At 35.3% G+C, this 144,179-nt stretch overlaps 1 non-coding gene across 1 annotated transcript; it reads right to left on the reverse strand.

Annotated features, from left to right (window-relative positions):
- Window positions 1-31,554: 31,554 nt before the first annotated feature.
- LOC124891346 lies at window positions 31,555-31,661 on the reverse strand. Its single transcript, XR_007049658.1, has one exon. It is a non-coding gene; the product is annotated as a small nucleolar RNA R71 (small nucleolar RNA).
- Between the last annotated feature and the right edge of the window lie 112,518 nt (window positions 31,662-144,179).

Consider the following 144,179-nt stretch of genomic DNA (forward strand, 5'->3'; position numbering starts at 1 on the left):
GCAGTAAATATGAGGTTGTATCTTTTGTGGATTGTTATGCGTTGTACCACCAAATCATTGTGGATGATGATGATGCAGAAAATATATCTTTTATCACAATATGGGGAAATTATTGTTATCAAATAATGATGTTCGGTTTGAAGAATTCTGGAATGACATACATGAGGGCAATGACCACTATATTTCATGCTATAATGTATAAAGAAATTAAAGTCTTTGTAGATGATGTAATTATTAAGTCAAAGAATAAGCTTGACCATGTTAAAGGCCTAATAAAGTTCTTTAAAAGGCTTTGTAGGTATATCTAAAACTCAATCTGGCCAAATATGTATTTGCAGTATTCAATTGGATCTTTCAAAGATCAAAACTATTCAGGATTTGCCAGCGCCTAAGATAGAATAGAGATGATAAGTTTTCTTGGTAGATTGAATACATTATTAGGTTCATTGGTCAACTCACAACCACTTGTGAGCCCATTTTCAAGTTTGCTGAAAAAGAGTGTTGCGGTTGAGTGGATTGAGAAATATCAATAAGCTTTTGATAAAATCCACCTATATTGGCATTGCCTGAGCCTGGTAGGAATTTGATTCTGTACTTATGGTTATGGATAATTTCTTTAGTTGTGTATTGCATCAACATAATATCACAGGCTAAAAGGAGAAAGCTATCAATTATCTTAGCAAGAAGTTCACAATATATGATGCCAAGTACACTCTTTTATTGGACGTGTTGTGCCCTAACTTGGGTAGCACAAAAGTTGAAGCATTATATTTTATCCTACACTACTTATCTCATCTCCCATATGGATCCTTTGAAGTATATCTTTGAAAAGACTATGTAAATAGGTCGACTGGAAAAGTGACAAATATTGATTACTAAATTTGACATTGTATATATGACTTGAATTACCATAAAAACCCAAAGCTTTGGTAGACCATCTTGCTGAGAACCCCATTGATGAAGAGTATGAACCTTTGAAGACATATTTTCTTGATGAAAAAGTGTTGTGTATTGATAAAGTAACTATAAATGTTGATCCTGGTTAGAATTTCTTCTTTGATAGAGTTGTGGACATGAAAGGAGTCGAAATAAGTAAAATTCTTGTCTCAGAATTGGGGAAACATTTCCCGATAAAAGTACAACATTTATTTTACTGTTCCAACAACATAACAGAATATAAAACTTGCATTCTAATAAGAGTTTAGGAATTATTAGTGATGGGTAACTCAAACTTTTTTATCTATTAGATTAAAGGTGATTGAGAGACACGAGATTTAAAGCTCATACTGTATCGAAAATGCTTGCAATATCTATGTCAATGGTTTGTGTCAGTAAAGTTTAGACATTTTCCAAGAATTCATAGTTAGATTATTGATGCTTCATTAGCCACTTTGTCTTCAATGCTCAAACATCCAGGTAAGGCTTACATCAATCCAATTCATATATAGAGTCAGGATCAATATACTTATTGTAATACATTTCAAGAAGGACTCGATGGTGAGCCTTGGTTCTTTGATATCAAGCGATACATTTAGTTGGGAGGATATCCAACACATGCCACCAGTGATCAAAAGAGGACTATTAGGAATTCGGCAAGTGAATTTTTCATAAGTGGGGGAATCTTGTACAATAAAATCCCTGATCTGGGACTCTTGAGGTTTCAAGAGGCTAAAGATTCTTTGACAATCATAGTTGAAATACATTTTAGAGTATATGGGCTACATATGAATGGTTATGTCTTGTAAAAGAAGATACTTCAAGCGGCTTATTATTGTCTTACTATGGATAGGAATTTTATTCATTTTGTTTGAAAATGTCATCAATGTCAGGTTCACGGGGTTTAGATACATTCTCCTCCTACTGATTTATACATGATGTCTGGTTCATGGACTTTTGTAGCTTAGGGGATTGCCAAGATTGAACCGATTAAACCAAAAGCATCAAATGAACATAGATTCATTCTGGTGGCCATTGATTATTTTACAAAGTGGGTAGAAACATAAGATTTCAAGTCAGTAATGAAGAAGGCGCTAATAGATTTTGTTCATGAAAACATCATTTGTAGATTTGGAATTCAAAAGGTGATCATTACAGATAATGTTGCCAATTTCAAGAGTCATTTGATGCATGAGGTGTGTGAACAGTTCACTATTGCACATCAAAATTCCACTCCATATCATCCAAAGGCAAATGACACCATAGAAGCTGCCAACAAGAATATCTGGAAGATACTGCAGAAAATAATATAAGGGTCTAAACAATGGAATAAAAAGTTGTCGTTCGCATTGCTAGGTTATCGTACTACTATTTTCTCTTCAATGTTGACAACTCCATATTTATTAGTGTAAGATACGAAGTGGTCATACCTGCATAAGTTGAAATTCCATCTCCACAATTCATTATGGAAGCAGAGGTTGATGATGATCAATAGGTCAAAATCCGATTAGAGAAGCTGAGTTTGATTGATGAAAAAAAGACTAATATTAGTTTGTCATGGTCAGTTTTATCAAAAGATAATGGACCGAGCATAAAATATAAAGGTGCATCCTAGGAGTTTTGAAGTTGGGAAATTAGTATTGAAGTGCGTCCTCCCTCATCAAATCAAAGCTAAAGGCAAGTTCTCCCCAAGTTGGCAAGGGCCCTTCATTGTGAAGAAAGTGTTTCCCAATGGAACTTTATATTTGACAAATGTAGAAGGAAAAATTACAAAAATGGATATCAATCCAATGTAATTAAAAGATATTATGTATGATATTTACCCTTCATTACTTCTATTGCATGTTTAGTACTTGTATTTCTAAAGATTGGTACGATAAAGGCATTTTATTCTACTCTCCCAATATCGTGTCATCCTTTGTTTACCCTTTTGATCTTTGGTCTTATTTGTCTTTCATATCCCTCTTTTGAAAAAAAAAATAAAGGCAAAAAAGATAAAGTATAAAGAAAAAAGAGGAAGTATACAAAAAAAGTATGAAAAAAAGCCTTCATCCAATCGGAAATGAAAAAAATAAAAGAAAGAAGAAAAAAGAATAAAAAAGAAAATCAAGAAATCAAACCAAGAAAAGGAACAAGTTGTCTAAACTATATTTTTGACCTGATTCTCCTCTCTTGGAGGTGAGATACGTAGGCAGCCCTACTCTAGGTTTGGTCAAACCAAATAACCAAGTTAGAATTGCCCAGTCAAAAGAAACTGGGACAAGAGATAATTTTTGTTGTCGAGTCGATTCCAAAGTTTGTAAGTCCCACCCCACCTCAGGTGTTTGAGCATCATTCCATCCTTTCTTTCTAACCATATCTATAATCCATGTTGCATCCAAAGAAAGACCTTTAGATAAATCTTTGAGAATGTTAATGCTAAACATGCGATGGATATATAACAATGTTTGTAGCAGTATATTTTCTGCATCTTCATGGGGAAATATGAGAAATAAAATAAGAGTCTTATTGGTGAAAACCCTCATGGGAACCATAAGGCTATGGTGAATTGAGAGAAATAAAAATGAGAGTCTTATTGGTGAAAACCCTCATGGGAACCGCAAGTCAATAGTAAGTTAAGAGAAATAAAAGGAAGAGAGGCTTGTTGGCAAAAACCCTTTAAGGCATTACTATTTGGATGAGGTATATGAGTCCAATGGATTTGAAGAAGCGACTCGGTTTCAAGGGAATTAACTCAACATCAAATTGTGAAGTTTGGGTGGAAAGATTAGGCAACTTAATCCAAAATGCATTTCATAATCATTGGAGTTGGTTGTTGTATTCAGATAAGTTTTTCTTTTCACCATTTTTAATAAGGGATGTTCTCTTTTTCTTTATTTTACATATTCATATTTTTTAAAATTTTTATATCATTTATCAAAATAAGAAAATCACCATCATTTCTTTTCATCTTTGAGTCAAGTTTATGTCAAAACAAGTGAGAAATGATTTCAAAACTTGCTACCAGTCTCCTCAATCGCTTGAAGCAAAGAAGAGGACCAACACATAAAAGAAACATGATCATTAAATAAAAACAAAGCAAAGAAAGATTATCAATCAATAGGTTTATAGATTCGTGGAAATATCAAGATTCAAACGGTGCATCTCAGCATATGGTAAAATAGAAATTTGGTGTTTGAATCAAATAAATTTTCCTTAATTTAGGTTTGGGTCAATGATACGACAAGACTGGGGAAATACAAGCAATCTGAAGCAAAGATAAAGGGAATGAGCACTGGAGCAGGTGCCTGGAAAGCCATGTGTTACAAGCCACTACTAAGTTTTTAATTGACAAATATTTCTTTGATGAAACAGGGGAAAAAATCTATCCATTAAAGTTCATCTAGCTTTGGAAAAACATATCCGAGTTGTCATACGGATTAGGATCCTCCTAGAAAATGGGATTTTACTTCTAATCAGGAACCTCCTGGAAAATCCCTATTTTTCATAAAATGGAATCTTTCTTTATCATAATATTTGTGTGGAAATTTTGATTTCAAAAGCCTACCCGGAGAATAGGGTGAATAAATTACAAGTCGGGAGCCCACTCGGAGAACAAGTAATGAGATTGAAAGGCAGGAGCCTGCTTGAAGTGCAGGGCAGTGAAATTTCAAATCAGTAGCCTGCATGGAGAATAGGATGATAAAATTGCAAGTCAGGAGTCCACCTGGAGAAAAGGGTGTTGAAATTAAAAGTCAGGAGCCCTCTAAGAGAATAGGGTGATGAAATCGCAACTCGGGAGCCAACCAGAAGAACAAGGTGATGAAATATAAAAGTAGGAGACTACCTGAAAAATAGGGTGATTAAATAGAAATTTGGTAGCGTGATGAAATTAAAAGTCGAGAGTCTACCAAGAGAATAGGATAATGAAATTGTAAGAAAGGAGCCCGCCCAGAGAATAAGGTGACGAATTGAAAGTTAGGATCACTCCTAGAGAACAGGCTGATGAAATTGTAAGTTGGGAGTCTACCCAGAGAACAGGATGATAAAATAGCAAGTCGCGAGCCTTCTAACAGAATAGGTTAATGAAATTGCAAGTCTGGAGTTTTCCCAAATAATTGGATGATGAAATTGTAAGTCGAGAGCCCTCCCAAACAACATGGTGATAAAATAGAAAGTCAGGAGACCTCCTGGAGCACAAGGTGAGGAAATTGTAAGTCGAGAGTATGCCCAATGAATAGGATGATGAAATTGAAAGTTCGGAGCCTATCCGAAGAACAACGTGATGTAATTGAAAGTCAGGAGCCCTCCTGGAGAATAGTAGGAGGAAATTACAAGTTGGAGTCCTCCTGGAGAATAGCATGAGAAAATTACAAGTTGGGAGCCTGCTCGAAGAATAGGGTGATGAAATTGAAAGTTAATAGATTGAAATATAGAAAATCAGGAGCCCTTCTGGAGAATGGGGTGAAGAAACTAAAAGTCAAGCAACAAGGTAAAGAAACTGAAAGTCAATAGATTGAAGAATTAGCAAGTTAGGAGCCCACCTGAAGAATAGGGTGTAGAAATTCAAAGTCAAGAAAAAAGGTAAAGAAATTAAAAGTCAGGACCCCTCTAAGAGAACAAGGTGATGAAATCACAATTCGGGAGCCCGCCTGGAGAAAAAGGTGTTGAAATTAAAACTCAGGATCCATCTAAGAGAATAGGGTAATAAAATCGCAAGTAGGGATCTCTCCAAAAGACCAAGGTGATGAAATATAAAAGCAAGAGACTACCTGAAAAATAGGGTGATTAAATAGCAATTTGGGAGCCCGACCGAAGAATAGCATGATGAAATTGAAAGTCGGGAGTCTGCCCAGAGAATAGGATAATAAAATTGTAAGAAAGGAGCCCACCCAGAGAATAAGATGCTGAATTGAAAGTTAGGATCAATCCTAGAGAACATGGTGGGGAAATAGTAAGTTGGGAGTCTGCCCAGAGAATAGGATAATGAAATAGCAAGTCCTGAGCCTTCTCGAAGAATAGGTTAATGAAATTGCAAGTTTGGAGTTTTCCCAGAGAAGTGGATGATGAAATTTCAAGTTGAGAGCCCTCCCAAAAAATAGGGTGATAAAATAGAAAGTCAAGAGACCTCCTGGAGAACAAGGTGAGAAAATTGTATGTCGGGAGTCTCGCTGATGAATAGGATAATGAAATTGAAATTTAAAAGTCCATCCAAAAAATAACATGAAGAAATTGAAAGTCAGCAGCCCTCCTGGAGAATAGGGTAAGGAAATTAAAAGTTGGGAGTCCTCTTGGAGAATAGGATGAGAAAATTACAAGTTGGGAGCCCGCCCGAAGAACAGGGTGATGAAATTGAAAGTCAATATATTGAAAAATAGCAAATCAGGAGCCCTCCTGGAGAACGGGGTGAAGAATCTAGTCAAGCAATAAGGTAAAGAAAATAAAAGTCAATAGATTAAATGTTTAGCAAGTCAGGAGCCCACCTGGAGAAAAGGGTGAAGAAATTTAAAGTCAAGAAAAATGGTGAAGAAATTAAAAGTCAAGCAACAAGTAAAATTGAAGGTCAAAAGATTGAAGAAATAACAAGCCAGGGGCCCGTCTGGAGAATAGGGTGAAGAAATTAAAAGTCAAGTAGCAAGTTAAAGAAATGGTTAGTCAAGAGCCCGCTTTGAGAATAGGGTGAACATTTTCAAATTCAAGGTCAAAGTTCAGAAGTCCCACATGGAAGAACATGGTCAATGTTTGAGTTCATCTTCAACACCAAATTTTACATGAATGAAAAATCTATTTTCAAGTTTGGTTCAAAGAAAATCAAATATGTTATCACTTGAGAAGGCATTAAAGACTTAAGATAGTAATCAAGAGAAGCTGTATAGATAATATATTTGTAATTTCATTTATCAGGTTAACTTGTAATTTTTATTTTTGATGTCATTACAGAGACGCAGACCAAAACCTTAATGGGACCTCACTAGACTCTCTAGCTTGGTATAGTCCTTCCTTTTAAACCCTAGGAACTAATGATAATCTGACACCCACATAACCTATAATAGGTATGATGTCAAAAATCAAAACTCAGTTACACTCTATCCTTTTCTTTTTTTCTATTTGAATAATGGTCAGGTCAAATTCTTTCTCATTGTCTACTTCTTTGTATGAAAATAATTTTTTGTTACAACCAAAGAGGGGTATCATGTAGCCATGTGAATTTGATCCTGCCTAACGTTACACCGTTTACTCACCCATTGATATTTACTACACCCACGTACCCTTACCTATTTAATAAATCCTACAATAAGAGAACAAAATAACAACCTCTAACAAATTCAATCCCCAATATTCTCTCATGCATCATCATCCTAACCCCCTATTTAAATTAGAAAAATCACCACTCTACCACACAACCCCCCATACCGACGTGCCTCCTACCCTACCAGTTTTTCACATTTTTGAGGCCTTCCCTTTTAACAGCTTCACACACATACACCAACTGAGAGAGGTTACACCATATAGATTAATTCTCATACACAATTCTCTACACACACTCAATCGGAGAATAACAAATAGAAAAGTGAGAGATTAAGTGAGAAGGACAGAAAAGAGAGATAGAGAGAGGGAAAATAGTAGAGAAACTATGAGATACAGAAATTCAAGTGACACTTTTTATGGAAAATTCTCATAAAAAAATGTTGTTTCCACTTTTTATTTATCCAAATTTCATAAATATTGAGCTCCCGAAGCTCCAGCGAAGCAAAAATCATAAACCAGCTCTTTTTCTTTTATTTTCTGACCCAAAAACCTCTTTTTTTCAATATTGATTTCCTCTAGAAAGCAATAAAAGTTCTAGTTTCCATTGGAAAATCCTTAAAAATTTGCCCCATTCTTATTTCTCGATAATACCCATCGAGAAATGCCAAAACAATAGTAGGGATGAAAACCGAGTATGAGTTTCTCGTTACTTATTTTTTTGACTTAGATCAGTGAAAAATAGAAGTGGCATGGGTGGATTTGAGGTCAACATTATTGATTTGGGATTTCAATTTTGAGGTTAAAATTGAGGTCTCTACTTGCGGGTTTCTTCTTTTCATTCGAGTAATTTTGGCTTTCAAAAGCTCCAAATTATGGTCAAAATCTATTATCTCACCCTTTTTATTCCATTATTTATTATATTCAGTGCATTGAATTGAACATCACGTGTTGGTTGATCCTTGGTTGTGGTGACTAGTTTCTTAGTTTTGTTTCATTATCAGTTCCTTTAGTTACGGATTGTGTGATGAAATGATATCTCGTTTGAGGATAAAATCGGTTGTTTGGGATGAGAATGGAAAATTAATAAAGGTGAATATTGGTATTTTCGATTCATAATACAAGTGGCTTCTTTAATTGGTTTGGCACTCTATAGTATCATGATAGGTCAAAATGGGTAGGCAAATGATTGGTTGGTAATGTAAATATAGAGATTGTTGAATTTTGAAATATTTGTTGAATGGTTTTGTTTAATCATATTTAGATCTATTGTACTCATTTGGATGGGGAATGCCTTGAGGTTATCTTTTTTTTTTTATTCGGGGAATGCCTCAAGGGAGATGTATTCAAAGACGGTGCATGATAAAGGCCCAGACCGTCGAGTGAAGCTTAGTCTAGGACTAGTTTCAAATAGGGTTTACATTTCCACATTTTTCATTTTTTAGGACTATATAATTCAGAAAGGACATTATTTTGTTTTTAATTTTTATTTAAATTATTTGTTTTTATATGTTTTATTGGTTTATACATTTCATAGTCTCCAGTTTGACCACGGATACTTTGTGGAGTTTATCGGCCAGTATGATAGTATGAAATGTGAAAACCAACAAAACACAAAAAATAAACAAACAAATAAACCAAACAAAATATCAAAATAAAATAGTGTCCAGTTCGAATTATACACTCCCCAAAACTAAAAAACATAAACACTATTCTAAAATAGTCCTTGACTAAGCTCCACCTGACGTTCAGGGCTAGATTGTGCATCATCTTTGTATAAAACTCCCTCGGGGTATTCCTCAAATAAAATAATACAGATAACCTCAGGAACATTCCTCGAACAAATAAGTACAATAGATCTATGATACATCATGGGTTTTGACCCTCAGAGAATTTCCTAGAAATTCATTCTTTGAACATATACTTCATGGGTATGATCCGTATACTGGGGTACGAGTGGTATGGTCCTATTGTATGCTGACTAGTGTTAGTTTATGAGATAGTTTTGGTCACTGGAATGGGTATGACTTAGAGGTGTAAGTCATCAGGGATTGGTACGAGTCGTATAGAGACTCATATGGTGGGCAGTGTTTGATCCTTCTAGTATTTCATTCTGCCAGGGATACAGGTCATGGGTATGGATCATATATAGTGGTCACAACTTGGCTGGATGAGTCGTATACTAAAAAGTTTTTGATCCAAGGGTTGAGGCTTTGATACAATTGCTAGATACCAATCGTATAGGAGAGTATGACTTGTATGGGTCAGTCGTATCCCTGTGATGGATTTTTAAGGGATTTAAGTTGGGGTATCCTAGAAATTTCACTAATTACTCTAATTAGGACCCACGACTTCTTAAACACTTAGAAAATATTCCAAAATATCACATAATTCTTTTAAGAGCTTTTAGGGCAAGAATGCTAGGGTTTTAATTAAGGGGTTGATTTCGGCCTTACTTTGGTGATTTCTTTCCATTAATTCTTCAGTAAAAGGCATGATTCACTTCCCTCATTGTAATTTCAATTAAAGGCATGGTTTATATGATTGGTTTCATGGTTTTACTATTTCATTATTATAGTTTTTCAATAATTATTGGGGGTTTTTATATTGAATGCTTGCTTCAAGAATTCTATGGCTTTAATTATGCTTTTATATGTATTAATGGTGGTTTTTTGAAAATTCGATTGCATGGAAATGGTTTAATGGTCATTGAAATTGGTTTTGGTCATATTTCCCCCCCAAGGTGTTTGATAAAATGTTGATAAGGATATTTTTATTGCATTGACTTCTTTTAATGGAACTCTTGCATATTTTAAACTGGATAAATGATTTTAGAATGGTTTAAATGGTTTGAAAAGACTAATGTCTGGAAGTTTCCAAAGTGGTTTTAATATGGTATATAGAAAGGGCACCTAAGGCCCCCTTAACCTAAATGTTTTGACTATAGATATTACTTGCAAGTAAGTGGTGATATAATTATACCACTAATATTATCCTTGATTAATAAATGGTAAATAGATTGTTAGGATCTAGTTTTAATTGGGCATTAATAGCGGGGTATGTAGCTAAGCCGTGGAAGGTGGCGGTCCTAGGGGGACCAAAACTGGAAACTTGTATTTTCTAGTATGATGGGTCCTTGATGACCACGTGTGAGTATCACATTTTATATTAGAGGGATATACAGGTTATCCCATGGGATATTGCCTGATTATGCGGCTACATGCATTGGGACCCTTTTAGTAGGGGAGCTAAACCTATATCGCTCATATGTTGTTAGGATGACTAAGATACATAGCCCAGGTAAAGGTTTTAAGTACATGCTAAACTCAGTCCCTTTTCCCATTACTTATTTATTTATGGTTGTATACATTATGGCTAGTTTTCCTTGGTTTTATAACTATATTATTTTATCTTTATCCTGATATTCTTGCTATCAATTATTTGCTAAACCTATCTACTGGAGGTTCTATACAAATGCTATGTAGGAATAAGCCATTCTACTCCCCCAATTTTGCACATAGATTCGATATCAGTATTTGGACTAAAGTGGTGAGTTCCATCCTTTCAAAAGGCATTATTTCAAGTTGTGGATTTTCTTTAGACACTTTTATTTTATTTTGTAAATTGGTTTTGGCCATGGTTGGGGTCATGTCTCATCTGGCTTTATTTATGCTTTTGGATAGATGCTTTGTTATACTTCTGGGGGTTGGTATGGGCGGGATTAGTATTGTGTTAGCCTTGGCATTAGAATAAGCCAGTGGGCTGATATTATTGGATGGTATTGTTGGTTGTTCCATCCTATTACATTTTGGGATTGATTTTTTATTATGTTTTAGTAGCTCTTTGGTTTATAGTCTATGGTTTGTTTTGATACGATTTAGCAGTTGGTGTAGTACGGTTGGACTAGGTTTGGTCGGTCATAGTTGTGACCCAATCTAGAGTCATAATGAGATTGATAACACTATCTTGTTATATGTTCAAAATTTAGCCCATCTAAGGCTGGACATAGGTGGTTGGGTTGGCTAACAAAGGGTAGTCCCTGGTCCTAATTGGAATTGGCTAGGCTGCCCATTAGGACAAGGCCCGAGGTCAGTTTGTGTTAAGTTGGTATTAGAGCTTTAGGTTCCTGGTCAACTAGGGGTCCAAAAATCCATGTCGAGTAGAGTCTCTTTTAGGATATGAAGTGCGCCACACTTATAGGAGGGAGGCTACAAAACATTTTGGAATGTTTTACTTTCTTAGTATTCTATCTTTAATCCTGAGTTCTCAATCTTGGAATATCCTCTAATCCCTATTTTTTGGTCTTTCAGATCATGCCACCTAAATCTGAAACACCAAAAAATTCTTTTATCCCATTAGGAGATAATACTAAAGGGGTACATCCTACATCTGGAATATATCTTTGATCTTATGGTCCTCTTCTTGATGGTGCTATAATTCCCCGTATTCCAACTAGTTCTCCTCAGGTCCCTCAAGGCCATGTTATGAATGCAAAATTTCATCAATCATGTCATTGCCCAATTGGTTGCTCCTCAGGCTGAGCGGGCTGTGACCGATGCTTTATCTACTAAGGCCACACGGGTTAGTTTATTTATGAAGATGGGTCCTCCAACTTTTATTAGGTTGAAGGTGGAGGAGGATCCATAGCGCTTCTTGGACGAGATAAAAAAGATCTTTTGAGTTATGCAGGCTACTAATGTAGAGAGGGTTAACGTTGTATCTTATTAGCTCAAGGATGTTGTTTATCCTTGGTATGATAAGTGGGCTAGGGATAGAGGTGATATAGAAGAGGAAGGGTTATGGGAGGTTTTTTCTAATGCCTTCATGGATCGGTTCTTTCCTTAAAAGTTTTAGGAAGCAAAGATGGAGGAGTAAGGGAATATGCTTTGAAGTTCCATCAGCTATAAAAGTATGCTCCTAATTTAGTAATGGATATGAGGTCCAGAATAAGGAAGTTTGCTTCTGGGTTAAATAGAGATTTTATTCTGGAGAGCAAGAATTCCTTGCTGATTAAAGATATGGATATCTTAAGGTTGACTATTCAAATGCAACAATTTAAGGATGAGAAGAGAAAATAGGTGGAGTTTAGGGATAGACATAGAAAATGGATAAGGTTTTCTGATCAGGGAGGTTTTCAATCTCAGGGTGGTAGAGATGGTGGCAAGTGGTAGAAAAAAAGTGGCAGAGTTTGGGAACCTTTTATGCTAGTGATCCTTACCAATCGAGAGACAGGCATCATCACTGTGGTGATAATTCTTGGGCCCAGGTTGCGCAATCTCAGGTGAGCGAAGGTCAGTCATTTTCTTTATATTTTTCTTATTGATTCTATGGTCATCTTCATCGGGGCTATTGCGAGAAAGGAAGGGATAAGTGCTTTAAGTATGGACAGGTAGGCCATCAACTTAGGGATTTTTTTGTCAATAAGGTTTCTACGGGGGCAAATAAGATTCTTGTGGCTCTATCTTCTTCTCCTGCACCTGGTGGTATGGCATCTACTTCTATTACTTCTCCTAGTTTTAGTGTTGGTTGAAATAAGTTGTATGCTTTAGCGTCCTGATAGGAATCTGAGGCATCACCTGATATCGTTATTGGTATGTTCCAATTTGTCTCTCATGACATATATTATATGTTAGATTTGGGGTCCACTCTTTCTTATATGACTCTATATGTGGCTATTTTTTAGTTTTGATTCAAAAGTTATCATGGATCTTTTTTCTATTTCAACCCCGATAGGTGACTCAATTATTGCTAAGAGAATCTATAGGGGGTATGGTATCTGTTGGTAGCAAGCAGACCTTGGAGGATCTATTTGAGTTGGATATGGTCGATTTTGATATAATCTGAGGTATGGATTGGTTGCATTTTTGTTATGCGTCTGTGGATTTTTGGACCTGTAGGATTATCTTTAAGTTTCCTAGTAAACCCATTATTAAATGGGAAGGTAGTTTCTTAGCTCCTAGGGGGATGTTTATTACTTATCTTAGAGCTTAGAGGTTAATCTTTAAGGATTGTCTTTATCCTGGGGGAGCCTTAAAGATTGTACCTCAGAAGGTCCCTCTATGTCTTCTGTCCTTGTGGTTAATGAGTTTCCAGAGGTCTTTCTAGATGATTTCCATGGTGTTTCTCCAGATAAAAAAATAGAGTTTGGTATTAATTTGCTTCCAGACACTCATCTAATTTTAATTCCCCATATAGAATGGCTCCGACTGAGTTGAGGGAGCTCAAGGAGCAGCTTAAGGATCTTCTAGAAAAGGGCTTTATTCATCCTAGTTCTTCTCTATGGGGTGCACCGGTGTTGTTTGTACGCAAGAAGGATGGTTCCCTTCAGATTTGAACAAGGTGACGGTCAAGAACAATATCCTTTCCTAAGGATAGATGACTTGTTTGACTTGTTACAAGGTGCCAAGTTCTTTTCTAAGATAGATCTTTTTTCTAGGTACCATTAGCTTAATATTAGGTAGGTGGATATCCCTAATATGACTTGTCATACTCGGTATGGGCATTTTGAGTTCTCAGTGATGTCGCTTGGGTTGACTAATGCTTTGGCAACACTTATGAACTTGATGAACAAGCTATTCAAGTAGTATTTGGATCTCTTCATCATTGTGTTTATTAATGACATTCTAGTTTATTCAAAGTGTGAGGTGGATCATGATAATCACCTCTATGTGATGTTACATACCTTAAAGAGACAATAGTTGTATGCTATGTTTTCTAAGTGTGAATTCTGGTTGAACGTTGTAACCTTCCTGGGTCATGTTATTTCTAATAAAGGGATCATGGTGGAATCACAAAAGGTTATTGAGGTGAAAAGGTAGCCTAGGCCTATGACTCTATCCGTTATTCAGAGCTTCTTGGGTTTGGTTGGATATTATAAGCAGTTTGTAGAAATCTTTTCTTCGATAGCTACTCTTTTTACTAAGTTGACTCAGAAGAAGGTTAAGTTTTCTTGGTCGGATGCTTGTGAAGTGAGTTTTGAGAAGTTGAAGGATAAGTTGACTTCAGCTCCAATTCCAACCTTGCCGGAAGGCAATGACGGGTTTGTGGTTTATTGTAATACATGTCGGGTAGGGTTTTATTGTGTTTTGATGTAGCATGGGAAGGTGATTGCCTATGTTTCCAGGCAATTGAAGGTACATAAGCGAAATTATCCTACTTATGATTTAGATTTGTTGGAGGTTGTTTTTGCTTTTAATATATGGCAGCATTATTTGTATGGTGTTCACATGGATATCTTTTCTGATCACAAGAGTCTTTAGTACATATTCACTCCGAAAGAGATTAATCTCAGGCAGAGGAGGTCGCTTGAGCTTCTCAAGGATTATGGTATGAGTCTTCACTACAACCCAGGTAAGGCTAATATGGTTGATGATGCTCTTAACAGGATATCCATGGGTAGTTTGTTCACATGGAGGAAGGCAAGTGGGAATTGGTGAAGGATATTCACCTTCTGTCTAATATTTGAGTTCATCTTTTGGACTCTAAAGATGGTGGCATGAGGGTGCAAGAAGTGGTTCGATCATCTCTTGGTGTGGAGATTAAATAGAAGCAAGTGCTAGATCTTATCTTGATGAAAATCAAGGGTGAAGTTGGTAGGCAAAAGGTAGTGGCATTTGAGATCAGTAGTGATGGTAATTTATAGTACCAAGGGAGATGTGTGTTCCTGATATCGACTGGCTGTGACAAAGGGTTTTGGCTGAGGTACATGATTTATAATGTTTTGTTTATCCTAGCTAGACAAAGATATATCATGATCTCAAGGAGATCTATTGGTGAAATGGCATGAAGAGGGATACGACTGATTTCATAGCTAAATTCATGGTGTGTCAACAGGTTAAGGTTGAGCACATAAGGCTAGGAGACTTGAATCAAGAAATTGAATTTCCTAAATGGAAGTGGGAAGTGATCAATATGGACATCATTACTAGTCTTCCTCGGTCTCTAAATTAGTATAACTCGATTTGGTTCATCGTGGATAGGATGACTAAGTCTGTGTATTTCTTGCCAGTGCAGACTAGCTTTTCAGCAGAGAATTATTCGTAGTTGTATCTTCAGGAGATCTTGAAGATATATGGGGTACTAGTCTCAATTATTTCTAATGGTAGCTTGTAGTTTACGTCTCACTTCTGGCTGTCTTTCCAGAAGGGTTGGGGACTATGGTTAGTTTGAGCACTATTTTTCATCCATAGTCAGATGGAAAAGAGAAGAGAACTATTCAAACGTTAGAAGATATGCTTTGGGCATGTGTGATTGACTATGGCGGCAATTGGGTTGACCATATGTTTTTGGTGGAGTTTGCTCACAACAATAGCTATCATTCAAGTATTGGTATGGCTCCTTTTGAGGTTGTATGGTAGGCAGTGTAAATCATCTATTGGGTTGTTTGAGCTTGGATAAGAGGATATGTTTGGTCTTGATTTGGTTTATTAGGTGATGAAGAAGATCAAGATGATTCGAGATAGGTTTAAAGCTGCCTAAAGTCACCAAAAGTCCTATATGGATGTTAGACGTAGAGACTTGGAGTTTGAGGTTGAGGATAGGGTTTTCCTCAAGGTGCCTTCCATTAAGAGAACAATAAGGTTTGTCAAAAAGGGGAAACTCAGTCCTTGGTTCATTGGTCCTTATGTGATTTTGAGGAGAGTTGGCAATGTTGCTTATGAGTTGGAGTTACCATCTAGCTTAAGTTTTGTTCATATGGTCTTTCATGTTTCTATGTTGAGGAAGTGTCTTTGTTATCCTTCTTTGATTATTCCATTGGAAGGATTGGGTATTTTGCATTCTTTGTCTTATGAAGAAGTCCCGATTGAGATATTAGATAGACAAGTTTGTCGGTTGCGAACCAAAGATGTGGCTTCGGTTAAAGTTCTATAGCGGAACCATTAAGTGGAAGAAGCCACTAGGGATGCGGAAGAGGACATGAAGTCCATGTATCCGCATTTGTTTTTTGCTCCTGGGATTCATGCGGAAGGTATGTGTTCCTGAAAACATCTTTATTTTCTGAGTTTGTTAAAGAAAAGATTAACATCTTTACCTCTTTGTTATTAAACTTTGTCAAAGGGATGTTTAATAATGAAAATGACTCTATGTGTGGTTACCCCTACCATGTTTGTTATTCGAGGATGAATGTTCCTAGTGGGGGAAACTGAAATATCCTGGGTTTTGACCCTTAGAAAATTTCCTAGAAATCTGTTCTTTGGACCCAATACAACTCATGGGTACAAGCCATATATTGGGGTACAAGTGGTATGGTCCTATTGTATGCTGACCAGTGATAGTTGGTGGGATCATTTTGGTCACTGAAATCGGTACGACTTAGAGGTGTGAGTCATAAGGGATAGGTATGAGTCGTATTAGGGACTCATATGGTGGGAAGTTTTTGATCCTCCAGGTATTTCATTCTGCCAGGGATACTGGTCATGGGTATGGATCGTATATAGTGGTTACGACTTGGTTGGATGATTTGTATATTAGACAGTATTTGATCCAAGGATCTAGGCTTGGATACGAGTGGTGGATACCAATCATATGAATGGTATGACTCGTATGGGTCAGTCGTACCCATGTGACGGGTTTGTAAGGGATTTAAGTGGGGGTATTTTGGATATTTCCCTACTTACCATAATTAGGAACCACTACTTCTAATACACTTAGGAGGTTATATTCCCTATTATTCTATTCATTAACCCTTAGAAATTGTTCCAAAACATTTCATAATTCTCTCATAAGCTTTTGGGGAAAGAGAGCTAGAATTTTAACTAAGGGATTGCTATGGGGCTTGCTTTGGTGATTTCTTTCCATAAATTCTTTAGTATAAAGCATGATTCTCTTCCCTCATTGTAAGTTCAATTAAAGGCATGGTTTATATGAATGATTTCATGGTTTTACTATTTCATGATAATGGTTTTTCAACTATTATTAGGAGTTTTGATATTGAATGCTTGGTTATGGTTTTCTATGGTTTTAATTATGTTTTTATATGCATAAATGATGGTTTTGTACAATTGGATTGCATGGTAATGGTTTAATAGTCTTTGGAACTGGTCTTGGTTATATTATGCCCCTAAGGTGTTTGATGTAATGCATACAAAGATCTGTTCATTGCATTGACTTCTTTTAATGGAACTCTTGAATGTTTTAAACTAGATAAAGAATTTATTCATGGCTTAAATGGTTTGAAAATGCTAAAGGATAAATGGTTATGCTTGTGTAGAACATGAAAGTCTCCCAAGTAGATTTAATATGGTATATAGAAAGGGCACTTAAGGTCCCCTTAACCTAAATAGTTTCACTATGGATATTACCTACAAGTAAGTAGTAGTATGACGATACCACTAATATTGGCCTTGGTTAATAAATGGTAAACGAATTGTTTGAACATTGTTTTAATTGGGCATTAACGGTGTGATGTGTAGCTAATCCATGGAAGGTGGCTTTCTCGTAGGGACCGAAACTGGAAACTCATATTTGCCGATATGAGGGCTCCTTGATGACCACGTGCGAGTGTCATGTTTTATATTGGAGGGATGTACTAGTCATCCCATGGTATATTTCCCGATCGTGTGGCTACACACACTGGGTCCCTTTCAGCAGGGGGAGCTTAATCCATATCGCTTGTGGGTGGTTAGGATGGCCAAGCTACCCAGCCCAAGTAAAGGTTTTAAGTTCATGTTAAGCTCAGTCCCTTTCCCCGTAACTTTTATATGTATGGTTGTATGCATTATGGATGGTTTCACTTGGTTTTATAATTGGCATTATTTTATCCTTATCCTAAGAGTCATGCTAGTGATCATTCGCTAACCCCGTCTCCGGGCGATTGTATACCCACACTATGCAGGTACCGTCTATTCTACTCCTCCTATTTTGCACACGAATTTGGTATCAGTATTTGGACTAAAGTGGTGAGCTTCCACCCTTTCGGAAGGCATTATGTTAAGTTGTGGATTTTCGTTAAACACATTTATTTTATTTTGGATATTGGTTTTGGCCATGGTTGGGAGCATGTCCCAACCCAATTTGTTTATTCTTTTGGATAGCGGCTCTGTGGTACTTCTAGGAGTTGGTATGGGCGGGATCGATATTAGTGTTGGCCTTCGCATTGGAATAAGTCGGTGGGCTGATATCATTAGACAATATTGTTGGTTGTTCCATCCTATTACATTTTGGGATTGATTGTCATATTATGTTTTGGTATTATCTTTGGTTTATGGTATATAGTTTTGTTTGGTATGGTTGGGTGGTTGGTGCGGTACAGTTGGACTCGGTTGGGTCAGTCATTGTTGTGACCCTATCCAAGATTCTTAATGAGAATTATAATGCTATATTGTTATATGTTTGAAATTCAACCCATCTAAGGCTGGACATAAGTGGTTGGCTTGGGTAATAGAGTGGCGGTGCCCAATCCTAGTTGGACTTGGGATCCCTATTCCGACAAGGCCTAGGGTCGGGTCGTGTCAATCTAAAGGAGGTAAAACAAAACCATTCAACAAATATTTAAAAGATTGAACAATCCACAAGCCCTAAATTTTCCCAACAAACCTATTGTTTGCCTACCCATTTTGACAAATCATGATACTATCGAGTGCCATATTAATAGCAAACAAATAAATTAATGAAACCACTAGCTTTATGAATCAAAAATTCCAATATTCACCTTTATAAATTTTCCAATCCCCTCCCAAACAACTCATTGTAATTCTTAAACAAAATATAATTTTATCACACAATCTGTATCCAAGGGAACCAACAACAAATCAGCACGAAGCAACTTTTCATCACCAACAATGATCAACCAACAGATGATGTTTTATTATATGCACTAAATATAATAAACAATGAAATAAAAGATAGAAATAATAGAGTTTGACCTCAATTTGGAGATTTTGAATTCCAATATTACTCGAATGAAATGACAAATCCGATAATTGGAGACCTCGAGTTTAACCTCAAAACAAAAATCCCAAATTGATAATGTTGACCTCAAATCCACCCATGTGGCTTCTATTCTCACTGATCTAAGCCAAAAAATCATGAAGTAATGAGAAAACCATATTCGATTTTTGTCCCTGCTACTATTTTTTTTCAATAGGTATTATCGAGAAATAGGAATGGGAGTCAATTATTGAGGATTTCCCAGTGGAAAGTAGAAATGTTGCAGAATTCGAGACCAAAAAGAGGTTTTTGAGTAGGAAAATGAAAGAAAAGGAGCTAGATTTATGATTTTTTCTTCAGCGAGCTCAATAGTGATGGAATCGAGAAAAAGAAAGAGCGGCAACAACATTTTCTAGTGAGAATTTTCCAAAAAAGAGGTCTCTTGATTTTTCTCTCTTAGGTTATTTCTCTACTATTTTCCCTCTCTCTATCTTCTTTTCCTCTCCTTCTCACTTAATATCTCCCTCTCCTCTCTGTTATTCTCTAATTTAATGTGTATTCAGTATCTATAGTGTTGTTGTGTGTAGAAAATTATATGTGAGAATTAATTTGTGTTGTGTAACCTCTCTCAGGTGGTGTATGTGTGTAAAGATGTTAAAGAAAAAGGCCCCAAAAATATGAAAAAGAGGCAAGGGTAGGGGCAGTGGGTATAGGAGGGATGTAAGACGGAGTGGTGAGTTGTCTAATTTTAATAAGGGAAGGTGATTAATTTGTTAGGATGATGATGTTTTAGAGAATATTGGGGATTAAATTTGTTAGAGGTTGTTATTTTGTTCTCTTGTGAGGGGATTTATTGAATAGGTAAAGGTACGTAGTAATGAGAGTGTATAGTGAATGTCAATGGGTGACTTTACGGTGTAACATTATGGAGGGTCAAATTCATGTGTCTATAGCTAGAATTTAGTATTGGGTAAATTAACGAATATAACATAGTGGTGAATCTTGGCTACATGCTAGATATTGGCTAGTTATTGAATGGTGGTTAGTCGTTGACCCATGAATAGTGGATAGATGGTAACTAGATGTTATATGATGGCTAGTCAGTGAATGGGTTAGTAATAAGCATTGATTAGCTAATAATGAGTGAATAGAGTGTATTCATGACATTGATGCCTATATGTTGGTATGGTTACGCTTATGAGTATAATGATATATGTTATACTGTTACGATTACTAAAGATGATTACCAATGTTGGCACATGGCCATTTGATGAAAGTGAGGAAAACTATGGATAATGAGAAAGTTTGTATGTATTGTTGATTTGATTCCTTTATGTTTATGTTGGGTGTAATCTCCGCTGGTATAGGACACCTTGATGAGTTCTTTACTGAACTAGGTTGTGCATGGGGGCCAAATTTGTACTTGTACTTGCTTATCATTATACTTATGTTTCTTTATAATACCGAGTCGTTTATCTCCTATGCATAGGCATTCTAGCATGCGTTGATGCCTTATATTATATTGTTATTCAACATTTAATGCTTTTTATGTGTGGTGATATTGACATGCATTTATACCTTATATTATATTATTATTCTGATATTCAGTGCTTGTGATGTACAATGATATTGGTATGTATTGATGCTTTACATTATATTGTTATTCCGATATACAATTCTTTTATGTGTAAAGCTATTGGCATGTGTTGTTGTCCTATATTATACCACTATTCAAATTTTTTTACTTATTATATACAGTGATGATGGAGATGATTAAGGTTAGATTCTGTACCGGGACTTATTTATGATTATCTTGCACTTTTATCATTCTTATAACATGATTTACCTTAGTCGGCCGATGATGCCAACTGAGCACCCATTGTTTTAGTACTAACACTATACTTTTGTACCTTTTTGGTGTAGATCCAAGTATTAGTTATTGTCGTTGATCATGGATCGTGTGTAGATTGATTTATGGAGATAGGGTGAGCTCTTGGAGTTTGAGTCACCAAATTTTTTCTATCTCATGTATTCAGTCTTTAGTATTTGAGACAGATGTATTGAATATTCTAGACTTGAAGTTGGATTAATATTATTAGTTGCTCTTGTACTAGCTCTACCAGGTTTTGGGATTGGGATTTTGTATGATTGTTATTCTATCTATAACCCTTATATTTACAATTGATTCTCTTGAATTTCGCCTATGTTGGGCCTTTCTTACCGAATTAACCCATTGCGTTAGCTCCAGTTATGGTATTGGCTTACCTACCAAAGGGAATTAGTAGGTGTTGTTATGACTCATAAATTTGTTCATGAAAGTTTACCACTAATAATTTTGTTTGATACGTTGTCGAGAGCATCCGAAATGGATGAAATCTCAAACCAAACCACAGGTGCGGGAGACTCCAAAAAGGATGCAGCATAACGTGGAACTTTTTCTTAGCAGTAAACCGGTAACTAAACCGAAGAGGATTATCATACCCTTTGGACGCGAGCTAAAAAATGACTTCCACTACCATAAAACCACTCCCTATCAAAAGGCATGTGGGTGTTTTGGGATTTTGGTTTCAGTTTAATCTTTAGAGTATTTCTAAACTCACGCCGAAAGTAACCTTTCTTTTCCTTGAAATTCGGGTGATGTACACCTAGAATTATGTCCATGTAGCTCATATTTACATGTGTGAGGGCCCCATATTTTGTACTTCAGATAATTACAAGCATCTAGTCCCTAATCTCAATTTTCCCTCTCCCATCCTGAGCCTAAGGTCGTCTTAGCATAAAATTTTACCTTTTCCACCATTGGAGTTGAACTACAGGTAGTTTGATTCCCCTAATTCTCAGGGATATGTAAGTTGACCTTCAGGTGGGAAACTCGACTGCATTCCCTAATCTTCTTATTCCCTAACTTCCCGATTATTCACCAAGATTAAAAAATTAGGACAGCTTGTGAATTCTTTCAAAATTATGCCTACAATCAAGCATTGTGAACGACTAGTCTCTTGAATTCTCATGCGACATGAGATATAGAGGAAAACCAATACCAAAGTCCGGCCATAATTTTCTGAAATTCATGGAAAAACTAACTTCTTTTAAGAAATGAATTTGTGGTCGGAGAAAAATTAGGAATGTAAAAGTTCTTTTGCCTAGGGTCTCTTGCATCTACCCTACTCAAAGGAAGGGGGCAGTTGTTGACACATAATTTTTCCCTCCACGAATAGGTTTGATTTCGAGTTCCTTCGATTTTAAATAAAATAAAAATATTTATTTTGTCTGAATAAATTCGTTGCTAAAATATTTATTTAGGTGAATTTTGTTATTTAAGTAACGAATCATTTACTTTCGTACTCACACATGTGAGATTGTATAATTTTGGTTGCTTAAATGGTTATCATTTCAAAAATCAATTTTTAAGGAAGATATATTTTGAAAATTTTCAAAAAAGGTAAATATTAATTTTAAATTCATTTTTTCTTTAAAATGACTTATTCGAAAAATAATTATCTTGATTTTGTGAAACCAAGAAACCCGGAATTGACTCGATTATTAATTTATATCGAATTTCAATTCAATTTAGTATGTTTATTAAATTTGAATAATATTGAAATTGAATTGGCGGCAACTGCAACACAATTGGCCAATTAATGTTCAATTCGGTTAAAATTTGATTAAAATTGAGTAAGAACATAACTTTTTGGCAATTTAATAAATAGTCTAAATCTAAATTCCCTACCCTAATCCTTTTCTATTTTTCAGTCAAGCCGAACCCATTTTTTCAGATAGGTCTATCTCATTAACTTACTCTCCTTCTCCCCTTATTTTCTAATAACAAACATTAACAACAGCCCAACACATCTACCTTTCCCCTTAAATCGGCCAACTTTTAGCCGAGCCAATACATCAGTACAGTAAACCAACCTAGACCAAGCAACCCTTAAACCCATTCCCATTCACCTTACCTAACACAACGTACAAAATGATACAACAACAAAACTGCGAATCAACAAACAATAGCACACACACTATGCCTACATCTCCTCCTCCTAAAAAAGGGAAAATTCATGAACCCTAAGAACCTAAACCTCACCAAATACCATCAATGGTCTCCCCTATCACTCTCATATCTCTCTTGATGTTGGGTGTATTAATGCATTCTAATGTTACTATTCTAGTCTATTTAGACTTGTTTTGAGGATGATTCATGTGCTTAATATGTTGATAATGATATAAATTTGTATCTAAGTGTCCATGTATGAGTTTACAACATTTAATGGTGTTTTCACAAAAGTTTTGATTCAAATTGATAATTTGGAATTAAACCGAGAAAACTAGTATTACTAGCTTGAGCTACGTGTTTGTCTAGTCTATCGTGTTGGGTTCTAACGTGTTTCATGAATTAATAAGGATGTTATTGTTTAGTTATATGTGACAAAACTTGGTTATAATTTTCAATGGTCAATTGGATCAAGACAAGAGTCAAAACAATAAGCTTAAGATCAAAGTCAACAAAGCCTATGCTTAGCTCATGTTTCTAGTCCACCGTCTTGGATGTTGTGTTATTTTGAACTATAAATTTTTGTGTTTAATGCTATAGGATTATTTTTTAATGGACTATGATTATATATAAAGGATTTAAAATCTTCAAATCAAGTGTAAACAACTCAAAAAGGCTTGGAATGGATCACGGAAGCACAATAGACAAATTTGATGCAATTTGGGAACCTGAAATGTCTTGGGGGAGTAGAGGCGCATGGAGGGTCCACTGGGCATATGAGACCCACCATTAGATTCATAAGGGACACAAAATAGTGACTCACTATGTCATGGTCCTAATAGCAACGAAGGAGGCACCGCATATACGGTGAAGAGTGAATTTCCAATCGTCAAATTCCAGTAGCTTATTGTGATTAAGCCCCATCGTGGGCTAATAGTGTAGAGACCACCGCCACAATCTGATGACCATGAAAAATGGGATTTTTATGCCTAGCTAAAAGGAAATAGTGTGGATACCTAATCCAAGTCGATTTATGACTTGTCTACTATAAATATAATGTCTTAAATGTCGTTTTAAACATCTCGGAACACCATAGAGCGCTTGGAATAAGATTGGAGGCTACCACAGCTTATTTTTATGTTTTATCATTCTTTAATTTAGTTTCTTTATTGTTTGTATCATCAATACAAGAAATTGGATGATGAATATTTCTATTAAAGGTTGGACTCCCTTTCCGAGGTTTAGGCCAAGATCATGTATACTTTCATTTTGAATTAAGTTTGTTTGTGTTGCTTATCATTATGGTCGCTTGTTCATCCTTGTTTTAACTATCTTATTGATTACCTACACTTAGAATTTATTCATTGTCAACCTTATGATATTGGGAGAGGCAATAGGGAGATAGAACATGCGGAGAAACAAAGTATGTTTTGTATTCTTTTGTAAAAAAAGATTACAAATTAGCATCTAGGACAGGGATGTACTTAGAAGCCCTACTTGATTTACATGTAGGATGATATCTTTAAATCACTTAGTTGGATTAGTACATCCCCGCTCAACGATGTAGTTGTAATTTCCAAGTTAGGTAAACAATTAGAGGTCGGGAGACCATGATCATGGGATATACCCTACGAATCATCAACCAAGATAAGCAATATAACGAATGAAGTTCAATGGCGTAGTATGATTTTTAATAATCCTTAACCCCGGGCTTTACTCTATTAATTATTTCAAGACTTTACTTTACACATTGATTCCTTTACTTTATTTTACAAATATTCAAAACTATATTTTGGTTACACTTGCATCAATTGAATCTAAACTGTGAACTAGAATTGAAGTGTTTCTTAACCAAGTCCCTATGGGATTGATAATTACCTTTTATTATGCCACTTTACTACTTGGTAGACCACATACACTTGTGTGCGCGCTTGGGCGTCGTAAAGTTTTTGGTGCCGTTGTCAGGGACTTGTGATTTGGCAACCGTTTTTATTTTAGTTTTTCTTTTTAGATTTATTTTATGGTTTACACTTTGTCTTGTTTGTGTATTTGTAGGAAATAGATTAGTAAGCTGGCAAGGGATAGGGATTTGGTTAAACCAAGCCGTAGACCGAAGCAACACTTTCATCAAAGAAGGAGAGAAGCAATCCCTCTCCCCCAAATTCCAGAAATCTATGAGAGCAAGAGAATCCTGCCCTCATGGCTGATGAACAAGGAGCCCGTAGGATAGTTAGAGAAGTGGTAATCCCACATCCAACCAATTTGGCCTCTCCATTTCAGAAGCCGACAGCTGAAGGTTTCGAGCTCAAACAAAATATGGTACAACTTTTGATTAGCAGTGAACAGTTCACAGGGCTTTCTCATAAAAATCCACAAGTCCACTTGCAGAATTTTCTAGAAATTAGAGATACATTCATTCCTACTGGGGTTAATGCAAACTAAGGGATGATGGAGTTGTTCCCTTTTTCACTGATTGATGAAGCAAAAAAGTGTTTGAATGTGGAACCAGCAAACTTAGTCACCTCATGGGATGACATGGATAAAAAATTACTTATTTGGTTCTTCCTGTCTGGCAAGACTACGAGGCTTCACAATGAGATATGTACTTCAAATAGAAGCCATACGAGAATCTTTATCATACTTGGGAGTGCTTCAAGGAACTTCTTTGGGACTTTCACACCATTAATAGTCCAATGAGGTACTTTCTCATACTTTTGTAGAGGCTCTTGATCACAATATGAAAATTTTACTAGATTCAGCTACAGTGGTCAAGCTCATGAGATGACATATGATGATATGTACACTTTATTGAAACACATCGCACAAGGAAAAACAGAGTGGCATGGTGATTCTAGGAGTACCACCAAGAAAGTTGTAGGTTTGTTGGAAGTGGTCCAATACACTGCTTTATCAGTGCAAGTTACAACATTGGAAAATTTGATAAACACTCAGTTTTGCAGCTTAAAGTTGGGAGTAGCACAACCTACAGCCAAGTCAATGCAATCTAACAAGCTGCAGGTTGGTGTGAAGTTTGTAGGAATAGTGTCCATTCTGATACCATATGTATTTCAAATCTAGAATCGTTAATCTTTGTCGGAAATGCTCGAAGATAAAATTATGGTAATGCCTATAACATGAAGTGGTATATTCGGCCATGCAACGCTCAACAATATCAAATTCAGCAACCACAGACACAACCAAATCATTCAACAAGAAACTTGGAAGAGATGATGAAGCAGGTTCTAGCTAATTAAACACCATTGGCAGGAAATGTAAAAAATCTACAAGTGGCCCAGAGAATCTTAGAATTGCAGTTCGGGCAATTATAGAAAGCATTAAATACTAGGCCTTAAGGTGGTTTGCCTGGAAAATCCAAAACAAGTTATGAAAAACACCTTAAGGAGTGGTAAAGAGCTTCAAAGAGAACCTCAAAAGGTAACAAAGGAGGTAGATACAGATTTGACTCCTCCACAGGTGAATGAAAAAGTTGCTAAAAAATAAAGGAAGTCTGAGTACTCAAAAGAAAAAGTTGCTGAAGAAGTAAAGAAAATGTCGCCACTTCCTTTCCCTTAGAGGGAAATAAAAGCAAAGGAGGAGGCCATTTTAAAGAAATTCTTTGACACGTTCGGAGAGCTTCACATTAAATTACCTTTGTTAGTTATTTTGAAAGGGATGTGGTGGATAATAAAGTTAAATTATAGGATGTAGAAGCGGTAGCACTCACTAAAAAGTGTAGTTTTATGGTAACAAAAAGGATGTCGAAAAAGATTAAGGACCCTGGGAAGTTTACTCTCTCCATCTAGGTTGGCAACAATGAGGTGGTTTAGGTACATAGTGATTTAGGGGTGAGTATCAAGTTAATGCCCCTATCTCTATTTAATACACTAGGTTTCAGTAATCCCAGACCATGCACTGTGCGTCTACAACTGCCAGATTGCCTATCTTGAAGAAATCATTAAGGATGCCCTCATAATGGTTGGTAAATTTTTTATTCCTGCTAACTTTATTGTTCTAGACTTTCAGGAAGACAAACAGATACCAATCATTTGCGGGGACCCATTCTTAGCAACCGGAGAAACATTGATTGATCTTTGAGAAGGCACCCTTTCGACGAGGTTGGAGGATGAAGAGATGGTAATTAAATTTTGCAAAGTGCTCATTGTAATGTCCCAATATAAGTAATTATGTATGATCAATGCTATTGCATGGGATAAGTATGGGGTGGATAGTCCTCCTAAGGCTTCTTCTTACACCCTTATTTCGAAACCAAAGCCTCTAATATCGTAACCTGACAAGATGGAAGTTGATGAGATTGAAAAGGCTAAAGTTGAAAAACCTATTATCATTGAGAATTCACACCCAAGAGGGGTGAAAATAATAAAAATATGGTGACCAAGCGGGAGAAATAGAAAAAAAGAGAATAACTAAGTTGTAGTTAGGTCCTGTCGTGACACTAAATCAGGCGCTGCTTGGGAAGCAACCCAAGTTAAGTAGGTAATTTTTATTTTTAGTTTTTAGTTTTTACTTCACGTAGTTTTTGTTTTTGGATTGAGTCACAGGTTTATGGGAAGTCCGATTAACAAAAACTTAACCTAAGGGGCATGGCAAAAACTGAGTGTGGGGTTCCACAGATCTCATTAATGCAAAAGATGCCACTTGCTAGGACTAGAGGCCTCAGGGAATATTTCTAAATATTAATTTATAGTTCACTTTGGGTACAAAGTAGATTTATAAGTATGGGTGGGAAATTCCCAATTTTGGGCTTAATTTTTTTTTTAAATATATTCTTGTTGGTGCTAATTTTGAATGCATGGTGCAAGAAGTTTGTTTGAGAAAAGCATGTTGAAAGAGTAAATTGCTATTTTCTAGACTCCTAGGCTCAAGTCTTTGACTCTTATTCTTGTTGGCTAAAAATTTGAATTATTGCTATTGCGTGGTTGGGAGTCTATGATTAACCTATGTGAGTCAATCATGTGCCATGTTTGATATGAGGTCTTTTGTAGTTACTTGATGAATATGATGTCTAGAACTTTCCCGGTGTGTGTGCAGAAAAAATAAAGAATGTGAGTTTAGGATATGATTTAGGTACTTTTTGATAGCCTTATTTTATTCCTTCTTTTTGACCTACCCTTGTGCATAATCCTAGTTAAGCCTTATCGAGCCTTTAGCTTATTCATTTTGGTATCCTCATATGTATCCTAATCCCCTTCGTTGATGGACTTTAATTTTATGCTGAAAGCTTCTAAGTGCTTTAGTGTAAAATTGATTTAGAAAGTAGTTTAACAAATAAAAGGAGAAAGGTAAAATTGATGCCCAAGGTTATTGATATGTGGTGGCTGGGTGTGTTATACATTTTTCTAGGAATATTACCATGGTTGTGAAAAAAGAAAAAGAAAAAAATTGATTCATGTGGTAATAAATAATACTTTCCCTATGTGTTGGTGAATATGCTTAAAAGAGATGGGGCAAAACAAAAGATACGGGTAGATAAAAATGGTGTAAATTAGTGGTTGAATATTGGTCCTAAATGTAATATGTAGTGTATTAAAGTGCTTAGATAGGTTATTCACTATTCCCAAATAGTTCTTACCCATCCCTTAGCCTACATTACAATCCGGAAAAGACCTATTTGATCCTAAATTTAACAGTTTGATATTAGTAGAGTATGACACTAAGGGAAAGCTGATGGTTCATCTAGTGTAACTTGTGAATTCCATGTGAGAGTGAGCGTAACATGATTTGTATACCTATTGTGATAATTTGCATTATTGTGAGTGATTACGGGTAACTATCTTGTCATGAGGGCACATATTTGATGAATATCGGTGATTCTTGTTTTGTATTTAATTGAGCAATATGTATGATTTTTCCACTTGTGGAGTCCATTCTTGAGTCTAGGAGGTTTGAAGTAGGATTCTTGGGGTTTAAATAGTGTATAACATGCTAAGTGAAGAAACTTGCATTCCGTGTAGTCATTATAGTGCTAGATTGAATGTCTTGATTTTAGTAGAAGTATGGTGTCTCTTCATCTCATGATGCTTATGGTTAAGGGTTATTTGAGGACTAACAAGGCTATAAGTGTGGGGTGGTGATGTTTGATGTATTTATGCAATCTAATGTTACTATTCTAGCCTATTTAGCCTTGTTTTGAGGATGATTCATGTTCGTAATGTGTTAATAATGATATAAATGTGCATCTAAGTTTCCATTTATGTTTTTACAATGTTTAATGGTGTATGCACACATGTTTTGATTCAAATTGATCATTTGGAATTCAAGCAAGAAAATTAGTGTTACAAGCTTGAGCTAGGTGTTTGTCTAGTCTATCGTATTGGGTTCTAACTTGTTTAATGAGTTAATAAGGTTGTTATGGTGTATTTATATGTGAAAAAACTTGTTTATAATATTCAATGGTAAATTAGATCAATACAAGAGTCAAAACAAAAAGCTTAACATCAAAGTGAACGAAGCCTATGCTTAGCTCGTGTTTCTAGTCCACCGTCTTGGATGTTTTGTTGTTTTGAACTCTAAATTGTTGTGTTAAATTCTATTTGATGCTTGTTTAATGGACTATGATTATATATTAAGGATTTACAATCTTCTAATCAAGTGGAAACAACTCAAAAAGCCTTGGAATGGATCACCAAAGCACAATACACAAATTTGACGCAATTTAGAAACCTAAAATGTCTTGGGTGCGTAGAAGCGTATGGAAGGTCCACTTGGCATCTGAAACTATCCATTGGATTGATAAGGGATCCAAAATGGTGAAACTGTGTGGCAGTCCTAATAGAGATGAAGGAGGCACCATATCGTAGTGAAAAGTGAATCTGCAATCGTCAAATTCCAGTAGCTTATCGCGATTAAGCCGCATCACAGGCTAATAGTGTTGATCCCAACACCACAATACGATGAACATGAAAAATAGTATTTTTTCCCATTTGAAAGGAAATATCATGGAAACCTAATCCAAGTCGGTTTATGACTTGTCTACTACAAATATAACATCTTAAATGTTGTTTTAAACATCATGGAACACCCTAGATCTCTTGGATCAAGATTGGAGGCTACCAAAATTTATTTTTTGGTTTAATAATTATTTAATTTAGTTTGTTTATGGTTTGTATCATCAATCCAAGAAATTAGATGATGAATATTTCCATTAAAGGCTAAACTCCCATTTCGGGGTTAAGGCCAAGATCATGAATACTTTCATTTTGAATTAAGTTTATTTGTGTTGCTTATCATTATGGTTGCTTATTCATACTTGTTTTAACTATTTTAGGGATTAGATACCCTTAGAATATATTCATTATCAACCTTATAATCTTGGGAGAGGGAATAGGGAGATAGAACATGGGGAGAAATAGAGTACGGTTTGTATACTTTTCTAAAATAAAGAATCCAAATTAGCATATAGAACAAGGATGTACTTAGAATCCTTACTTGATTTACATGTAGGATGATAGCTTTAAATCACTTAGTTGGATTAGTACATCCCCGCTCAATGATGTAGTTGTAATTTCTAAGTTAGGTAAACAATTAGATGTCGGGAAACCATGATCATGCGATAAACCCTATGAATCAACAACCAAGATAAGAAATCTAACGAATGAAGTTCAAAGGTGTAGTATGATTGTTCATAAGCCTTAAGCCTGGGCTTTACTATATTGATTATTTCAAGACTGTACTTTACTCATTGATTCCTTTACTTTATTTTACAAATATTTAAAACTCTATTTTTGTTCCGCTTGTATTAATTGAATCTAAACTATGAACTTGTATTAAAGATTTGCTTAACCAATTCCCTGTGGGATTGATACTTGACTTTTATTAAGCCACTTTACTATTTGCTAGACCAGGTACACTTGTGTGTGTGCTTGGGCTCTGTCAAGTTTTTGGCGCCGTTGCTGGGGACTTAGAATTTGGAACATATTTTTATTTTAGTTTTGATTTTTAGACTTATTTGGTGATTTACGCTTTGTCTTGTTTATGTATTTGCAGGAAATAGGTTAGTAAGCTAGCAAGGGATAGGGATTTGTTAGAACCAAGCCCCAAACCCGAGCAACACTTTAATAAAAGAAGGAGAGAAGCAATCCCTATCCCCTAAATTCCATAAATCCAAGAAGACCAAGAGAATCCTGCCGTCATGGCTGATGAGCAAAGAGCCCACAGGACAGTTAGAGAAGTGAAAATCCCCCTCAACTAATTTGACCTCCCCATTTTAGAAGCCAGCAACTGGAGGCTATTTTGAGGTCAAACAAAATATGGTACAACTTCTGATTAGTAGTAGTCAGTTCATAGGGCTTTCTCATAAAGATCCACAGGTCCACCTGTGGAATTTTCTAGAAATCAATGATAAATTCATTCCTAAGGGGGTGAATGCAGACTATGTGATGATGATGTTGTTTTCTTTTTCACCAATTGGGGAATCAAAAAAGTGGTTGAATGCAGAACCAAAAAACTCAGTAACCTTATGGGATGACATAGCCAGAAAATTTCTTATTTTGTTCTTCCTGTCTGTCAAGACTGTGAATCTTCATAATGAGATAGCGTGCTTCAAAAAAAAGACAGACGAGAATCTTTGTCATGCTTGGGAGCGCTTTAATGCACTTATTTAGGAATGCCCACACCATCAACAGTTCAATGAGATACTTGCTAATTCTTTTGTAGAATATCTTGATCACAATACAAAAATTTTGCTAGATTCAGCTATAGGTAGTCAAGCTCTAAGATGACATATGATTAACTGTATACTTTATTGAACCTTATCGCGCAAGGAAATCGAGAATAACATGGTGATTCTAGGAGTGCCACCAAGAAAGTTGTCAGTTTGTTGGAAGTGGACCAATACACCACTTCATCAGCTCAGGTTGCAGCATTGGAAAATATGATAAACACTCAGTTCGACAGCTTGAAGTGGGGAGTAGCACAACCTACAACCATAATAAATACAATCCAACAAGCTGCAGGTTGGTGTGAAGTTTGTAGGAATAGTATCTATTCTGCGACCATGTGTGCTTCAAATCTAGAATTGGTAATTATATGGGCAATGCTTGAAGACCAAATTATGGTAATGCATATAACATGAAGTGGTAGACTCAGCCATGGAGCACTAAACAAAAAAAAATTCAGCAACCACATGCATTACCAAATGATTCAACTATCAACTTGGAAGAGATTATGAAGTAGGTTCTAGCTAATCAAACACAGTTGGCTGCAAGCGTAAAAAGTCAGCAAGCGGCCCATAGAAGCTTAGAATTGCAGTTGGGGCAGGTACAACAAGCATTAAATACTAGGACTCAAGGAAATTTTCTAGGAGATACAGAAAATCTAAAACAAGTTATAGCAATCATCTTGAGGAGTGGTAAAGAGCTTCAAGAAGAACTTTCAACGGTAATAAAGGAGGTAGATGCAAATTTGACTCCCCCATAGGTAAATGACAAAGTTGCTGAAAAATTGAGGAAGTGTGAGTACTCAAAAGAAAAAGATGCTGAAGAAGTGAAAAAGATGCCACTACTTCCTTTCCCACAGAGGCAAATAAAAGTGAAAGAGGAGGCCATGTTTAAGAAATTCTTTGACACGTTCAGAGAGCTTCACATTAACTTACCTTTGTTAGATGTTTTGTAGGGTATTCCCAAGTACGCTAAGTACTTGAAGGATTTTGTAGCTAATAAAGTTAAATTATAGGATGTAGAAGCAGTAGTAATCACTAAAAAGTGTTGTTTTGTGGTGACACAAAAGATGCCGAAAAAGCTTAAGGACCCTGGGAAGTTTACTCTCCCCATCCAGATTAGCAACAATGAGGTGGTTCAGGAACCTAGTGATTTAGTCAAAAGTATCAACTTGATACCCCTATCTCTATTTAATACATTAGGTTTTGGTGATCCCAGACCATGCACTGTGTGTCTGCAGCCGGCAAACAGGTCCATTACCTATCCAGAAGATATCATTAAGGGTGTCATCATAATGGTTGAAAATTTATCATTCTTGCAAACTTTATTGTTCTAGAATTTAAGGAATATGAAAAGACACCAATCATCTTAGGGAGCCCATTCTTAGCAATCAGAGGAGAATTGATTGATGTTAGGGAAGGCACATTTTCGATGAGGTTGGAGGATGAAGAGACAATATTTAAAGTTTAAAAGTGCTCAACATAACATCCTAATTTAAATAATTGTGTATGATAATTGCTATTGAATGGTATAAGTATGGGATGGCTAGTCCGTAAAAGGCTTCTTCTTACACCATCATTGAGAAGCCAAAGCCTCCAGTACCGTAACCTGATAAGATAGAAGTTGATGATCCTAAAAAGGCTAAAGTTTAAAAACCAATTATCCTTGAGAATTAACACCCAAGAGGGGTTAAAATAATAAGAAGTTGAAGGCCATGCTTGAGAAAAAAAGAAAAGAGAACGACTAAGTCATAATTGGGTCGTACCGCAACATTAAATTAGGTGCTGCGTAGGAGGCAACCCAAGTTAAGTAGGTATGTTTTATTTTTAATTTTTATTATTTTTTAATTCATGTAGTTTTTTTTATGGAGTCACAGGTTTATGGGAAGTCTAAGTACTGGAAACCTGACCTAAGGGGCATGGCAAAAATTGAATATGGGGTCCCATGGATCCCATTAATGCAGATGCTACTAGCTAGGCCTAGAGGCCTCAGAGAGTATTTCTAACTCTTACTTTAAAGTTCACTTTGGGGACAAAGTAGATTTATAAGTGTGGGGTGGGAAATTCCTAATTTTGGGCTCAATTTAAATTTTTTTTGTGTAATATATTCTTGTTGGTGCTATTTTTGATTCCATGGTGCAATTGTTTTGTTTGGAAAAAGTATGTTGAATGACTTTATTGCTATTTTAAGACTCCTAGGCTCAAGTTTTTGACTCCTGTTCTTGTTAGCTTAATATTTGAATTTATGCTGTAGTGTGGTTGGGAGTCTATGATGATACTATGTGAGTCGAACATGTAACATGTTTGATGTGAGGTATTTTGTATATTCCTTGTTTCATATGATGTCTAGAACTTGCCCGGTGTGTGTGCAAAGAGAAATAAAGAATGTGAGTTTACGAGATGATTTAGGCACTTTTTGGATAGCCTTATTTTATACCTTGTTTTTTACCTACCCTTGTGCATAGTCCTAGTTAAACCCCATTGAGACTTTAGCTTATATTATTTGATACCCTCATATGTATCCTAATACCCCTCGTTGATGGAACTTAATTTGATCTAGAAAGCTCTTCTGTGCTTTAGTGTAAAATTAATTTAGAAAGGAGTTTGAAAAATAAGAGAAGAAAGGTGAAATTGATGCCCCAAGGTAACAATTATTGGTGTTGATAATTGATGTATGGTGGTTGGGTGAGGTATACATTTTGCTAGAAATATTACCATGGTTGTGAAAAAGAAAAAGTAAAAAAATAATTCATGTGGTAATAAACAATACTTCCACCATGTGTTAGTGAAAATGCTTAAAAGAAATGGGGTAAACAAAAGATATGGGTAGATAAAAATTGTGTAAATTGGTTGTTGGAGATTGGTTATAAATGTATTATTTAGTGTATTAAAGTGCTTAGAGAGGTTAGTCACTAAACCCAAATTATTCCTACCCGTCCCTTAGCCTATATTACAATCCAAAAAAGACCTATTTGATCCTAAATTTAACACCCTGATATTAGTAGAGTATGATACTAAGGGAAAGCTTATGGTTCATCTAGTGTAACTTGCGAATTCCTTGTGAGAGTGAGCGTAGCTTGATTTGTATACCCATTATGATAATTTGCATTATTGTTAGTGATTATTGGTAACTCTTTTGTTGTGAGGGCACATGTTTGATAAATATGAGTGATTCTAGTGGAGTCTTTAATTGATCAATATGCATGAGTTTTCCTCTTGTGCATTCCATTCTCGAGGCTATGAGGTTTTGAAGTAGAATTCTTGGGCTTTCTATTGTGTATAACATGCTTAGTGAAGAAACTTGCATTCAGTGTAGTCATTATAGTGCTAACTTGAATGTATTGATTTTAGTATAAGTGTGAAGTCTCTTCAGCTCATGATGCTAGTAGTTAAGGATTTTTCAAGGACGAACAAGGCTTTAAGTGTGGGGTGGTGATGTTTGGTGTATTTATGCATTCTAACGTTACTGTTCTAGCTTATTTAAACTTGATTTAAGGATGATTCATGTACTTAATGTGTTGATAATGATATAAATGTTCATCAAAGTGTCCATGTATGTGTTTAAAATGTTTAATGGTGTTTACACACAAGTTTTGATTCAAATTGATCATTTGGAATTCAACCGAGAAAACTAGTGTGACTCGCTTGAACTAGGTGTTTGTCTAGTCTATTGTGTTGGGTTCTAACGTATTTAATAAATTTATAAGGTTGTTACAGTGTATTTATATTTGAAAAAACTTTGTTATAATGTTCAAGGGTCAATTGGATAAATACAAGAGTCAAAATAATAAGCTTAAGATCAAAATGAACCAAGCCTATGCTTAGCTCGTGTTTCTAGTCCACCGTCTTGGATGTTGTATTGTTTTGAGATCTAAATTGTTGATTTTACTGGTATAGCATTCTTGTTTAATGTACTATGAATACATATTAATTATGTACAAGCTTTAAATCATGTGCCAAAAACTCAAAAAGGCTTGGAATCGATCACTGAAGCATAATACAAAAATTTGACGCATTTTGGACACCTGAAATGTCTTTGGCGAGTGGATTCTCATGGAAGATCCACTAGGTGGGTGCGGTCCACCATTGGATTCATAAGGGACCCAAAATGGTGACTCACCATATCACGGTCCTAATAGCTATATAGGAGGCACCGCATCGCAGTGAAGAGTGAATACGCCGTTGTCAAATTCTAATAGCTTGTCGCGATTAAGATGCATTGTGGGATAATAGCACTGAGACCACAACCACGATGAAATAACCATGAAAAATGGTATTTTGTTCCCCATTTGAAAGGAAATAGCGTGGAAACCTAATACAAGTCGGTTTATGACTTGTCTACTATAAATATAACGTCTTAAATGTCATTTTAAACATCTTGGAACACCCTAGATCGGTTGGAACAAGGTTGGAGGATACCAAAAATTATTTTTATGTTTTATAATTCTTTAATTTAGTTTCTTTATGGTTTGTATCATCAATCTAAGAAACTAGATGATGAATATTTCCATCAAAGGCTAAACTCCCTTTCCGGGATTAAGGCCAAGATTATGAATACTTTCATTTTGAATTAAGTTTTTTCATGTTGCTTATCATTATGGTTGCTTGTTCACTCTTTTTTTAAATATTTTAAGGATTATATACCCTTAGAATGTATTTATTGCTAACCTTGTGATCTTGGGAGAGGGAATAGGGAGATAGAACATGGGGAGAAATTGTAATACCTTGAACTATATTTAAGTCGAGTTTCATCCTTAAGAAGAGTAAGGGCTGACTTTCCAAGTGAGAAATATTTTAAACCATGTATAATTTCCCTAATATCGACTTTTTTCCATGTTCAGAATTGAATAAGATTTTCGTCGATACTAAATTCGTCAAAATCCGATGCTAGGGTAAAAAGTTATGGATGTTTTACAGAAAGCTATCTGAACTGCCCAGGAGCGATGGGCGGACCAATGGACCGTTGAGCTAGCGATGGACCATCGCCCATAGCCACCGTCATGAGGCAGTAGTCCCATTCACTGGCCAAGTACGACGGTTAGGATCGACAGACCATCGAGCTAGCAACGGATCATCTCCCCAGGCCATCACGATGAGGTAGTAAGTCCTGATTCTGGACCAAGTGTGACCGTTAGATCGATGGACCGTCGACCCAGCGATGGACTATTGTACCCACCATCGTATATCCTGTTCAGTGATTTTTAGTCATTTTAGAAAGGGATTTTTTGTCTTTTTATACCCTTTTTAACACCTATTTATATCAGATCAAGGCTCATAACTTCATTATTCATCTATAACATCAAAAGCTAGGGTTTCTTTCAAGATAAAAAACCTAAGAACTAGATTAAAACCCTTTTTCAAGAAAACTCAAAAAACCAAGAATCTCTCCAACAACCTTCAAGAAAAATTCTCCTAAGGTATGTTAGATGTTGTTCTTGGGTTCCTTCCAACCAAGAGGTTTAAGAATCCTTTTAAGAATTTCAAAGTTTATGTATTTATGAGATGTCATGATTTATGTGTATTGAAGTTCATGATTATGTGTTCTTGAGTTTAATTCATAATGTAGACTACAGGTATTAAGAATTGATTCTAGCATGTGATTAATTGTGTGATATTCATGATAAACCCTCTTCAAGTTGCATGTTGGTTGATGAAATCATGATACTTAGGTGTAGTATTTGTTGTATAACCAAAGAATGCTCCCCATATGTTTGAAAAAATGCTTGTTTGAAGGAAATAGGGTCATTATAGAATGTTGACAAAAAATCCCCAAATTGTGTGTAGATTCATGTATGCCAAGAGTTTGTTGAAATGCGTTAGTGATTGTAATGGTGAATAAAAGTCCATTTTCATGGTTATTCGAGAATAGTTATGTTTAAATTTTATGTTATCGAGCCCTGGGGGTATTTATACCCGACAAATTAGCTGGAAATCTAGAGACAGTGTCAGTTTCAAGATACTCTCAATCAAGCCATGATTAGTAGAATTTAGACAGTTACAGAAAGTAAGGAAATTAAGTAATCTCAGTATTAGTGCAATTCAATCTCAGTATCAATCTAATCCAATTCAGTATTCAGTTCAGGCTTCAGTGAAGCTCAGTATGCTAATAAAATTCAGTAGCATTCGATCAAATAGTAGAATCCGAGCAGCATTTTTTTAGATAACAAAACCAAGCAAACTCAGTCAGATCAGTCAAGTAATATAGACAGTAACAAATTCAGCCTAGTCTAAGTTCAATTAAGACTAAGTTTAGAGTCCTTCAGTTGGGAGTAGAAACTAGCACCGAGTGAGTGCAGGGATGACAACTTCCCTGTTAGAGAGGTAGATTCATTAGTAACAGTCCCTAAACTCCAGAACTTTATAGCCAGCGTAGGACCAGGAGTAGCCCATTAGATTAAGGCTTGACTATCATACTGCCTTAGGCTTGAATTCCTGTTCAGGGTAACCCGTTAGAGAGGCTTCACCATAGTAGAGGTCTTTACCCGTGGAACGGTATTGAGACCCTTCCAGCTGGGGTTACAGGTTGGACCCTACTAGATCAGATTTAGGGCATACCGGTTAAGTGAGAACTCCCACAGTTATAGTTCAATCTCAGTCATCACAGCAACACTCAGAAATCAGGACTGTCAGATACTTTCGTTCAGCTCAGTGAGGAACTTAGATAGTTTCGTAGATTCACAGACCACTTTCTATAATGGCCTGGTCTCACATTAAGTTAACCATTATTAGTATTAATCGATTCAGAGATCGCCCACTAGATAGACCTGATCTCAAAATCAGATTCAATCGTTCCTTATCATTAATACTAGATTTAATGATCATCCACTAGATAGTTTTGATCTCAGTTTCAATTAGTTGATATTAGTAAGACCAAAATTTAGTTATTAGTAGACTCAGTTATTGAGACTCTCAGTGTTAGTCAACATAGATATCAGTATTAGTAAACTCAGTTGTCAGAAGTTCAAGTATTCAGAAGGTAGTATTCAGTCCATATATGTATCCTCATTTAGTACTCTCACGTTATTCAGTTAAGCTATGTTCATGCGTAAGCCCTTGTATTTAGCCTTACCTCATCTAGCATACTAGTACATTCAAAGTACTAATGTATAACTTCTCTTGTGATATGGTATCTTATACTATAGGTTCAGAAAAGCGAGTGCCATGGTACCCTTAGCAGTCCAGATTCAGCCAGCAGCAGCTGTCTTAGCAGTGAGTCCTCATTATTCAAGGATGATTCTTATTTTATTATGGCATTAGACTTAGTTTATTTTCAGTAGATGGAGTTAGTTGGGGACATGTCCCATCAATTCCACAGTTCAGATAGTTTAGAGGCTTTTTGGATAAATGCATCAGTATTTAGTTTTTAGTTTTGAGTGTTTTAGATATTTTGAACCTTATGGCAATATTTCGCCAGTTTTAGGCATTTATTACCTATATTATGTAGTACTCAGGTACAGATATCAGAAGAGGGTTAGCTTGTGGTCCTTTGGGGTCATGAGCACCGTGTGGCATTCCGATTATAGAAAATTGGGGCGTTATAGAAATAGAGTATGGTTTGTATTCTTTATAAAATAAGGAATCCAAAATAGCATCTAGGATAGGGATATACTTATAAGCCTTACTTAATTTACATGTAGGATGATATCTTTAAATCACTAAGTTGGATTAGTACATCCCTGCTCAACGATGTAGTTGTAATGTCCAAGTTAGGTAAGCGATTAGAGGTTGGGAGACCATGATCATGCGATAAACCCTATGAATCATCAACCAAGATAAGCAATCTCATGAATGAAGTTCAATGACATAGTGTGATTGTTCGTAAGCCTTAACCCTAGGCTTTACTCAATTGATTTTTTCAAGATTTTTTTTATGCATTGATTCCTTTACTTTATTTTACAAATATTGAAAACTCTATTTTGGTTATGCTTGCATCAATTAAATTTAAACTATGAACAAGAATTGAAGCTTTGCTTAACAAAGTCTATGTGGGATCGATACATGGCTTTTATTAGGCCACTTTACTACTTGGTAGACAACGTACACTTGCATGTGAGCTGGGGCGTTGTCATCCGTAATGCCCTAAGTCTATACCCCGAATGCTACACGATGCTCATAATCCTGAAGGACCACAAGCTAACCCATGACTGGTACCTGCTATAATAACTGAATAGTAATACTGCAAATATGAAAAAATTAGGTGAAAAACATGCCATAAGGTTTAACACTATAGTAAAACTGAATACGGTATAACAATACCAAAATTGAAATGTCTAAAAAAATCTAGTTTGGAAAGCCTCTAAACTGTCTGAAATAGGGAGTTGATGGGACAAGTTCCCAACTAACTCCAAACTACTAAAATAACTGAAATGCTGAAGTAATAATCATGTCCTCGAACAATGAGGTTGCACCACTAACTCTGACTGCTAAAAATCTGAACTTCAAAGGGTGATCGAGAGCCGTGTGTCTGAACCTATGATATAAAATATCATAGCACAAGAGAAAAGTATGTGTCAGTACTTTGAATGTACTGGTATGCTAAGTAAGGTAGGCTGAAATGCATGGGTTTATACACATGAACAATACTGAATGAATGACATGAATATAAATAAATGAGAGTACATGCATAGATACATAAACTATAAATGAGATCTTGTTAACACTGAATACTGAGTCTGAATACTGATTAACTAATATCTCAGTATACTAATACAAAATTACTGATAACTAAATGACTGTATCTGACAGTCCTGAATCAGTAGAACTGAACTCAGTTCTATCTAAGATTGGAACTAAAACTGAGACTGTGGGAGGCAATCATCCAACCAACATGCCCGTCTCTGAACTGATTGGGGTCCAACCTGTAACTCCAGCTAGAAGGGTGTCAGTACCGTGCCATGGGTAAAGAAAACCTAATTCAGCCTAATCTAGTAGGTGCTCTAAATGAGAATGGTGGTACCCTCAACTAGTAGGTAGATCACCTCATCAACCCTCAACTGGCAAGTTGATGTCTCAACCTACGCTGGCTACGTAGTTCTGGAACACAAGGACTGCTTCTAAGGATCACACCCTCTACTGGCAGGTGAGTCCCTAACCTTGGGTTCACTCGATGTTGAATCCTACTCCCTACTGAATAGACCCTAGATTAATTTCTAAATTGTTCTAATTTGGATTGAACTGTTACTGATCATACTATTTAAGTGAACTGAACTGAGTTCACTGAGTTTCGTGGACTGATGAAATACTACTGAATTTTGTTAACTGACTGAGTACTACTAAGTTTTCCTGAGTTTTGTAACTGACTGAATTTTACTGATCATGACATGGCTGAATACTATTCTGTAACTTACACTGGCTCTAGGCATACAGCTAAATTGTCGGGTAATAAATACCCCCAACACTCAATAGCATGGAAAGAAAATCACTGCATGACTTTAGTAGTATAATGGTACTAGCTTACTAACAATACATCCACTTAGGCATTTCTGTCAAACACTTGATATACATTGGGCATATGCAAGATTAAATTCACATAATAGCATGTTATGCTTAGGCTAGTCAATTCACATAGGCATTTTGACAAACACTTGAGAAGCATGGGTATTTCACATATCAATACACATGTAGTACTATCATGAAATCCACATTCATCTTGCAACTCAAGAGTTTAACATGAAGTTCTCAAATTTCAATTCATAATTAACTAGTTTGCATAAAATATAGGACAAATCATAGAGTCAGATCACCATTAACATCATAATGATGAATACATTCAAGATCCAAGAAGAAATTCATGAAATCAATTAACTTAAATTTTAAAAGAGTTTCTTGGACTCCAAGGGTGGAAGGATACCCTTGGATAAACACTTCACATACCTTAGTGCCTGAATTCTACAAGATTGGTGGTGGTTTCTTGAGTTCTTGATTTGAAATTGACCCCCCTAGGGTTTTTGTTCTTGAGAAATTTGAGAATAGTGAATGAATTTAGCCTCTAAAGGGACTTAATCTCGTGTTTTGGGGGCTGATAAATATGGGAAAAGACCCTATCACCCCTGAGGATGTGGCTTTTTAATAACTGAAAACTAAACTGTCAATGCACAGATCAACGCACTGCATTGTTGGCATCTATTCGATAGCCAAGCACCGGATTGAGTCTGCATCGGTTTACTAGAAATTGCCACTAGAGCCAAGGAAAAACATTTATCGATGCGATGGCCGATGCACCGCATCGAGATCGCATTGATGAAATTGTTTGGATTCCCAAACGTGGTTCAAACAAGGTCCAAAAAATACGAAACTCATCTGGGAATACCTAATGAAATTCCTGATCATGAATTAACCTAAATATTGACATTTTAAGGTCATCAGAGTTGTGAAATAAAGTTGCCAACTTATGAAGGCCAAAATAATACTAAGTCTAAATACTTAGCCAAATTTTTCTAAGTCTGGGACCCTTTAGGAAGCTTAAAAGACTCAGTTGAGCTTAGGATTTTGCGGGGTCTTACATCATCTCTCTTTCGTACCTTTGAAGTTTGAAGACCTCGAGCCTTCATATTTGATATTTTTTCAAGGTGGTGTGTGCTTTTTGCTCAAAAAATCTCATCCAAATCAGAAGAATCAAAATCAAATTCAAATTTTTGGGATATGTTTTCATCCCTTTTCAATTTTTGTCAAAACCCCAACTACTCTCTACCACTCAAATGACTTTCTTTTTTGACTTTCAAATGGACTTCTTTCGAGTATAAGTTTTGAACCCATGCTTCCATTAAAGGGGAGAGAGGATTTTGGGGGAAATTTAATGATTCTGTAGGTGGACGCTTCTAATCTTACATAACCAAAATCCTCGAAGAACAATCAGAAAATCAAAATTCAATGACCTTGTGTTGAACTCCATCGATTAGAATAAAATTGGTGGTGTTGGAAAGTGCATTGTGATAAGCTCGTTTTTCTCTGTTGCTACCCGAAAAAAGGGAAACACTTAAATCTCTTTTATATATTTTCTTCATGATTTGATGGTGTAATTTGTTAATCTTTCTATAATTAGAACGTGGATTTGGTAATCGTTGAACTCATATGGTGGCAGGATTAGAATTTTTTTTAATTATACATCGTGTTATTGAAAAAGCTCATAGCTTTAAATGGTTGTGTGAATCATTTTAATTAATGTATCACTGTATGGTGCTCGTTAAGAGATAAAAATTGGAAATTTCTTATATTTTAAGGCTGTAACAGATGAATTTTTTTAGGCTCATTCCCATGATTGTATTTAATTTATTTATTATGCTTCAGAACAATGTTATAATCTGTTTGTTCGTAGAAGATTGTTTTGCTTTACTTATAAAGGACACACTTCCATTTGCATTTCACAAAAGGAAGTGAAAGGGTGGTTTGAGATTCTGATATGAACTCTAGTTGTGAAAATTGGGAGTTTGTGTAATTTATCACTTTGCATCGTTTAAAAGTTTTCAAGTTTTGATGTTGTATGAACTGCCTTAAATTTATGTAGTGACATTATGTAATCAGAATATTGTTTCAGCAAAATTAAATGGTTAAACAAGGGAATATTCTTATTTATTTTAAGGTAAAACAGTGCATAAAAAATAAAAGGTTAGACTGTGATGCTCTTTCTAAATCAATCATCTTAAACTTTGCTTGTTATCTTTTACATGGCGTTAATGCTAGTATATTAGAAGTGATAACTGATTTTCTTTTATTAGTAAAGTTTATTGTGCAGTCGGCTGATTATTTGGATTATAATTGTTTGAAAAGTCGAGCCTCAACTTGTGAAATTCTACCCTACCTTACATGAATTTCCTTATTCCTTGAATAAGCCTAACAGGCTTGACTAGTGTTACAGTAGCTAATATATATGTATCTGTCATTACATTTTTTCTACACAAATTCAGAGTGCAATATTTTCGCCTAAGTTTTTAGTACAAATATGTTTCTCATTAATGTATGTCAAAACAATTAATTTCTTCATGTTTGAAGACATGATATGTACGATGGAACTTAATATCTCTGCCTAGTAAAAGCACACTATGTTTCCTTCGCAAATTAAAGTCCTACTTATGTCTGGTGTTCTTTTTTTTTTAAAATCTACTTAGTTAGAAGTTTAGCATGATTGCTTGAAGTGTCCAATATTAATTTATTATACTAAGTCCTTTTCTTGGTTATGTATTGATGTTGTAAGAATATTACTAAAAGTAAATTGACATGTCCTTGCTATAGTCACTTCGTGTGGTAATTAACTGATTCTTTCCTTTATAAGTCGCCTTGTCAACACACATTTTGCTTATAAATTAAGTCGTTGTGATCTTTGAATTAGATTGAAGTGTGTTATTTTCTTATTTTCTTTGATGTGTTATTTTCTTCATTTCTTTGATTAACTTATCCTTATGATGTGAAAATTCCAATTCTAATGATTATCTCTCGTTTATTGCATGAACTTCTCCACAATGAGATTAAATGGACTCTCTTGCATTTCCTCAGGACCAAGTCCTATCAATCGAGTCAAACCCCATGCCAAAGTCCTAAAAGTTGACCAAAAGACAAGAAACAACGTTGTATACACCACCACCACCACAAACAACAACAAACCCAGAATGTTCCCACATAGTGGGGTCTGGGGAGGGTAGAATGTACGCAGTCCATACAACTACATCCGAAGAAGTAGAGAGGCTATTTTTGATAGAGCCATAGCTCAAGAAAAAGGACCATGACCTTAGTCAAACATCGCAAGCATACAACATTGTAAAATAACAACGATAATACAACTACAAAAAAAGTATATTAACCAACAAAAGGCACCACCCTCCCCCCAACTCTAGTACTACAAACCAAGCGACATGAGACTCACCTAACTCCCTCCTATGACTTGACCATAACCCTTCGCCCTCTACCCTAATACTCTTCCTCCAAACCTTCCTATCGAGGGTCATGTCCTCAGTGAGCCATAAATGCTTCATGTCATGTCTAATCACTTCTGTCCAATATTTCTTCGGTCTACCCATACCCCACTTGAAACCATCCAAGGCCAATCTCTCACACCTACAAATTGGAGCATCCATGCACCTTCTTATCATATGCGCAAACCATCTCCGCCTCCCTTCCCAAATCTTATCCTACACTGACGCCACTCCTACCTTGTCCCGAATAGTCTCATTCCTAACCCTGTCAGCCCTCATGATACCACACATCCAATGCAACATCCTCATTTCTGCCACCTTCAACTCCTAGACATGAGAATTGTTAACCGGCTAATACTCCGCGCCATACAACATAGCCGACCGAACTGCAACTCATTAGAATTTGCCTTTAAGCTTGGGAGGCACCTTCTTATCTCAAAGAATTCCTGAGGCGAGCCACCATTTCAACCAATCCGCCCCGATACGGTGAGAGACATCCTCATTAATCTCTCCATTCCCCTAAATCATAGACCCAAGGTACTTAAAACTATCTCTCTTACAAACCACCTGAGACTCCAACCTCACTACCACCTCGTCCTCTTGCCTCATTTCACAAAACTTACACTCCAAGTACTCCGTCTTTGTCCTACTCAACTTGAAACCTTTAGTTTCTAGGGTTTATCTCCAAACCTCTAACTTATCATTAACACCTCGGCATGACTTATCAATCAAGACTACATCATCCACAAAAAGTATACACCATGGCACCTCACCTTGAATACCCCGTGTCAACACATCCATTACCGTAGTGAATTCCAACGGACTCAGAGTCAAACCCTGGTGCAACCCTATAAGTATTGGAAAATGCTCGAAATTGCCTCCTACAATCCTTATCCGAGTCTTTGCCCCCTCGTACATGTCTCTAATCGCATGAATGTATGCCATATTTACCCCCTTACCTCTAAGCATCAATACGAGGAAAATGATCCTTATTCTTAACCATCACCTTATCAACTATTGATAATCAATACACATCAGCATAGACAAATTCTTCTTATTTACAAACAAGATAGGCGCACCCCAATGTGATACACTAGGTCGGATAAATACCATATCCAACAAATCCTCTAACTGATCCTCTAATTCATTTAAATCGGCTAGGTCCATCCTACATGGAGGAATAGAAATGAGCTTAGTTATCACCTTAACATCAATAGCAAAATTAATATCATGATCTGGAGGTATACCTAATAAATCCATAGGAAACACATCCATGAACTTACAAACAACATTAATAGAATTAAAATAAGGAGGTGAAGCAATACTAGTATCATGAATATGAGCCAAGTATGACAAATATCCCCTCTCAACCAAATAGCGAGCTTGAGCATATGATATAATCCTCTTAGGACCTGATTAAAACATATCCTTCTAAGCTATCCTCAGCACACCTGTTGAAGCTAAAGTCACGGTCTTAGCATAATAATCTAGAATCATATAAGAAGAAGACAACCAATCTATACCCAAAATGACTTTAAAATCAATCATATCTAACACAAGAAAATCACCCCCAAGTCTCACTCCAAAATAAAGTCATAGTACAAGATTGGTACAACCGATCTACAATAAATAAATATCCTATTGAGTACATACACAAATAGGCAAGGAAAAAGGCTCAATAACAGAATCAAAACCCAAAGCAAAATATATAGACACATAGTAGAAAGTCAATCCTAGATCAAATAACATAGATGTAGATTTGAGACAAATAGGGATGATATATGTGGCCACAACATCAAAAGCCTCTTTCTCTTGTCTGGTGGGAATAGTATAGCACTATCCGCAACTACCAACCATTTAAATAGCCTTGGGACCACCACCATGGGCTTCACTACCTTTGGCTTTCATACCTCTGGTAGAATCTTACTTTTCACAACTGAAATCGAAGTAACTCTAATCATATGGTGGGGATAGTCCTTGGACAAATGGTCAATCTTAACATACATAAAGAAATATCTATTGCCTGACTCAATAAGAGAAAGTACAGATGGGACCAAACAACTACCCTGAACTACTGGACCAAAAGACCCACTACCTAAACTCTATAAGGTTGCCTGCACTGGTCTACCATGATACCTATGAGAGCCTCTAAAATTTCTTCCTTGAGAAGCTTGACCTCTGAACTCACAAAAATAATGCACCTTTTTGGTTCCTCTTTGAGATTATTAAAGAATACCCATAGTCATCTTAGCATGATTCACTATACTCCGAAATGATGCTCTAAATATAATCATCTGAGATGTAGCCAACTGAAGGGAAACGTCCAATCCCTTTATGAACTTCTAAATCTTCTCAAACTCAATGAAAATATTGCAATAAGAAATCTGGACAAGGTATGGTAATGTGCCTCATACTCTGCATCAGTCATGAAGCCCTACTCAAGGCAATTAAATTCATCTCTAATCTGATCCCTCAGATGGTAAGGCATAAATATCTTAAAAAAGGCATCAACAAATTAATCCCAAGTCATGTCAAGAGAATCAAGAGGTCTGGAACAAAAAAGTGATCTCCACCATTATCTAGAAGTATCTCTCAACTAATAGGTAGCACAAACAACCCTATACAACTCAACTAAACCCAAATTATGCAATATCTCCCAACAATCAATCAAAAATTCATACACATCATCGTGCACAACACTTCTAAATCTAGGAGGACGCAAATGAGTAAATCTTTCAAACCTTTTTTGATCCTATAGAGACATAACTGCACCCATAGTAAGAGAAAACATCATGAATATGGTAGGATAAGATCCCATATGAGGAGATACTATAGATAAAGGCTAAACTCCTACCTTCAAAAAACCATACTTAGATACCGGCATTGAAATAGGAATAGTACTTGGGGTTTGAGGAAGACCCACAATAGAAATAAGTGTGACTAAAAGATCCACACTTGGGACTAGAGGAACACTCGGGATAACCAAATAGGAACCCTCTAAATAGGTTATCAAATACTCCAACAACCCTTCCAAGATTGGAGTAGAAAAACACCGAGAATCTGAAAGTGTCATGACCTAAAAGTAAGATTTATGATAGCACTTTTCATAGAGAGCCTTGACAAGTATGTCTATCACACAAATTGACAAAAATAGGGAAACAACAGAAATAACCCCAAGGTAAGGCTTATAGAATTAAAATGAACCATATAATAAAATAAAAAAGTGGAAACATAACCAATGATATTAAACTAACTCCCAAAATCAGGTGTCAATAGTTTAAGAAATACTAATATAATCCATGAGTCAAATAATTACAATCTCCAACAGGAACAATATCTATCTCTGAATACTAATAAATACATAAACTAATATAGAGAGATAAAAGTGGACCCCAGATGCATGATAGTCTAACTGCTACCATGAACATCTCTAAAGGCCCCCAAAATCAAGCCACGTGAGATGCACCTACACTATAATCTATTTCAGAAGGGCACAGTAGGGATGAGTGTGGTCCACTTGTACTTATTAGGTATCATAGGCCGACTAAACATAGTATAAAATTAAGCATACAAAATACACACTAAGGGCACGTTGCCTGTAATCCATAAATATCCCACAATGGTAGCTGACACTGCTAGCACTAACAGTTTTATAATATCCACATATAATTTAGAAAATATAATACCCCGAGAAATTTTTCATTGAAATTTTATGCATAAACGTGTAGGGTTTTATCTTCTAGAATGAATTATAAATTTTTCCATGCGGAATGTCTTATATTATGACCCACAATTCCATAGAGTATCGAACAAGATTTCCAAAGATATGTGGATCATCCAAAATGGATACCCGAGCGACAATTTATGAACATTCCAATCGTACCGTGAATAGTAGTGAACAATAAACGTGCAGGAAAAAGTACTGAGGCCTGGTGTATTTTTTCTCCAACTTTAAATGATCATAACTCCTTGTACATAATGATTTGGGTGATCTAATATATATCAACAAAAAGCTCTGCGAGTCCTCTTTCCAATGAAATTAGTTTCATCCAATTTGTCTATCGAAGCAAAAGATTATGGTCGATCTACTTCATCCTATCAAAAGTAAATTTTGGGGTCAAATTCAAAAGGTCATAACTCCTCTTAAACAATTATCTGGGTGAAATACTATACATCAATAGAAATATATGAGAGTCCTCTTTCTAATCAAATTAGTTACATCCAATTTGGATATCAGAGTAAAACATTATGGTTGATATACTTCAGACTATCAAAACAGTCCACCAAAGGACAGATTTGAGAATTATTAGATTTTTAGGGGCGTTTTGTTCAGTCCCCCTCTCCCAAAATCCGTCCAAACCCTATATTAAAGCCTACTAAAAGTATTATATGTTATATTTCATCAAATTCCCTCAAAAATAAAACCTTAAGCTCCTACATCCAACTTCAAGAACCTCCAAATTCACCATTAATTCTGCAAATTTATTCAAGATTTCAAGTTTCTAGTTCAAGAACTTCAAGAACCATCATTCAAAGGCACGCTTAACATATCAAAAATGAGTATTGATATAAAGTTCATCATTCAAGGTATATAGGGTTTTTCAACAACAACTCTCTTTTGTTCTTGTGCCCAAAAGTAATTTTCTTTACAAAGGCATGATTTTTATTGAACCCATATCTTATGATGATTATTATGAAATCTTGATGTTTATGATTTTGAAAGATGAAGTTATATTTTTGGAGATATAAAGCATGAAACTTGAATGATATTTATCATGATTTTGATATTTGGGTCGTGAATCCCCATTGGAAATTGTGTTTTTTTAAGAAAGTGTGTTATAAGCACGTTGATGTTGAATATTTGAGATATTTTGAATGATTTGATCTTTTGATCTGAATGGAGTTATTTTAAACTCGAGTCTAAAAGAAATCCACAACGTGATTGATTTTGATAGATGGGAAGCATAATGGCTCTCGAGATATATTTATATATTACTGAAATTATTTTGTTGTGGATTTTCTTTGAAATGATCTAAGCTAAGTCTGGGAGAAATCTTTTGCACCGAGTGGGAGGTATAAAGTGACCTTACTTCCCTAGAACTACGTGCCCCCGTAGGAGTGTTCCTGAGGCTGATTTATATAGTGATCATTAGTTTGTGTGGATTTGATATCAATAGTCCTACTCTGATGGCAAAGATAGGATGGCTCTCCCCAACGTAGATTGTATGTTGGACTCCATGTAAATCACATGGTTTATGTCGGTATAGGATCTCCCAGTGTGTGTGTGTTTCCTTGTGTCTATGGTGAATGGTGAACTAATTTGAAAGTGGAATTGTGAAAGTTATTCTTTCAAAAGATTTAAATGATATTTAAATTATGAGAATTGATATTCTTTATTAACTAAAAGTGATTAACAAATTATATGATGGCTTATATGTGTTATTGTACTTATTTCATCCTCTCATAATTATGATTATTTTCTTCGGGCTATGTGAGTCTTTCATACATCCTGTATATTTCTTATAAATATTTATGATGATGATGTTGATACAACTGTATACACCCCCATATACTCGGTTTCTTTCCATGGTACTGACCCACATCATCGGATGTGGGTTGCATTTTCTCAAAATATAGGTTCAGGTGTTCAGTTCTAGGTTTGACAATGATTCTTCAGGTACGTTGTTCTATATCCTCTGTTGTGGTGAGTCCTCATGTTCAGAGGAAATGATGTCTAATGTTGGTTTCACAAAATTATTTATATTTGATAACTGATTATGAGTCAGTTGGGACATGTCTCAACGACTCGCTGGTTTTATTGATTTTCTTTGAGGCTTGTCAAACTAGTATAGATGTTGGGAGTTTGCTAATAAGTCGTATTTTGTTATCTTTTTGAAATTCTTTTATTCTTGGATGATGATTACTCTTTTGATATTTGAGGGTTATTTATGGAAACCTCATTGATTTGTGTTGAACTGAATGAAAATGGCTTAAATGGTTAGCTTGGGGCTACTCGTAGCCTCAAGCACCGTATGATGCTCTGGGACACATTTTCTGGGGCATTACAAACTTGGTATCAGAGCCTAAGACAAGCCGCATTAAGTAGAGTCTTGATCATCGGTGTAGTATTCCACATCTATGAGCAAGAGGCTACAAGACATTTTAGGAAAAAATATGATTCTTTCTTTCAGAAGTCTGTCGTGCTTAAAGTGTCTCTCTCTGCTATTGATTCATGCTCTCTTCTTTCAAAAATATGCCTCCACGTCGATCAAGAAGAAATAATGATTTTCAGCAACCTCAACCCGCTAACCCATTAAATGAAAATGTGTCTAATGCTGAATTTTGAGCAGCCTATTAGTCACTGGACTAACTCATTTCTACAAATATTTAGGCCAACCCATCCCCGGCTCCACAGCAGCAGGGAGGTGATTCAGCTACTGCCAGGATCCATGACTTCATGTAGATGAATCTACCAGAATTCTATGGGTCTTAAGTCTGATGAGGATCGACGGTTGTTTTTAGAGAAGGTGTGGAAGATTACTCAGGTGATGCATGTATCTGAAGAACATAGTGTAGAGTTGGCTATGTATAGGTTGAAAGATTATGACTGGGTTATTCCTTAGAGAAAAGGTAGAGGTGAGGGAGTTGTCCCTACAACTTGGCAAGAGTTCCAGGATGCATTCCTGGATAAGTTTTTCCCTTTGGATATGAGAGAGGTGAAGGTGGAAGATTTTATGAACCTGCGATAGGGCTTTATGACTATTAGGGAGTACTGTCTAAAGTTCAATCAGTTAGCAAAGTATGCTCTTGACTTAGTGGCTGATAATCGAGCTAGTATGAGTAAGTTTGTGACTAGAGTGTCTAGTTATGTGGTTAAGAAGTGTAGGTCTGTTATGTTGAATAGTGAGATGAATCATTCTAGGCTGATGAATCATGCCCAACAGATTGAGGAAGACAAGATTAAGGAGAGAGATAGAATGAGAGGGAATAAGAGAGCTAAGTCCGAGCAGTACGAACAGGGTCAGACTAGATTGTAGAGAGGGAGTCGCCCTTAGTACCAGGATCATTTGTCTATGCCAGCAGTGAAATCTACTAGTGCTCCCATTCCTAAAGGTAGGCACAAGTAAGGTAGCAAGTCATATGCATCCAGGTCCTAGTACAGTGCTGGCAGTAAGCCAAATCATCCCTTGTGTCCTAAGTTAGGTAGGGCTCATTTGAGTGAGTGTTGGGGTGAGAAGAAGGGTTGTTTCTGGTGTGGTGACATGGGTCACAGAGTTAGAGATTGTCCACAAAATGGACAAGGGCATCGTGACTATCGCCCTTAGACCCAGACTCAGACTGTTAGTGCTCTAGTTCCAGCGACTCGCCCAGCCCCAGCTCAGGACGCCTTTTCTAGCAATGCTGGCGGGCAGCGTCACAAGAAATACTCTGCTTTACCATCTCGCTAGGAACATGAGGACTCTCCCAATGTTGTTACTGGTATGCTTCGTATATTTCAGTTTTATGTGTATACTTTATTGGATCCTGGATCCAGTTTCTCATATGTTACACCTTTTATTGCTGTAAATTTTGAAATGAGTCCTGAGATTATTCCTGAGCCTACCCTAGTTTCTACCCCAGTGGGTGATTCAATTATTGCCCAAAAAGTGTATAAAAAGTTTCCTGTTACCATTCTTCATAGAGTCTTGTTGGCTGATCTTATTGAGTTAGACATGGTAGATTTTGATGTGATTCTGGGTATGGACTGGTTGTATTCTTCTTATGCCTCTATTGATTATCGAACCCGAGTGGTCAAGTTTCAGTTTCTGGGTGCATCCTTATTTAAGTGGTCTGGGGATTTTGTGTCACCTAAGAGTCATTTTATCTCTTACCTCAAAGCTAGAAAGCTTATTTCCAAGGGGTGTATTTACCATTTGGTTAGAATCAAAGACACTAAGTCTGAGACTCCAACTCTCTAGTCTGTTAACGTTGTCAATGAGTTTTCTAATGTCTTTCTGAATGATCTCCCAGGGATACCTCCTGATAGAGAGATAGAATTCGGGATTGATCTTCTTCCCGATACTTAGCCCATTTCTATTTTTCCTTACCATATGGCCCCTACAGAACTTAAGGAGTTGAAAGAGTAACTCACAGATCTACTAGATAAGGGTTTCATAAGGCCTAGTGTTTCTCCTTGGGGTGCTCTTATGTTGTTTGTGAGAAAGAAAGATGGCTCTTTCCGTATGCGCATTGATTACCACCAACTGAATAAAGTCACCATAAAAAATAAGTACCTCCTCCCGAGAATAGATGATTTGTTTGACCAATTGCAAGGTGCAAGTTATTTCTCAAAGATAGACCTTTGTTCGGGCTATCATCAACTCAAAGTTAGGGAGTGTAACATCTCAAAAACCGCTTTCTGAACTCGTTATGGCTATTTTGAGTTTCTTGTTATGTCTTTCGGGTTAACTAATACCCAAGCAGCTTTCATGGACCTCATGAATCAAGTGTTCAGACCATATCTGGATATGTTTGTCATAGTGTTCATTGATGATATACTGGTGTACTCCCATAGTGAGGATGAACATTCTGATCATCTTCGAACTGTCTTGCAAACCCTTAGAGATCACAAGTTGTTTGCCAAGTTTAGTAAGTGTGAATTTTGGCTAAGGTCAGCTGCTTTTCTGGGTCATATTATTTCTTTCGAGGGTATTAGAGTTGATCTCCAAAAGACTGAAGCTGTTAGAAATTGGCCTAGACTTATTTTTCCAGCTGATATCTAAAGTTTCTTGGGTTTAGCTAGCTATTACCGCTGTTTTGTTGAGGGTTTCTCCTCTATAGCATCTCCTATGACTCAGTTGACCCAAAAGAAAGTGAAGTTTTTGTGGTCTGAATCTTATGAGAAGAGTTTTCAGGAGTTGGAGACTCGACTCACTTCAGCCCTTGTTTTGACTTTGCCTGATGGTGTTGATGGTTTTGTGGTGTACTGTGATGCTTCGAGAGTTGGGTTAGGTTGAGTATTGATGCAGAAGGGTAAGGTGATAGCTTATGCTTCTAGACAGTTGAAACCCTATGAGATAAATTACCCCATCCATGACCTTAAGTTGGCTGCTGTTGTGTTTGCTTTGAAAATCTGGAGACACTATTTGTATGGTGTCTATATTCATGTTTTCACTGATCATAAGAGTCTGCAGTATGTGTTTACCCAGAGAGAATTGAATCTTAGGTAGAGACGATGGTTAGAATTGTTAATGGACTATGATATGAGTTGCTGTACCATCCGGGCAAGGCCAATATTGTGGCGGATGCCCTAAGTAGAGTGTCCATAGGTAGTGTAAGGTAAGAAATATTTGGCTTGTGATGTACATCGTTTGGCTAGATTGGGGGTTAGGTTGTTTGACTCTGCTGAAGGTAGTATAGGGGTTCAGAGTAGTTCCGAATTCTCCTTGGTTTCAAAAGTTAAGGAAAAGCAATACTTAGATGGTAATTTGGTCAGACTGAAGAAATCAGGCAAAGACCAAAAACTAGAGGTTTTCTCCCAAGGGGAAGATGGTGTATTAAGATTGCAGGGTAGATTGTGTGTCCCAAATGATGATGATTTGAGGCAGAGGATTATGGCTGAAGCGCACGGGGCGTGATATTTTATTCATCCTGGTGCCACCAAGATATACCGATACTTGCAGGAAATCTATTGGTGGAGTGGCATGAAGAAAGATATAGCAGCGTTTGTAGCTAAGTGTGCAACATGCCAACAGGTTAAGGTTGAACACCAAAGACCTGGTGGTATGATGCAAGAGTTTAGTATTCCCGCCTGGAAGTGGGAAGAGATAAATTTGGACTTTATGATTGGTTTACCTCTTTCCCGGCGCCATCATGATTCCATTTGGGTTGTGGTTAATAGGTTAAATAAGTCTTCTTATTTCTTGCCTGTTCATACTTTATATACTGCTGAGGATTATGCTAGATTGTATATTCGAGAGCAAATTAAATTTCATGGAGTTCTCTTGTCTATCATTTCGGATAGGGGTACTCAGTTTACTTCGCAATTTTGGAAAGCTTCTCAGAAGGGTCTTGGTACCCAAGTGCTTTTGAGTTTTGCTTTTCATCCGTAGATCGATGTTCAGGCTGAGCGGACCGTCCAGACCTTAGAGAATATGTTGAGAGCTTGTACACTTGACTTTAAGGAAAGTTGGGATGATCACTTACCGTTGATAGAGTTTGCTTATAATAACAGTTTCTACTCTATTATTGGCATGGCTCCGTTTGAAGCCTTATATGGAAAGAAGTGTAGATCACCCATAGGTTGGTTCGAGGTGGGTGAAACGGCTGGGAGTGGTCCTAATTTGGTATTTAAGGCTATGGAAAAAGTTAAGTTGATTAGGGAATGGTTGAAAACTGCACAGAGTCGTCAGAAGTCATATGCGGATGTTAGAAGGAGAGACCTTGAGTTTGAAGTTGGTGACCTAGTGTATCTAAAAATTTCACCCATGAGGGTGGTAAAGAGATTCGGAAATAAGGGGAAGCTTAGTCCCCATTATGTTGGTCCTTACAAAATTCTTAGCTATGTTGGTAAGGTAGCTTATGAGGTCGAGTTGCCTTCCGAGTTGTCCTCTGTTCATCCAATATTCCATGTCTCCATGCTTAGAAAGTATATTAGCAATGCTGTGGTAGTGGATTCCTCTGTGAGTGCTGACATTCAAGAATATCTTTCTTTTGATGAGATTCCTGTTGAGATTCTTGATTTCAGTAATCGAAGACTAAGGAACAAAGAAGTTCCCTTGGTCAAGGTGTTGTGGCGAAACCAATCTGTTGAGGGTGCAACTTGGGAAGCTGAGGCGGATATGCGATCCAAGTACCTACACCTATTTTTCACAAACTCTGATCAATCCAAAGGTACCGTTCTTTCCTAAATCATGCACTTTTGATAAAAGTTGCAGCAGTTCAGTTGTCATTTATTATGTGTTCAGCTGTAGTTTCTTGAATTTATGCATTATATGTTGCATTCGGAGTGAGAAACTATGTGGTGATGAGTCTAATGAATGGTTTCAACTATATTCTCTATTCCCTTTCAAATCTTGGCATGTCTAGCATCATTCGAGGATGAATATTTCCAAGGGGGGGATGATGTAATACCCCGAGAAATTTTTTGTTAAAATTTTGTGCGTAAACGTGTTGGGTTCTATCTTCTAGAATGAATTATAAATTTTTCCGTGCATAATGTCTTAGATTATGACCCACCATTGCGTAGAGTATTGAATAATCTTTCCAACGATATATGGATCATCCAAAACGGACACCCGAGTGACGAGTTATGAACATTCCGATCGAACCATGAATAGTAGTGAACAGTAAAACGTGCAGGAAAAGTACTGAGGCCTGGCGTATTTTTGCTCCAAATTTAAACGATCATAACTCCTTGTACATAATAATCTGGGTGATCTACTATATATCAATGGAAAGCTCTGTGAGTCCTCTTTTCAATGAAATTGGTTTCATCCAATTTGACTATTGGACAAAAAGGTTATGGTCGATCTACTTCATCCTACCAAAACCAAATTTTTGGGTCAAATTCAACTGATCATAACTTCTTGTACACAATGATCTGGGTGAGATACTATAAATCAACGGAAAGATATGGGAGTATTCTTTCTAATGAAATTGGTTTGATCAAATTTGGATATCGGAGTAAGACGTTATGGTTGATCTACTTCGGAATATCAAAACAGTCCACCAAAGGACAGATTCGAGAATTATTTGATTTTTAAGGGCTTTTTGGTCATTCCCCCTCACCCAAAATCCATCCAAACCCTATATTAAAGTCCATTAGAAGCATTATATGTTATATTTCATCAAATTCCCTCAAAAAGAAAACCCTAAGCTCCTACATCCATCTTCAAGAACCTCCAAAGTTCACCATTAATTCTGCAAATTTATCTAAAATTCCTAGTTCCTAGTTCAAGAACTCCAAGAACCATCATTCAAAGGCAGGATTAACATCTCAAAAATGAGTATCGATCTAAAGTTCATCATTCAAGGTATGTGGAGTTTTTCAACAAGAACTCTCTTTTGTTCTTGTGCCCAAAAGTAATTTTCTTTACAAAGGCATGATTTTTATTTGATTTTTTATGAATTTGAAGCTGAACCCATATCTTATGATGATTATCATGAAATCTTGATGTTTATGATTTTGAAAGATGAATTTACATGTGTGGAGATATAAAGCATGAATCTTGAATGATGTTTATCATGATTTTGATATTTGGGTAGTGAATCCCCATTGGAAATTGTGTTTTTTTAAAAAAGTGTGTGTTATAAGCACGTTGATGTTGAATATTTGAGATATTTTGAATGATTTGATCTTTTGGTCTTAATGGAGTTGTTTTGAACTCGAGTGTGAAAGAAATCCACAACGTGGTTGATTTTGATAGATGAGAAGCATGATGGCTCCCGAAGTATATTTATATATTACTAAAATTATTTTGTTGTGGATTGTCTTTGAAATGATCTAAGCTAAGTTCGGGAGAAATCTTTAGCACCGAGTAGGAGGTATAAAGTGACCTTACTTCCTTAGAACTACGTGCCCCCGTAGGAGTGAGAGTGAGGCTAATTTATATAGTGATCACTAGTTTGTGTGGATTTGATATCGGTAGTCCTACTCCGATGGCAAGGATAGGACGGCTCTCTCCAACGTGGGTTATACGTTGGACTCGATATAGCTCACATGGTTTATGTTGGTTATAGGATATCCCAGTGTGTGTGTGTTTCCTTGTGTCTATGGTGAATGGTGAACTGATCTGAAAGTGGAATTGTGAAAGTTATTCTTTCGAAAGATTTAAATGATATTTACATTATTAGATTTGATATTCTTGATGAACTGAAAGTGATTGACAAATTATATGTTGACTCACATGTGTGTTGTACTTATTTCATCCTCTCATGATTATGATGATTTTCTTCGGGCTATGTGAGTCTTTCATACATCCTGCATATTTCTTATAAATATTTATGATGATGATTTTTATACAACTGCATACACCCCCATATACTCGGTTCCTTTCCATGGTACTGACCCACATCTTCGGATGTGGGTTGCATTTTCTCAAAATGTAGGTTCAGGTGCTCAGTTCCTGATTCAATAGTGATTCTTCGGGCATGCTGTTCTACATCCTTTGTTGTGGTGAGTCCTCATGTTCCGAGGACGTGATGTCTGATGTTGGTTTCATGGAATTGTTTACACTTGATAATTGAGTATGAGTCAGTTGGGGCATGTCTCAATGGGTCGCTAGTTTTATTGATTTTCTTAGAGGCTTGTCAGACTAGTATAGATGTTGGGAGTTGACTAATAAGTCATATTTCGTTATCTTTCTGAAATTCTTTTATTCTTGGATGATGATTACTCTGTTGATATTAGAGGGTTATTTATGGAAACCCCATTGATTTGTGTTGAGCTGAATGAAAATGGCTCCAAAGGGTTAGCTTGGGGCTACTCGTAGCCTCAAGCACCGTGTGATGCTCTGGGACCCTTTTTCCGGGGCGTTACAGCAAAGCAACAAAAAGGAATACAATTATACATTTATACCATATATTAGTAGAGCACACAAGGACAACATAGACAAGAGCGTTAAATATAAGTAACAGAGGATATAACAAATGTATAAGTAATAAGTCAAGACAAAATCCAATCATATCACAAGAATAATAAAGTAAATAAAATGAAAATAATGTATACACCTACAGAGCTAAAGCTTCCTGACGTAGTACCCATAGGGGGTTCATCAACGCATATATAATCCATATATCCATATCACCTCCCCGGCACATCCCTCAGAAGGGGTTCTAAACAAGGTTACATTTTCTATCATAAAAAGGTGTTGTCAGTGTTTCTCAAATTTTCATGGTGGTACTAATGTTTCATGAATGAGTATGAGGATATAATGCTCACAACCAACCACAAAGAGTGTTTTCACAACCAACCATAATGAGTATTTCCAGAACCAATCTATTGGAATCCTGGGGGTTATACCACATAGTGAGGGACCAGGTCCCTCAAAAATAGTCATAGGTAAGAACACAGTAAATAAACTAGAAACTCAATAGAATGCATAGAACTTAAAGAACACAAGATTTAACAAGGAAACGCCCTTGGTAAAGGGAAGAAAAACCATGGCTCGCCCTCACAAGCACCCACAACTCCACTATAATTAAACTCTTAATTATAGACTTTACTATACATAACTCTAGGTTCCACCTACTTGTAATAACTCTACTGTAAGTCTATCTTGACAACTCTTCTAAGAACACACCTTGATATTGATTAACTCCAACCAATATCCACCTTTAGTAACTCTACCTAAGCCCTCTTAAAAAAGGAAGAAAAGAAAATTACTCTTATAACATGAGTAATTCAATTACAATTAAAGACTCAACTCAAGAACACTTACTCTTTTTATTCATAAGAAATAATAACTTGATCTATACTTGAGCAATACAACTAAATTGAGTTTTTGCCTCTCTCAATTTCTTTAATTCTTAATTTTGCAAAAACTACTTGATAGAAATGTATCCTTTTCCTTTTATAGTTAAGTGATGATTAGGGTTGAAATGCAATTAAACCAAGTGTCCTATATATTACAAGCAACACCTGTGCAGCTTGTTACATAAGAGGACAAAATTGTATAGATGCATCTCAGTTGTACTATTGCCTTAAATATTCATGGACTTGGTGCCTTGTAGTCAGCTGCTCATTATCAAAACAAGATATAACCAACCGTCCAATTTTTCCTGATGGCAAACCAACAACGGACTTTTGAGAATAAATGCACATTCATCATATTTAATTAGTATGATTACCACTACTAAAGAGGAATGTTCACCCTATCATACAACACTATGCTTCTATCATCATGCAACTTAGGGACCTGGTCCCTTATTGTCATTTGTTAACAAAACCTTAACTCAGTGATGTAATTTTAATGTTTCCATCTATCACTGTGCACCATTATTTCTTTCCCCTTATCAACATGCCATACATATATCTGTAATTCTATATTTACACACCCGGTACCTGGTTACCTAGTCCTTACCACATAAAGTCAATTTTCCTCTTTTTGGTATTATTGAAAAATCAAAAGAGTAAAACAAGAGTATAATAAGTACAAGTTAGTTAACTCATGGTCTTTTGGGAAACACTAAAATAAGAACATCTTCAATAGAAAGAGGAAATACATGCAACTCACATATAAAGATTCATTCATATAAAGAGGACAAATATCATTGGAGTGCATAATTTAAATATTCTCGAGAAAAATACACAAGAACTAAGAAAGGTTAAAAATAAGAGAGACTTGGAAGGATGGTTTGAAGGAGTAGAGATAGGTTATTGTTTTCTGTAGCATGACATTGCAATAATTCCTTGGTTAAATTCCTTACCTCTGTGTTCAAGCTGGGAACCTCATTTGTCAAAGTGGAGACCTTTTTATTCCGGTCAACATTCTTAATTTTAAGCTCATTAGTGACACTTGGACTGTCGATAGTAGATTATGAATTATCATATTCAATTTGCTTATCTCTGTATCCTTAGCAGTTATATTAAGCTGTAACTCCTCTATCTCTTTGCTAAATTCCCTTTGGCAGTTGGTGCTTGATTTCTTCTTCACAAACTTAGTTTTGGCTAGTATCTTCATGTTAAGTATTTACCAATATAGTGCTAAGAGTTCCATTCTTACACACAATACCAAAGTGATCAAATACTTTATTTAGCCAGTAACCATAAGGCTTGCCATATTTGCCAATTTTTTACAAGAACTGCTTTGTATATGTGTTCCATCATCAATGCAGGCAAACTAATAAAATCAAAGCTACTAAGACATTCCATGAAATACAAGTCAATAGATGAAGCAATTTTTATTTATGTGATATGGACAAAACTACTTTGTTTACAAAATCAAAAACCAATTGCAACTTACTCTTGAGTGATTTCTTATTCACTGCAGCCACTGATTTTCCTTTAAACTTGGATGTAGTTGCCGAAACTCTATTGATGGTTTTTACCTTGTGCCAGTATTAACACCACAAATAGAAATATCAAGAATTATCCCAAGTAAAGTAACATAATATTCAACTTCTTCCCTTAAACTACTATTGTCATCTTTATTTTATCTTTTGAAAACTCTAATGTGGAATAGAATTCCCTGCCACCTTATCAAAGATTATGGGAATAGGTCCTTCTATGAGATACATCCAAAATTAATGTTTTACTAGCTCATCTAACTCCAATATTCCAGGTTCTATTAACACACTTGTGTCAAAAAATATTCCAGTTAGTACCTTTTTATTTCTTAAGAACCTATTTTTCACTTCTTTAAGCATAACCTTACGTGTTTCACTATTTCTACTTCTTGTATAGGTGATAACCAATTCAATAACAACCTCTTTCCTATTTTTGGGACCAAGTCCCTTATGAATCTCCTTTTTTTCAGTGAAACTTTTAAACTTTTCCCCAAAATATCTTAATGTTTTGCTAATAATTTGTTTTTTTAGACCAAAAATATCCTTTCATGGGATATTTGAAAGCAAGATAAGCTTTTCAACAACCTAAACATCATCCATCAATGTATTATAAGAAAACTTTTGAGGGTTCAGGGATGATTCTTCATTAACAATTTGAGTGAAAAAAGGTTTTGTCTTTGGAAAAATAGGAGATGAAAGGTATTTTCCAAGAGGTTTTGAGAAAGTACTTCCATTAGTGCTAGGATCAGTTTTCTTTAAAAGACATGGAAATAAGGAATTTATAGAAATTTGTAGATCCTTTCCTCTAAAAAACTATTTGTGAATGGGCTTTTACATTTGATAAGAAAAGGAATGGATATGCCTAGATATAAAGGAAAGAGTGAGAAAAGAAAGGATTTTTAAAAGAATTGGATGTGATCAAATTCAAATCAGGTGTGACTCATCCTTTCTTTTAGAATAAGATAATTTTATGACAAAGGAAGAGAAAGAGGATGCGAATTTATCTGTTATAACATACAAAATTGAACATTCTTGATACTAACCTGAGAGATGGGAATAGGTCCTACTTTTTCTTTGAGTGAATCCTCAACTTTTGGATGTCATATTTTCCATTTCTATAGTTATTCCCATAGATGTATAACTGGAAAGGTATGGAACTAAGTTAGATTAGCATGCACATGTTTTATAAATGATATTTTCCTCTTTATCATAGCCAAATTAGAGGAGAGAAATTGATCCATCTAGTAGGTTAGATTAATATACTCAATCCCAGCCTCAGATTGTTAGGTTCAATACACCACTTTATACCAAAATTTGTTCTGAAAGGGGTCTAAGGACCAGGTCCAAGACTTAGCATCCATCAAATATCCATGGTTCATAATCTATTACTTTGAACCAGCCAACATCTTTCAAAATCTTTTTCTCCTTTTTAGCTCACTTTTGGGATAGGAATGCTAAGAAATCCATGAAATTTCTGACTTAGCATTTTGTTTGCACTCCAGTCTTCTAATAAGATGTAGAATGTCCAGGTAGATAAGAAGAAATATGCTTTCGGATTAATATTCTGAGATGAATTCCATTAGGACCAGGTCCTTATGAAGTTTTGACTACACATTTCATTAGGTTCTTCTACTTGAGATGAAGTTTGTGACTAGAATTCTGATTTCACATCACTCTTTTCTGCACCCTTTAGCCTTTCACCCACCATATTCAGCATTATCAATCCTTTGAGTAGAAATTCTTCAATTTCCTAGAATTCATTATCACTCAAGACCAATAACTTTCCTAATTAATCAGGAGCATCATGCACTTCTTAACTTGAAAATTTTAGTTCACTTTTGTTAGGAACTGGGTCATTTGAAATTAACTATTTCATAATTAGACACTTCCACCTTGAAGTGTCTTGAGAGAGAAAACACAGTTAGGCACCAATATTAAGATTTGAGCACACCCTATCAATGAACTATTTCTGACTACAATCCCTTTTCTCTTACCTAGTACTATGATCGTTTGTTAGATTTGGGAACCCACTTGAGTTTGAGTTCCCAGTAGAAGGATAATGGTGTGATCAAATCCCTTTCATCCCATCTAGGTAGATAATACCTTTTCATAATTTCTAGAGTATTGAAACCCTTAGAATGTGAATTCCCTTACTAAAGATATCTGGAACCATTCATTTTAGCTGTAATCCAACTCTACTAATTTCTCTTTATGTGTCCATCTTTTCTACAATAAGTGCATAAAGGTTTGTGGACCTTGTTCTTAGTATCATGAGCAATCTTCCCTTGAGACCTAATAATTTCGGCTTTTCATTAATAACAAACACCCTTTTCCATTATTAGCACCATGACTAGTTAAGTTAGTAAGGATCTATGAAAAAGTAGTCCATTCTAGGGATTTGTTAAGTTCTTCCCTCTGACGGACCAGGTCCTTTCTAACTCCTCATTCTTCTGGAGTGCAATAATGAGATGCTTCTGGGAATCCTTCAATTTTTCTTCAGCTTGATCTAAAACTTTAAGGCTTCTTTCTTCCCTTTATTATTTGAATCATCTATTTTCTCAAGTTGACTCACCAAGCTAATATTTTTAGATTTCAACATAGAAACTTGTTCCTCAATTTCAGATAATTGGAAAGTAAAAGCTATCAACTCAAGCTCCTAATCTTTTATTTTTTTCTTCTAGATCATTATTCTTCTCTTTATCACAAGAACCATCTCTTTTCTCCAGTTGACTTACTAGATTCATTTTTTCAAATTTTAACTTTAGTAACCTACTCCTCAATTTCAGATATTTGGAGAGTTAAATTAATTAACTCAAGCTCTTCACTTTCTACTTTTTCTTGTAGAGAAATTTTTTTCTTAGTCATTCACACATAGAATCAATCAACATATTTGCAAACTTTTTTATCATTCTAGTAGAAAAGTTTTGCAAGTTTTCTTTAAGGTCGGAAAATGTACCTCATTTTTTGTTCATCTTCAGTATTGTCCATAAAAGAAAACAAGGAATCAAAGGCCACTTTCTCATCCTCCACTTCCAGTATAGAGACATCTTTACGTTTCCCATCTTCCTCAGATTCACTATAGGAATCCCCCAAACTTCTAAGGCCTGTTTAACTGCAAAATCCATTGAACTCTTCTGCTTAATTTTATAGGGACTTGGTCCCTGTTCCTTCCTTTGTCACCTTCAGTCTTGAGATATTCCTGATAATCAATTTTTTGCATTGGACAATTCGTAATGAAATGCTTAGGACTTCTACATTTGTGGCAAACCTCAATGGTGCCTCACTTTTTGCTGCTACTTCTACTTCTTTGAAATTGGCCTCCTTTTTTCATAGCTCTAAAAATTCTTTTTGGAAAATAGGTAACATCAATGTCTTCTTCATTAGAGTCCAATTTTAATGACCTCAGTGCCAGATATTTTCCCCTTTTTTCTTTCTTTTTCTCTTGTTCTTATTGCTTCTTGAGTTCATGCATCTTTAAATTTCCAACAACCTCATCCATAGTAAGAGTTTTTAGGTTCCTTACCTCAGTAATAGTATCTCATTGCTTTCCCAAGATTTTGGCAGAACTCGAAGAAACTTCCTTACTTCTTTATAAAATGGAATCACTTCTCCTAGGCAGTGTAGGTCATTTGTGATGGAAGTGAATCTTGTATGAATTTCATGTATTATCTCTTCTTTTTCCATGGTGGAGGTTTCATACTGGGTAGTTAGTATGTCAACTTTTGAATACTTCACATCAATTGTTCCCTCGTGATATATTTTCAAGAAGTCCCAGATTTCTTTAGCATTTTTACATGCGTAAATCCATTTTATTCATCAAGCCGTATACCATAAACGAGCAATTTTATGGCCTTGTAATTCTTCTCAATTTTATTTTTGTCTTCACCATCATACTCTTTCTCCTTTTTTTTACTACAATTTTTATCATTCTCCTTCTTTGAATTCTTTAACTAGAACATGAGGACCATCAAGAATTATGTCCATAAGTTCACTGTTCTCAGCCATAATAAAGTCAAACATTCTAGTTATCCACCACCCATAATACTTCCCATTAAATCTAGGTGGTCTAGTGGTAGATTGCCCTTTTTCCAGGTTAGGTAGTGCAGCCATGCTAACCAAATCTATCTTTTTGTGAACCTTTTAGAGTGTTCTTGCTTTAATACCAATTGTTGGAAGCCTAAGGGTTGCACCACATAGTGAGGGACCAAGTCTCTCAAAATAAGTCATAGGCAAAAACATAGTAAATGAACCAAGAACACAACACAGTGAAGTAAATTAAAGAACACAAGATTTAACGTAGAAACTCCCTTGATCAAGGGAGAAAAAACCATCGCCTTGCCCTCACAAGCACCCACAACTCCACTGTAGTCAAACTCTTGATTACAAACTTCCCTAAACCTAACTCTAACTCTACTACAAGCCTATCTTGACAATTCTGCTAAGAACATACCTTGATATTGAATAACTCTAACCAATATCCACCTTAGGTAACTCTACCTAACCTCTTTCAAAGAAAGAAGAATAGAACACTACTCTCATAACTTGAGTAATTCAATTACAATTTAGGACTCAACTCAAGAACACTAACTCGTTTTATGCATAAGAAACAAGAACTTAAGTTATAATTAATAAATGAAGCTAAATTGAGTTTTTTCCTCTCTCTATTTTATTAATTTTGAATTTTACAAAAATTGCTTTATAGAAAAGCATCCTTTTCCTTTAATAATTGAGTGATGATTAAGTTTGAAATGCAAGTAGACCAGGTGTCTGAAATAGTACAAGCAACACCTGCGCAATTTGTTACACAAGAAGAAAAAATTGTGCAGATGCATCCCAGCTGTATTATTGCCTTGAAAATCAAGGGACCTAGTCCCTTGTAGTCAGCTACTTATCATCAAAACAAGATACAACACAACCAACGTACCATCACGTGAGCCAAATATCCATTTATTATTTCTAATCATCCAAGAAATCCAACATATTACATATGCCAATAGAGTATGAATGCATTAAAACATACAATTGATACCACAAGATACTTTTCATCAAACTAGATACATATCATCATGTATAAAAGGCTATCAATATCACATAGGACCTCACACGGTCACACATAGGCCCCTACATGGGCATAAAATAATAAGATAGCTATTTTTCATGATTAGTTCCCTCACCCTTAACATGTACTTTGTGTTAGTATTAACTGCCCAACCTAGTCTGAAAGAAGTTAAGCCATAACCTACCTCGATGGTCGAAAATTAGTCTGTAATACTTAAATCCTGCATATCTACTCTTCAAGAATGAACCATAAATCAACTTAAATATTAGAATATAGAAACTACACATTAAAATAAATCCAACGATACCCATATTGCCTATCTAAAAGTTGGTGTCAAAACAGACCCTCAAAATAGGTTTTCAAAAAACAAGAAAAATTTATAACTTTGCTTCAAATTATGTTCCCCTTATTTTTAGGAGTATACAATAGAAAACCCAAGTAAAATGAGTACCAAATCAAAGAAAAACCATTTTAAACTTCACTAGATAAAATCTTTGAAATTCATTTAAAAATTAAGAATCGTAGTTATTTTGAAGATGAAATTGAGGGGAAAATGATAATTATAAGATTAGAAACTCATTCAAGTGAAAAAATTAGTGAAATTGGAGTTTAAATTAGATAGAGACTATGGTTAGGCCTTACGGGCCAAAATCCCCAAATTCTATAATTTAATCCGTGTTTAAAATAAGAAATTAATGTTAAAGATGGAAAAAATTAATTGAAATGAGTGTAATGGAGATTAACGAAGATTAGAAATGGAGAAATTTTCCCAAAACCATAAAACCCTAAGCTTCAAGTCTAAAAAATTATGAAAATAGCAAAAATCAGGTATTTATATACCCAGCCTTCGCGATTGCAGTCCAAGATAGCAATCGGAGAACCTTGCCTGACAGAGGTATCACGATCACGGAAGGGGTTTCATGATCGTGATACTCTATTTACTGCCCAATCACAATCGTGGAATAAGGCACGTGTCTTGGGTGCACCAGCTAGGGAATTGGTGATTTTTCAAGTCTCTGTGGGCCCCTTGAGATTCATCCAAAATCCCGTGAATGCAAACCAACTATATTACCCTATCAAATTTGATACTCTAAAATCAAAATAAATATTAAATATTTTAAAAGACGTTATTTTCACAAAGTTGACTAAAACCCAAAATCCTAACATTTCAAACCAAAGGTCTAAATAAGATTTAAAAGCCATAAAATTACTCCATCCATGTTATCATCCTAAAATTGACATTTTGGATCAGCCGGCCTAGTTTATTTTTTCATCCATACACAATGACTAAAGTCAACTATAAGGCTCTCGAAGCCACCAAAAATCATAAAATTAAATAAATGGCACCAAAATACATCGAGAACTATGAAAATCATTATCAAACCTCATAAATACCACAATACAAGTACAGGGAGGGGTAAAAAGGTCAAATATGACATAAACACATATTTCCCTTTTTTCATCAAAATTTAGGTCATTACAGAAAGTCCTGGATTGAGACTAAGCAGTGTTTATAGATATCCTAAGTTTCCTATGGGTCCTTTTGTTCGTAAGACAAAGTGCCAAAGAAGGATGATCATCATAGGTCCTGCCTTTTCATGATATTAAGAGAGAGGATATACATATACTACTTACATTATGACTCTTGGATTGGATAAGGTATACTATTTGTTTATGTTGTATTCATTCATATGCATTGCCTATTACCAGTATAATTGTTTGGTTCTTATATCTATCATAAATATAGGGGTTAAATAGGTCTAAGTTATGATTTTTTATTGTCGAGTTCTTGCTTATACCTTCTGGGCTTATAGGGGCTTAGTTAGGTTATTGTTTATCTTGACAATCTTATTACTTTATTCTTAATTATCATGCTTAATTCGTGGAAAGAAAATTATGGAATGGTACATTGTCAATACATTTTCTGATCTCGTTAATCTATTATGTTAATTTACACTAAAGTTATTCTAACTCATGTTTAGTCATACTTTGGATAGGGACCCTGAATGTGCTAGTATTAGATTTCCATCTTGGCTATGTTCCTTGAGAGGTTAGATTGGTTCTCTCAGGTTGCAATATCTAAGTTTAGTCCTATATAGGTGTATATACATGATATTATTGTGTATACCTCTCTTTTCTTATTTATTCATATCATATATGTATCTTTTAGCCTTGTATTACTATGATATATCCTTCCTTTACTCTATATTTGTATATTGGATAGTGATATATGGTATTGTATCTTAGTTTTTGGATATTGTTATAATAGAATAGTTAACCCTTATTGATCCAGTAGAATTATCCTATTTAGGTTTTGTGTATAATTTATTATAATTTATGTTCCTCTTTTACATTTTATTTGTCCTTACATCATCTTTGGAGCTCAGTTGGTCGATGTCTACTGAGTACTATATATTTAGTACTCATACAACATACTTCTGCTACCTAAAGATCATAGTACGAGTTCTTACCGTTGATGAGTGAATCATGTGAAACAACTGTGGATCAAAGATTTTGGGTGGGCTTGTAGCATTCAAAGTATTCCTACTCTCCCACTTATTGATTAGACTAATCTCTATGTTGAATTCAGAGAGATCTTTGTATATGTACATTTATTATGTATTTAACTTTGTTTACTGATTTTATTAGAATCTGTTGTAAGGATTTCACTAGGTTTTGTAAATATATTTACTTTCTTTGTAATTTCTTCTCTTTGTTATTTAGTTTTACACCACCTTTTGTATTAGCCTTTTACTAGCTATTCAAAACTATGGATTAGCTTATCTACTGGTGGGTTATAGTTTGTGACATTGTGCCCTAAAAAATTAGGTCATTAAAAATTAGTCTTAGAGCCTAGTCTTACAAGTATGATGGTACAAGAGCTAAGTGTCTAGTACAATCCTACATATTGGTATGGAGATATCTGTATCATATCTTTAGGAGGATACATGGCATTCTTATGAAGTTTTATTCTTGAATCCTTTTTTTGTGCTCGTATTTCTATAAACCTTAAGTACTTTTTTTGACTCCATTGGTCATCAGATAAATGACACGAGGCTATTGATAGATGCAGATGAGACTTTTACACGTTCTTCTAGAGTTTTAGCTCAGCATCGGGCCAAGGAGTTAGAAATAGATATCGAGGATCATTATCATCAGCTAGAGGTTATGGGACCAGCTCAGGCTCTGATAGAGTTTGAGACCTACTCAGTTTTTTCGGATACTGTATTTGGGATTCGAAGTCTTTTTATGAATACTTCAAAGCCAAAGATGATGTATAGTATATTAAGTGGTTCTTAGACTAGAGTATGGTTTGTTGGTGTTCAATAAATCTCGTTGTTGATTTTAGAGTATGAGATAAGGCTTTTCAAGTGGGCCAGAAACTCTTGTACTATATCATTAGAGCATGAGATAGTTCATTGGTTTATCCTATGGTTAACTTTTCCATTCTGCTTGGCGTCAGAGCATTTGATAGTAGCTAGATCTTTCGTACCTCAAGTTGTTAATTATGCGAGGGATACAGAGAAAACATGCATCGAGAAATACAGAGGTGGAAATAAGAGGACATATTATTAGTACACTATTATTGACATTTTGTTTGGGAGTAGGGGTCCTCTCAGTAGGGAACAACATCACTTGTAGCCTGTCAATTCCGTATAGGTAGCATCTGTAACACCCTACAAATTCCTAGATAAGTTTTTAACCATTTCTTATATGTTTAAACGCCCAAAAGTGATTATTTTAAATAGTAGTTAATTTTTGTGATAATTTACCTGGTGTGTAAAGTTTTTCAAAGTGAATCATCTTAGGAAACATTTAGAGAAAAGTTTAGTTAATTGCATTTATTATTGATTGAGTTTTTATATGCAATCCTAGAAGGGTCAACATTAAATGAGTATAACGTCCAGAATATATTTGATTTTTTGAGCCAAATACCCACCAAATAAAATATCTTCGACTCTTCATTCCAGTGCATCTAATTTCGCCTTAATCCGATATCGTAGTAGGGAGTTGTGCTCATTTTACATGACCAGCTCTATCTACAAATAATTGACAACCTGAGTTGAAGTGCCTACAACTGGTTGATGAGCCATCAATTGAAGTCATTAACCTTAGCCAATATAGCTCAAAATTGACCAAAGATTGATGACCAAAGTTGACTAGTCGTCAATAAGTTGACGGACCGTTAACCAAGTCATCAAACAAAAATTTCTATAATTCTTTGTAGTTTTCTTGGGGGTAGTTTGGTCCTTTCCTAACCTTAAACTACTTCTCCTTTACTTAATTCCCTCTATGAACATAATTTACTCAACATTTATCAAGTTTAATTGCTTATTATCCTCTCCACTCACTAGACAAATAAAAGTATGGTATCTTCTTAAAGTTTAACTTCCAAGGCTCCAAACTCATATTTTCCAAAGAAATCAAGAAGTTAAGGTATGTGAGGTTTGAACAAGGATTTCTTTTTATCCTTGTTCCCAAAAAACTCGATTTTCATATTAATTTATGGATTTGCTAATTAAGGTTCATGCCCAAATTATATAATATTTAAACAATGATTTTCCTTTATGAATTAAAGTACATTTAGCATTAAAATTCTTGGTTTAATCATGCTTTTACTCATATGGCTGATGTCATGAAGTGGATTTTAGTGTTCTTGGCATGAAATGTCATAAGTTGGTAAATTTATATAATTTTAGCATGATTCATCTATTTATAAGAAATTCAAACTTATGATTTTAGATTCAAAATGAAATTCACATAAGTACTTATAGCTATGAAATAGAAACATAAGAAAATTTTGATTTTATAGATTTAGCAGCTCATATGCTTATGTTTTGGTGAATTTCATATGTATTTACAAGAAATAATCTGATTTGGGAGTAGTATCTAGCACTAAGGATCGAGAGTTTAGCATACCATATTTAATAAACTATGTGCTGCCGTAGGTATTTAGTGTTCATCTTGTCCAAAGGGACATGTACAATCATGATTTATCTTGTCCAAATGAATATGTATAGGTGATCACCTTAATAACCCTTTATATACTGACAAGGTATATTGATCCCTTTCGATGGGGGCCTTTACATCAGGCTCCATGTTGCTCGCATGGTTTATGTCGGTTACGAGAATCTCCAATAAAAAGAATTCTTTTAGAAATAAAATGTAATGACTCACTGACGTTATCAGATATTACTTTATGGCTTATGCGTTATGATATTTCAGCTTTTAGCTTTATTGATGAAAATGGTGAGTCTATTTACTCTTAGCATGTAGGTTTTAAGCTTTTGATTTATATCATTTTTTGTTATTACAATCAACCCTATATTCTTAATACATTCTAGAAGTATTGACCACATATATGTCGATATGGCTACATTGTCTCATAATGTAGGTATCAATTGTAGCTCACAAAATCATAATCTGGTAGTTTACAGCTTCCAACTAGCAGGTTATGATTTCTCTTAATTTGAGGAATCAAGTCAGTTTTAGTTCTAGTATTTCCTTTTTATTCCTTTGTATTGATTAGGGATGGTTGGAGGTCAGGTCCCAACTACCAATAGTCAGTATTAGGAGAGGCTTCATAGATAGTTAGTTAATGATGATGTATTCGATTCTAGTTTCCTTTTTGTTTAAATAGGGCTAAAAACTGTTAATATAAATGTATTGAAATAGATTATCTAATGATTATGCTTTTTCTCATAAACATTTAGTATGGGTTAACTTGGGATTACTTATAGTCCTAAGCACTGTGTGAGGTCCAAGGGGTAATATAAGGATGCTACAACATCTCAGGCTAAAGGTGTCTCTTAGATAAGTTGTGCTAATTATAGTGGGAAGAGTTCTCATTAGATGTTGCAGGGTATTCGATATAGGTTTTAAGGCCATGGCGGTTGTTTTGGTTTAGTGGATATAGTACATCAGAGAGTCCAAGTGGCATATTTGGACTATGAAGAGGTTAGTCATTGGTATATGGAATTCCTCGAGTGTGAGTTGGTTGTCTATACAGGGTCAGTGCATGTCCCTCTCTGTCCTAGAGAACATAAGGTATGTTATGATTGTAGGGAGGATGATCCTTTTATTAAAGAGTGTCCCGGCCATCAGTTGGCCAGCCAGTTGAGGACAACTCATATTTCTCGTTGGGTTAGAGCTTTAGGTTTCGTTATGACTGCAGAGTGACTAGTCAATTGTCTAAAAGTGTCGCCGACATATGATTATTAGTCATTCAGCTTATCTAGATTATTCTAATAGAGTTTTGGCACCTTCTGTTAGAGATGGTGCATTTAGAGCCTCAATTGGTGATTTACAAGCGCAGTTTGGGTTCGAACATGCTCAAATTTTTAATCCTTCATGCACGTCAAGACTATGTCTTTGGACTCCATTGATATATGTGCAATTCCACTTAGTATCTCTTACTTCCTATTTGATTTGAGTTGGGGTTTCATACTCATTAGTGATTTTACGCCTTGATGTTACTATATTTTTTGTTTTAGCCTCTGTATTGGTTTTATGCTTCTATGGATACCCCCTTAGATGAATTTTTTTCATAGTGTATTGAATGGATCGATATTGTGATTTATGAGAGGTGTAACATTTGGGTTAAAGTCCCTCTTCTTTGGCCTATTGTACTTTTTTTTGTTATAGAGTGGTATTATTGTGATATTTCATTTTGATGCCTCCTTCACTCTATACTGGTGTTGTTATTATTTCTGCTATTAATTGGATGGTAATTGATTCTTACTTGATAAACGAATAGACTAGTGTCACCTAGTTAGAATCCCTTTCCTTGCAATTCATATTGGTTTGTCTTAGATAATGTCATGACCAAATGCTACCCTAGTCGCGACACGGTGCTTAAGGCCATGTATGACCCCAAGCTAACCCACGATCTGGTACCTACTGCGAGCACTAAATAAAAAATAATAAAATAACATGTGCGGAAGATAAACTGATAAAGTACTACTAACTGAAATGCTCAAGTTTATATATATAAAATGACATGTCTGAAGTATCTGACAAAAACTTAAAACTAGACTGTCTATCTAAAAGCCTTTAAAATATACAGAGTTAATGGGAAAATCCCCCAACTAAATCCAACTGACTAAATAGAAAGAAATACTGAAATAACTGAAATAATATGTCATATCCTCGATGGATGAAGACTTACCACAACTATTGCAGAGAGCTATTGAGCTGTCTAGGGATGGTCTGGAAGCTGTGCGCCCGAACCTATGTTATAAGACAACATAGCGCAAGAGAAATGTATGTGATCCAGAATGTGAGGTAAGAACTAACTGGAATACATATGGCAATCGAACATAGATGCATAGGAATGTAAGACTGAGAATGCAAGACCAAGTAAAGCATGAACTGAATTTAATCTTTAAGACTGAATGACTAAATCTGAGAATCTAACTACTGGTTAAGGAAACCTAAACTGATGTATACTGAGTACTGACTGAAACTGTGGGAGCTATCATGTAACCGACATGCCCTAATCTGAGCTTATCGGGGTCCAACTTGTAACCCCAGTTGGAAGGGTGTCAGAACATTGCCACAGGTACTAACACTGGCTGTGTTGATCCACTAAAATAGTGTCCCAAAAGACTAAGGAGTCACCCTCTACTGGCAGGTGCCCCTAAGAGAATTTGAATCCTCAACCGGAAGGAAGACCTCTCAAACATATGCTAGCTACGTAGTTCTGGAACTCAGGGACTGCTACTAAAGTCACACCCTCTATTGGTAGGTGAGCCTCCATCCCTGGGTTCACTCAGCGCTAAATCCTACTCCCAATTGAACTTACACTATTTCTGATTAAGGTTAACGAAACATTTCAACTAATAATTCATAGAATTGACTATAACAAACACAGTATGATAATAAAATAATGAATGGACTGACTCATTCTTTAAAGGTCTGAATCATGAGTAAATACATAGGAATAGGGTGTTCATAACCTGCCAGCACTAAATGATACTTTAAATACAATATCACCATCTAAAATACAGGTTGAAATTCATAATTTGAGGAACCCAGAACATAATGCATTTAAATAACTGATAATCTTATGAATTGGGACATGGGGATAAGTTAAACTTAGGTGAACATCATGTTTATTTGATTTAATACATGAATTTGACAACTTGACATGGTATTGACCAAACATGACATGGGAGTTTGGAGTTTAAGTCATTTAAATTCATAATTCACATAGAAAATTAATAGCATGGATTGAATGTAAACTCCATAACGAAACATGGGAAATATCATGATTTTCACTAAATTACATCATAGTAAGGAGTAAAATTCATACTCAAACCAAAAAAAGGATTACTAGGGACTCAATGGGTTAAAGGGAGCCATTGATGAATACCTCACATACATGGAGTAGAATTTTTGAGAAAAATTATTAAAATTGATCATGTTCTTGAGAAACCCTAATTGCTTAAGTAAATAGAAAACTGCCCCCTTTAATTCTCTTTCGTTGAATTGAAGTTTGTGTTTGGGGATATGGGGTCTTTCATACACCCCTTGTAAATCCAAAACGACATGGGTTTGGCTTTTGAGGTAGCGGTAAAACACATAAAGGCCCTTGGAAAATGTGTAGGAAAACACATTCCAAGTCGTTACGAGTCAATCTTACGACTCGTAAGATGAGGGTACAAGTTGGACTAGTAACTCGTAAGCTTGGTAGTGCCAAAAGTGACACACATTGGTCAACATACGAGAGCTATCTTATGGCTCATCACATGTCCATACAATTCAAAATATCCACTCGTAACCTAAGCAGAAACATGAGGAACCTATATTGTTGACTATACAACCTATCCTCATACGAGTCATAACATCAAGTGACATTTCTTATGGCAAGTCATATCCTGAACAGAACCTCAATCATGCTACACTGCCATGTGTATGACATACATCTTACTACTTGTATGATGTGCATACGACCTAAGGATATCAGTTGTAAGTTGCACAGTAACTTCAAAATATGGGGTATTATAATATCTCTCTCTTAGGAACATTCATCCCTAAATAAAATTGGTTAGGCTGAGAATAATGAGGAAACTGACATCATACACTGACTACCCATAAACTGAAACATGATTAAATAAATGAATCTAAAACTTGATGCATAGACTAAACTGAATTCATGAGTACATGCAATAACATGAGAATAGTTATAGAGTTGAGATAGAAGAGGAGAGAGAGGTAATTTAAGAAAAACCATTACTTCAAGTTGAATCTGAATTTGGGGAGAAAATATGAGGATACTTGGATGCATATCTGCCTTTGCTTCCCAAGTATCCCCCTCAACGGATTGATTTATCCATAAAAGTTTAACCAGAGGAACTTCTTTATTTCTCAACCTATGAGTCTGGCGATCAAGAATCTCAACTAGAATTTCTTTGAATGAGAGACTATCTTTCACATCCACGCTTTCCAAAGGAACCACAGAGGCTGAATTACCAATGCATTTCTTTAGAAAGAAAAATGAAGCACCAGATACACTGATGCCAAATTAGCAGGAAACTCTAATTTATAAACTACCTTCCAATAACTGCTCAAAATTCTATATGGGCCAACATAATGGGGACTGGGTTTCCCTTTGTTGCTAAATCTTTCGACCCCTTTCATAGATGAAATTCTAAATAAACCAAGTCACCAAAATCGAACTCAAAATCTCTTCTCCTCAATCTCCATAATCTTTTTGATGACTTTGGGTTGTTTTCAACCTCTCTCAAATCAACTGAACCTTCTCCATCACCTCAAAAACTGAATCTGGCTCTATCAAAGCAACCTCACCTACTTCAAACCAACCAATAGGAGACCTATATTTCCTCCTATAGAGAGCCTCAAATGGATTCATTTGAATACTGGAGTGATAGTTGTTGGTGTAGGAAAATTCAATCAAAGGTAAGTGGTCATCCCATCTATCCTTAAAGTTAATAACATAGCTCCTCAACATTTCCTTTAAAGTCTAAATGGTCCACTCTACCTAACCATCTATCTGAGGATAAAAAAGTTGTAATGAGATGAATTTGGGTACAAATACCTTTCTGTAAAGCCTTCCAAAAGTGACAGGTAAACTAAGTACCTTTTTCTGAGATGATAATCAATGGAACCCCATGCAACTTTATTAACACCCTGAGATAGAGTGTAGCATAATCCTTAGTTGAATACCAAGTATGAACTGGTGATAAATGAGCTAACTTGGTCATTCTATCTATAATGTCCTATATTGAATCATGTTGACGACATATGCAAGGGAACCATTCACAAAATCCTTGTTCACCACCTCCTAATTCCAAGTGGGGATGCTAAACTCCTAAAGTATACCACTAGGGCTTTGGTGATAAACCTTAACCTACTGACAATTTGAACACTTAGCCACTAACTCTGCTATATCTTTCTTTATACCAATCCACTAATAGATCTCCCACAAAACACAGTACATCTTAGTGGTCCCTAGGTAAATAGAATATTGGGCACCATGCGCTTCTACTAATCTATGTTGTATTAAACTATCAACACATCAACACACAATCTATCCTGAAAACAAAGCACACCATCTACCCTTGGTAGAAAAACTCCACTTTTTGATTCGCGACTGCCTCCTTAAACTTGGCTAAACTAAGATCCCTATATTGTTTTCATTTACCCCGGCAACCAATGAAGATTTTGAACCATTCTAAACCCATAAGCTACCTTCAGCTAAATTAACCAACCGAACACCTAATTTAGCAAGCTGATGAACCTCACAGTTTAAATCCTTCTTATTATTCTCAACATGCACAACACAATTCATAAATAATATACTAAGGCATCTACTACTACATTGGCCTTTCCCGAATGATAAAACACACTCATATCATCATTTTTTAAATTGTCATGCCATCTTCTGCAATAAACACTCAAATTTTATATGTAAATACATAGTGTAAACTCTTATGATCAGTAAACACATCCAAGTGAACCCCATAAAGATAATGCCTTCAAATCTTTAAGGCAAAGACAACTGCTGCCAACTCAAGGTCATAGGTCGGGTAATTCTTCACATGGGTTTAAGATATCTAGAGGAGTAGGCTATGACCTTACCTCTCTGCATTAATACATAACCAATACTAACTCTAGAAGCATCACAATATACTATGAACTCATCTGTGCCATCTTGCAAAGCAAAAATTAGAGAAAAAGTGAGTCGAGTCTTCAACTCCTAAAAACTCTTCTCACAGGAATTCGACAACTGGAATTTGACTTTTTTCTATGTTAGTTTAGACATGGGAGAGGCAAAAAAACACTTCAATAAACCATCTGTAATATCTATCTAAACCCAAAAAAACTCCTGATATCTAATAGAGAGATGGGTCTAGGCCACTTTCTTACTACTTTGGTCTTTTGAGGTTCAACTTTAATATCATCACCAGAAATGGTGTGACCAAGAAAGGCTACTAACCTTATCCAAATATGCACTTACTGAACTTAGAGAACAATTGATAATCTCTAAGGGTGTTGAACACAACCCTCAAATGACTTACATAGTCATTCCTACTACAGGAATAGAAAAGGATATAATCAATAAAGATTATGATGAACATATCCAAGTACTTCTTGAACACTCAGTTCATTAAGTCCATAAAAGTTGCAGGTGCATTTGTTAGTCTAAAGGACATAACTAAGAATTCAAAGTTACCATATCGAGTTTTAAAGGTTGTCTTCAAAATGTCACATTCTCTGACTCTAAGCTGATGATAGCCGGATCTGAGGTCTATCTTAGAGAAATAAATTGCACCTAAAGTTGTTCGAATAAGTCATCAATCTTGGGGAGAGGATACTTATTCTAGATTGTGACTTTGTTCAAATGATGGTAGTCAATGCATATTCTGAGAGAACCATCTTTCTTGGGCACGAATAAAACTGGAGTGCCCCATAGTGAGAAAATAGGGCTGATATAACCCTTATCTAAAAGACCTTTTAGCTACTCATTTAGTTCCTTAAGCATAGCTGGAGCCATTCTCTAAGGAGGGTAGAAATAGGTTGTGTGTCAGGAGGAAAATCTATTTCAAAATCAATTTCCCTCTCAGAAGGGACTCTGGGAAGATCTTTAGGAAATACATCAGGGAACTCATTCACTATCAGAACTGACCCAAGACTTGATGTTTAAGAATTTGAGACCTTGACTCAGATGAGATGATAAATACACACATTGGGTATCATCTTTCTTACCTTAAGATATGAAACAAACTGACTCTTAAGCATGGAAGTACTACCCCTCCATTCGATAACTGGTTCATTTGGAAACTAGAACTAAGTGATTATGTTTCTATAATCAACTGACGCATAGCACGAGTGAAGCCAATCCATGCTGAGAATGATGTTAAAATCAGTCATCTCAAACTCTACAAGATCAACTGAAGTAACTTTTTAAGATACTGTTATCGGACAATTTCTATATACCCGTCTGGCTATAATAGACTTACCTACTAGGGTAGACACTAAGAAAGGCTCCACTTATGTTTTAGGACTAACACCAAAGTCTTCATATATATGAGGAGTCACAAAGGAAAGTAAAGCTCTGGGGTCTAATGATAACTCTCAATATACACATTAATTTGAGTACAAGGCGGTCGTCATCAATATATTTACTCATCTTTAAATTAGGGGTTGAATCTACGAGGAATAATGTGAGTGGTGATCAAATTAATTTAAAATAGTAGTTACAACTTAAATTCAAACAAAATGGTCCAAAAAGATAAAATGGGGAAGGTGAGTTTCAACACTAATGTTTCTTTTTGGAATTTTCTAGTGTAAATTTAGGGTTACAAATAATTAGAGTTTTAACAATTATGCACGGATCTTGGGATTATGCATTACTAAGGGAGTGACATGTGGGAGATAGTAATCAATATCGATTTAGTAAGTCAGATATAGGTAGACTTTGTTATAGATTTTGATGCTAGTCTTTCAACAAAACACCAAACTTTCACCCGTTCATCCTTTCGAATACCTAATGGGTGTGTTCAACAATTAGAAACCACAACCTTAAAAAAGGTATCCCTATTTCTAGGATGACACCCATGGCATAGACAACCTCACTTTCACCCATATTTCTAAGATAGTAAGAATTTAACAAACTACACACATAATTGTCTATCATTGTTGTACACATCCCTCTTTTAAGGATGATATAGATTCCTAATCTTTACCCATAACCTTTCTTTTGAAGATAGCCTTATGTTTTTCTGATCTTGGAGCTTTCACCCATCAATCCCATATGGGATTTGGAGCTTTCACCCATTAAATCCCCACCAAAATAGTATAGTAATAATAGAATCCATTAACAAGAACTACCAAATAAATGCTAACAATCACAACCCATACACACTTTAATCCCTATTCACAAATAACCCCTAGAGGGAGATTTAGCTACACATATGATAAACAAGCATAGATATACCTATAATCTCCATTAAATAAAAGTTGTAGAAGATCTAAGAGAATGTTACTTCAAACTTGGCTCTCCCACAATATCAATAATGAAAGTGAGTAAATCTTCCACTTAGCAAGTCTCCAATGTATTCCTCACCCAAAAATTTACATAATATTTTCTTCTCCAAAAATAGAGGCTACAAAATCTCAAGCGAAAACCTAGAAAATTAGGAAAGGATGAATGTGATGGAATTAAATAGTACATCAAATTAGGGTTTTAGTCTTATTTTGTTGGGCAAATTTGTGATAGCTTTGTGCATTTACAGTTTTTCCCTTGGGATGAAATATCGCTAGGCCGCGATCGCGGTGTATTTAATGCGACTGCGGTACAAAAACCGCAGGTGATTCTATGTAATCGCGGCACATTGACCTGCTTAGCTTGGCGCGATCGTGGCCTGACACATGCGATCGCGATAACTAAGGCCATGTTCTACTCCAAGTCTTCAACAATACTTTTTTGCTTCCTTTTGTTTCTTTTGTAGCTCCAATCCATACCTCTTTATCACATCATCCGTGTGCCTGCAAAATATGGATGTTAGTGCATTCAATAACAATTATGTCTCACTTATTCATCCAAAAAATGATATGGGGAATAAATGATGCATACGAATGAAGGGTAAAATCACCACTCATCAATACCCCCAACATAAAGATTTTTCTTTTCCTCAAGAAACACTACCTTTTAATAAAAGAGACAATCATCTATGCCCAAACTTCATGCCCTAAAGATCACAACATATTCAACGTTATTCACTACCTCAAGTAGCTCATTGCACATGGGCTAAGCTATTTTCACTACAACCCTTATCGTAAGATGCAATAACCAAGGATGCACAATACTTTAAAGAGCAACCAAGCAATAAAAATTAACATTTTAGAAGTGACTCCCTTTTAACTAAACTAAGCTATACTCCACTTGCCTCATCGGTTGGGAGGTGAAAAAATCAGCTACCTCAACTTGTTCACATGCCAACCTCATAAGAAAGTGAATTCTACACACCAAACTACCAAATATACAATAAGGAATTTTAAGTACAAGTACTATCTCCCTCTCAAAAGAAATCTGTATAGAACAGGTGTCATACCATAGGCTTGCCCCTATTTTCAGTTGCCACTACAAAGAAAGTACATAGTTAGAGATCTCAAAGGACTTTTGAAGCTTGTAACATAGGTTCAATTTAGGGGAGGATATAATTTGGGACCAACATGGCTACACCCTTCCTTGAACATCTACATCACACTTTTCAATCTTCTTTTTGACTATTGGCCACTCCTCTTTGTTTTCTTTCTTTTCATATGCCTACTTTTTTCTTCCATTGTTCACCCATTTTCTTCTATTTCTTTTTCTTGCAATTTTTATGAAATTGTATCCTTTGTTGAACCCTTGTTTTTTATTTATTTTTTAGTCATTTGTGTTCAATGGTTAAGCACTTACCTTCTGACTTTATTGTTCTTGATTTTGAGGCAAATGAGTAGGTACCAATCATATTAGGGCATCCATTCTTAGCCACTGGAGGTGCCTTAATTGATATTAGAGAAGGCACACTCAAGATGAGGGTAGATGATAAAGAGGTGGTATTTGATGTTTAAAAATCACCCAATGTAGTATATCAAGTTCAAGATTTATGTATTATTAATATTATTGAAGGGGACGAGTCTGGGGTGGTTGATCCACCAAAGACCTCTTTAGATAACCTGATTAAGCGGTCCAAGTTGAATCCATTATTTCCCAACATGATGAAGAATGAAGTAAAGAGAGATGTTGACCTTGAGTGTGCAGATTCAAGAGGTCAGAAACAAAAAAAATGGCTCCTAAAAGGGAGTAAAAGGGTGAAGAAATATGGTTAAGTTGATTTAGTTCGTGCCACAACACTAAATCAGGAGTTTCTTGGCAGGCAACCCAAGTTAATTAGGTATGTTTTCTTTTTAGTTTTTAGTTTTTAGTTTTTATTTCACTTAGTTTTTGTTTTTTGTTGAGTCACAGGTTAATGGGAAGTCAAAGTACTATAAACTTGAGCTAGAAGCATAGCAAAGAATGAGTGTGGGGTTCCTATGGATCTCATTGATGTGTAAAGATACTATTAGCTAGGCCCAGAGGCCTTAGAGAGTATTTCTATCTTTTACCTTTAAAATTCACTTTGGGGACAAAGTAGATTTTTAAGTGCGGGGTAGCGAAATTCCCAAATTTTGGCTCAATTTAAAAAAATTTTTGTAAGATATTTGAGTTGATGCTATTTTTTATTGTATAGTGAAAGTGTTTTGTTTGGTAAAAGCATGTGATTGAGTGAATTATTACTTTTGAGACTCCTAGGCTCATGTTTATGACTCTTGTACTTTTTGGCTCAAATTTTGAATTCATGCTATTGTTGGTTGGGAGTCTATTATGATCCTATGGATTTGAGCATTTTCTATGTGTGACTGAGATTTTTTTATATTCCTTGTTGCATGTGATGTCAAGAACTTACCCGATGTGTGTGTGAAGAGAATTAAAGAATGTTGGTTTAGGAGATGATATAGGCTTTTCTTTGATAGCCTTGTTTTATACCTTTTGTTTATCCTACCCTTGTGCATTATCCTAGTTAACCCCCATTGAGCCTTTAGCTTTTTCTTTGGTAGCATCATATGTAGCCTAATCCCTTCTTTGATAGACCATAATTAGATCTAAAAAGCTCCTAAGTGCTCTAATGAAAAATAAATCTAGTAATAAGTTTGAGAAATTGAAGAAGAAAAGGATGAAATTGATGCCCCAAGATAATAGTTATTTGTGTTTATAATTGATGTATGGTGGATGGATATAATATAATTGATGTTATGAATAATGCCATAATTATGATAAAAGAGAAAAAAAAATCTTGGGGTAGTAAACTATGCATCCACCAAGTGTTTGTGAAAATACTTAACACATATGGGGCATAAACAAAAAGTAAGGGTGGATAAAAAAGTATAATTTGGTTGTTGGAGATTGGTTTTAAATGTATAATGTAGTGAATTAAAGAGCTTAGAGAGGTTTGTCACTATTCCTAAATAGCTCCTACCCGTCATTTAGCCTACATTACAACCCTAAAAAGTCCTAATTGATCCTATGCTTTGCATTTTGATATTAGTGGAGCATTACACTAATGTCAAGCCTATGGTTCATTGTGTGTAACTTATTAATTCTTTGTGAGAGTGGGCGTAATTTGATTTTGGAACCCATTATGTTATAAATTGCATAATTGTGAGTGATTATGTGTAACACTCTTATTATGAGGGGAACATGTTTGATAAATGTAGGTGATTTGTATAATGTCCTTCATTGAATGATAAGCATAATTTTTCCACTTAGATGAGTTAATTCTTGAGGCTAAGATGTTTTGGAGTAGTGTTCGTGAACTTTTGATGGTGTAAATAACATGCTTTGTATAGAAACTTGCATTTCTTGTAGTCAGCGTAGCATTAGCTGAGTGTCTTGCATTTAGCATAAGTGTAGAGTCTCTTCAACTTGTGATGCTGAGAGTTAAGATTTGTTCGAGGATGAACAAGGCTTTAAGTTTGGGGTGGTGTTGTTGGGTGTATTTATGCACTCAAGTATTACTATTCTAGCTTATTTCGCCTTCTTTTGAGGATAACTTGAGTGCATAAGGTATTAATATTGATACAAGTAAGCATATAAGTGATATAATATGTGATTACAATGAGCAAAGTGTATTTCAAAAAAGTTTCGGTTTAATTTGATCACTTAGAGTTCAATCAACGAAACTAGTGTTACTGGTGTGAGCTAGGTGCTTATCTAGACTCTTTTATTGGATTCTATTGTGATTGATGTATTCCAAATGGTTTTAATGGTGTTATTATATGAGAAACACCTTGTTGGCAGTATACAAATGCAATACCCCAAAAATTCCAAAACAATATTAGATCCATGTACCAGGCTCAAGCATAGTACATCATGGTTCTTTTATAGTTTTATGAGTAGGTTAGATATATATTAAGGGTTCAAATAACTCCCAGCTATTAGACGAATCAAAACATTCCTTATCAATCGAATTCTTAAGAAGGATATTGGTATAGTCAACTTCAAACGATCCTTTCTCTCATTATACTTAGAATTTTTGAGCTCATGACCTATCAACAGATAGATAATTGAATTATCTTTCAAACGATACCAATTTCACATAAATCTAATATCGGAGGAAAGAGTTATCCTATTTTACTCCAGCATCTCAGGCTGGAAACAGTGTGACGACATTCGCGGTAGCTTACCACATTTGTGATGCCCTATCACGAAGGTCATTAGCCTTAGGTAGAAACCAGATCCTAAGTGATGACATTCGTGGTAGCTTACCACATTTGAGATGCCCTATCACGAAGGTCGTCATCCTTAGGCAGAAACCAGCTTCTAAGTGACAACATTCGTGGTAGCTTACCACATTTGTGACACCCTACCACGAAGGTCATCAGGCTTAGGAAGAAACCATTAATTCCAGCTCCTGTGTGACGATATTTTTGACGTCTTACAACATTTTTGACTCCTTGTTAAAAATGTCATCAGCTATGATTTTCAGCAACTGGGAATTTATTTTACAAGGGTATTTTTGTCTTTTCCTTCACCTTACATGATTTATAACCCTAGAGAGGAATAATTTTTGTTATTTTTCTTCATTTAAGCACCTTAAAAACACTCTCTTACACTATCAACCACAAGATTAGGGTTTTCTCTCAAGATCATCTCCTCAAGAGCAAGCCTAAGGAATTCTTCAAGAACCTTCAGAAACATTAGATCTCTTTCATGATTCAATCACTAAGGTATGCGTAGTGTTCATCTATGGATCCAATCCGTTCATAGATCTCAAGAACCACATTTTAAATACTATTTTGTGAACTTTTTGTGGTGATATGAGCATGTACATGTTGATGATTGTTGTTTAAGTTTCAAGATGATATCTAAAGGTTTTTTCATGGAATATATATGCTTGTTAGTTGAAAACTATGAACTTTAGATGGTGTAAAATGGTACAAGTTATAAAACACACCTATGCCATAAAGAACGCATGCAAGGTGTTCGTTAAAATGCTTAGGATGCTAGAAATTCGTGTTTATATGGTTCCATGTTATCTAAATGACAAGTCTATGTTAGCTATATACTTTAATATGAATTCCATGCTTTTCATGTGTTGCTATTGTTATGGTATAAAGCATGTATGATAATGGAGATATACAATATGCACATGAAATATAGCTATGCACTCCCTACCATGCTTAAATATGTTGAGGAACTACATAATGTATAATATCCTCTATTTATGATAATGTGAATTGTGGACTCCAATCTTACGATCAAGTCAGTTATATTGTGTCAGTTTCCTTCCATCGAGTCCTGGGGTTATTCGTACCCAAAAACTATAGTTGTGTGCCTAAAGCCATGTCATGTTTCACGATAGACAAAATCAAGCCATGATTCATTAGAATTAAGTCAGTCATGTGACTCAGGAAACCTCATAGTCTCAGTTAGTTATCAGATATCAGTAGTATTTCATCAGTCAATAGAATTTAGTATGTTCCCCTTATGTACAGTTAGTTAAATCATGTTCAGTCTTTTCAGATGGGAGTATGAGTTAGCACCGAGTGAACCCAAGTATGGGAACTCACCTGTATATGAGGGTGTGATTCTTAGCAGTCATCCTTGCACTCCAGAACTATGTAGCCAAAATAGGTTAAGATATCACAGCCTATTATATGAGGGTAGATGAGCTGGCTTAACCTGTTATATGAGGGTTCCCACCATTCTCACTAGAGTTACCTGATATATGAGGGTTAATCACATGTTGTCCTTACCAGTGGCGCGGTATTGACACCCATTCAGTCAGGGCAGATATTGAACCCCATCTTAGCCATAATGGCACAGATGGGGCATGTCGGTTAAACAACTACCTCCCACAAATTTAGTATCATTCTTAGTAAAAGAACTCAGACAGTTCTTTAGATATCAGTATACCAGGACTGTTAGCTACAGTTAAATTCAGTTATAGCACAGAACTCAAGGAGTTCTACCAGCTTCAGGATTGTCAGACACAGTCTCTCATGTTATTAGAACAATAGTTTCGGTTATGTATTAGCATACAGATTTATCTACCACATACTCAATATCTCAGTTACTATGTATGTATGTTTGTTCTCTTACGTTCATATCAGTCAGTCAAGTAGCATTATTCATGCATGTAAACCCTTTGCATTGGCCTACCTCACTCGTATACTCAGTACTCTAGTTATACTGATGCATTTGCGCTATGATGCTTTCTTTTCATATTACACCATAGGTTCAAAGACACGAGCTTTAGACCAGCAGTAGTAGTAGCATTTCCAGTCGTAGAGATTCAATGAGTCCTCTTCAGTCGAGGACAATATGATTTGATTTTTTCATTGTTATTTTAGGCAGTTATCAGTTTATGGAGTTAGTTGGAGACATATTTCTTCAACTCCTTATTCCGACAGTACTTAGAGATTTTTAGATTCAGTATTCAGACTTATGTTCAGATTTGATTCAGTTTTCAGTTGTTTTGGGTATCTTTCACCCATATGGATGTTATGTTTTGACAAATTCTTTATTCAGTTGAACCTTATGGCCTACATGTTCAAGTTTTCTGCATTATTACGTTATATATTGTAGTGTATACGTACACATATTAGTCATGGATTAGCCTGTGATCCTTCGGGGTTATAATCACCCTGTAGCATTCCTATTCAGAAAATTGAGGCGTTACAATAAAGTTCAAATGAGTTAAGTAAAGAGTCAAAAAATGAAGTGGAAGATCATGGAGATTTGCCTTGTCTTAGCTCTTCTTGTTGATTCATTTTGTTGGATATTGTGTTGTTTGAACTTCTAATTCATGTGGTGTGATCTTGTAGGATGTTTTTGGAGCTTAAAATAATGATATATATATGCTTTGGAGGATGGAAAAGCATGGGAAAGACACCATAAAGTTGAGGATGAATGGAGGAATGTTCAACACTTACCTAATTTTTGAGGAGCAAATTCCAGAGAGGTGTCGCGATAGGGGTGCGTCACGACCCATACCTGAGTCAAGAAAAAATTGTGACGCAACCCCTACTTAACCCCAGCAAGCCTTGTGCCGTGACCCCTGGTCAAGTCAAGCCAGTGTTGCTTCGCGCCCCCTTCAAACCTGGCTAAAGAATGCAAATTGAATCCTAATCGGCTTGGAACTTGTTGTCTACTATAAATACATCTTTGTAGTCATTACTTATCATCTTTGGAAGTTTTGGAATATCAACAAGGCTTCTACAACTTCATAACTTAAGTTTTTATTATTTAAAATTAGTTCATACATGTTATTACTCATTAATTACTTCCTTGTGATTGGGATTATGACTATGTGTGGCTAAACACCCTCTTTCTAGGTTTGAAGCAACAAACATGAATACTATTGTTTTGAGTTGAGTTATTTGTTTTTATTATCAATTTTTTTTGGGTGTTCAATCTTATTTAAATTATTTTGAGGCTTGATCACCCTTAGAATACACTTATTTTTGACCTTTTGATCTTGGGAGAGGGAATAGAAAGATAGAACGAGGGATTGAACAAAGTATGGCTCATAATCTTTTATGAAATAAGGAATATAGATTAGCATTTAGTACAAGAATGTACTTAGATGCCTCCCTTGATTAAAACATAGGATGATAGTGTAAAGAACTTAATTTGATTATTACATCCCCGCTCAATGATGTAGTTGTAATGTCCATATTAGGTAAAGGATTAGAGGTAGAGAGGCCATAATCATGAAATTAACCCTACAAATCAACAATCAAGATAAGCAAGTTAATAAATGAAACTCAAAAACATATTACAAGTGTTCAAAGTGCTTCAACACTGTGTTTTACTCCTACTGATTGTCCAAGATCATTATTTTACACATTGTTTACCTTAGTTACCAAATTCTAAACAATTTTTGTTTACTCTCGTATCAATTGATTCTAAATTGTGAACTGAAATTAAATTATTGCCCAATATAGTTTCTGTGGGATTGATACTCGGCTTTCTTGAAGGCCACTATATTACTTGGTAGACCACATACACTTTCATGTGCGCTTGGGTGTTGTCATAGGTTACAAAATCTCAAGCCAAAACATAGAAAATTAGAAAAGAAGGAATATGATGGAATTGAATGATACATCAAATTAGGGTTTTAGTCTTCTTTTGTTGGGAAAATTTAGGACAGCTTCATGCATTTAATGTTTTGCCCTTGGGGTTAAATCTCTTTAGTCAATAATTGCGGTGTTTTTTATACAATCACAGTACAACGACCGCGGACAATTCTAAACAATCATGATACTTTGACTTGCTAAACTTGGTGTGATTGCGGGCTAACGTACATAATTACAATAACTGAGGCCATGTTCTGCTCCAAGTCTTCAACAATACTTTTTTGCTTCATTTTGTAGCTCCAATCCACATATCCTCATCCCATCACCTTTGTGCCTGCAAAATGAGGATATTAGTGTATTCAATTACAATTATGTCTCACTTGTTCATCCAAAACAAGGTAAGGTGAATAACTGATGCGTATGAATGAGTGGTAAAATCACCACTCATCAGCTAACAATGCATAAACATGAATATAAAAGAGTTCCAATGTACCTGTAACCATATCAGGAGAACTTTCCTAATTATACCGAGCCTAGAGAGCATACAGTCCATTCTGGTGTTGCCCATTGGTAGCATTAGAAGTTGCTCCCTGCTGCGTCGGGCGACCTATTAGAGCTGGTAAAAGTTGGACTGACCTTGTTAGAGAACATATTTACCTCTTTGACCAACCATCGAGAAATCCCTGATCTGGTGGCCTGGATTGGTACCTTTAAAACATCCAACACTACCTTCCCTGCACTCTCCTAGATGATTTCTACCATATTTTATACAAAGTGGATTGGTTTGACCACCATTCATGCTACCTTGAGTTTGATCTCCTCGAACCCTACCTTGATTGTCTTGCCTAAACGTAGGCACCAGGGCGCTGGCTAAAGATAGAGTTGGAGCTAAAAACTTCTGATAGAACTGAGAACGATTGCTAATTTCTGACTTTATCTGTGAAAAGGTGAAGCTACTTACCCTTGTCCTCTTATTTTCTCTTTATTTCTCTTCCTGAATCTTTTAAGAATAAACTATTAGTCTAGATAGCCCTGACTCTGTAGTCAACATAGTGTTCCTACATTTCTTGACCATGCTATCATATACAATAGATATGAACTTACTCATCTTGGACTTAAAGTCAGCTACCATAGTAGGAGCGTACCTCGCCAACTGAGTAAATTTGAGCAAGTACTCCCTCACACTAATTCTACTATGCTTCAAGTTTATAAACTCCTGGACCATAGATTCCCTCAAATCCATCAGGAAGAACCTGTCTATGAAAGTTGTGGCAAACTCCTCCCACCCAATAGGACCCGCATCAACGCCTATATTTTTCTTTTACTACTTGAACTAAGTGTGGGATACTCCCTACAACTGCTATACAACTAAGTATGAAATATCACTCAAAGTGATACCCATGATGTCTTTTACCTTCTGTACAACATCCAAAAAATCCTACAGATTCTCCTCAGACTTAGATCTAGAAAATAAAGAGGGATTCATATGAGTGAAATCTTGATTTCTAGTTGTAGCTATATTCACCATAGGATTGGTTGGGGTAATAGCCTACTGGTTGTTCTGAGCAGATATAGAATGGTCTAAGGCCATGAAAGCAGTCGTGAACTCGGCATGAGAGACATAGTCATTTACGGGATCTTCCTGAACAGGTGGTGGTATGGGTTAATCCCTATTCATTCTTCCATTATTTCTTTTCTGAGGAATTTTTTGTTACTAAAATTAAAGATGAGTTAGAAAAAAGGATTAAATAGAGTCCATGCTCTTTGGTATGACATGAATACTGAAAGAAGGGAAACTTTCGTAAAAATGTCTTATAGACTCTTGTCCATAAGTGTGGTGTGCTTCACACCAATGCACAAGACACTACTCAACATGGAATTCAAACACCCCTAGGACACTCTGAAACCTTAGGCTCTAATAACAAGTTTTTTTAGGACTCAAGTCTACCCCTAGTCACAATACAATGCTTACAGCCAAAAGTAACCCCAAGCTAACTCATGATATGGTACCTTCTGTGAGTATTGAATAAAATGATAATAAAATAGCTTGTGTGGAATATAAACTAAAAAAGTACTCTCAACTAAAATGCTGAAGTTTATATATATAAAACAACATGTCTGAACTATCTGATAAATACTAGAAACTAGACGGTCTGTCTAAAGGCCTCTAAAACATATAGATTTGATGGGAAAAACCAACCAACTAATTTCAAATGACTTAAAAAAAAAAGAAATACTGAAATAAAATGTCATGTACACAATGGATGAGGGCTTACCACTGCTGTTGAGTTGTCTAGGGATGGTCAGGAAGCTGTGCGTTCGAACCTATGTTATAAGACAACATAGTTCAAGAGAAAAGTATGCAATTAGTACTTTGAATATACTGGTACGTTAGGTAATAACTAACTAGAATAAATTTAAAAATCGAATATAGATGCATGGACATGTAAGACTTAGAATGCAAGACCAAGTAAAGCATGAACTGAATTTAATATGTAAGACTAAATGACTGGATAACTGAGAATATGACTACCTAGTCAAGAAAATCCTAACTGATGTAGACTTAGTACTGACTAAAATTGTGGGAGCTATCATGTAAACGACATGCCCCAATCTGAGCTAATCGAGGTCCAACTTGTTACCCTTGTTGGAAGGGTGTCAGAACCTTTCCATGGGAACTAACACTGGCTATGTGGATCCACTAAAATAGTGTCCCAAAGGACTAGGGATTCACCTGCAACTATCATGTTCCCCTAATAGAATATGAACCCTTAACTAGTAGGAAGACCTCTCAAATTCTACGCTGGATAGATAGTCCTGGAACTCAGGAATTGCTACTAAAGTCATACCCTCTACTGGAAGGTTATCCTCTATCCCTGGGTTTACATTGGTGCTAAATCCTACTCCCAACCAAATTAACATTATTTCTGACTAAGGTCAACTGAACATCTAAACTGATAGTGCTCACCATGATTATAAAAATTTAGTATGACAATAAAATCATAAATTTATTGACTCATTACTTTAAAGGTCTGAAACATGAGTAAACACATAGGTATTGGGTGTTCATAACCCACCAGCACTGAATGATACTTTAAATATAATACCACCATCTAAAACACTAGTAAGAAGTCATAATTTGGGGAACCTAGAACATAATACATTTGATTAACTGATAATCTCATGAATTATAACATGGGGATAAGTTAAACTTGGGAGAATATCATGTTTACATGATTTAATCTTGGGAGAACATCACGTTTACATGATTCAATATGTGAATTTGACAACTTGGCAAGGTATTGACCAAACAATACATGGGAGTTTAGAATTTATATCATGTAAATTTATAATTCACATGAAAAATCAAATAGCATGTCTTGAATGTAAATTCCATAAGGAAACATGGAAAATATCATATTTTTTACGGAATTATATCATAGTAAAGAGTAAAATTCATACTCAAACCAAAAAGAGGATTTTTGGGGACTCAATGGGTGAAAGGTACCCATTGATGAATACCCACATACCAGGAGTAGAATCTTTGAAAAAAATCATTGAAATTGATATAGTTATTGAGAACCCTAATTGTTTGAGGATGAGAGAAAACTGTCATTTTTTATTCTCTTTAGTGGAATAAAAATTTATGTTATGATTTAGGGCTTTGGGATCTTTTATACCACCCCTTATAGAGCCAAAATAACATGGGTTTGGCTTTTCATAAAGTGGGAAAAGGCATAAAAGCTTTTGGAAAATATGCAGGAAAATATATTCCCAGTCGTTATAAGTCAATCTTATGACTGAAAAGAAGAGGGTACGAGTTAGACTAGTAACTCGTAAGCTTGGCAGTGGAAAAAATGACGCACACTAGTCAACATATAAGAGGTATCTTATGTCTTATCACATGTCCATGCGATTCAAATTATCCTCTCGCAACCTGGATAGAAACTTAGGGAACCTATATTGTTGACCTTATGACCTATACTTATATGACTCGTAACATCAACTGACAATTCATATGATAGAGTCATATCTTGAATAGAACTTCAATTACTCTACACTACCATAGGTATGACTTACATCTTACAACTCGTATAATGTCCATAGGACCTAAGAAAATAAGTCATAAGTAGCACATTGTCTTTAAACATGGGGTATTAGAAATAACTTGATGGGTTTATTTTTCTATCCTGTTTGTGAGGTTGGGATGATTGTTGAGTGTTTGTGATAGTAAAGGTATGGACTTCCAGGAATTTATGGCGGTTCTAGCTGGCAGTTTTGTTATACTGCCAATTATTGATGTGGAAAAGTCAAAGGTTTTGTTTATTTATTTGTTGAGATTCTAGCATTAGCTATCTTTATCTATAGCCCATTCCTAAGGTTGATAAATTTGAGATTTATCCTTTTGATTTGGATAGCTCATTTCCTAGTTGTGGTCTTGACCTTAATATTAATAGTAAGTTAGGTACTCAGTTCTTCCTATGATTTGGCTCATGGATTAGTTAAGTTGAGGTTAGCTTTCATGGGTGACTTCAAAAATTTCTTATCTTCGGTATTTATTCGGCCTAGTATGACTTTATGAGGTGTTTTTTCTTGGTGGTATGTTCTTATGTATTATTATTGGTTACCAAAGTGGATCTATTTTAGGTAGTAAGTATTTATTGCCATACATTGAGCATTGGTTGAACAAATTCAAGATAATATTTTCTTGAGAATTGACTGCTCGTATCTTTATCATATGGTTTATCTAAGTTATGGTTATGTTCTTCAATAATATTTTTGTTTTGACTCTTGCATGAACTATGGTACATATGTTGGAATTCCAATGGTGAGATTGGTTTGAGTACTTGATATCTATGAAGACTGATGGGATTTTATTTTGGATTTGAATTTTTTTAATGGTGGCTTAGAAGTTTGTTAGATTTTGGAGTACGGATGTTGACTCAACAATATGATCAAATTAGATAGTTGGGATCGAAAGTTTAGTTTTAGTGTCGAGATGATAGCTATGGATTGTGTGACTTGATTAGAGCTCAAATTTTAGATTTGTTTTAGTTGAGCATTCATAAATAGGTTGACTAATCCTACTTGTTACCTACCAATTTGGTTATCTTAAGTTAAGATGGATTATGCTCAATAGATGCTAGAGGGATAGTCTAGTGTAACACAGTATTCGCTTTTACTACTCTTGACCTAAATTCTCAATTTTTGTCAGGATTTTGGATTGCCACCTCATTAGGCAAACTGTGCTCAAATTGGATTTAGCATGGTTTTATCCTTAATTGGTATGACATTTTGGAGCGAATAGTTCTGCTTTCATAGTTTATGCTTTGGATTCATGATTATTAGGTTCGAGAGGTATTTAGAGCAATTGTATTTTGGCTAGAGATCATAGGCTTTGATCATATCCATTTATGTGTTGAGGTAGCACCTTATAGGATTATTCTTATACTTGTCATTATGGATTTTCAGTAAATCATCTTCAGTTCTTCAATGTTAGTATGATGTAATTGTGTGAGCTAGACTGGATGATATTTTGTGTGATTTAGAGTAAATATCTTATTCTAAATAGTAAGGGAATGTTGTATTTGGAATTTGGAATTGGTTTCATGGTTCATGTCTTAGATTATATTTTTCTTGGTCAAGTCTCTACTTGGTTGTGCTCGTATAGATGTGATATTAGTGTAATGTGGTTTGGATTTTCATTCATCGATCATTCTCATTTCAGTTGGAAGCTAGTTGGTTGAAGATGTTGATTTCTGGTCATTTGAAAACTGAGGTAAAGAAGTTTGTTGAAAAAAGGATATCTATAGCTAATAAGTATTGTTTTTGCTTAGAGGTTATTTGGGGAGTCTTTCTCAGAGCATGCGGGCCTAGTTCCTCATCCATTTAAATTTTTTGGCTCTTCCTATGCATTAACTTTGGTGAACCAAAGTCCTTTTAGTAGTGGATATTATGATGACCTTCTAGGTTATTGTATACTTCCCATAGTGGCTATAGGTCATCTATGACTTGTCAAAACTATCGGTTTGATTACAGATAGTTCATTTGGATTTTAAGCTTAGCTTTCTATTTTGGAGCTTTTGTTATTAAGGAATTGGTGTTGGACAAAAACTCCTAGTAAATAGCATCAGATGGAAATTTCAACAGTGCCATTAACTCCAAAAAATTGATTTTAGTTTAGGGGGACCTTCGATTCAGGTCTTGAGACTTTTGGACTTATTTTAGGCTATTGGGTGGAAATTTGTTAAAATGGAAATAAGTGTGGAACCCACATTTAATTGAAATGATCTCAAATTAATGTTTTGGTTGTTCCGTTGAGTCGGCAATGTCAAAATATGTATGGTGGCATAGTTCATTTGCACACACGGAGTTCTAAATTAATCTCAAAAACCCAATCGAAGTCCAAGTGGACTTGGCAAAAATGTTGGTGTCCACCATCTGGTGCAAGGTACTCTTATTCATAATGGTCTAGTGCAAAGCAGCCTTATTCTCGTGTTCATGGGGTGCTGATCACATTCACGAAGAGTCATGTCATTGACCTTTGTGATCGCAAGTCCTTTATCATGTTTTTAGTAAAGGTTCAACCTGACCCAATCTTTCCTTCTTTGTGATCACAATCATATATGCCACATTATTTATAGTCGAGTCCTTTTTCCTTCGTATTCGCAAGCAATTTGACCGCATTTGTGAAGGGTGACTTTAGCATGCATCGAGATTGTGGGCCTTGGCCTTTTCTATCTCCAAGGCTAGATGCTTGGTAGTATATATTTTCCCCTATCATGATTTCCAACATTTTAAATCCTTTTCCTAATATTTAAGCCTTAAGAGCTCAAGAAACTTGTGGGAAATCATTGATTTGAGAATGTATCAAGGATGATGAAGCCCATTTCCTATTAATTTCTTCCTAAGTTCTCTGCCTAATTCCTCTATTTAGTCCTTGTTTTGCATCTTTCTTTTACTATCTTTGAAGGTTGATTTGGTCCCCGATTTACACACCATTTGTGCTACACTTTTGAGCACACATTTATTGCATTTTATTGGACCTCGTGACAAATTCAATTTTGAGATTTTGTTAGCACCCATGGACTTATTTTTGACTCAATTTTAGGTTCAAAGTTTTATATTGGAATATGTAAATCATTTTACTCATATTAACATCTAGATGATGATTTTGATAGTGTGGTGACATTATGGGATTGTGGAGCAAAAATGAGTAATTTGAGGACAAATCAAGATTTGCCATTAGCCATAAATGTAGGCTTCGGTCTACTTTTTGAGGTTGTGTATAGTATATATTGAATGCTAAGTAGGGACACAAGATGGGTTGTTGACTAGTATACCACGACCTAACCTATTTAGGGACTTTGGGATAGAAATGTGACCCAAACCTTAGCTTAGAATACTTGTTATGTCCTTAGAATCCTATTATCCTTGTTTACGGACTTATTTAGGCATAGATTCACACTATGGATTCTTTAATATAGAACTTACCATTTGACTTAGTGAATTGTACAGTATTTCCCTGATTAAATGCTTTTATAGATTTTATTCCCGTGATTTCCATAGTTTCTCGAGTTATATGGCTTAAGTATATTAATTGTATATTTTTGGGCTTCCTGGTTACAATACCAATTGGACTCCATGTGAGTATTTTCTCCTTAAAGAGGACATGATTCTAGTTTATTGACGCTTAGGCAACTTATTGTTGTGTTATTGGATACTAGAGATGGCATGAATATAATACCTCTGAATGCAGTTGCCTAAAGTTTTAAATCTCATCTTTTAATTGTAATATTTTGGATGGTGAGAAAAATGTCTACAAGAAATGTATCTTCCACTCCCATAAGGTATTATTAATCTTCTTGTCAATTCTACTAGCCATAGGGTATCTTTGATAGATAATGAGAAAGAAAATAATGTAGATGGATAGCATCTTGGTTCACACAAGGTATCTTTTAAGACTTGCGGATCCCTATAAAGTTTTATTCAAGTTGACATAACTAGTAGCAAGACCACTGAAACTCCTATCAAGTTCATCAATTGTATCATAACATTGGTGATGAATTTAGTTCTAGATGGCAGCAGGGGTGAAACAATAGCACTTTTTTCACCTATATCATCTAAATCTGTGTCATCATTTGCATCTTCAAACTGGGGAACATAAGGATGGGGACACTTATGGCCCTTATTTTTTTTCCTCACTTGTTCCTCAACAACAACTAAAAAGTCTGTTTCATCTAGTCTAGAATATAAAATAAATACTGCTGGTCGAGAAACTTTTTGTCTTTGTTGTTCTTCTATGAGCATACGTTTTAGCTTTGTTCGTAGTCTCGTGAACTCCTGTATTGAGAAATCTTTGTTGATCCATAATCTTTGTTGATCCATTCTCCTCAAATTTATTTGTATTTTTTCAATTTCAAGATCAAGGGAATTCGTTACTCCTAATGTTGGGCATGCATCGGTGTGCAACTTAAAAATCATAGAAAAAGAAAAATTACGAAACAAAGACTAATAGTTAGACAAACATAATTGATCTAATCCTAAACCGTACTTACCACGGCATGAGGCTACCCCTTAGTCATTACAAAGGTGCTTACGGTCTTGAAAGACCACAAGCTAACCCATGAACTGGTACCTGTTGTGAGCATTGAATAATATGGTAATAAGATACACATGTGCGGAAATAACTGAATAATGCTAAACGTTTTAAGTACTATAATTAATATATTGAAATTCTCAAGTCTGAAATATAAACAAACATACTGAAAATCTGACTGAAAAGATTAACAAATCAATTGACTGTCTGAAATATTTGAAAGCCTCTAAACTGACTGAAAAGAGTTGATGGGACACGCCCCAACAAACTCCAAATGACAAATTAAAGAAATTACTGAAATACTAAAGCAAACTAAAATAAACCACCAAGTCCTCGATATATAAGGACTTACCACGAATACAATTGTTGATAGGCTGAACTGTCTACACATGGTCAGGAGCCTAAGCGTCCAAACCTATGATATTAAACATCATAGCACAAGAAAAGAGTATCTGATCACTACATTGAATATACTGGTATGAGATATGAGGTTCGGTTGATATGCATGGGTTCATGTGCATGAATAATAATTGAATGAATGAATAGCATGAGGTAACTGAATATAAGTGCATGAAAACTATAAAATCTGTGAATGCATAACCAAGCATACAATATGATTTCAAAATAATATGTAAAATAAACACTGATAACTGAATAATTGATAACCGTATGCTATGGGAAAACAAACGTGAAACTGAATACTATACCGAGTACTGGACTAAGACTGTAGAAGGTATCATCGAATCAACATGCCTCGATCTACGATAATTGGGGTCCAACCTGTGACCCTAGTTGTAAGGGTATTAGTATCGTGCCACGGGTACTAACAATGGCCAGGTGGATCAACTAAAGTGAAGTCCCAAAGGACTTAAGAGTCACCCTCTACTGGTAGGTTCCCTGGTCAGATATGTGTGAACCCTCAACTGGCAGGTTAACATCTCAAACCTACACTGGCTACATAGTTCTAGACTGCAGGGTTTACTACTAAGAGTCACACCCTCTACAAGTAGGTGAGCCCCCATCCCTGGGTTCGCTCGGTGCTAAATCCTACTCCCAACTGAGCTAACTCATATTACTAAGTTGATCTAAGTTTAACTGATTATGTTAATTGACTGAATGAATAATTCTCATACATATTCGAAACCATTCTGAAAGATACTAAGACTAAGTAAACAATGTTTCGAGTATTCATAATCCCTAGGAGTGAATAGAAGTATCGACAAGGACATATATAGATTTACAATTTATAATAGGGATCATTTTTCAAAATTTATCTCTTAGGCATTTGATCAAACACACGAGGGTCATGATTTAAAGTATAGGAATGGTTAAAAATGTGATAATATCATAATTGCATTATTAAAATCATGGGTTAAGGATTTAACATGAAAATAATCATCATTCAAACGTGTCAAGGGTGAATTACTACAAAAATGCATGGTAAACATGATTCAAAATCAAATTTCATATGATTTTCATGCATATAATTCATAATAACATGTAAAAACCATACTTTAAACTTAAAAATATATTCTTGGACTCCATGGGTTAAAAAGGCTCATGGATGAACATCAAACATACCTTAAAACTTTAATCTTGAAAAAGGGTTTACTTTTCCTGAACATTCTTATATTGGGAAGCACAAATTCTTGGTTTTATAGAAACGAAGATGCTTGAACTTGATGAACTTAGGGAAGGTTTGGGATACAATTTAGAGAGAAATTGAGGAATTGGGGCGTATAATGGCTTAACTGAAGCTTAATCCCATGTTTTTATGAATTGAGGCAATGTAAAAAGACAAGGTTGCCCCTTTGGGATTTAAATTTGTAACTGGAACGCCGAATTGAGCATCACCACGATGCAATGAACCCCTTATCGTTGTACCCTCCACTATGTGATGCAATCATAGTGAGGTTCTGGAAATAAATCTAAATGTGCTTCTATCCTCGTTCGAAAAATTCAAAACTTTGTCTAGACATACTTTTTACACCCCTGAATATGAATTAACTCAAAAACTTAGGTTTCAGGTTTCGACGTCGAGAAGGTCACTTTCTAAATCATCTAAGTAAGTGGCAAAAAATTAAATTAAGTCCCCAACACTTAGCTAAATTTCTAGGTTCTAAGCCTCTTATGCATGCACTATGAGCTGGACTGAGCTAAGACTAATATGGGGTATTACTGTATTCCTTAACAACGGTACCAAAAATTGATGTCTCCTAAATTAAACCTTGTAATGAAGTATAAAGTGATTGTTAATTAAATAAGCCAACCAAGGTTAGGGAGAGCCAACCAAGGTTAGGGCCGATCCAACAGGAAATAGGTTAGAAGCTCAATCGATGTGGTTACCTAATATATTAGTAAATTATTTCAAAGAATTATGGGGTTTGAATGTAGTGTTTGAAAATAGTTTGTGAATGAATAATAGTTGTGTATTTATTTAAGTTCTAATCAATAATGGAGTGACACTAGGACTATCTTCCCCATGACATCATAACTCTGTAGGCTCTTTATACTAGTGATCTATCTTGGTTCTTAGCATAAAGAATTGATATGTAAATTTCATCTATATGATCATCTGGATCCTATTAGATGACTATATTAATCACTCATATATGTATCATGAGTTTTATAATGTAACCCTTATCATGGATACCATATTAGCTTTCTCGCATCCATAAATCAAGTTATTGAGTAAAGGTTGGTAGCTCTAAGTCTATTATTTATTCCTTTTTCCTATCCATTAACCCTTATTCCAAGGTAAGAAAGAATAACATGATTCTAATTTGTGCATTCATTAGAAATAAATCAAATAAAAAAGAATAACAATACATGAACACCCTTCAGGAATCATCATGTACTTTGAACCCTACTTTGTTATTCCATCATGGTTACCACAATCCTCGTTGTGGGGTTTCACTACTAATAATTTCAAGATCATAATAGTAATTCTAGGAATATAACACAATTATACACTTACAAGAACAATAATAAAACCACAAATCTCAACTATAAATTAACCTCTTAAAGAATACATTTACAACTCTCAAGAACAAGTATATACACTCAAAAGGTGTAATAGTACATAAAATAAAATATAAAAACTAACATCATGACTTTTAGATACAAAATAATCATGTTCTAAACATAATGGGTAAATATAATCCATAGTGGCAATGGGTCATAGGGATTGGTTAGGCCTCATTGTGTCATATGTATCCTGTTGTCTTGTTTTCTGCTTGCTGATGATGATTATTGGTGATCACTCATTGTGACTCATGATGGATCATGGGGTAATCCATTGCCAATAAGGCATACTTTGTCATCTTTCAGGACATGAGGTATATCTGTTTAGGACAAGTCTAGAAATAGCTTGTAGCCTCTTGTGATGCCTCATAAGGAAGAGTCATTACCACAGTAGTGAATTACATATCTGTAGGACATTTGAACCATTTCTTCAGGATGAGTCAACTGATGACTTATCATCTCTCCTGATGCATCGTAGTGTGAACTTCTTTCCATCCATATGAACTTCATCTTTTCGGAGTTTTAGTGCTTTATTCAAGAAAATCATGCCATGACTCATAGCGTGACCCAATGAGTCATGGTCAGTCACCAGATGCTAAAATTTATCCAAATTTAGTTATTTTTCATATCTTTACTACCAATACCTATTATCCTATAAAACACATAAACAAAAATATTGTATCCAAAAATCCACTTAAATTCTTGCATAGTTTTTACATTTTAAGCATCAAAATTGACATAATACCATGACACATCATAGACCTTAAAGGAAAATGGGTAAACCTAGATTTTTTATTTAAGAATCATGTTTCCATAATTTAATGGTTCTAAATCTGAAAACCCATTGAGAAACAAGTTGAAATTGTGGCAGAAATCGAAGAAAAAACATTCTCTTTTTATTGGGCAAATCCCCAAATAATCCAGGTTTAAAATCCAAGTTTAGAAGATGATTTTTTAAATATTCAATAAATAAGGATATAAATCATATTTAAAATCTCACCCAAGTACAATTTGATGAAAAATTATCCTTGAAATTGCTAAAATCGAGACTCTAAAGCTTAAAAATAGAAGAATGGAATAACAAGAAGTAAAATAATTTATATTAGTAACTTCGCTTTGGCAGTAAAATTATAGTCTAATTAACATCACCTGAGCGAACAGACTACCACGAAGGTGGTAGTCCTTACAATGCAGGTGATTGTTTAGGCTATAATTTGTTTGGCTGAGGAGGTATTTCCAAGATAGAAGAACCATCACTAAGGTGTGGTACCTAGACTAGTCAACTACAGCAAAGAAGGACGTTTGGTCTACCTAAGAGCTACTGCTAAGACGACCAAATGGCTACTTAAGTAGTTGTACCAGATGCTAGGTCAAATATCATAAGTAAGAATTAATCCTAATGGAACCATGAGATTCAATTAAGATCCTATAAAAATAATCCAATAATGTTACTAGGCTTAACAAAACCATCAAATTTATCAAAAGAGGTCATTAACAATAATTTAATCCCTAGAACCTCCTTAGGATATTTTAACTAGTTGCTTATCTAAGAGGACAAACTCTAAATAAAGAATCAGAACACAAACTAATAATCTCACTAACCCAAAATCAACTTTCCAAATCTTATGAAATAAATAAAATCACCATCTTACTCTCAAATCACAAAATATTAATCAAAGACAAATTAATCACTTTAACGACTACTTAAAAACTCAAAATCACTCCCAAATGCTTTATGGATCATTCAAACCTTCTCCATAATACATAAATGATGTGTATAAACTACGAGGAAGGCTAAAATATTGTAATAACCCTCTAGGTCATGTACTATGTTCCCACGTATTTTAACCATTAGTGACTTTTCATAGATTCCCCATGTCATTTATGAATTGTTGGAACTAATATTGGTTATCAGGAAATTTGTTTGGTTTTTAGAGTCAATTCTCTATTTAGAAGTCTTCGTAGGTTACAAATTGCAACCCGAGGAAACATTACTAAAATAATCTTGGATGTGAATTCCATATATGCCAGCAGCTTCAGAATATCAATTTTAGGCTAGCTAGACCTTTTTTTGGGTCCCAAGGTGCACAAACGCATTTCGACCTATTGGTTGAAAAGTTGAAATTAGAAGTTTAGGTATGGACCCATATTTGGTTGAACCAATCTAGAATTGAAAATCCGACTCCGCCAATGCATCTAGATCATTGAAATTAGTATGGTTACATAGCTAATTTGCTTATATTATATTCGAATAAATCTTCAGGCATTGGCAAAACTTGGAAAATATTCTAAGTTTCAGCAGATATCTGATGCAGTAGGGGAGTATCGCGATCATAGGGGAGGGGGGAGAGAGGGGGGCATGGAAATCACAACTTTATGATAATGATCCAAGTAGTCATGATAGTTATATTTCTTTAACTGTAGGGGATATAAATAGGCCCCAAGGTCGAGATTTTGGTAATTTTTAACTCATTTCAAAGACCAAGAAACCCTATAGAGGTGTGCTAACTTCAAATTGAATCTTGGGTGCAACTTAGAAGCTTGATTAACTTATATTTTCATTATTAACAATGGATTTGAGGTATGCATCCGTCCATTTCATGTTCAAATTTCTTGAATTCTTGCCCAAAACCCCTAATAGCTCGAGGGCTTGATTTTAGCCCAAATATGCTTAGTTTTCACTTATTTATTGAGGTTTATGATTCCTTGATGGTGTATGAATATTTGGTTGACCTCAAAAATATGTTTTCTGTGAGTAGTACTCACTTGGGATTTTTGGTGTCATTCTTACACCCAAAGCACAATAGTGCAATATGGGTATGAATGTTCTCGTAATGATGTGTAGATTGTGTTTTTAATAGCTTGGTACCTTAAAGAAGCTTCTCGGAAGGGAAAAAAAAGGTTTAGGGGATTGTTAAGTGTTCTTCATAGTTGAGGTAGGCTAGGATTACTCCTTGTTAGATTGAGTTATGTTTAAGTATAATTGTTATATCTTGTTAGATTGGCATGGGTTTTAAGTATTGGATTAAGGAGATGCTAGACTTAGGGTAGTTGACCAATTAGGCAATGTGAATCCTAGATTTTTAAATCTTAACTTGTATCCCTCTATCTTAGGTGGATTAGACTTCATTAATCATGTTTAGAATGAGAATGCCTTAGAATACTCAACCTTAGATGAAATGCTTTAGTTACTCATACTTGGAGTAAAATTGGCCTTAGTTGCTTATACTAGAGGAGGTTGCCTTAGTTCTATTGGACTTGGGAAAGTGGCTTGAGTAGAATATCTACCTTAGGGCTTATGGTGGCTTGCTATACATCTATGAGTTAATTTAGATACCATAGCCTAGTCTGGGTAGTAATTGACTTAGAATTCTTTCGGGGATTTAGATGTGGTCTTTTTGACCCACCTTAAGGTGAAACTTATGATTATTTCTCTTAAACATTTATGCTTAGTAATTGATTAGCGAATTCCCTTTTTGAGGCAATATCAATGATTCTTAGTTCTTATTAGCATTTAGAAATGGCATTGAGAGTAAGACTCAAAGGATTATGTCTTTGTATGTTTTTATTGTCTAAAGCTTATGTTAAGCTATTAATTACGTGATTGTGATTAACTATTGCTTGGGCTAATGATTGTGCCATTGAATGTTCCCTTGACTATAATATGGCCTAAGCCATATATAATGTTGTTGACCATGCTTTGAACAAGCTATAGATTATGTTATTCTCTAGTTATTGCTCATACTAATGATAAATTATCTTTAGGCCAATGAATATGCTACTAATAGGCCATTGTGCATGATATGGCTTATGGTTATGCCCATGGTCTAAATGAATTGATTATTGATTATGTAATAATGATTCCTTGATTATACTTTTGATTAAGCTAACACTACAAAAAAACTATGTTTAGCGAAGAAATTTATCGACAAACCAATTTCCATCACTATATAGCAACAGATTAGCTACAGAACAATAAATTTGGTCACATTCAGAGTAATTCAATTTTTATGTATGTTATTAACAATAAATCAGTGACGAAATTGTGATTGCTTTGCTAAATAATTGTAGAAAAAATGATGCCTAAATATAGTGACGGATTAGCAACAAAATATTGGTCGCTATTTTAATTATTTTGTAGCATCGAATTTAGCAACAGAATATTTGTCCGTACGCTTTAGACTTTTTAAAAACAAAAATTATTTTGCTAAGAGACCAAAATTTCCATCATAAATACTCATTTTAATTTTTAATTAATCATAAAGTGTAAGAAATGAGGGGCTTCTAGTGTTTTCACTTCACTTTATCCCCCCCCCCCCCACCCTCTCACTCTCTTTCTACTCTTTCTCTCTCAAGAACATTGTCTTTAATTTGAATGCCTTTTTACATTAATTAGAGGCATTTCTACATGTATTGAAGGTCAAGCTTACATTGGTTTGACAAATTAAAGCATTAAAGTTATTTACTTTCTCTGTACACTCTTTATTCGAATTGAAACTTGTGTTTTCTATAATTTTTTGAGTCGATTTTAAATTATTGTTCACTCTTTATATGAATTGAAGCTTGAATTAGTTTTAACTTATCAATTTCTTCGAGAAACAGTTTAGTTTTGGATGTTAGTCCATGATTTTACTTTGCAATGGGTGAATCTTATGATTTTTCTTTACTTTACATGGTTTTAGATGTATACAAATGGTTGGCGTTAGGGTTCATTAAAGTATTGGGGATAAGGTTTATTTAGGGCTAGGATAGTTGACTGTTTGGGGCTAGGGTTTAATTCTGCCTCAAATATCCATCTATTTTATTTTCCAGGAAAGTAATTATGACTTGAAAGTTTCTTTAATCCATTTTTAATATGGGTACATGCAAATAGAGAATAGCAATGATAACAAAAATTCTATCATAAGAGCACCCATATAGAGAATTCTTATGGAAGAATATAAGGATATTAGCTTATCTATCAATTTGTTTCAAAGAAAATGTGAAAGATGTAAAATACTTTTGACACTTCGCTTAGTGATGAATCTGAACCTATGCTAGCATAGTAACAAACTCTCCATCTACATAGTAACTTGTCTTCACAAGTAAAAATAATGTTTTTGCTAGGAACCAGTTGATTAAGAAGAAGGCATGCTTCTTGATGTTAACTATTTCAGTACAGGCTGGGAGCTAAGCTACCTCTATGAATATGGGTGTTCTATACCGATATAGTAGCAAGTGCTTATCCTTGTCGAAAATGATATCAAGTGACAAAGGACTAAAAGTTCTAAATATTTAACTAAACTTTTGTTTTGTCGTTTAAGTTATACTATTGCATTCTGGGTAGCTACCTCTAGAAATATATGTTTGCAGAATAGTGATCGATGTGTTTCTCTTATTATCTGGTTACATGATGAATCTGTATAAGCCATATTTTTTATGTGGTGGGTGATACATTATTGTGTGCCTTATTTTTTAATTTTCGTTTTGCTCTTTGATGGATTGCTCTATCAGACGTATTTTCGTTGTTGATGGATAGATGTGTAAGTCCTGCAGGACTAAAGTCTAAAATTACACTATGTTTTTGTTTGGGTATAAATGAAAACATCGTGTCTATTAGCAAGGCAGGTCCGCTATAATGCATACCGATCAGAAAGTCCTTTAGAATGAGACAATTATTTCCTTAAAACTGCAGTGAAATGCTCATGTTTGACTATAAATGAATTTTGAGTTTAGCTCAACCTCAAAAGTTAGTTTACGAGGCTTGTCAAATAAAAATAAGAAATAAGAAATATTATCAAGATTTTCAAAGAAATTAGCTTGTTCAATAAATTAGATTGAATCGACTCAGCAAAAGTATTATAACTACAGTCAATTAAGGATCAATAAACACTTAATCATTGTACCAATTTGAGATTAATATTCACTAATCACTTTTCTAATTTTCGAAGATTGAGTAACAAAAGAAAAAGTATTACATGAGTATACAAAAAAGTAAGGCAAATTGCCTTTATTAAAAAAGTAAAAAAATAAGAGGGTGTTAGTTTGAGGCATATTTTTTGGCAAATAGAGGAAAATCTTTGAATAAATAAAGAAGATGTAACTCTTCTAAATTTATAAAAAGTATCTAGTATTTTGGATTTCATTCTGGTGTGGTGGTGAATGGTATTGTTGGAATCTTGGATTTCATTCTTTTATCACTTTGTCATATCTAATGTTGTTGGAATTTGTACTGTGAAAATGGGTTGTACTATTTTTGGGGTTTAGGTTTGTTGTATGAATCTTGGATTGATAAAAAGATTGGATCTTTTTTGTGGTTTTGGAGATCTAGTAGTGTAAATGTCATATTTTTGAATATTTATTTGATGCACTTTTCTTTCAGGTGACTTTTTACTGGAAATTCAAGTAGTGCAGTTATCGATTTGTGGGAAAATAAGTGGAGTATTGTATACAATCAGGTGTGTTTTTAAACTTTCTTTCACCTTTTTCATTTTTTCTTGCTATGCTTGTTGGTTTCTCAATTATGTTTGTATCTTATTTTTGTTATTAAGAATTTAATGAAAAATTTGTTGTTAAAATAGAAGTATGTATCACTTTTATCTTATTTTTATGGTAAACTAGTTTTGTTTTCTACTTTGAGAGCATCACTTTGAATATTTTAGTGAAACTTTTAAATTGTCAATTGATCTCCTTATTAATTATGCTTTCTTTGCTAGCTACTTCTTCATATAGAGTCTGATCATAGATTATCATATTTGTTAATATGAATTTCCAACAAGGTTAATTATTAAGACTAATTATCGTGTTTCTTATTAAGCTGGTTAATTAGAACTGATTGTCATGTTTTTTTATTTTTACATGAATAGGAATATGAATAATTTATAGGGTGGTTAGATGTATGAGAGGTTAGATGGCCGAGGAGCTTTATACTCTAGATTTGTAATCGGTGTGGGTGAATTTATCCAATTCACATGTTCTCAACAAAATCAAATGAGTGGTGAAAAAGTTAGATGTCTATGTAAAAAGTGTTAGAACTTCAAATTCATGAATGTTGAAACTGTTAAATGTCACCCTTATCAATATGAATTTGTTGAGAATTATTTTATTTGGAAGCATCAAGGGGAAAACAATTTGATAAGTGGGACTTTTTATGACAATGATTTGTATGGTGGTGGTCAATCTAAATTTGGAGAAAATCTATATCGATAAATGATTCTAGATTCAGCTGGTTCTAACTTTCCTATGGTTCTAGTTGGTAATCTTCAACAAATTTTAAACCTGAGTCTTCTCATCCTTTTGAACATTCAATGGAGGAAGATCCTAATCCCGTGTCTCAAAATTGTTTTGATTTTCTACTAGCTGCTGATTCAGAATTATATCCCGGTTCTTTCCTCTCTCAACTTGCAGTTGTCTCTTGGATGTTAAACATTAAAATGGAGAATAATATGTTGCAAAGAGGTTATAATTAGATGATACAATTTCTTAAAGATAAGTTATCGGAAGATAACATAGTGCTTGGTAGCTATTATCCGACCAAAAAAATAGTCCGTATCTTGGGTTTGCTGGTTGAAAAAATTGAGTGCTGTGAGTCAGTATATATGTTGTATTATGGTGATAATGAACACTTTACATCTTGTAAATTTGTGGCAAGGGAAGGTACAAGCGTTGTGTTAGCTCTCATAAGAGAAAATTGGTCCCTTACAAGAAAATGTATTACTTTTCTTTGACTCCAAGATTACAAAGATTATATGCATCCCATGCTACAGCTTCCAACATGAGATGGAATCATGAGAATAAAAAAGAGGATGGTATGATGCGTCATCCATCGGATTCTGAGGCTTGGAAGAACTTCCATGAAACTCATTTCTTTTTTGATGCTGAACTAGGAAATGTTAGGTTGGGGTTATGTATAGATGGTTTTCAACCATTCAACCAGTCTGGAAGGAAATATTCTTTGTGGCCAGTGATTCTGACTCCATACAATTTACCTCTAGAAATATGCATGAAAGAGGCTTACATGTTCTTAACAATCATTGTTTTAAGTCCAAGCAATCCCAAACATAAAATTGATGTTTACTTGTAACCTCTAATAAAGAATTGACCTAATTGTGGGAGATAGGTGTAGAAATATTTGACATCGCAAGAAAGAAAAACTTTCAATTAAGGGCAGCTTTGATATGGACAATTACTGACTTTCCTGTATATTCTATGTTATTAGGATGGAGTATTGCGGGTAAGTTAGCTTGTCCTGTATGAAGGAAACACAGTCCTTCTGATTACAACATGGAAGAAAACAATCTTGGTTTGATTGCCATAGAATGTTTCTTGACCAATAATACCTATTTAGGAGAGATCATAAGAACTTTCTTAAAGGACAAACTGACAAAAGGCCACCACCACCATATAGAACAGGAGAAGAAATGTTGAACCAAATTTAAAATTTTGGGATAAGAAAAGTAACAGAGTTAGATACAGAAGAAGTCAATCAAAGAATGTATAAGTCATGTGGATGGAAAAAGAGAAGCATGTTTTAGGATTTTCCATACTAGAGTTCTAACATGATTCGACATAATCTTGATGTCATGCACATTAACAAATTTTTTTTGATAATTTATTTAACACAGTCCTTAATTTTGATGACAAAACCAAAGACAATCCAAAGTCGCATCTAGATACGACAAAATATTATGATCGACCTCAGTTGGTAAAGGATGGAAGTGGACAATATCCCAATGTTGTCTATACAATAGAAAAGGAAGCAAAAGTTATCTTGTTTAATTGGGTAAGGGGCTTAAAGTTACTAGATGGGTATGTTTTAAATTTGGGTACGTTGATAGACAGAGAACCGAATAGGTTATTTGGTATAAAAAGTCATGATTGTTATGTGTTCATGCAATGACTAATGTCTATTACTTTTCATGAACTACTTCCTAGTAATATTTGGTAGGCACTTACAGAATTGAGCTTATTTTTTAAGGATCTTACTTCAACCACTCTACGAGTGGATTATATGGTGAGATTGGAGAGAGATATTCCACAAATTTTTTCCAAGTTAGAACATATATTTTCTCCTAGGTTCTTTGACTCAATGTAACATCTTTATGTGCACCTTCCATATGAAGCAAGGATAGCTGGACCTTTACAATATCGTTGGATGTATCCTTTTGAAAGGTAAATGTGAAACTCTATGTAAAACTTGTGATAACTGTAATAAATAACATAACCTTTCAAATTGTAATGTTCTATCTATTTATGCATATAGGCATTTGAGAACTCTTAAAATGATGATTGGGAATAAAGTTAGTCTTGAGGTTCTATTTGTAAAGCGTACTTGATAATGGAGTCAACACAACTATTTTCTCATTATTTTGGACCTCATGTCATGTCACGTAATCATGATGTTGATCGTAATGATGATGGTGGTGATGTAGAATATCTTAAAGGAAATCTATCAATATTCTCCCATCCAGGTTAGCTATGGCGAGAAGCAAAAAAAGATATTTAACTCTAGATAAAATCAAATCTGCCCAAAATTATATTTTACTAAATTGTGAGGTGCTTGAGCCATTTGTGAGATAACCCAAAATAACTTAATAATATAATTATGTCCTTATATCATGACTACTTATTAAAATTATGTATTGCAATGAAGCATGTTCCTGGAACTTTTGCAAGAAGAATTTTCAAATCTCCCAAAGTGAAATAGACGAGTGCCTAGAAGAAAATTTCTCTATATGGTTCAAGGAATATGTAAGGTTTTAAATAAATATTATGCTTTATATAATGATGTACTTAAAATGGCTTCTCCAATTTAATCAAATGTTTAAACTTTTTTTTAAATAGGCCCGATGCAATTTCATTGTGCATGAATTCTTGTGTAGTCTTGATCATGGACTATTAATTGGAGCTACACGTCATTCAGTTTATTTTGTTAATGGATACAAATTTTACACAAAATGTCATAGTAGCATAAGATAAATAATGAATAGTGGAGTTTGTATCTAAGATCCAAATTTTAGTGATTCTTATGGATGGATAAAAGAGATTATACATGTAGAATACTGTGAAGCACCTTTAAACCAAACTATCTTATTCAAATATGAATGGTTTGAATGAACAATGGATGTTGGTGTTAAGAAGCATAATCAGTATAAATTGATTTATATTAACCATTGTCGCTGGTATAAAAAATATGAACCTTTTATTCTTGCAATGTAAGAAACTCAAGTATGTTATGTACCTTATCCAAGTAAGAAAATGGACAAGGATGACTGGTTAGTTGTATTGAAGGTCAAACCTTGAAATTTTATTGAATTACTAGTTGAGGAAGTTGTGACAACTTTAGAACTGAATGTTCCTTTTCAAGTTGAAGAAGTTGAAGTCCATGAGATAGATATGTCTATTTTTATTGATGAAAATATACTCTTGCATGATCCAAATGGGGTTGTACTTGATCACCATAAGCTCCAAAAACTCCAAGAAGAATCAACATAAGAAGAATATGAAACCGAGGAATCTGAGGAGGATGAGGAAGAGAAAGAATCTAAAGAAGAGATAGATAGTGACTAGACCTTAATAAAAATCTGCTTTTTTGTTGTATTTTGTATTTAGTAAGAAGACATATTTTGTATTTTATGTTTAGTAAGAGGACATATTTTGTATTTTGTGTTTTTGAAAAATATTATCATTTCCCTAGTTTCTACTTTTCAGTTCTTTTTTTTAAAATAAAGATAACACCTTTTGACATAGCAAAAGTATCCCCTACATAGTGTTGTAAAAGGAGAAAACTGAAGATTAAAACACTATTTTGTGATGAGTCTTGGGTAAGCATATAAAAAACTTGGGATGCAGATCTGTATATGTTTTATTGATCAATTAAATGGACATTCTATCAAATGCTTTTATTTCTTTTTAATAATCTATCAGCTTTACATAGCACATGATTTTAATTTGGTTTTTACTATTAATGATCTGAGAACTGTTATCTTTTTTTATAGATATGACTCGAGGTGGATATCATGCCGCGAAGTCCTCTGGTAGGGGTAAGACTTCTAATCATGACAAAATGACTTCTATTCCAACTCTTGTTATTGAATAGGCTGGTACAAGTTCCAATCCTAAAAGTACACCATCAGGCCAAAGAAGTACCTTCCCAGTCATTCCTGATACATCTCTGCTTTCATATATCCAAAGAAGCCCAACAGGACAGTGTATGAATACTCAAAGTAACCCAATATTTAAGGGAACATCCTCTGGGATAAATCAAACTGGTGAAGGTGATTCCACTAGTACTCAAGGTTGGAACCTTATTTTTCTCACTTCTTTAGGGTTAGTACTTACTACTTATTATTTTAATTATTAATAAGGAATAATTGGCACTTATTTCTTCCATTAGTACACATCTTAGTACAACAGTAACTTTGGATAGTAATGTCATATTAGTTATGTCATTCTTGGTAATGTTTTATTGTATGCTATGTTTGCTTAATCTTTTAACCATGTAAATACCAAGAATTAGCTGGGAGGTTTTGAATTAGATGTTTTTATCTTACTATTTGGTCTCTATTTATGATAATATGTATAATGTTTGTATACTATTTAGTTATGTTCTATTATATGCTGTATCAGCTAAATAATTGCTTTGGTGCTAACAAGGCTGCAGTAAATTCTTATTACTAACTGTTAAACTAGATAATATCATCTATGCACCAACTTGTTTAAATGTGTACAGGATAGAAACTTCTTCAAAATGCTCCAGTTCCATTACATTATCCTTCAAAAGTGAAGTTGATCCTAATGGAATCAATTGGAAATCTGTCTCCAAAGAAGTCAAAGATGGTTATTTTGGAGAATTCAAAGTTAGTTGAAAACTATTTACATTGGATATTATATTATGACTCAAATCTATTTGTGAATTGTACTGATGGATGCTTCATAATTCCTTATGTATATTGTTTACTTGTTTTAGTACTGGTTATTTTGAATTGTAAAAAAATTTTACTAAGAATTATTTGTATACTATTTGATCTAAAGGAACATGAGTTAAGTAACAATGAAGACTATTAAAATATCTCACATGTTTTCTTTACTATTTTCTCGGTATTTCTCCTAAAGCAGTGACCTTGAACTGTAGCAGCAGTTTCAGAACTGCATGTAGCAGTAGTTTCAGAATTGCATATAGCAGTAGTTTGAACTTGTACCTAGAGTCCCTCTTCAATTGCAAAAATATGCATAGGGAGGAACAAACAATGCTAAGTAGGGAGGTGTCATGGTAAACAGGTCCAGATTATCATCACATGCTGAGTATGCAGTTTTTATAATATTGTTACATGTAGTTTCCTGCATTTTTTACAGTATCCTGCATTTTGTTACAATGGTTATAATGTTGTTGCAGATAGTTTCCTATATTTTGTGTTTGTAACTGTATTCTGAGTATGCAATTTTATATCTATAGTTTCCTCCATTCGATTTATATAGTTTTTGTGTATACAGTTTCCTGCATTCTATGTATGCTATTTTTGTGTATGCAATTTTTGTGTATTTAGTTTCTTGCATTTTGGATATGTAACTATAGTTTTTATTTATGAAGTTTCCTACATTCTGTTTATGCAATTTTTGTGTAACCAGTTCTCTGCATTCTGCGTATGAAGTTTTGGTATATATAGTTTTTGTGTATATATGCACTTTCCTGCATTCTGGATATTCAACTGTAGTTTTTTTATATGTAGTTTCCTATATTCTATTTATGTGGTTTTTGTGTATTTAGTTTCCTACTTTTTGTGTATGCAGTTTTGGTGTATGCAATTTTTTGTGTGTACAGTTTCCTGTATTCTAGATGTGCAATTATAGATTTTGTATGTAGTTTTCTACATTCTGGTTGTGTATACAGATTTTGTCAATTGTCGATTTATAGCTACTTCAAATAACATAGCATTTCGCAGATACTATATGATTTCATTCAATGTGTTTTATCCCATTTACAAATTAAAGTGAATTATTATATTTCTTTAAAATATATTTCAGAAGAATTTCCATTGAGATGCTTCCATTAGTGAGACTGTGGTGAAGAAACAATGACTGAAGAAGGTTGCACTATACTAAAAGAATTTCATTTCTAATATAAAGAAACACAGTGCTACAGTTCAATTGGAGTTTGTAAATAACCATGTGTGGGAGAGGTGGATGGAACTTTGGAAAAGTGATAAATGTGTTAAAAAGTTAGAGATAAATTCAAAGAGCCATTGTAGTGGCTGTGAAGTACCTTTTGGGACATACACAAGTGGTTCTATCATAGTTGCAGAGCATCGAAAGAAACTTATAATTATAAATTTAGTTTGCTTGCTTTAAATTTCATGGTACGCATACATACATCTCAACTAGCATTATAATATTTTGACTGTTATTTATTTGTAGAGGCTGTTACAATAGGTTGAGATCCGACTCCAAGTGAGTTACATTTACACGTCCACATACATAATCATGATGGTAACTCTTTTGTTGCTGAGAATTCCCGACTTCTCCACATAAGTCCTTAATTTATATTATTAGATATACCCTTCTCTTATTTTTTCTTTTGTATTGACATCTATCAAAAGTCCTTATTATACATGAAAATAAAAGAAACAACAGTAAGTTAAGTCTATTTAATATCACTCTACTTGTTAATTACAGGAAAAGTATGAAAAAATTGTACGAGAAAAAAGACAAACTTAATCTGAAATTGATCAATTAGAATCATATTATGAAGTTGTAGGAGAAGTAAAGAAGAAAAGATTATTTGGTCTCGGGTCTGAAGCTGAAAGTTACTTTGGGAAAAAACTTTATGCCTGTCATGCCTCCACATCATCATTACCACCTTCGGTTTCTTTATAGACAACAAATTTAGAGGATTTTGTGAAGCAATTGATTCCAAAACTTACCACTCACTTTCTTCCGATATTATTGAACGTGTTCATGGTATTAGGGTACAAGAAGGGGTCAAGCTTGATCCTCCTCCTACTAATGATAATGACGTTGACTCGTAGCTTCATTTTATTCGTAGCCCTTCATCATTGTATATTTTTTGATAGACTATTTTGTGTTGTAACAAATACAAATTTTGATGGATGTGGGTTTGACATTAGCTTATTTTGATAAAATACTTGAACTTATGGATGTTTGGACATAGTTATTGTGCATTTTCTATCTATATGAATCGTGGTTATTTTAATTATTCAATAATTTACGTATTTCAATAATTTTCTTACATAATTATTAGCGACAAAAAATTAGTGGCTAACTTTTGTCGTAGCTACTGAAAATTTTAAGCGATGGATAAATTTATTCGCTAAAGAAGGTTGCTATTAGCGACTTGTCTTTTCTACTAAAAAACTTTAGATAAATTTGATCACTAAAGACAGCTACTCTGTTGACAAAACAATGTTGCAACAGATCAACAACAAAATATTCTATCATAAATTTTGCCATGATGAAAATTAATTTTGGAAATAGCAAGGTATAGCAATGCAATATTTCTTCGAAACATCAGCAATTGATAGAATTTTTTGCTAAGTAGTCACAAGTTTTGAGATGAAAATTATTTTTCATTGCTAAGAGGCTAGCAATGAGCAATATAGAAACAAAATCGTATCCATCGCTTTTTCTGTTTAGCGATAGATTTAAATAGAATAACGACGAAATGTGACTATCGCTAAATGCATTTTTTTGCAGTGTAATGTTTGGGCCATTAATTATGCTATCGCCTAAGTTATTATCATTCTTAACAATTGCACTAGTAATCATATTGGAAATCTTCCTTATTATCGATATTAGAAATGATAATATGGTGCTAGAAGGCATACTTATTGACTATATATAAGGATATTTTTTAGATTATGCTTGAACACTTGATACTTCCTTATATGATTACTTATGCTAATGATTTTGCCCCTTCTCATACATATCTAGATACCCATCTCTACAGTATGGGATGGAGGAAAATATTGGTAATGAAGATATAAGTTTTGGGGAAAAGCTCGATGATTGTTTATATTATTCATGTTATCTTATTCATTTCTCCTTTATATTCAATTACATTAGCCCTCATGGGGCTTGTCTTTTACTTTATCCCTCGTGGGGCTTGTTATTTACTTTAGCCCTCGTGGGGCTAGTTATTTACTTTAGCCCTCATAGGGCTTGTTATTTACTTTATACCTCGTGGGGCTTGTTCTTTATTAATGCTATAAATTTATGTATTATGATGTTATAATGATACCCATCAAGGCCCAAGGATATTATGATGATATGATGATACTTTGTGAGGCCGAATGATATCATAATGCCATATTGATACCTGATAAAGCCAGAGGATGTTATGATGATATGATGATACCTGGTGCGACCGGATAGTATTGTGACAATATGATCATACCTGACAATTCCGAAGGATATTGTGATGATATAATGATACCCGATAAGGTTGGAGGATATTGTTATGATATGATGATACTCGACAAGGCCAAAGGATATTGTGATGATATTATATTACCTAGTGTCACCAGAGGATATTGTGATGTTATATTAATATCTGGAAAGGTCAAAGGATATGATGATCATATGATGATGCCCAATAGGGTCGAAGAATGATTATTGATTTGCCTATGTGCAATCTACTGGCTTAAATCCGGGTAGCCCTATGTATGGCAATCATGTGTTATTTATGATCTTGTGTAGTTGGGTATAATATTGATATTAGAGATATCAGTAATAGTCTTATATAAGTTATGGTATAAAGTGGTATAGAGGTTATATGATGACTAGTGAGTAATTGGTTTGGTACTAAACATTTGTTAGATAATATTATGTGAATAGGGTGTATTAATGAGATAGATGCCTATATGATGGTATGGTTATGATTACGGGTATATTGGTATATGTTATTCCATTGTGATTGTTGATGATGATTATGAATATTGGCAAATAGCTGTTGGATAAAAATTGAGGAAAACTATGGATAACAAGGATGTTTGAATATATTGTTAACTTGAGTACTTTATGTTTCTCTTGGATGTACTCTATGATGGTATGGAATGTCGTGATGAGTTCTATACTTTATGCACTAGTTGGTGTATGGGCGCTAACTCTGTACTTGTGCTTGCTTTTGATTGTACTTGTGTTACTCTATAATTCTGAATTGTTTATTTCTTATGCACATTGGTATTGGCATGTGTTGATGCCTTATGTTACATTGTTATTCTTATTTGATTACTTAATATATATAGTGATGGTGGAGATGATACAAGTTCGATTTTGTACCTTGACTTAGTTATGATTATCTTGCATTTTATCATTCTTATATCATGATTTACCTTAGTGTCGATGATGCCTACTGAGTACCCATTATTTTTATATTCTTACTACACTTCTGTACCTATTTGGTGTAGTTTCGAGTATTAGTTGTCGCCATAGATTGTGGTTTATACGGTGATTGATTTCTGCAGATAAGGTGAGCTCTTAGAGATTTAGTCGCCCAATTTCCTTCTAACTCCTGTATTTAGCCTTTAGTATTGGAGATAGATGTATGGACTATTCTAAACTTATAGTTATATTGATACTATTATATGCTCTCGTACTAATTCTACTAGGTTTCGAGATTGGTATCTTGTTGACTATTTATTTTATCTAGAACCCTTATTTTTACAATTAAAGTTATCAAATTTCGACTATATTGGGCTTTTTTTACTGAATTAACCCACTATCTTAGGTCTGGGTTTAGGTATTTTCTTACCTACTGGAGGGTTGTGGTAGGCTCCAGCATGGACCATAAATTGGGTAGTGACAAATTGGTATCAGAGCCTATGTTTTACCAGTATTATTGGTACAAGAGCAAGTGTCTAGTAGAGTCCTGCGAGTCAGAAAGTTAACATTTATTTCCTATCTTCGAGAGGCTATGGGACATTTTTAAGAGTCATCACTTCTTTCACGCATATCGTTCTAAGTATCTGAGTTAGTTTGTAGAATATTCCTCGAGTTTACTCCTCCGTAGAAGGCCAGGGAATGTGCTACCGCTATGTAAGACTAGGGTTCCGAGACAGAGCCCAAGGATCCTACTACTATTTTTGAATATGGATAATCTAGAGGTCATGGACAACCTAGAGATATGTCCCTAGCTAGAGGCTAAGGATAGGCTGCCTTCCCCGAATCTTATTTCTACATCCAAGCTAGAGATTCTTTTGCCACTGCCAGTGGTGGGCTAGGAACCATCTCAGGGTCCACTGGGGTTTATTTCTTCAGTAGTGCTCAGAGATATATTGGTCCAGTTGTTAGGTATTATTGATGGTGTGTCATCTGATGGTGTGTAGTTTGTAGGCCAGAGTGGCGCTGAGGTAGGGGCGTAGCCTGTAGCTATGGCTCCTAGAGTTGAGATTCCTCCTCATTGGTGATTGCTCAGCCTACTATGTCTTCTGAGGAGCAAAAGATATTGGGAAGGTTCTTAAGGTCCAAGATTTTATAAGGCTCCTAGAGAGGATACACATGAGTTCCTAACTGCTTGCGAGGACAGGATTTGTGGTTTAGGCTTTATGTATACTTGTGGTTTGGATTAGACCATATTATACCTGGACTTGTCTTTTCGTCATTAGTAGATAGGTTATATGGATTCTAGACCAGCTAGACCTTCTCTCTTTATTATGGACTCAGTTCTTCTATATGTCTTGGAGAAGTATATGTCGCATATCCTTAGATATCGATTGAGAGATCAGTTCTCTATATTGGAGCAGAGCTATATTAAAGTTGTTGAGTATGAGAGAACTTGTTGCTTTGTAAGAGGGTTGAGGCTTTCTATTCGCATGCCTACTCAGAGTTTGGTCACCGTGGGTAGGTCTTTTGCTTAGGTTTAGAAGCATGCTAGACTGATAGAGAAGATTCACCGAGAAGGCTATGATATAAGGCCTAGGTTTCAGTGCAGACTCATATCATTTTGAGTAGTGGTTTGTCATGGTTTCATAATGTACGGTACTATATGTTATGGTATTGTATTGTACAGTATCGTATAATACTATGTTTGGATAGACTGTATTATTCATTGTTGTTTAATAATAATTTTATTGTCTGGTTTGATAGTATGGTATTGTATTGTAACTGGAATGTTGACTAAAATACCCTTAAATATTATAAATATTAAATGTATCAATAATTATTAAAAAAATAATTTTCTTCCTACTAATTTGTCCTTAGTTATGCCATGTAGATGTATTAAGTTGTTAAATTCATGTAAATTCTAAAAATATTAATAAAAGAGTAGATCAAAATAAATATAATTAGATTCATTTTTTATAGTAACAAATTTCATTTCTTTTTGGTGTTTTGAGACTTGACACCAATAACAAGTATAAAGTTTGAATGCATCTTTTGTGTATGCTACGGGTATGTTCGATACTGAATTTTAAAAAATATTTTCTAGGATATTAATTTATTCTTATTTATTTCTTATGTTTGTTACGCAAGTAGGAAAATATTTTCTAAAAGCATTTGTATATATTTAACACAAAATAATGAAAACGAATATGATAAAGGGGGGAGGGGTAAGAAAAAACATAAATTTTTTAAAAAATATTAGGCGGCAGGGGTAGTGGAGTAGGAGGTTGGGTAAGAAAAAAGTTCTATTTTTTTAAAAAAAAAGTTATTTAAAAAAATATTTTTATATGGGGGTAATTTTTTTGTTTTTTTTGGCGGGAGGGGGGAGCTGGTAGGGGTAGGGTAGCTTAAGAAAATTTTCTAAAAAATTTTTAAAATTAATTTTCAAAATTAAAAAGGAAATTGGTGGGGGATAGGGGCTAGTAGGTGGGGGGAGGGCTAGGGTATGGATGGGGTGAGAAAAAGTTTATAAATTTTTTTAAACAATAAATTAGGTAGAGTTTTTGGCGAGGAGTGGGGTCGGGTCGAGGTAGGAGGTGGGATAAGCCAAAGTTTGAAATTTTCTAAAAAAGAAAATTAAAAATATTAGTGGGGTAGGGTGAAGGGGGCGATGGCAGGAACTTGTGGGGTGGGGGCAGGGTCGAAGGTGGAGTTAAATAATATAAGGTGAAGGATAAAATAGGATTATATAATATTAAGTAAGGGCATAATTGAAAAAAAAAAAAGAAAAACAAACCATGGGATACTACCAAATTGGTGGTTACATAAAGTGAGGATTTTCATGGTCACCAAACTATGAAACTAAACTATACCATATCATATATTTTAAAAAAAATCAAAACAAACATGGTTTTCTTAGTAACTATACCATACCATTCCACGAGAAACTACCATCCAAATGGGATATCAGTGGGGGCCGTTGTAGTTTTCAACATAGAGATAGTAGTTCTTAGAGTAGGTATCCTCTGTGTCCATCCTTTTTTCCTCAGAATCATCCGAGTCGGCCTGTTAAAGATACTCTTCATATTACTGATGGAGATCAGTTTAGTACTAGAGATCGCCTTAGCAAGGGCAATGGTCAGTCTTCGACGGGTTTATCTTCTATACTATTTAAACGTGGTGCTCATTTTGGGTTAGCCAAATCTATTGGTTTTGGTCCTGCTCGTATCTTTTATTTTAATTTTTGACCTCCTGGTTACTATTTGTGGGATTTCCCTAGTCGTGGGGCAATGGTTGTTTTAGCTTAAAGTGGTTCACCCCTCAGTTAGAGGTAGTTCTCATGGTCGGAGGGATGGTTTCCATGGTACTGGATAAAATTCTCAGAAAGGCAAGATGGGAGGTTGGTTGGGTGCCCAGCAAGGTGGCGGGCTTGGTCAGTGGTATGCAGTACTTGTTGGACCCAAGGCCTAGACTTTAGATACTATAGTTACAAGTATGATTTTGATGTACTGCCAGTTGCACCTTACTTTGTTTGATCCGAGATCTATTTATTCCTATATGTCTTCTCGTTATGCACCATAGTTAGAGTTGTTTATTGATTTATTATTTGTTCAATTATACGTATCTACTCCCATGGGTGATTCTTTAGTAATGGATTGAGTATTCTGATCATGTGTTGTGACTGCCAGTGATGTTGACACTTATGCTAATTTTATTATACTAGATTTTGTTGTGATACTGGGCATAGACTGATTATTCCACTATCATGCGGTCATAGACCATTACCTTAGTAATGCCCAGCATACCCCCATTAATATGGCAGAGAGCAGTTAGCCGTGAGCCAACAAGGATTGTATGTGATATTTATGCTGGGAGATTTTTTCTCTTAGGGAAGCGGGTCTTATCTTAATTTCAAAATTAAATTCTCAGCTTTAGGGTGCAGCCATGTTTTTTTAGATTGATTTGAGGCTTTGTATGGTAGGAGATGTCATTCTCTGGTTGGATGGGTTGAGACTCCAAAGGTTAGACCTTCTGATGTGGATTTAGTTTAGCAGTTATTGGATAGAGTCAGAGTGAAGGCAGAAGGCCTAATCATCAACTTTATGCCTTGAGATTTGGAGTTGGTGATCATGTATTCCTCCGTGTGCTACCCATGAATGGTGTAATGAGGATTGGGAGAAAGGTTAAGCTCAGTTTGGGGTATATTGTACCCTTTGAGATTCTGTTCATAGTTGGTGAGGTAACTTATGAGTTAACTTTACCTCTAGATTTTGCTGTTGTTTTTTCAATTTTCCATGTCTCTATGTTGTTGCGATTTAGTCCTGATCCTTCTCATGCTCTTAGATAGGACTCAGTCCAATTGGATAAATATATAACCTTATTATGGATCCTGTGCTTATTTTGTCTAGTGATATAAGATAATTTATCCTCAGAGAAATTTCAGTTGTTAAGGTTCAGTGGAGATACCACCTATTGTAAGAGGCTATTTGGGAGATTGAGAGCGAGATGTAGGCCTAGTATCCTCCCCTATTTGAGACTTTGGGTTTATCCTAGTTCTTAACTTTTGGGGATAAAAGTTCCTTAGTAGTGGATATTGTAATGACCCTCTGGGTCATTTCTTGTGTTCCCACTTATTTTTTATGTTAGAGACATTCCATAGTTGCTTCAAGTCATTTATGACTTGCTGGAACTGATAGTTCCATTACCGGGCAGTTTGTTTAGTTTTTAGATTCAATACCCTATTAGGAAGTCTTCGTGGGTTCCAAATGGCTAGGCAAGAACTTCAGTTAAATAATTTCGAATGTGAATTCTAATATGCCAGCAACTCTGGAATATCGATTTTAGGCTAGGTAGCCCTTTGGTTTGGGTCGCAATGCATCCATATTTGGTTGAAATTGGAATTTTAAGTGTGGGACCCATATTTAGTCGAAACTACCTCGGATTGAAAATCCAACTTTACCAACATGTCCGGATCATCAAAATTAGTAATGGTTACATAGTTCATTTTCTCATATTGGATTCCGGATATATCCTGAGGCATTGGCCAAAACAAGGATAATATTCCAAGTTTCAGCTTATATTTGTTGTAGTAAAGGAATATCGCGATCGTGGAGGGGGGCATGGTGATAGCGACTTCATGATCATAGTTCATGTGGTTGTAATAGCTATATCTCTTTACTTGTGGTGGCTATAAATAGGCCCCAAGGTCGCAATTTTGGTCATTTTTCACTCATTTTAGAGACCAAGAAACCCCAGAGAGGTGTGCTAACTTCAAATTGAGTCTTGGTTGCAACTTAGAAGCTTGATTAACTTATATTTTCATGATTAACAATGGATTTGAGGTATGAATCCTTCCATTTCATGTTTAAATTTCTTCAAATTCTTCACCAAAACCCCAAATAACTAGAGGGCTTTATTTTAGCCCAAATATGCTTAGTTTTTACTTATTTCTTGAGAGTTATGATACCTTTGTGGTGTATGAAAATTGGGTTGACCTCGAAAATGAGTTTTTCATGAGTGAGACCCACTTAGGGTTTTTGGTATTGCTTTGGATCTGAAGCACAGTGGCCCAATATGCGTATCGATGTTCTTGTAATAATGTGTAGATTGTGTTTTTGATATCTTGGCACCTTGAAGAAGCTTCTCGAAAGGGAAAAGTAAAGGTTTAGCAGATTGTTGAGCATTCTTCGAATTTCAGTTAGACTAAGCTTACTCTTTGTTAGACAGATATATGTTATAGTATAATTGTGATATCTTGTTAGATCGGGATATGTTTTAAGTATTTGATTGATGAGATACAAGACTAGGGTTAGTTGGACCAATTAGACTATGTGAATTTTACAGTTGGAAAGCTTGACTTGTTTCCCACTATCTTAGGTGAAATAGACTTCATTACTCATGTTTAGCATGAGAATGCCTTTGAATTCTCAACGTTAGGTGAAATGCTCTAGTTACTCATACTTAGAGTGAAATTGGCCTAAGTTACTTATACTAGAGGAGTTTTCCTTAGTTCTATTGGACTTGGGAAATGTGCTTGAGTAGAATATCTACCTTAGGGCTTATGGTGGATTGCTATACATGTAAGCGTTGATTCAGATACTGTATCCTAGTCTGGGGTAGAAAATGACTTAGAATTCATTTAGGGGTTTAGATGTCGGCTTGTTGACTAACCTTAAGGTAAAAATTATGATTAGTTCTCTTTAACTCTTACGCTTAGTATTTGAGTGGCGAGTGCTCTTTTGTGGCAATATCGATGATTCTCTATGCTTGATGGTTATGAGGAACGGCATTAAGAGTAATGCCCAAGTAATTATGCCTTTGTATGTTTTTTTGGATACAGCTTATGTCAAGCTTTTAATTACGTGTTTGTGATTAACAATTGTTTGGGCTAATAATTGTGCTATTAAATAAGACCTTGACTATAATATGGCCTAATCCATATATGATGTTATTGACCACGCTTTGAACAATCTATAGATTATATCTTGCTCTAGTTATTGCTCATACTGATGATAAATTCTCTTTAGGCCAATGATTGCCCACTGAATATGCTACTAATGGGCCATTGTTCATGATATCTCTTAAGGTTATGCCCATGGTCTAAACGACTATATTATTTATTATGTAAGGATGAGTCCTTGATTATACTTTTGATTAAGCCATTAATTAGTCTAGTGTTTGGGCCATTAATTATGCTATTTCCCACGTTATGATCATTCTTAATACTTACGCTAATAACACTTTTTAAATATTCCTTATTGTCAATATTAGAAACAATGATGTTAATGGTGCTAGAAGGCACACTTATTGACTATATGTAAAGATATTTTGTAGATTATGCTTGAAAAAATGATACTTTCATATATTATTACTTATGCTGATGCTTTTTCCACTTATTATACATATCTAGATACTCATCTCTCTAGTATGGGATAGAGGAAGATATTGGTAATGAAGATATAAGTTTCGGGGAAAAGACCGATGACAGTTTATGTTATTCATGATACACATACGTCTATGTATATATATTGACACAGTGACATTGATGATGAACGTTAGTTTGTGGAGGCATGATCTTCTTCATTTCTCATTTATATTATTTTACTTTACCCCTCATAGGGCTTGTCATTTACTTTAACCCTCATGGGACTTGTTATTTACTTTAGCCCTTGTGGGGCTTGTCATTTAATTTAGCCCTCATGGAGCTTGTTATTGCTTTATCCCTCGTGGGGCTTGTTCTTTATTAATGTTATAAATTTACGTATTATGATGTTATAATGATACCCTGCAATTATGGAGGATATTATGATGATGTGATGATACCCACTGTAGCCGAATGATATTTTGATGATATGTTGATACCGAACAAGGCCGGAAGATATTATGATGAATGATGATACCAGATGTGGTTGGATGATATTTATCGACAAGGCCGAAGGATATTCTGATGATATGATGATACCAGGCAAGGCCAGTGGATATTGTTATTATATGATAATACCAAAAAAATTTGTAGGATATTATGATGATATGATGATATGATGATACCCGCTGCGACCATATGATATTGTGATGATATATTGATATCGGAGAAGGTCATAGGATATTATAATGATATAATGATATTCGGTACAGCCGAATGATATTGTGATGATGCCCATTAAGGCCAAAGAACATTGTGATGATATGATGATACCTAAAAAGGCCGAAGGATATTGTGATGATATCATAATACCCAACAAGGCTGAAGGATATTTTTGTGATATGATAATAACTGGTGCGGCCGAAGGATATTGTAATGTTATATTAACACTCGCCAAGACTGTAGGGTACTATGATGAAATGATGATGCCCGGCAAGGCCGGAGGATAACTATTAATGAGCAAACGTATACATCTATTGGCTCAAATCTAGCTAGCCCTATAGATATGACTTATGTATTATTTAAGATCTTGTGTTGTTGGGTATAATGTTAATAATAGAGATATTGGTCATAGTCTTATAATGAGTTAAGGTATGAAGCGGTATAATTGTTAAATTAAGGATGAAAGATGATTTCTGGTGGATAACGCATAAGTGGCTAATAGTGACTGATGGATTAGTGAACCTTGATAATAAAGAGCACTAACGGTATTGGTGGCTACTAATAGTGATGATTAACTTATCATGGAGGTTAGTGATAATTGGTTTAGCGATAGTGGTGATTAGTTGCTATTAATGACTAAGTTTATGATATTTACTGGTTTTTAAGTGGGGATTTGTGGATTTATTATACTAGATATTAAAGTAAGTTAGTTGACAGATAGATAATGAATAAATGGTGATTGGTGGACTTAAGCTAGATGATGGCTAGAAATAAATATTGGTTAAATTGGTAATTTGTTCTAGTGGTGAATCTTTACTAGATGCTAGATATTGAATAGTTAGTGAAAAATGGTTAGACGTTGAACCATTTGAACCATTAATAGTGATTATGTGATGAATAGTGGACAAATAATAATTAGAGGTTATATGATGACTAGTGAGTAATTGGTTTGGTACTAAGCATTAGCTAGCTAATAATTTGTGAATAGGGTGTATTAATGAGATAGATGCCTATATGATGGTATGGTTATGATTATGGGTATATTGGTATATCTTTTTCCATTACAATTATTGATGATGATTATAAATGTTGGCTAATGTTCATTTGATGAAAATTGAGGAAAACTATGGATAATGAGGATTTCTAAATATATTGTTGACTTGAGTCATTTATGCTTCTCTTGGATGTGCTCTCCGTTGGTATGGGATGCTGTGATGATTTCTTTACTTTATACACTAGTTGGTGGATGGGCGTCAACTCTGTACTATTGCTTGATTTTTATTATACTTTTGTTACTTTATTATTCTGAATCGTTTATTTCTTATGCACAACTGAATTGACATGTATTGATACCTTATGTTACACTAATATTCAGGTGTTTTTACTTATTATATACAGGGATGATGGAGATGATTTAGGTTTGATTTTTTACCTTGATTTAGTTATGATTATCTTGCATTTTATCATGATTTATCTCCATCGGCCGATGATGCCTACTGAGTACCCATTGTTATAGTACTCATACTACACTTTTGTACCTTTTTGGTGCAAATCCGGGTATTAGTTGTCACCATTGATTGTGGTTCATGTGGTGATTGATTTTTAGAGATAGGGTGAGCTCTTTGAGTTTGAGTCACCCAATTTCCTTATAACTCTTGTATTCAGTCTTTAATATTCGAAACAGATGTATTTACTATTCTAAACTTGGAGTTGTATTAATACTATTAGATGCTCTTTTACTATCTCTACCAGGTTTTGGGATTGGTATCTTTTGACTATTTATTCTATCTAGAATCCTTATGTTTACAATTGATATTCTGGATATTCGCCTATGTTGGGCCTTTCTAACCGAATTAACACATTGCGTGAGCTCTGGGTATTGGCTTACTTATTAGAGTATTGGCTTACTTATTAGAGGTTTATTGTAGGTGCCATCATAGACTATAAATCGGGTCATGACAAATTGATATCAGAGACTAGATTTTACCAATATTGTTGGTACAAAAGCAAGTGTCTAGTAGAGTTTGCGGGTCAGAACGTTGACAACCATTTACTATATTTAGAGTCTATGGGACGTTCTTATGAGTCTTCACTTCTTTCACTCATATCATGCCAAAAGGCTGAGTTGGTTCATAAAATATTTCTTTGACTTTACTGCTCCACAAAAGGCCAGGACACGTGCCACCGCTATGGGAGACTATGGTCCTGAGACCGAGCCTAAGGATCTTACTCCAATTGTTGAATATGGATGACCTAGAGATCATGGACAACCTAGAGAAGTGTCCCCGGCTAGATTCCGTGATAGGCCACATTCCCCAGGCCCTATTCTTGCACCCGACCAAAAGATTCTTCTACCACAGCCAATAGTAGTCTAAGCACTAGCCCGAGGTCCACCAGGGTTTATTGCTTGATCAGTACTTAGATATGCATAGTTCTAGTTTTTATGTATTATTAGTGGCATGTCGTCAAATAGTGCACAGTGTATGGGCCAGAGTAGTGCTGAGACGGGGACACAGCGGATAGCTACGGATCCCAAAGTTGAGATTCCTCCTGTACCAGTGGTTTCCCAGCCTACTATTTCTTCTGAGGAGCAGAATATATTGGGTAGGATCCTAAGGCTAGCTCTGTTGAGATTTTATGGTGCTCCTAGAGAGGATTCCCGTAAGTTCCTGACTACTTATGAAGATAGGCTTTATGGTTTGGGATTTTAGAAGACTCGTGGTGTGGATTAGACCATATTTTAAATTGTACTTGTCTACTAGTCATTAGTAGAGTGGCTGTATGGATTCTAGACCAACTGGACCTTTTTTTATCATGGACTTAGTTCTCTGAGATGTCTTGGAGAAGTATATGCCACGTAGCCTTAAAGATCTATTGAGAGATCAGTTCTTCAGATTGGAGTACGTCTCCATTATAATTTCAGAGTATGAGAGGATTCACTGCTTTTTTAGAAGGTTGAGGCTTTTTATTCACATGTCTACTCAGAGTTGGGTCATCGTGGGTAGGTCTTTAGTTGACGTTTTGGAGCATGCTAGAGTGATAGGGAATATACACCGTGATGGTTGTGATATCAGATCTAAGTTTTAAGGCGGACTTTGTGAGATCTATCAAAGTTCACGATCGAGAGATGGTAGTTCTTATAATAGGTATCCTCTGCATATATCCTTTTAGCCTTAGAGTCAGCCGATTCAGCCTATTTTAGCAGCTCTTCAGATTCCTAACGAAGGTCAGTCTAGTACTAGGGATCCCTCTAGTAAGGGCAATTGTCATTATTTGAGGGCTTTATTTTTTGGTCTATCTAGATATGGTAGTTAATTCGGGTCAGCCGAATCTATTATTTTGGTGCTGCTTATATTTTCTGTTTTACTTATGGAATCCATGTTCATAATTTTTGGGATTGCCCTAGTCATGGGGAAATCATTGATTTAGCTTAGAGCGGTTTACCCCTCAGCTAGAGGTGGTTCTCATGGTCGCAGGGGTGGTTTCCTTGGTACTCAAGTAGGTTCTTAGATTGGAAGCATAAAAGGTCGATTAGGTGCCCAGCCAGGTGGCGGGTGATGTGAATTACATGCAGTACATGCTGGACTCGAGACTCAAACTTTTGATACTATAGTTACATGTGTGATTTTGATGTGCTAACAATCGGCCGCCTTTGCTTTGTTTGATCTGGGATCCACCTATTCTTATACGTCTATTTATTACGCACCATAATTAGTGTTCTTTTACTTATTTATTATATGTGACAATGCACGTATCTACTCCCATGGGTGATTCTTTAATAATGGATTGAGTAATCTGATCATGTGTTGTGACTATCAGTGATGTTGACTCTTATGCTGATTTTATTATTTTGGATATGCTAGATTTTTATGTGATTCTGGTCATGGACTGATTATCCAACTATCATGTGTTCATGGACAATTTTTCTCAGACCATTACCTTAGACATTCCAAGCACACCCCCAGTCATTTGAAAGAGAGCGGTTAGGCTCGAGCCAACAGTTATTGTATCTTATATTCATGCTAGGAGATTTTATTTTGCAAGTCTTATTTAACTTATATTGTGATGCTAGTGTTTAGAGTCTGTCGCTTGTACTATTTTTATTGTTTGTGAGTTTCCTGATGTGTTTCCTACCGACCCGCCTAGTATTCCCCCATTCTGTGAGATTATATTGGCTATTGACCTCAAGCCTGGCACCCCAACTATTTCTGTGGAACCTTACCATATGGCTCCTGTCAAGCTTACAGAGTTAAATTCTTAGCTTCATGGTGTAGCTGTGTTTTCTCAAATTAATTTAAGGTTTTATATAGTAAGAGATGTCGTTCATCGATTGGACGTATTGAGACTCCCAAGGTTAGACATCATGGTGCGCATTTACTTTAAAAGTTATTGGATAGAGTCCGGGTGATTAAGGATAGATTGGGAGTGGCTCAGAGTAGGCAGAAGGCCTGTGAAAATCATCGACTTTGTGCCTTAAGTTTTTGAGTTGGTACTGATGTATTCCTTCTATTATCACCCATGAATGGTGTGATGAGGTTCGGGAGAAAGGGTAAGCTCAATCCGAGATATGTTGGACCCTTTGATATTCTCCGCACAACTAGTGAGGTAGCTTATGAGTAAGATTTACTTTTAGATTTTATTGTTGTTCTTCAAGTTTTCCATGGTGCTATGTTACGGAAATTTAGTCCTAATCCTTATGTAACGCCTCGAGTCTGTACCCCAAATGCGACACGGTGCTTACGACCTTGAAGGATCACAAGCTAACCAATGACTGGTACCTGCAGTAACCACTGAATAATAATATTGAAATAGTGCAGAAGTACAGCTGAAATTCCATAAGGTTCTCAAAATACTGATATGAATACTGAAATACTAAAAATAAAACTGAATACTATCTAAGAAAAATAGGAAAAGCCACCAACTAACTCCGGCTACTAAACATACTGAACTAATGAAATAAATGAACTTTGTCCTTAAACTATGAGGACTCACCACTATTTCTATTGCTTATAGTCTGAACTGCTAAGTACAGTCAGGAGCTCGTCCGTCTGAACCTATGATATTAGACATCATAGCTCAAAGAAAAAAAGTATGTGTCAGTACTTTGAATGTACTGGTATGCTAAGTGAGGTAAGGATGTATGCATGAACAATAACTGACTGAGTGAGAAGAATATAACTGAGTAGGAGTACATGACTAACTGAACATGATGTAGCTACTGAGTATGCAATGCTACCCTCATAAAAGTATACTATTTCTGAGATTACATTGAAGCTGAGTATGAAGTTCACATAACTGAGTAACTGATATTTGAGGTTACTGATCACTAAATTTCTTATAATTAGGTTATTATGCCTGATAGTCCTAATCTTGTAGAACTGAACTGAGTTCTGTACTTAGCTGGGTAACTGTGTCTGAAAGTCCTGGTCCTATAGAACTAAACTGAGTTTTGTACTGAGCCTGAAACTGAAACTGTGGGAGGTAATTATCTAACTAACATGCCCCTCTCTGAATTGATTGGGGTCCAACCTGTAACCACAGTTGGAAGGGTTTCAGTACCGTTCCATGAGTAAAGATAAGTTGTTGAGTCACCCTCATCTAGCAGGTGCTCTGAATGAGAACGGTAGTACCCTCAACTAGAAGGTAAGACACCTCATCAACCCTCAACTGGAACATTGATATCTTAACCTACACTGGCTATGTAATTCTGGAATACAAGGACTGCTTCTAAGGATTACACCCTCTACTGGCAGGTGAGTTCCCATCCTTGGGTTCACTCGGTGCTGAATCCTACTCCCAACTGATTAGACACTGAACTGATTTCTAAACTGTACTAGGCTTGACTGAACTATTACCAATCATGTTAACTGATAGAACTGGACTGAGTTCTCTGAGTTTGACTGAGTTCTGTACTGACTAAGTACTACTAATCGTGAGATTACAGAGACTATTCTGTAACTACTTTAGCTCTAGGTCAACCGCTAAGAGCTTTGGGTATTAGATACCCCCAGGACTCTATAGCTTGAAGAGTAAAGCATAGAATGATCTTGAGAAACATAACAATGTACACTTTTCCACAATTCATTCATAGAGACATTTTATCAAGCACTTGTAAGGCATAAGCTTTTACATGATTGGGACCACATAATGACATGTCATGATTCAACTATTTACTTCACATGGGCATTTTAGCAAACACTTGGGTAGCATGGATTATTTCACATGATAGTGGCCAACACATGAACATCATGAATACAATACTCAATTTCAAATTCAAGGGTTTAGCATGCAATTCATATAATTCATCACATAAACTATTTTAATTTCATGGAAACTTAAAATAAATCATGAATTGAAACCCAATCACTATCATGAACTTGAATATAATTAATCTTGAAGCATGGAATTCATGAAAACTCAATCATGTATTTTTTAAAAGGGATTCTTGGGCTCTATGGGTGAAAGGAACCCATGGATGAACACCAAATATACCTTGATTGTTAATTTTGTGGAGATTGGGGTGAGTTCTTGAGATTTGATTCTTGAACTTGATGAATCTAAGGCTTGTTATTGAGAGAATTTTGTGAAAACAATGAGCAATTATGCTATTTAGGGCTTTAATCCCATGTTATGGAGCTATTGGGTGAAGGTAAAATGACCCATTTGCCCTTAAAAATACGGAACAAAACTACAAAATTTACTCGGACTGGACTGGCCAGGGCGCCGCGGGCTCTGGAGTGCTGCTCTGGGTAGGGCATCGCGGGCTGCATCATGGGCTCCCCCTTACACCGGACTAGACAGGGCATCGCGGGCTAATCGCCCTGAGCCTCTGCTTAGGAGTTTCAGGCACACCCTTACGCTTGTCCAAAAATTCCAAAACTCACTCGAGATGTACTATTGACTTCCCCGATCATGAATCAACTTACAAACTAACTTTCTAAGGTCAGGAAGGTCGTAAATAAATTCCTCAAAGTTTTAGGGCTTTAGAAATGACTAAGTCCTAACACTTGGCTGAAATTTTCTAAGTCGATGACCTATTTTGGCATACTTTAAAGGACTTAAATGATTAGGATTCTGTGGGATCTTACAATATCTCCCCCTTGGGAACATTCATCCTCAAATGAGACTGACTAAGCTGAGAATACTGATAGACTAAATTTATACGTTGAACATGTACAACTGAAGCATGATTACATAACTAAAACTACTGATTTATTGAGTTATCATACTGAACATGCATAATTGTAGCATGACTGAGTTCTGAAGACATTACACATAACTGAGCTATTTCATGAAGGTATGCATAATATGAGGATGTTATGTTATTGAACTGATACAGAGTTATAAAGGAAATCTGAGCGTGGAACTAAGTAAATTCAAGAAAAACGGTTACCTTGAGCTGAGTCTGAGTTTGCGGAGAAAAGGTGAGGATACTTGGTCCGCATATTTGCTTCTGCTTCCCAAGAAGCTCTTTCAACTGATTGATTCTGCCAAAGAACTTTGACCAAAGGAACTTATTTGTTTCTTAGTCTGTGAATTTGACGATCAAGGATTTCGACTGGGATTTCCTCATAAGAGAGACTGTTCTGAACATCTACACCCTCTATAGGGACTACAACCGTAAAGTCACCAATGAACTTCTTTAGCAAGGAGGCATGAAATACTGGATGTACTGAAGCTAAGTCTGAAGGCAACTCAAGCAAGCTACCTTTCTAAAACGGCTAAGAATTCAATAAGGACCGACATATCGGGGACTGAGTTTTCCCTTCTTGTCAAACCTCTTCACTCCCTTCATAGGAGAGATTTTTAAATACATATTATTACCAATCTTGAACTCGAGATCTTTTCTTCGCACATCTGCATACGATTTTTGTTGGCTCTGAGTTATATTAAGCCTTTCCCTGATCAAGTAAACTTTTTCTAAGGTATCAAATACCAAGTCAAGCCCTACCACAGCGGCCTCACCCACTTCGAACTAACCAATGGGAGATCTACATCTCCTCCCATAAATTGCCTCAAATTAAGCCATCTAAATGCTGGAATGATAACTGTTATTATATGCAAACTCAATCAAGGGCAAGTGGTCATCCCAACTGCCCTTAAAGTAAATGGCACATGCTCTTAGCATATCTTCTAAAGTCTGAATGGTTCTTTCTACTTGACCATTTTTCTGAGGATGGAAGGTTGTACTGAGGTGAACTTAGGTACCAAGACCCTTTTGGAATAATTTCCATACATGAGAGGAAAGCTGGGTACCTTTTTTTGAGATTATAGATACTGGGACTCTGTGTAACTTGACCAACTCTCTGATATAGATTTTGGCATAGTCGTCGGATGAACAAAAGGTATGAACTGGTAAGAAATGAGATGATTTGGTCATCATATCCACAATGACCCAAATCGAATCATGCTCGCGGCGAATACGGGGAAAGCCCATCAAAAAATCCATGTTCACCTTCTCCTACTTCTAAGTGGGAATACTGAACTCCTGGATAGGTCCACTAGGCTTCTAATGCTCGATCTTAAACTACTAACATATCGAGCACTTAGCTATAAACTCTGCAATGTCTATTTTCATCCTACTCGACCAATAGATTTCCCATAAGTCATGGTACATCTTGGTGTCCCCTGGATGAATCGAGTAGCGCGCTTCATGCACCTCAACAAGAATTCTTTGCCTCAAAGTCTACCCTAACAATGCAACACACCATCTTTCCCTTAGGAGAAAACCTCTACCTTATGATCTTTGACTGACTCTTTCAGCTTAACTAAACTGGGATCTTTATACTGCTTTTCTTTTAACTCAGAAATCAGAGATGATTCTGAACTATTCTGCACCCACACGCTACCTCTGCTGAATCGACTAAGCAGAAACCTAGTCGGGTAAGCTGATGAACTTCTTGAACTAACTTCTTCTTACCATCCTCAACATGTGCCACACTACCCATGGACAACCTACTAAGAGCATCAGCCACTACATTGGCCTTACTCGAATGATATAAAACACTCATGTCATAGTCTTTCAACAACTTTAACCACCTTCTCTGGCGCAGGTTTAAGTCTTTCTAAGAAAATATATATTGCAAGATTTTATGGTCTGTAAACACATCAACAATACTCCATACAAGTAATGCCTCTAATTATTTCAGGCAAATACTATAGGTACTAACTCTAGATCATGGGTGGGGTAATTCTTTTCATGGGGCTTAATCTAACTAGAGGAATAGGCTATGACTCTACTTCTCTGTATCAAAACACACCCAAAACCAACTCTTGAAGCATCACAATATACCATAAACCTGTCTAAACCATCTGGTAAAGTCAAAACTGGGGCAGTAGTAAGTCGAGTCTTTAACTCCTAAAAACTCTTATCACAAGAATCAAACCACTGAAACTTGACTTTCTTTTGGGTCAATCTGGACATAGGGGATGAAATAGATGAAAACCTTTCCACAAACTATCGGTAATAGCCAGCTAAACCCAGGAAACTCCTGATATCTGATGGAGATGGTTCTAGGATAGTTTCTCACTACTTTGTTTTTTTGAGGATCCACTCTAATGCCATCATTAGAAACTATATGGCCAAGGAAAGCTACTAATCTTAGCCAAAATTTACATTTACTAAATTTGGCGAACAACTGATGGGATTTGAGAGTTTGTAACACTATTCTGAGATGGTTTGCATTATCATTTTCACTGCGAGAGTAGACAAGAATGTCATTAATGAAGACTGACGAATATGTCCAAGTACTACTTAAACACATGATTCATCAAGTCCATAAAGGCTGATGGAGCATTAGTAATACTGAATGACATAACTAGGAAATCAAAATGACCATACCAACTTCTGAAAGCTATTTTAGGAATGTCACATTCTCTAACTCTGAGATAATGATAGCCTGATATGAGGTCTATCTTAGAAAAATAGCTGGCACCCTAAATTTGGTCAAATAAGTCATCAATTCTGGGAAGTGGATATTTGTTCTTGACTATGACTTTATTTAACTGACATAGTCTATACACATTCTGAGAGAACCATTTTTCTTAAGCACGAATAGGACTAGTGCACCTCACGGGGAAATGTTGGATATGATAAATCCCTTATCTAGGAGATCCTTCAATTGTTCTTTTAATTATTTGATTTCTATTGAAGCCATTCTATATGGCAGGATGGAGATAAGCTGAGTATCTGGAAAAAGGTCTATTCCAAAGTCAATTTCCCTTTCGGGAGGGACTCTTGGAAGATCGTCAGGGAATACATCTGAGATTTTATTTACTACTGTAACTAACTCAAGGCTAGGAGTATCTGAACTAGAGTCCTTGATGTGAATGATATGATAGACATACCCCTTGGATATCATTTTCCTTGCTCTAAGGTATGAAATAAGTTGACCCTTAAGTGCTGAAGTACTACCCCTCTACTTAAGGATAGGTTCGTTTGAAAACTAAAAATGGACAATTTTTTTTCTGCAATCAACTGAAGCATAGTGTGAAAGAAGCCAATCCATACCAAGAATGACATCAAAACTTGTCATCTCTAATTTTACTAAGTCTACTGAAGTAGCTTTCTGAGATACCATAATCGGACAGTTCCTGTATATCCATCGGGCTATGATAGATTTACCAACTGGGGTAGAGACTAAGAAGGGATCTTCTAGGATTTCAGGACTGATACCAAAGTCAATAGTTGTGTAAGGAGTTACAAAGAACAAAGAAGCTCTTGGATCTAGCAAAGCATAAACATATAAATGATAGACTTGTAATATACCAGTGGCCACATTAGGAGAACTTTACTAATACTTTCTGGATTGAAGTGCATAGAATCTATTTGGGCACTGCCCACTGGTGGCACTGGAAGTAGCATCCTGCTAATTCAGGCGACTAGACTGAGATGAGGGACGAAAATGTTGACTTCATGAACCTGACTGAGGACAATCTCTGATTTTATGGCCTGGCTTGCCACATCTAAAACATGACCCACTATCAGCCCTACACACATCCTGATGCTTTCTGCCATATTTTTGGCAAGGAGGATTTGTCCGGCCACTCTTTGGCCTTGGCGTTCTAGCCCTCTTATTCTTTTTCCCTCTTTGTCTACCTCTCTTCTCCTCACTCTATGGATCTTGAGTTATAATCCTAGATAGTATTGTAGCCAACTGATTGTTCTAGGCTTCTACTAAATAAGCTAAGGTAGTGAAAGTTGTCTTAAGTTAGGAGTGAGACACATGCTCATTCAGGGGATCTGCCTGAATAGGCAGAGGTGCTAGCTGGTTTTTGATTCTTCTTCTGTTAGTATTTTTAGGATACATATTTTGTAAATGAAATGAAGAAAAGGATTAGACTGAGAGTTTAAATTGAGCTCATACTCACTCGCACGAGATGAATACTGAAAGAAGGGAAACTTTTCCTAAAATGCCTCATAGCCTCTTATCCATAAGTGTGGTGCGCTAGACACCCATGCAAAAGTCTCTACTAGACGTGGCTTTAAAATTTCCTAGAACTCTGTTGAACCTTAGGCTTTGATACCAAGTTTGTAATGCCCCAATTCTGCACCCCGGATGCCACACAGTGCTTATGACCCCGAAGGATCAAAAGCTAACCCATGATTGGTACCTGCTGTGAGCACTAAATAATAATACTAAAATAGTATGGAATTACAACTGAAATGTCATAAGGTTCTCAAAATACTAATATGAATACTAAAATACTAAAAACAAAACTGAATACTATCTAAGAAAATCTAGTCTAAAAGCCTCTAACTTTGAATATGGAGTTGATGGGAAAATCCCCCAACTAACTTTAGTTAATGAACATACTGAACTAATGAAATAAATAAAATTTTCCCTCAAACTATGAGAACTCCCCACTGTATCTGTAGCTAATAGTCTGAACTGCTAAGTACGTCAGGAGCCTGTGAGTCTAAACCTATGATATGAGACATCATAGCACAAAAAATGAGTATGTGTAAGTACTTTGAGTATACTGGTATGCTAAGTGAGGTAAGGCAGTATGCAGGGGTTCATAGGCATGAACCATAACTGACTAATTAATAAGAATATAACTGAGTTATAGTACATGAATAAATAAATATGTCATAACTACTAAGTATGCAATGTTACTTCCATACAAGTATACTATTTCTGAGATTACACTAAAGCTGAGTACTAAGTTTTATAACTAAGTAACTAATATCTGAGGTTATTGATAACTAAATTTATAATAATTAGGTGACTGTGTATGACCATCCTAATCTTGTAGAACTAAACTGAGTTTTGTACTGAGCTGGGTTACTGTGTCTGATAGCCCTAATCCTATAGAACTAAACTGAGTTTTATACTGAGCCTAAAAATGCCACAGGTAAAGATAAGTTGCTAATTTACCTTATCTGGAAGGTGCTCTGAATAAGAATAGTGGTACACTCAACTGGCAGGTAAGACAACACATCAACCTTCAACTGGTAGGTTGATGTCTCAACCTGCGCTGGCTACGTAGTTTTGGAATGGAAGGACTGCATCTAAGAATTACACCCTCTATTGGCAGGTGAGTCCCCACCTTGGGTTCACTCGATATTGAATCCTACTCCCAACTGATTAGATACTAAACTGATTTCTAAACTATACTAGGCTTGACTGAACTGTTAGTGATCATGTTAATTCACTGAACTAGACTGATTTCACTGAGTTTGACGGAGTTCTATACTAACTGAGTACTACTAATCGTGATATTACTAAGAGTATTCTGTAAATACTTTAGCTCTAGGTCAAAAGCTAAGATTTTTGGGTAATAGATACCCCCAGGACTCGATAGCATGAAGAGTAAGGCATAGCATGATCTTGAGAAACATAAAAATGTACACTTGTCCATAATTCATTCATAGAGATATTTTATCAAATACTAGTAGGGTATAAGCTCTTACATGATTGGGACCACAAAATGACATGTCATGAATCCACTATTTACTTTACATACGCATTTTAGCAAGCACTTGGGGAGCATGGATTATTTTATATGATAATGGCCCACACATGAACATCATGAAAACAATGCTCAATTTCAAATTCAAGGGTTTAGCATGCACTTCATATAATTCATCACATAAACTATTTTAATTTTAAGGAAACTTAAAATAAATTATGAATTGAAACCCAATCACCATCATGAACTTGAATACTATTAATATTGAATCATGAAATTCATAAAAACTCAACATGTATTATTAAAAGAGATTCTTGGGCTCAATGGGTGAAAGAAACCCATAGATGAACACCAAACATACCTTGATTGTTAATTTTATAGAGATTGGGGTTATTTCTAGAGATTTGATTCTTGAACTTGATAAAGCTAGGGCTTGTTCTTGTGATGATTTTGTGAAAAGAATGAGCAATTATGTTATTTGGGGCTTTAATCCTGTGTTATGGAGTTGTTGGGTGAAGGGAAAATGAGCCATTTGCCCTTAAAAGAAAGAACAAAACTGTAGATTTACCCAAACTGGACTGGACAGGGTGTTCCGGGCTTTGGAGTGCTGCTCTTGGCAGGGCACCATGGGCTACATCGGGCTCCTCTCAGCACCGTACTGGACAGGGCACCACAGGCTAATCCCCCTAAGCCACTATTTTTGAGTTTCAAACACGCCCTTACGCTTGTCCAAAACTTTCAAAACTTACTCGAGATGTACTATTGTCTTCCTCGATCTTGAATCAACTTAAAAACTACATTTCTATAGTCGGGAAGGTCATAAATAAATTCCTCAAAGTTTGAAGGCTTTACAAATGACTAAGTCCTACCACTTAGCTAAAATTTTCTATGTATGGGACCTATTTTGGCATGCTTTAAAGGACTCAAACGATTAGGATCCTGTGGGGTCTTACACCTTCTCATATTCTTGGATGGGACTCAGGCCAGTTGGACGAACATTTGACCTTTGTTAAGGAGCCTGTACTCATTTTGGCTAATAATGTGAGACGATTGTGCCCTAGAGAAATTTAAGTTGTCAAGATTCAGTAGAGACACTACCCAGTAGAGGAAGCCAATTTTGTGATTGAGTGTGAGATATAGGACCTATAACCTCACCTATTTGAAACTTTGGGTTTATACTAGTTTTTAAATTTTGGGGGCAAAATTTCCATAGTAGTGAATGTTGTAGTTACCATCTAGGTCATTTCATGTTTTCCCACTTATTTTTGCCATCAGAGTCTTTCCATAGATGCCCCAAGTCATTTATGACTTGCTTGAACTAATAGTTTGGTTATTGGGCGGTTTGTTTGGTTCTTAGAGTCAACTCCCTTTTTAGAAGTCTTTGTGGATTGCAAATAGCCACTGAGAAAAAAATATAGGAAAATAATCTTGAATGTGAATTCTGACTACTCCAGCAGCTCTAGGTCCTAATATGCCTAAACTTATTTAAACCTATTGGTCAAAAAGTTGAAATTAGAAGTTTAGGTATAGGATGCACATTTGGTCAAAACAACCTCGTATTGAAAATCCAAATTTGCCAACGCATCCTGAGCATTAAAATTAGTGTAGTTACATAGTTTACAAATCTCATAATTACAAGAGCAAGTTTGTAGTATAGCTTTACATATCAGTACAAAGACATTTGTATCTATCTTTAGGAGGCTATGCCAAATTCTTAAGAAAGTTCTATTATTTGACTTGTTATCAAGCAAATTTATGCACTTCTTGAATTTTAAACTTCATATTTCATTTCATCAACAGATGGTGATGACAAGATAGTTGAAACTGAGAATAGTATTCATTCACCCATAGATAGGTCCTCATATAGGAATTAAGATAGGGGTCATGTCAGGGTGACATCCTTGATATAGAGGTTAAGTTTGAGGATTTAGCTTATCAGCTTAAGGGAGTTAGTCCAATCTTAATCCTATAAGGTTTTGTGGCCAGCCTAGTATTACAGGATATTATGGTTTTAATCTTGAGTTTCTTAGAGGGTATGACACAGACATAAGCTCTACTTGTCATTCCTGAATAGTCACATATTGTAGATAGGGTTCAACCTACAAAGTGAGTACTAGATTAGAGTTTTCAAACTATTACAAAACAACCATCTACTATTATAGATCCATGTGCTGATGATTTTCCAATTTAACTTGTTACTCTACCCATTGTAGTTAGGCCAATTAAGTTAGTTGAGAAGTAGAAGATATTTGATAGATTTGTTAGGTTGGCTCCTCCTATATTTTGCAGTGTTCCTAAGGAGGATGCATATTATCTTTTAGTTATTTATTAGGAGAGGTTTCATAATCTTAGTTTGATTGAGTCTCATGGTCTAGATTGCACTACTTTTTAAATAGTAGAGACATCTGAGTAGTTATACAAATCTTACCTTGGCTATAGACCAGTAGGTTCACCTCCTATTAGATGGACATAAATCTACAAGGCCTTTCTAGAGAATTATATGCTTAGAATCATAAAGGAGAAACTGAGAGATTAGTTTGAAAAAACTAAAGCAGCGTACCATGACTGTGACTGAGTATGAGACTAGGTTGTATGCTCTATCTAGGCATACTTTTATGAGTATACCTTCAAAGGAGGAGCGGATTAAGAAATTCATGAAATTATTGATTACCATTCTTCATTTGGCTATCGAGTAGTTAGTGACCATTAGGGTACTTTTTAGTAAATAGTGGACTATGCTAAGAGATTTTGTAGACATGGTGGGTTTAGTGGTTCATCATCTCGGGGCAGAGATTTCTTAGGTGGGGTTCATCATTATTAGCCAGCTTCAATATTAATTAATCTTGGTCTTACTTTCTCTAATATTTATTTATATATTTATCAGGTCTTGTAATGGTTTGTACTTCACTTAATGTTCCTATTTTTGTTGCTATAATGGGTGATTCTGTGGTGATATATCAGGTTTATTGATACTATATTTTGACTCTTTTGGTGAATGATACCTAGGTGGACTAAATTATTCTAGGTTTGGTAGATTTCAATAAGATTTTAGGTACGAATTGGATCTCTCTATGTCATTCTATCTCGGATTATCATACTAAGATAGTTACCTTAAATATGTTGATGTTCGGGGGTTGGAGTGGAAGGGTACCTAGGGGTTGTATCCTAAGAGGGTGATTATTTTCTATGTCTCATTAGATGATTAATAAGTAGTTTCTTTCTTATTTGGATAATGTGTGTGATACTATCATGACCTGAGACTACCCCCTAGTCGTAACACGGTGTTTGGAACCACATGTGATCCTAAACTAACCCACGAACTAGAATATTGCTTGAGCAGCTGAATTAAATTGTATATAACTAAAAAAAAATTAATGAAGGGAAACATGATCATAAGGAAATCTGAATAAGTATATAACTGATAAAGTTTACAATCTGATAAAATCTGAAGAAATAATGTGAATTACATTCCATAACTCTGACTGACTATCTATGAAGCCTCTAAATACTGACTATAGATAGCTGGGACATGCCTCCAACTACCACTATTCAATACATATGAATGATAAAAGAAAAGTACATGAACTACTACTGACTGGAGCCCCCGATAAAACAGAACTCATCACCTATTGGCTGGAAGCTGCTAACTGTCAGATTATGTCATGTAGGCTACAAATGGTACCTAGATTAAGAGACAATGTAGCACATCGATATATATATGGATCAGTACTTCTGGAATATACTGAGTAAACGGGGGTGAATGCAATATGTAAAATTGATTTCATACGTAATCTTAAAACATGCATGCTAAGTTCAAAGTAGACTCACCAAGAGACTAAAATAAACTGAAAGATGGAGTATCTTAAAGCATGAGTAATAAACATAATCTGATAAGCTGATGAATCACTAAACTTAGATTCTTTGAATTTTTACTTTTGAAAAATAAGTAGAAACAAATATGGGAAGTGGTAAAACATGAATATTGTATGTAAATCTCATGTAAAGCTGAACATGCTATAAAATTGAATTGAATTTCATATATGTACACTAAGCATGAAAAAACATGAAAGTAAAACTAAGAATGAAAGACCAAGCATAAATATGTTTCTGAGATAATCTGTATTTTGAAAGGCTGAATTCTGTATAACTGAAATACTGAAAATATGTACACTTGGTCAAGCAAACATGAACTGAATATACTGATTACTATACTAACACTATGGGAGGTATTATGTAACTGACATTCCCCAATCTGATCTAATTAGGGTCCAACCTATAACCCCTATTGGAAATGTGTTAATACCTTGCCACGAGTACTAACACTGGCTGATATGTGAATCCACAAGGTTAGTGTCCCGAAGGACTAAGGAGTCACCCTCTACTGGAAGGTTCTCTCATGATATATGTGTCAACCCTCAACTAGAAGGAATATGTCTCAAACCTAAGCTGGCTATGTAGTTCGGGAACTTAGGGATTGCTACTAAGGGTCACACCCTATACTGGCAGGTGAGCCCCTATCCTGGGTTCGCTCGGTGTTAAATCCTACTCCCAACTGAAATACACAGAAATTCTAATTGGTGCATGCACTTATAACTAATAACTGATAAGCTCAAGTCATGGCATTCTGAAAATAACAATGCATACAAATTTTGAGGTAATCATAAATATATAAAGTGATAATTCTAAACATGATCATGGTGTTCTGACTATGATATTAAAACCATAGTCTGACTAAATTGTTACTTGAAAAATATGAAAATCATGTAAAACATATAGGTATTGGGTGTTCATAACTCGCCAGCACTGAATGACCATAAAAAATTATAACAAAGCTTTAACACTAGAGTATGGGATCATGGTTCAACGACCCAAAACATAGACATTTCATCAAATATGTGAGAATCATGAACTTGAACATGGGAATGTGTTAAACATGATTACATGGATAAATTCACAAATTGGGGGTTTAACATGAAATTCACTTGAACATGACATGGGAATTGTAATTCAAAACATGAAGTATCTAAATCACATGGAATTACATGTAGACGTGGCTTGTACTTGCGTTAGTGAGGAGTTCATGAATTTATTCATAAGTTTCATGGAGGATTTCATAAAATAGAATATGATTCATGATTTTAAATAAAAATAGGGTTTTGGGGCTCATGGGTGAAAGTAATCCATTAATGAACAGCCACTTAACTTAATTGAACAATTTCTTGAAGAAACTTGAAATTAGAGCTTGAACCCTTTAATTCTTGAGGAAGAAAGCTTGAATCATGGGACTTGAATGATGAACTTGTGAATAAAACCCTATTTTTGACATTTCCTTAAAGATTCTTGAACTTTAAAGATTGAATTCTTTGATTCTTGGGGACAAGGGTTTGGATTTTTGTTCTTGGAAAGGAAAGGATTTACATAAGGATTTAATGATGAAAAGTGTGCAAAGAATGCCCTTTTGGTGTTTTAATCCGTCACTTGGGTGCTTGGGGTAAGGATAAATGACTAAAATTCCCTTGGCTTGTATTTAATAATTTAGGAAAATAGCACTCCGTGTCCCGGAGCTTGACGCAGTAACTTAGTCCCGCATCACGGCGCTATCGCGGTAGCTTACTAGTTCTGATGAAAGTGATCATAAATTTTTGCTCAGGTATCGGATTAAAGCGATATTGGTATCATTGGAAAGATTATTCAATTGTATATAATTTGGTGGGTCTTGAGATAAAATATTCCACATAAAATAAAATGTTTACACATTAAAAGTTGAACCTTATAGAATCAAATACCAAAATTTGGCTGAATCAAAGGCTTTTAGCTCAACTTTGCTCTAAGTGATTTCTATGAAGATTTTTCACCTCATAAGTGCTTCACACACTAGGAAAAAGCTCATGACACATTTATTCAAAGATAAATAGTAGGATTGTAGTTTACATACATAGAAACGATGGTTTGATTTCTAGCTCAAGAATGTGGGGTGTTATATTATCTCCCTCTTTGATTCATTCGTCCTCAAATGAGACTGGTTAGACTGAGAATACTAAGGTAACTATGACCATATACTGAACATACATGACTTGGAACAAGATTTCATAACTAAGTTTGAGCATGATACATGAACTGAACTAATTTCTTGAATACATGCAATGACATGAGAATGGTTATAAGGATAAGATAGAAATGAGAGAGTCAACTTATGAGTAACTATTACCTCAGGTTGGTTCTGGTTTCATAAAGAAAAGTTTAGAGGTTTATGACATGAAAAATTAGGGTATTACAACATCTCACCCTTGGGATCATTTGTCCCTGAATAATACTGACTTGGCTAAAATACTAAGGAAAAACTAAGATGGCTCATGGGAAACTTATAAACTGAATCATGACTAAATATTTGAATCTAAAAGATAATGCATTAACTGAACTAAATTCACAATTTACATGGATGTGAACAAATTAAGTCTTGGAATGGAAATATTCAAGGAACTTTAGATAGTAAGACTAGATTGAAAGATGAAAAAACCATAGAAACTTGTCTGTCTGACTGCTAAACTAAATTGCTGGCTATACAGACTGAATTATACTAAAATCTTATACTCAACTAGAGTATCTCTTCAACACTCTTTCTAAGAATTTCTAATAACATTAAGGAGTAAAGATTCTTAGGCATGATCTAACTAAGATATATGAGTAAGGACGCTTAATATGGCTATAACTCTGTAACATGAAACATAGGCCTATGAAACATAGACTAGGATAGAATTACTAGGACTTAGGCAATGAAACTACTATTCTCAAGATTAGACATAGTTCTCAAATACTCCCTCAACTATACGTTTCCCCTTCAACACTACACATAACCCTACATTACTAGTCTCAATCATGAATTCACTACCCCATGTATTTTTGCAACTTTTCATCTCAAGAATAATTCTTCTTACCACTTCAACTACTAAATTCCGTCGCTTACTAGGAATTCACTAACTCACAATGCACCAATCTACTTATATACCAACATGACATTCAAGCCTATCACTATAACCATATATGAACTTCTAGGCAAACACCCACAAAAGCATCTTTCTCATATTCTCTAAAACTCTATCAATAACAACTTTCTTGCACTATTCATAAGAAGATACACATAGAATTCTTAACTAACCATGACAGATACCAAAAGCTTTGCCTCAATCTTTCTTTAATCTTATAGACTTATATAAAACAAACATACAACAATCTTTCCTCTATAAGAAATATTTACTCTCTCCTATCTAAATAGTTGTCCATCACTATTATATTTACATAAGGAGAGGTCAGTGAAAGTTAGGACATGAGACCTGACCTAAGGAATAGAGTATCCACGACATGGATTAATTATAGAGATAAAAAAATAAGGATATACATGACATAATCTGAATTTCACTAGTTATTAATGGTGTACCATAAGTACATGGAACTGAACATTTTCTAATGCATGAGTACATGAGTCATGAGTTGCATGACCTGAGTTTGGAGTTCATAATTTCAGGGAATATGACTTGTACTGCTGAGTGAACTAGAAATCCTCGTACTAGGAACTGGGAGAGTACATGATTCTATGGAAAGTGGCTGAATATATGTTATGATTATGGAGAGGCATGAGTAGATATCGTGACGACTGAAATACAACACTTTGAACTGAGATAAGAATGGTTCAGACATCTTCCTCCCCTATTATTGCTCTACAACACACCAGCCTCACTACTAGAATCTTAGAGCCTAACTTGGTTCCTTATTCTATCATCTCTATCTTAGCTTTAAGCCATCATTCTAAGTCTGTAGTCCCCTTTAATAAACTCTAGACTGAACTGCAACGACTTTAATTTAGGGCCCGAGATATAAAAATCCATATAAATACTAAACTCTTCCTGAAAGACTACACCTAAAAATATAAAACCCACTGCTAGCAGTTTCTTTGAGATACAAATCCTATCTTTCTATAGCCGCAATAGTCATCATATAATAACTCAAACACTGACTAACTTAGAATCTTCATAAGTATCACCATACCCTGAGTTTACACTATCTAGAATTTTAACTCTTCTTTCTATTAGATCAACCATCCACAATTCAAACTTAGATTCTAACACTTAACATAGATATTCCCAAACACTTATGAACTATATTAACTTCATTCTTGAACACTCCCTTAACATATACTATCCTTAACTTTCTTTAGCTTAAAAAATCATCATATACTTACACCTTTTTTTACAATATACTTGTCTCACTAAACACATAATCTTCTTTTTTTCCTTCATAGCCTACTAATATCACACCTCTAAACTTATATTTTCCCTAAAACATGAGAACTACCATTATAGAAAAATTCCTAATATCAACAACATATATTTTCTAATCAACAAACATAAATTCTTGCATAAACTATTTCAATCCTTCTGGTTTACCTTTCATACAATTAGCCCCGTGGATA

This window comes from Capsicum annuum, unplaced genomic scaffold, assembly GCF_002878395.1.
Source record: "Capsicum annuum cultivar UCD-10X-F1 unplaced genomic scaffold, UCD10Xv1.1 ctg3430, whole genome shotgun sequence".
Classification (NCBI taxonomy): domain Eukaryota; kingdom Viridiplantae; phylum Streptophyta; class Magnoliopsida; order Solanales; family Solanaceae; genus Capsicum; species Capsicum annuum.